This window comes from Apodemus sylvaticus, chromosome 14, assembly GCF_947179515.1.
Source record: "Apodemus sylvaticus chromosome 14, mApoSyl1.1, whole genome shotgun sequence".
In the NCBI taxonomy this organism is placed as follows: domain Eukaryota; kingdom Metazoa; phylum Chordata; class Mammalia; order Rodentia; family Muridae; genus Apodemus; species Apodemus sylvaticus.
Genome location: NC_067485.1, coordinates 46,804,758 through 46,948,936, shown reverse-complemented (window position 1 = coordinate 46,948,936; position 144,179 = coordinate 46,804,758). Strand labels below are relative to the sequence as shown.

Sequence of the window (144,179 nt, the reverse complement as noted above, 5' to 3'; positions counted from 1 at the left end):
TCTGCCTTTTATTCCGGCCGTGACATAATCACGCGTACCACCACACACAAGTGAGGCTCACAGGCGAGGTGCATGCTGGGAATGTGTGGTGGTTGCCATGGCAACAAGTGACCGAGAGTTCTTGCTGCCTAGGGGTGACATCATCGCTGGATTCAGAGACCATAAACAGCTTCTGATCCCAAAAACTATGTTTTAAAAAACAATGTGGATCACTTAATTTGAGATTCCCTCTTGCCAATAAATGTTAATGTTTTCTTGTAACGTGAATGTTCTGGGAGTAGTAACCAGTCACTTTCTGATTGGACTTAAGTTCCACCCCATGAAATAGAACCTATACCTGACTCTACTGAAGGAGCTAAGTACGTGTGGCTTGATAAGTCTAGGGAAAAACTCAGTACTATGATTATGCTAAATTTCCATAGTCTTAAAATGACTCCTAATGACTTATTGCTATACTCATAGATGACCAGAGCATCTCAACCTTTCTCAGAAAAGCTTTTCCTTGCAGTAGATGACAGTTGGCTCAGAGAGCCTCAGCTGGTCATTGTACAGGGTGAGTGGAATGCTTGGCCCTAAATGGGACATTCGTATCCTCTAGGTTCAAAGGTCAGAAGAGGCAGACATTATAAGAGCTAGAGGCAGTCAATAACATCACAGAAATGGTACTTTTCATCAATAAGACAGATGCCATGTGAACTCACAATAATTGTAACTGTATGTACAAGACCTGTACAAGCTCCAGCCAGATAAAATCTTACTTGGCATGGGGAATGGGGGGGTGCTGATGGATGAAATCCCATCAGCAGCTGTAGATCTGGTGTTTTGGAGTTTTCGGGTGAGGAGAGTTGATTTTCTTTAATGATGTGATCCCTGATAGGCTGACCATGCACCAGAGCTGGCCACATTCCCAATACTAACTAGGCAACACAGTTGAGAACGGAGATGAGGAGGAGGAAGAGGAAAAGGAGAAAGAAGAGGTGGAAGAAGAAAAAGGAGGAGGAGGAGGAGGAGGAGGAGGAGGAGGAGGAGGAGGAGGAGGAGGAGGAGGAGGAGGAGAAAAGTCATTTCCAAGTCAGGTGGAAAGGGATGGGAGGGTAGAAGTGGCGATATAGGAAATTGTAAAGGAGTTAGGGGGTAAATATTTTTAGAATACATTGTACAGAATGCTCAAAGAAGTAATAAAATTATTTGGGGTAAAATCTGAACACAAAGGAGTAGACACAGGTCAATAGAACAGAATAAAGCATCTAGAGTTGTGGTTTTTTTTTAAACCTAATGATCATTGGGAGCATTAAAGCAACCACACAGACAGCCCTTGCAGGATTGCCAAAACTTTCAGTTTGGGGGTCAGGGAGAAATGCAGTAAATTTATTTAAGCATGCAAGGATTAAATAAAAGCATCACTGGGCCAGGTTGTAATCTGATGAAAAGAGTTAAATACTGCATCTTATCTGATTTTCAAGTTCAAAACCCTTATGGCTTTCTTAAAATTTTAATATTTTTGTGCAGAGATGTGCTTTTACTTATTACTTGCAGGGTGTAGTAGTATTAGGGTTTATAAAGAATAATAGTGCTAATTTTCATAAAGAATGTGATTGAATGCTTATTTTTAAAATATTGTCTTAATCTTTGTGTGACTTATTTCATTGCTAGAAATACTTCTTCACAAGAGAATGTGGCTTTAAAAGGAAGGGAAAAGAGGCTGTCTGTGTTTACACTATCACAACACAAAAGACATTTGATTCAGTATTATCAAAAAATTCTCCTGTGTTGTTTCTGTATTGTAGATCTCTGCTGCTTTCTTTATACAATTAATCAGAGTGCTTTAGAGCTAGCAAACCATGGGGGTGGGGCAGTGGAAATCAGAACATATTCAGAAAAAATGTCAAGAGTATTAAAAACTTGTTTTTAAAAATATAATTAATTTGAAAATATTCATTTCTTGCCTTTGCTTGTGTGCATGTGCATGCACAGTCATGCTGAGGTTGATGTGTGGGGAGGTTGGTCAGAGGACCACCTGCAGGATTCGCTTTTCCCTGCTACTATGCTCATTCCAAAGATCAAACTCAAGTCAGACATGGTGACACCTTTACTCACCCAGGCATCTCTCTAGCCTGAATGTTTATGAATGAAAATATTATTTGTCTAAATTTGAGATCGTTTATAAGTTGCCTTAATCCCTCGTAGACTGCTGGGGTAGAATACCATGCACACTCTTATTTTCTACAGTTTGAGGTTTTGCTAGACCAATATTAAGGTGCTGGCCACAGGTTAGGGACTTTGCTATGGTAACCTCATATAGTTGATAAGGGAGAACTCTCATGGAATCACAGGGCCACAGGCTTGCAGGGGAAAGGATTGAATGAGAAACAACAGTTTATTCACCAAGGGTGGAGCCCTCAGAACTTATTAACTTTCAATGGTGCCTCCCTGGGGGTGGAGTTTCAGTCCAATATATAGAACATGAAGGGATATATTGCAACCATAGCACACATAAGGCCCGTTTTCATTATTAGTCATGATGGACTAATACCAAAGAATGGATTAAAGATAAATAATATTCTGCAATGATGGGTCTGTGATTTGTTTAAAGGGGGCATACAAATTTGTTATTACTTGGGAATGATAATATTTAATTTAGTTAGAATATCTATCACCTGGTTTTGCTGCAACCAAGGATGAAGAGGGCTTGGGGACAGGGGAACAACTGGGATGTGTCTGTGTGACAGCTCCTGACAAGAGATACTCAAAAGATGTTGAAAGTCCTCACATATTTGCACGCATGTAGTGTTTGAAGAGCTTGAGACGAGCATGTTTTCTGTTACCCAATCCAAGGATGCCAAGGAGACCATTACTTATAATAAATATGTAAGTGTTGTGATAATGTCTCAAGTTTTAGATAATCAAGTTTAATGATAACATCTAATTTTTATTATATTTTATGTATATGGGTGTTTGTTTGCATGTATGTCTGTATAGCACATGCATGCCTAGTGCCCAGCTAGGCCAGAAGGTGTTGGATATCCTTAAAATGAAACGACAGATGCTGGTGGGATTCCATGTGGATGCTGGGGTATTGAACCATGGACCTATAGAAGAACAGCTAGTGCTCTTAACCTGTGAACCTTTTCTCCAGCTGCCTATTTTAACTTTAGAGACTGGTTTATGTGCCCAGAGAATTAGAAGAAAGCAGAAACTTTACAAACCTGAAAACATCCAGGCTGAAGTTGTAGACCTGCTAGCCATTGGCATGGCCTGAGAGGACAGCAGAAAGCATAGCAAAGTGAAATGTGTGGAGGAAGGACCGAGGGCACTCAGCGAAGTAACCAGGAACATCAATATTTTGGAACAGATAGAATCCATGAAAATTATGAAAGAAAACTACAAGAAATCACAGAGCCAGCAAGAAGAGCACAAAGGGGTGATGTCAACAGTCAAACAAAGACACAGGATAAGGAAGAAAACTTCAGGAATGGTCCAGGCTTAAGTGTAGTCAGGTACAACAAGGTGAGACCCATGCAGCCTGAGCAAAATAGTTGTTGATGTGTGTGCAGCTGAGTGACACAAGAAAGCTTCCCAGGGAGTGACTGTGAAAGTAGGGAATACTCGGGAGGCAGAGGCAGGTGGATTTCTGAGTTCGAGACCAGCCTGGTCTACAGAGTGAGTTCCAGGACAGCCAGGGCTACACAGAAAAACCCTGACTCAAAAAAGTAGGGAATATAACCAGAATGAGAGAATGAGAGCCTTCTAGAGTATAAAGAGTGATGGAGGGAGGGAGAGAAGAGTCCATCTCCAAGGAAAGGAGGTGGTGGAGGGCTTGTCTAGATACGAATCCGGTGGCATCAGTTTGACCATTTGAATGCAATTTATCAGTCACTGGAGGAGACTTGCTGAGCTGGGAGACCAGAGAGGAGAGGACATAGATGGAGGAACAGCCTCAGATGAGAGGAAGAACATTTCTTTCAGCAAGATCCAAAACAGCAACAAGCAAAACCCAACCTCTCTACAGTCTACTTATCCACTGTAACCATTGCTACTATATTTGTGCAAATGTTTCTGTAAAAGACACCTTGATGGATCCTTGTAGTAGACAAATTGTATGTAAAAAAAAAAAAAAAAACTCAAATCTGTGTATAAAGGCTGTACTGCATCCCATCTATATTCCCAGTTATTTAAAATTACTTTAAAATGCAAGATAAATTTAAAAAGATTAAAGCACCCACATTATGCTCATATAAATATAAGATAAAAATAACATTGTACATGCAATTGTTAGGCAATGTAATTTCAGACATCAATAGATACAGCTCAGTATGAATGCCAATTCAAAAATTCATCCTCTCATACTCTATTCCTATGTGTATATATTCATATAGTTTCTGCTGCATATGTTTTGTATATTTTGCATACACACATCATTTATAAGGTGAATTCACTGATGTTTGGTCATTTGAGGAAAACACAAACATTACTTGTAGAAAGTAAGCTGCCAAGCCTTGTTCCAGTAGAAGTTAAAATGCCTTGGTAGGTGGTTGCTTTCTTGTTTCCTAGGGAACAATGCTAACCAGTCAGTCAACTTCCCTGTATTTAAGGTTGCTTTTTGCTAACTTTCTGTCTCCAGACATATTTCCTATGATGTCTCCATGAGCCCACATGGAGTGGCAGTGTCTCTCTCAGCTTGGTTAAATTTTCTTACATCCCGTCCTACCAAAAGTTTTGCTTCGGATTGTAATGCTGGTGGCTTCTGTGAAGGCTAACTGGTTGAAATTTACAGTCCCCAGCTAATGGTGAATATTCAGTAATTATTTATCAATTTCTGTGCAGAGATATTACTTTAAACTACTTTTCTTTTTTCTTGTTTTCTTTTTCTTTTCGTTTCTTTCTTCTTTCTTTCTTTCTTTCTACTTTTTTTTTTTTTTTTTTTGGTTTTTTTCGAGACAGGGTTTTTCTGTGTAGGCCTGGCTGTCCTGGAACTCACTCTGTAGACCAGGCAGGCCTCGAACTCAGAAATCCTCCTGATTCTGTCTCCCAAGTGCTGGGATTAAAGGCGTGTGCCACCACTGCCCACCTTTACACTACTTTTCTTAGTTTTTCTGTATACAATTGTATTCTTTTAAAACTTGCTGAAACGTCATTTCACAAAGTATTCCATACCAACCAGTAAAAATAGGCTAGAGGTGAGGAGCAAGGCAGGACTGTGGGGATGTTTGCTCAGAGGCTGGCTGCTGCAAATGTCCTGTTACACTGAGTCAATGGTCACTAAAGGTGACAACATTTGACGACAGCGTTTGATTTTAGGTCATCTTAACACCATTATGTCATCTGAGACAAATTGCTCTTTCCACAGACTAAAAAAGGTCATAAATACGCATGACACATTGTTCTGTATTAAATTGTTTCGGTTCTCACAAAGATGGCATAACAGAGTTGGAATTAGTTTCCAGACAAATGTACTAGAAACAATGATAAAATGCAGGAAACTATGGTTTTTAAGACATTAAATGGGCATAAGCAAAGAAGGGTGATGATCAACAGGAGATAGCTACCCAATTAGATGAGCCCTCATCTCTTCACTCTTCCCTCTCCCTGCCCTGCTCCCTCTGCCCTCCTCCCCCTGCACTCTTGCCCTGAAGTCCTCCCCCTGCACATTTCCTAGTCTCCTATTGCACTCCTCCCTATGCATCCCCCACACTCCTCCCCCTGCACTCCTCCTCTGCACTCCACCCCTGAACTCCTCCCCCCATAGTCATCCCTCTACACCTCTCCCCTGTCACTTCTCCCTTCACTGCTTCCCACTCCAGTCCCACATTTTGTTACGTCCCAGCAAGCTGAGGAAAGGAGAATACAGACATGCAGTAGGAACTCCACTCACTGTTCACAGAGAGCAGGAAGTGGTGGTGCATACTCCCACCAGGCACACTCAAGTACTTAGCTTGTGGGGGAGAGGGGCAGAGTACTCAAATGTCACTGGCTGAGCACTTGAGAATTAATCACCCAAGATCGAACACTGCTGGGAACCTGCTTAACAAATCTTAGATACAACACCTAAAAGGACCAACTATATCCCAGAAAAAAAGAAAAGCACAAAATAGTCAATATCTGACCAGGAAGAAATTCCACTAAATGTTACTGAATTAAAAATGACAGATATGAGGCTAGAGAGAGGACTAAACAATTAAGAATGCTTACAGTTCTACCAGAGGATTGGACTTCAGCTCCAATATTAGGAGGTTCACAAATATCTGAAAATCCAGCTCCCAAAAGATCTGAAATTTGCTTCTGGCCTTAATGGGCATCCACACATACCCATATTCCCATATTCGCACCACACACACACACACACACACACCACAACACACCTTTTAAAAAATGACAGATGACTGAATCAGAAGGAAAGGACCATCATGAGAACAACAGTCAAACAGAAGAAGCAGATTCAGAAGTGACATCATTCTGAGACTCATCGGATAAGGTCATTTCTGTAATTTGAATCTTAAATGTCTCCCCAGATTAGATAAGCTCTTGACCTCCATCCAGTGTTGCTCAAGAGGTGGAGGAACTTATAATAGCTGAGGTCTACCAGAAGGCCATCAGGTTAGTGGCATGTACTGAATGTTATCAGTTTGCTGAAGAACACTATCTCTTGAATAGGATAGTGGGCCCCAGTCTCTTAGCATCCTTTTCACATTCCTAGGCAAAAAGATTGTAAGATATTCCTTGGATTTGAGAACATGCAGAAATGTGTATGTAATCACTTCATTTTCTTAATTGAATTCTTTAGATGAAAATGTCTGGGAATCTGAATTTTACATACAGCTGTTAAAAATATTATTGATATTTATTAGGCATGGCTGGGAAAATAAGGTGGAAGAAAGGAAAAAAGCAAATTGCTACTGAAAAAGTCTTTCTAAAAACAAGAAAATGGTAAAGGCAAATCTTTAAGGCCATGTAGTGAGATAACAAGACAGGACACCGAGTCCCTGCAACATATCCCATCCAAACAGAAAGAGCCACAAAATGAGCTCAGTAAGCACACTGAGACAGTATGTCTTGCTCTTTCATATTCAGTGACTTACTTACTCATATCTAAATGATACAGCGTTTTGGCATCACTCTTTTACTGCACAGCCAAAGATATGGTGCAATTATTTTCTGTACTTGGGCTCCGGCAATTCTGTACTTTCTTAAATACTCCAAAATTTTCCTGAATTTTTAATTTCTCAGATAGTGGATATTTGAAGTTCCAGACTTCACAGAATTGGGATTCTGTGTCAATTCTTGCTGTCTCTCCAACCCACTTCCCCCAACTGCATTTATTTGCCTAAAGTAATAATAGCCTAAGGTTTTGTAGCTTTAAAATGTCCAGCCATGAACATAACATTCACCCCACAAGAATATCCCATGACAAAACGCATATGTTATTGACACAATTTCTAGAATCTAAAATGCAAATGTGGTGCTCAGAGACACCTTAATAGCTTAGCCTGAGACAGGGCTTTTCTCTCTAGCCTTTGACATAATCTCTGAAGTTCCAGATGCCAACAAAGATGCCACTGCGGAGGGTTTTATTTACCTTTGTGGGTCATTTTATTCTATTACATCATGTATTTTTATAATAAAATAAGGTATAATTTATTATATTCATGTGTGTATGTCTCTATACCATTTATAGTATAAATGGAGGCCAGAAAGGGTGTCAGATGGCTTGAAATTGGAATTACAGATGGTTGTGAACCACCATGTGGACACTGGCAGTCAAAGGGACTCCTCTGGAAGAACAGTACTGAACCATTTCTCTAGCATTTCATGTCTTTTCTTAGTACTGAAATCATCTCTTTGAAAAAACTTTTATAGAAGGTTCTGCCTCCAATTTTGACTAAACACAATATTTACAGAGGCCTATTTGTTTCAAAATGAGCAACTAGACTTTAATATCTGGTCTTTGGATGAAATGGTAATCTCTAATGTGGTAAATATGCCTTATCTATCAAACTTATTGCCTGTGGCCTTTGTTTTCAGCCGCCCTCTGAACACTGTGGAAACAAAACTAAAAAAATCTATGTATGCGGCAGGAGACAGTATCATTCACTAGGACATATTTTGGTCATTGCTCCAGGTTCGCCTTATAAAACACCAAGACTGCTGTTTTTTTTGTTTGTTTGTTTATTTGTTTTATTTTGTTTTAAAAAAAAAACACCTCTGCAAATCCAGTGTTAGTAAAGATGGAATCATGCCAAGGTACAGGAGAGAGAAAAATTAAATGTAAAGGTAGGAGCTTGGAGGATGCCAGACTGACCTGACTATGGCCTAGGAACTCAGATTTAAATGACCCCAAATTCCATGTTCCCACTTAGTAACAATCTTGTGCAATTTTGTAGTAGCAGAACAAAAATGTAATAAATGATAGTGGCCTGTAAATCTGCGGTGGAAACCTAAACTGGTAGGCTGAAGTCAAGTGGAGAAGCCTTTGTTACAGGTGCAGACACTACCTGGTGAGACTGTTAGCCTCTTGGGTGGTGATAACTGGGCATTTGTTAGGTTAATATATGCTCTTCGCTCTTATATGTTAGTCTGTAATTAGGCTTTGGGTGTGCAACATTCCAACCTCCCACAGTAACCGAATTTCTAATCAGTTAACTGACTATGTGGAAGGTTCAGTTGAAGGTGTAATTTTTTTCTGGGAACTTTAGTTCACAGAGAGAAAAAAAAAACAAGCAGACAACAAACAAAACTAAGGAGAAATGTAGACAAAGATGTACTAAGAAAGAAAAATTAAAACCAAGCCGAATTTCCTTTGTTCCTTCCTTCTTTCTTTATTTTATTTAGCTATTTGCAGCCAACCATCAGACTGAGCACAGGGATCCCAAAGAAGGAGTTAGGACTGAAAGAGCTGAAGGGGTTTGCAACCCCATAGGAAGAACAACAATATCAACCAATCATCCCCGCTCCCCCTCCGCCCCAAGAGCTCCCAGGGACAAAAACTACCAACCAATGAGTACAAATGGGGGGGACCCATGGCTCCTGCTCCATATGTAGCAGAGGATGGCCTTATCTGGCATCGATGAGATGGGCAGGCCCTTGGTCTTGATGACCCAGCATAGGGGAATGCTAGGGCAGTGAGGCGGGTGTCCAGGAGTGGGTGGGGGAGGACCCTCATTGAAGCAGGGGAAAGAGGGCTGGATAGGGAGTTTTTGTATGGAAAATCAGGAAAGGGGTTAACATTTGAAATGTAAATAAATAAAATAACCAATAAATAATTTTAAAATAAATTTAATCTTTAATCTTTTCTTTACAGTCAAGTCATTATAGCCCTCCAGGTCTGCCCTCTAGCAGTTCCTCATCCCATTTCCTCCTTCCCCATCTCCAAGAGAATGTACACACACACACACACACACACACACACACACACACACACACACACTCACCCTACCCACCAACCCCAAACCAGGCCTCCCGACTCTCTGGGGCCTCAAGACTTTTAAGGGTTAGGTACCTCTTCTCCCACTGAGGCTAGATCAGACAGTCCTCTGATGTATATGTGTTGGGGAACTCCCACCGGCTAGTGTATGCTGACTGTTTGGTAGTTCAGTGCCTGAGAGGTCTTAGGGATCCAGGTTAGTTGAGACTGCTGGTTTTCCTATGGGGCCACCGTCATCCTCAACTTCTTCCAGCCTTTCCCTAAATCAACCATAGGGGTCCCCAAATTCAGTCCATTAGTTGAGTATACGTATCTGCATCTGTCTCAGTCAGCTGTTTGTTGGGCCTCTTGAAGGGTAGCACTGTCTGTAAGTACACTATAGCATCAGTAATAGCTTGGAGCTTCCTCTTGAGATGCATCCCAATTTGTGTGTGTGTGGGGGGGCTGTGTGTCACTGGACCTCCTTTCCTTCAGTCTCTTCTCCTGTGGCTCTTTTAGACAGGGACAATTCTGGGTCAGAGTTTTTGACTGTGGGATGGTAATCCCATCCCTCTACTTGATGCCCTGTCTTTCTACTGGAGGTGGACTCTCCCAGTTGTTGGTTATTTCATCTAAGGTCTCTCTCTTTGTGTCTGAGCCTCTCTCACCTCTCAGGTCTCTGGTACATTCTAGAGGGTTCCTCTACCTACCACTTCTTGAGGTTGTCTTTCTGCTGGCCCTCAGGGCTTCACTCCTGTCCCTCCCCCCAATACCTGATCATGTGCCTTTTTTCCCCTCCCCATCACCTTTCCTACTCAGGTCTCCTTCTCCCTCTGCCCCCTGTTATTGCTTTCTTCTCCCTCCTAAGTGGGATCGAGGCATCCTCATTTGGGCCCTTCAGCTTGTTAACCTTCTTGAGTTCTGTGGACTGTATCTTGGGTATTCTGTAAATTTTTTTTGCTAATATACACTTATTACTAAGTACATACCATTCATGTCCTTTTGGGTCTGAGTTACTTCACTCAGGATGATATTTTCTACTTCCATCCATTAGCCTGCAAATCTTATGATGTTCTCATTCTTAATAGCTGAATAGTATTCCATTGTTTAAATAAACCACATTTTCTGTATCCATTTTGGGATATCTGGGCTGTTTCCAGCTTCTAGCTATGACAAAAAAGGCACCTATGAACATAGTAGAGCATGTGACTTGGTAGGATATCTTTTGGGTATATGATCAAGAGAGTTATAGCTAGGTCTTCAGGTAGATCTATTTTCAATTTTCTGAGGAATCTCCAGATTGATTTCTAGAGTGGTTGTACCAGTTTGAAATCCCACCAGCAATGGAGGAGTGTTCTGCTTTCTCTACATCCTCACCAACATGGTCTGTCACTTGAGATTTTTGTCTTAGACATTCTTACTGGTAGAAAATGGAAAGTCAGGGACTTTTTGATTTGCATTTCCTTGATAACCAAGGATGTCAAACATTTCTCTAAGTGCTTCCCAGACACTCAAGATTCTTCTGTTGTGAATTCTCTGTTTCATTCTATACCTCATTTTTTGATTGATTGGTTTTTTTCTGAGGTTAGCTTCCTGAGTTCCTTATATATTTAGATATTAACCCTCTATTGGATGTGGGGTTAGTGAAGATATTTTTTTCCCAATTTGTAGGTTGCCAATTTGTCCTATTGACTATGTCCTTTGTCTTACAGAAGCTTTTCAGTTTCATGAGGTCCCATTTATCACTTAACCTTAGAGCCATGAGTTCGAGGCTCTTTCTCACTTTTTCTTCTATTAGTGTCAGTGTATGTGCTTATATGTTGAGATTCTTGATCCACTTGGACTTGAGTTTTGTACAAGGTGACAATTATGGATATATTTTCATTTTCCTACATACCAACTGCCAGTTTAATCAGCATCATTTATTGAAGATACATTCTTTTTTCCATTGTATATTTTTGGCTTCTTTGTCAAAGATCAAGCCTCCGTAATTATGTGACTTTATTTCTGAATCTTCAATTCTATTCCATTGATCAACCTGTCTGTCTCTGTATCAATATTTGCAGTTGTTAGCATTATAGCTTTGTAGTATAGATTGAGGTCAGGGGTGGTGAGTTCCCCAGATGTTCTTTTAATGGTAAGAATTGTTTTCTATGTCCTGGGTTTTTTTTTCCATATGAAACAAAGAATTGTTCTTTCTCTGCCTTTAAAGAATTATGCTGAAATTTTGATGGGATTGTGTTGAATCTGTAGATTGCTTTTGGTAAGATGACCATTTTTACTATGTTATTTCTACCAATCCATGAGCATGGGAGACCTCTCCATTTTCTGAAGTCTTCAATTTCTTCCTTGAGAGATTTGAAGTTCATGTCATACAGATCTTTCACTTGTGTGGTTAGAGTTAGCCCCAAGATATTTCAAAAAATAATAAAACTCCTAACCCAAAACACCTAGGAAATCCAAAATACAATGAAAAGACCAAATCTAAGAATAATAGGAATAGAAGAGAATAAAACCATCTTCAACAAAATCATAGAAGAAAACTTATCCAACCTAATGAAAGAGAATGCCATAAATATTCAAGAAGTCTAAAGAACATGAAATAGATGAGACCAGAAAAGAAAAGTCTCTAATCATATAATAATCAAAACACTAAATGCACTGAACAAAGAAAGAATATTAAAAGCTTTAATGAAAAAAGATGAAGTAACATATGAAAGCAGACCTGTAAGAATTACAACAGACTTCTCAATATAGACCCTAAAAGACAGAAGATCCTGGACAAGGGTCATGAAGACACAAAAAAACCCACAAATGCCAGCCCAGACTGCTACACCCAGCAAAACGCTCAATCATCATATATGTAGAAACTAAAATATCCCAGGAGAAGCCAAGTTTAAGCAATATCTATCTCCCAATCCAGCCCTACAGAGGATTCTAGAAGAAAATTTCCAACACAAAGAGGGTAGTAACACCAAAGAAAAAAACAAGATATTAATCATCTCACAGCAAAACCAAAGGGAGAGAATCACATACACAAAATTCTACCTAAAACAACAAACATAACAAAAACTAACAATGATCTGTCTTTAATATCTCTCAATATCAATGGACAAAATTCCCCAATAAAAAGGCATAAGCTAACAGATTGGATACACTAACAGACAGGAGAACTTCTTAAAAGAATTACAGGACTTCTAGAACTGATAAACAATGTCAGCAAAGTGGCCGGATATAAAATTAACTCAAACAAATCAGTAGCCATCCTTTATACAAATGTTAAATGGGCTGAGAAAGAAAATAGGGAAACAACACCCTTCACAATAGTCCCAAGCCTAATTTTTAAAAGCTGAAAAATACTGAAGTAGAATTGAAAATATCTCTGATGGCTTAATATGACCGAAGCAAAACTTTGGAGTGCATCTTAACAGACAGATGGTCTAGAACAATTAGATTAAAAACATAGAGCAGAGCCATAGCCCCCACCTAACACATATATTACCTCTAAATAGATCACAAACCAAAACATAAAACACAGAAGCAGATCCGCAAAGGTGAGCAAGAGAGAGAAGTCAGGAAACCCTAGATTGATGATTCTTAGAGAGAAGAGGAAATAATTGATAAACTGGGATTCATTAACATGAAAAATCTACTGTGAAAGAGAATAAAAAGTCTACTAAAGCTTGAGAAAATATTTATACTAGATAGGGTTGATTAAACAATCTTAACTTCAATACTCAAATAATTTTTGAAATCAACAATAAAAAATATTTTTAAATGAGCCCAAAACTTCAATACACACTCTTCATAAAAAGATACTCAGAATCTTTTACAAATAAAAAATGTTCTGTGTCACATGCTAGCCTGAAAATGCAAATTAGAGGAACAATGAGGTACAATGACACAGTATTACAATAGGGAAAATCCAGAACTCTGACCACAGAAACTCCTGCTCATTGCTGGCGGGCTATGAAAAGATATAGCCACTTTGTAAATTCTAACATCAGACATTGGTAACAGCTTGTTGTAAAATAAAACTCCTTTGACAATATGATATAGCTATCAGATCCTAAGCATGTACTCAGATTAGCTGAAGGGTCACAAGCATATAAAACCCTGCATGGAAAACCTATAGTAGGTTGGGAGGTGACATTCTCCAGAACGTGAGCAGATGATCATGAAGATGACAAGACACTGTTTGATACTAAGGAAGAATGGCAATAAATGCCTGCCACAAAGAGATGCAGGAACACTCAAGCATACTCTAAAAGGCTTCATGGTTCCAATCATGTGAGTCTGACAATTTGCAAATCTATTAAGGCAGCAAAAAGAAAAGTGGTCCAAGGGTTAGGACAGGAATATATGTAAGAGTCAGAGGTTAATGGGGCCACTATCTTCCTCAAGATTTCTGTCAACTGGAAATGGCTCCAGACATATTTCTGATAAAAAGGAATAGGGTTTATATGGAATAAATATCCCCATGTCTCATGGATCATTGATGTACTGCAACTGTTTTTCTCTCAGGCTTGTCATGAACAGCACTGCAGGTGCCTCTCCACTGAGTGGACTGTCACTAGCCCTGATAGCCCATCCCCAAGTCCCTTCTGAAACCTTCAGAAGCAGCATTCAAATGTCCGCTACTTTCAACGTTATCTAGGCTAACTGACAAAGTCAGATGCTTTCTCTATCACAACCCTCCATCAAGATATTCCCCTAAGCTGAGAATACTTGCTGTCTTAAGAGAAAAGATTTTCATAGAGAATAATATCACTGCTACAAGTCTTCTAGACTTCATAGTAGACCATCATGTATCTTTATCATTTGAATATTACCAAGCAATCCCACTAAATGTATTTTTTCCTAGTTTTTATTCTCATGCTAGTGATGTCCCACACATACAGCATTAGTACCATGCTGTCACCAGACTTGCTAAGGTCAATACCTGGGTTCTGGCAGTCTTACAAGTTGGTCTGGCTGTGCAGCCTCAGTAGATCAATGAGAGAAAAGCATAAAAGGAAAATGTATTCAATGTAGCCACATGAGGAGGAGAAAAGAAAGGTTGAATGACTCCAGGTTTACTGTCATGGCCATGAAATAGCCTGATGTTTAAACTCGGGTCAAGAAGTGTGCACAACTAAGCATGCCTGTTCATAGTGTGGTCCTGCTCTCCACTGACCTATTATTGTCTTGGCTCCAAACTCTCTTGCAAAATGGTCTGAAGTGTTGTCAGACCTGTGTGAAATCTCATTTAGAGAGTCGGGTTTCTCCTCAGGCTGGCACGGACTTCCATTTCTCCCTTCCCTCACCCTGAGGTCCCTGGGTAAATTCCAATTTCTTGAAGACTATTTCTTCAATATTTGAGCAGTTTAAAGAAGGGACACAAGTGTCTCTCTCTGGAATGTCTTTGTCCTGCTATGCTACACCCTTAGCACAGCAACAAATAATTTTTTTTGCATGCTCCCATGCTCCAGGCAAATGGAATGTGGTGCTGGCATCGAATGTGGTGCATGTTGGGCCCTTGCATGTTTTCCTACTGCAGTTTCTCTACTTTTAAATCTGTGTGACCTTTCTGTTTGATTAGCTCAGTAGAGAAATCTTAGTGAAATAGAAACTCTAAAACCACTTTCAAAATGTATGCACATTTGAAATGGTAAACGCAGTAAGTTTTCTCCTGAAAATAGATTTTTGTTGTTATTTTAATTGTGTGTGTTTTCACACTCTGTGTTTGTATGGGCACATGTAGGGGGGTACCTGTGTCTGAGAGCAGAGGCATCTAATCTGCAAGGCATCCGACATCTATACTGGGAACCAAAACTCGGGTCCCCTGCAAGAGTAGTACTTGCTTTTAACCTCCAACCTTTCTCTAGAGCTCAGCAGAATGTCTTCTTAGCTTTTTCAAAATTGAAAGTTAAAAGACTATTCCCCAAGTGTAATTTAAAGGGACCCTTTTTAAAAGTAGTAGTGTAAAGAGGGAATTAGCACTCATTTCATGAACTAAGATATGTGGAGATATTTAGTATTAAAACAGAAGGCTGCAATTAGAGAAAGATGAACTTAAATGGATTATAAAATATATGCATATTTTTACAGTAAAAATGCTTGCAGAGAGAAAGGTTTTCCTCATTTCCTGTGTTTTTTAAACCGAGACAAGAGTGAGGACATATTGGAGACAACTCAGAACTCTATGCTAGATTCTTCAGTACTCTGGAGTTTACACCAGAATTAAAGCCTTATATTCTTGTACCCTGGGGTAGGGGAAGAAACAAGTAAAGCCTCTTTAAGGCAGGCATAAAAGACAGTGTTATCTTTTATCTAGCACCAAGAGTTCATAACCAGAGAAAATTTATCACCTCTCCCAGTCCTGTTACTTGTTTAAATAGAGTGTCATTTGCAAAGCTTTACATCCAAGAGAAAGGGAAGATCATGCGCTGATGGAGGTGGTGACAGGTGTTTGTCTCTTCTGTTTTAAGACACAGGTTTAAGCTCTGTAGAAATCGAATGTGCTTCTTTAGAGGAAGTAGAATATAGGTTGTATCAATAGTGTCACTTAGATGAACTTGATGCTGCTCTTTCTAGAGATGTGAGTATAAATAAGGAAATCAAGAGACATGATGTATTCTGAGATTGGCACCATCTGGTCAGAAGGGGCACAGTAAGACACAGGCTGCCAGTAGGAGCAGTTTTCTGAAAAGGATGTAGGCAGCATCTGAACTGTAATGACCAAGAAGGGAAGAAGAGGTCACAGTACTCCTCCTTCCACTAGATGGCACCTCCCGACAGTAGTCAAATCCTGTAAGATGCCAGCTAACAAAGAGCCCCTAAGACAGGCATGGAGGCCAGTCTATTGCCCGCAGCAAGGCAGGGCAGAAATGGAGGAAAGGAACAACACTTATGGTTAGAAGACTCAAAATCAGAAATATTCAAGCACACTTATCAAGAGAATGGCTGTTATTCTGCTAATGGGATGAAGGTCAAAAGCTAATGACTCTGAAAAACAAGCTTATGAGACTCCTGCAGAGAACTGCTTTGGAACTCAGCCACAGAGTTTGGAAAAGGAAAACAGTCCCATGCACCTGTGATAAACAGGAGTTTGTGGATACTGCCTCACACATCTTTTCTTCATATATTTCCCCTTCTCACTCCAAGTCTTTCTGTGTTCCCCTCAAGAAATCCTCTCAAATTTGTGACCTTTTAGAACTACTATATTTACAAACACACACATATAAAAGAGGGGTGTGTATATGTCTATGGTGTGTGTGTGTGTGCGTGTGTGTGTGTGTGTGTGTGTGTGTGTGTGTGTGTGTGTGTGTGTGTGTGAATCTATTGCCAACTGAGTCCAATTAGTGTTGCTCATATGTACATGTGTTTAGGGTTTTTCATGTAGGGTTAGAAAGCTTGCCAGGGGTTTCAATCCTAGAGAAAACCAATTCTCTCTACCTTGTCAGCCATTGACTGCCTATAACTCTTCATCTATGAATGGGACCTTGTAGAATTCCCCACAGATCCAAATTAGCATGTTGTAGTTGGTGTGGTCATGACACATGTCATGTGCAAGCGATAATACAATTGAAATAATAAAATTGAAATTTTGTAGAGACACCATTCCATCTTGTCCAAAAGACATAAGGTCCCAGCAGTCTTCCTGCTTTTGCAATCTTTCTATCCCTGATGTTTTCTGAGCCATAAGTGTACAGGTTGTTTTATAGATGGGCCAATGAGAACTTTTATTCATTTATTCTCTGTATCCTGATCAGTTGTGGGTCTTTGTGGTAGTTCCCATCTGTTGAAAAAGAAATTTCTTTAATGAGGGCCAAGAACTCCACTTTGCTATTTGTATTTACAATATAACTGCTATAATTAATAATGATTACTAATTATGAAATGGCAGTAGTAGGTTCTCCCTTAGTATCTATGATCTCTCCAACTGCAGGTTGCTGGCTATGGTAGGTTTAGAGTTTGGTAGTTTAGGCTTGAGTGTCTGCCTATTGAGCAGGACTACAGACAGCTGTTGGTTACCCACAAGACAAAGTGCCATTATTGTACCTCTAAGAATATCTTGTTGGGATGGTCCTTATTGCGGTTCAGAGACTTCTCAGCTAGTCATGGCTATTTATTTAATTTTACCCTTAACAACTTGCTTAACACCTTCCACTCCTACAATAGTCCCCAGGAAAGAGGCCTCTAGGTCAGTACTAGTTTGATTTCTCCATGTCCTGTGTCCAAGGCATGTGCTATCTTCAACAATAGAGTTTTACTTTCAAGTTTATGAGGTAACGAAGGGCAACATCAATATGCCGTGTTGCTTTAGAAGTCTCCTGGAACCCTCTGACCAATTGTTCTAATGGAGGTGTCCCTAGCCTGACAGTCTTCCTGCTTTATTTTAGGCAGCCAATGGAGATGAATATTATCACCCCATGTGGGAAAGTTCAATCACACACTCTCTCTCTCTCTCTCTCTCTCCCTCCCTCCCTCTCTCTCTCTCTCTCTCTCTCTCTCTCTCTCTCTCTGCATTTCTTTAAATTTTTATGTATATAGATGCATGTATGCCTACATGTATATCTGAGAATCACTGTGAATGTTGTGTCTTCAGAGACAACAGAAACAAGATAACATATCTTTGGATATTTTGTAACTGAAGTTACAGATAGTTAACTCACCATACATGTCCTGAGAATAGAAGCTGGGTCCTCTGGCAAAGCAGCCAGTGCTTTAAACTGCTGAGCTAGTTCTCCAGCTGTATTAAATATATATATTTTCAAGTAAGCCTGTAAATTGTTACCCAATGGCTTTTTCAAACACTGTTAGTGTTATTTATCCGTCCTCCTCCTTCTTCAATGCTATCCTCCCTCCTCCCGGTCCTCAGTTGTCTCCTCTGTCCCTACTTTCCTTCTGTGCCTGCATCCTTCTGTGAGCCATTCAAGAGCCCTTTCTTACCTCATCTAGCCCACAGTCTCTTACTTCCTTCTGTGTTTACTCCAAGGTACACATTTCAATCCCAAGATTCAGAGTTAGGATCTACAAACAAGAGAGAGACTGTGACCTTTGTCTTTCTGGGTCTGGGTCACCTCACTCAGTATGATATTTTCCAATCCATCCATTTAACTGAACATTTCACGATTTCATTTTTCCTTACCGTTGAATAGAACTCCACTGAATATGTACCACATTTTCTTCATCTGCACACCAGCTGACTGACATAGATGCTTCTTCCATTTTGTATCTATTTTGAATAGAATGGCAATCAACCTGTCCAAACAATTATCTCAGTATTAGGGTACTTTAATATTTTAGCATTTTATTTTTATTTTGAAGTTATTCATCTACCACTCCCTCCCTCCAATTTTCCTCTAGTGTCCCTCTCTTGACTCTCTTACAACTTCATGGCCCCTTGCTTGTTGCTGTTATAAACAATAATGCAATGATTCCAGTCAGGGATGCCCATTGTGTGTAAGGAAAGATCATCTGATAGGATGTGAGCAATCTGATGGCAGCCATACCTCTAGAGGAGAGTGATTTTTTTCTCCTTTGGCAGCCATCAACTGCCAGGACAGCCTAGGACAGCCTTGAAAGCTCTCATCCCATACTGGACTTTTGACTGTACTGATCTTGTGCAGATTTTGTTCAGGTAACAATAGTTGTTGTGAGCCAATGTGTATAGTAGTTGAATCATGTCCAGAAAAAGTCAATATTTCATAGGTCCTCTCTATGGCCACAGTTTGTACATCCTTCTTTCCCCTACTGTTGGGTAGAGGTATGTTGATAAAGATGCCCTAGTCCATAGCTGAGCCCTCACAGCTACTTATATATGACAGGTTGACAAGTTGTAAGTTTGCACTATCAGCTGCAAAATGAAGCTTCTTTCATCAAAATCTATGAATATAAACAAAAAACTTAAAGGCAACTTGACAGTATGATCATTTATCAATTCTAGATTCCTCTAGAACCTATGATTTCTACAGTCACTGACTTCTTTACGAGTACAGTACCAGGTGTTAAACCTCTGAGGAGCCAGGCTCATATTCACACATGAGAACACCTCGAAGTCCTTTCCCAGACTTCCTTCAGTGATGAAATGTCATGTGTCAGGATAGGTCAAATAGACCCTTGCCTCTCCTAGTCGTTTTTTGTCAATGTTCTATACACAGCACTAGAAACTAAGTAGGATACAAAGAGTAAAAGTTATCATAGTAATCTTACAGAGCCTTTGTGATGTGCTGGCCACTGGTATTTGTGTCATGTGTAAGCATGCCATTTTTATCTCAGTTATCTGATGTTTTTATTCTTCACAGTGTTGGGGGAGAGGTAGTAAGAACCAAAAAGATGACAAAAAACTTTCTGTAGAGAAGTTTTTTGAGCTTCTGTCTAGATGATCTCTAGATGATTGTACCAATGTTTAACATAAAGAGCATGAGTTGTCTTTGATACTGAAACATGGTATGATGGTTTGTATATGCCTGACCCAGGGAGCAGCACTATTAGTAGAAGTAGCCTTATTGGAGTAGGTGTATTACTGTGGGCATGGGCTTTAGACCCTCATCCTAGCTGCCTGGAAGTCAGTTTTCTAGCAGCCTTCAAATGAAGATATAGAACTCTTAGCTCCTCCTGCATAATGCCTGCCTGGAAGCTGCCATGCTCTCGCCTTGATGATAATGGACTTAACCTCTCAACCTGTGACCCAGCACCAATGAAACATTGTCCTTATAGAAGTTGCCTTGGTCATGGAATCTGTTTGCAGCAGTAAAACCCTAAATAAGATACATGGCTACTGAGTCAGGTTATGCTATATGCATTAAACATGTAGACTTTGAAGATTTTAGTATAAATGAATAAAAGGTTATAAAGGATCTCATGGATAATCTTAATATTGATTATCTTTTCAAGTAAATGTATTTTTATCAAATGAATTAAAATGTTATGTATTTAGTTTTGATTATTATTTAGGATTATATTTTTTCATTATTTAAAAAATTTTCAAATTCAAATTATTTTGATCATGTTCCTCCCCTTTCTCAAGTGCTTAAGGATTCTCTCCCCCATTCCTACCCACCCAACTTTAAGTTGTTTCTCAAAACCCAGAAAATCCCAATATAACAATACCCACTCCCCAAACCAAGAAAACAAAATAAAACCACATCCAAAAAGAAAAACACACAGACATACAAAACCTAGAAAACTGTAACCAAATAAAAGCACACACAAAAAAAGTTTCTGTCCAATTATATGTTGGTTACCTAGTCCTGAGTGTGAAGACTGTCCTGGAGTGGTTGATATATCCAGTGTCATGCTATTGGAGAAAACCAATCTTCCCTCTTCCAGCAAGCATAAGTGACAATTCGATTGTTAACCTTTACCCTAGTATCTAGATTTTCATTCATTCATTCATTCATTCATTCATTCATACATACATACATATATACATTCACTCATTCATTTTAAAAAGTATAGCAAAATAAAATCCAATAAGATGAAACAAAAAAGCCAGGCGTGGTGGCGCACACCTTTAATCCCAGCACTTGGGAGGCAGAGGCAGGCGGATTTCTGAGTTCAAGGCCAGCCTGGTCTACAAAGTGAGTTCCAGGATAGCCAGGGCTACACAGAGAAACCTTGTCTTGAAAAAACAAAAAACAAACAAACAAACAAAAAACAAAAAAAAAGATGAAACAAAAAGTATTTTGTCATAGTTGGACAAAACAAACCAGCAGAAGGAAAAGAGGCCAGGAGAAGGCCCACTTGTTTCCACACTCAAGAGTCTCATAAAAATGCTAAATGAAAAGTCATAATATATACACAGAGGGCCTGGTGCTGACCTATGCACTCCCTGTGCATGCAACCTCAGTCTCTGTGAGCTGGCATGAGCCAAGGATGGAGCCTTGAAAGCTCCTATCCCATTCTGGAGTTTTGACTGTCTTGATCTTGTGCAGATTTTGTTCAGGCAACAATAGTTGCTGTGAGTCAATGTGTATAGTAGTTGTGTCATGTCCAGAAAAAGTCAATATTTCATAGGTCCTCTCCAGGGCCATAGTTCTTACATTCTTCTTTCCCCTACTTTTGAGATGTTACACACACATACACACACACACACACACACACACACACACACATACACACAAATTAATTAATTAACTAATCAATTAATGCAATCTTTAAAAATCCTAAGCTAAACATTTAACATCTCTTCTGAGACTTAAAGTAAATTTCTAGCTGTAAGTTTCTGTTTTTTTTTTTTAAGTTATACTCTTAAAGATACATTTGCATGGAGTAAATAATTCACTCTACAATAAAGAAATGGGATGATAGCAAGGATAGGCCCAAAATAAACCTAAATCCCAGCAAAACAAGCACTAAGTTCCATATTCCATTTCAAGCACTGAGGGCAAGTGGTAGCATGATCTAATCTCCAAAGGCTTGAACAATCCGTTGCCGATGGCCTTATTAGAGAAACCCACATAGACTGTTAGGATTTTTCTCACTTAATTTCTAGTTTTCTGGTGTGTCTGTGTGTGTGTGTGTGTGTGTGTGTGTGTGTGTGTGTGTGTGTATTTATAGATGCTAAGTCATCTTTTCAGCCCTTTTGAAGTTATGGCCAGGCTAATCTGGCCTTGCACTTGTGATCCTCTTGCCCCTGGACTCTTCAACATATCCTCCTAGAATGTAGCATCACATATGACCACATGCCATCACTCTTGTCTTGCTCTTTGTTTAATTTTTCTGGATACATTTAAATTTCCTGGGATCTCCAATATCCTGAGGTCTTCAGAGGAGCTTAGACCTGACCTTGAAGCATCTTGAGTTAGCATTTTGTAGGTAATCTGACCTATTACAGACTGACTGGATACACAGAGGACTCTTGGTAGAAGTCTCATTGCCCCATAGCTTTTAATTTCTGGAGACTTGAAAATATTCATTATAAACCAGCTAAAAGCATCTGGAAAAAACCATGCCATTGTGTGAATGCTATACTGTCTTGACGTTTAATTCACCAAATTAATTAATCCATCATATTTAAACAGTCTGACACATAACTTCCAGATATAGACAAAATGTAGATTTTGTCATCACTAGTATATATGGCATTAGGCACAATTCCCAGAGAGTTTCTAGTCTCATCTTAAAGTTCATAAGTCTGTTCATAAAAGTCAATGTCTCTATCAATATTTGGTCTTCTGAGCTCCCACTAGTACATTCATTAAATACATGCATTTTAGAACCTTTCTAGCCTGCATTTCCTAATTCTTCCAAATTCTACCCATAAACCAGTTCCAAAACTTCAAGAAACAATGAGTCATTTTTTTATTAATGGCTTTATGATATTATAACCAAATCACTAACAGAACAAGTTAAAGGAGGATTTATTTTATCTCACAGTTTGACATTATACACTTGAGTAAAATATCAGTGTAGAAGGGGTGTAGCAACGGGCCTTCTTCATCTATGGGAAACAAGAAGCAGAAAATGAGAGAGGAAGAACCACTGACCTACCTCCTCTTGGGTAGGTCTTGCTTCCTAGAATTTCTAGAACATCAGTATGAGGACCAAACTTTCAATACATGAGCTTTGTCAGGTTGTACTCGATTCCAAGCCATAACAACTCTGCCTTAAAATGGTATTGTATAAGATGTCTCTGAATTATGAAAGCAAAGAACTAACACTCAGTCCTACAGGCTTTTTACTCTTTCAAAGAACCCATGGAGAGGATTGCAAATATTTGACCCAAAGTCCAATGATTATTAAACAGAGTTCTCCCCTTTCTCTTGTTAGCTCTCCACATGACTCTGAAATTCATTTGCATTAACTATGTTCACCTATTAATCACCAGAGAATTGTCTGATTGTTGTATTAATTAGAAACATTCTTTAAGGATGCGCTATTATAAGCAAAGAATAAGTACATGACAATTTCTACATGATATAAACAGAATCCAAGTTAGTTATCTTGATTACTTTTATTGAGTGTGGCAGGAACAGGTGCTCCTTTTAATTATATGATGGTTCTTAAAAGCATAGGGTGTCTTCAAAAAATATAAAAGGATCTATATGGCCTCAAAGGGTTGTGGCAAAGAATCTGTTGGCAAGCTTAGCCCAGGTCCAGTTTTTGTTGTTGTTGTTGTTGTTGGTGGTGGTGGTGGTGGTGGGTTGGTTTTTTTTTTTGTTTGTTTGTTTTATTTGTTTGTTTTGGTTTGGTTGGTTTGGCTTTATTTTTTTGTCATTTTCAATGTCTTTTACTGCTTTGTACTGAAGGTAGATCAGGAGGTAACCTCTGGTTTCCAAGTCTCTTCTGTGCCTTCATCAGGATAGAACACATCAATGCCCAGTCTCTTGTAAGTCTCCTCTAACTCTCTTGACCACTCTGTTCAAGATAATCCTCTCTTCCCAATACCAATACCGTCAGGAAATCTCAATTTGAATGGATTAAGGCTATTTTAGAGCCCCATTTATAACTATAGTTTATCTAAATTTTGGTGGACAGGAATGGGGGGAACAAGCACAGAGAAAAACTTGGTAGACTAAAATCCTCAGGAGTGTGTGGAGAACTAATAGATGTGCTTGGCTGAAGTAAATACCGAATGAAATGGAAAGAGAAAGTAATGGTGTGTTTGGTACAGCTAAGAAATCCAACATATTCTGGGATACATTTGGGGCCTGTAAGCATTCTCAAAGGAAAAGCACATGACTAGGGTTGATTAAGGTTTTGTAAGAAATCAATTTTGGCTAAGAGAAATAAAGCAATCTGATGTTCAGAAGCAGAGAGTTTGAAATGTTTAAATATGATAAGAGCACTCCATCTATTCAACTGAAGTGTTTTTCATCAACCAATCACAGAAAGCATGGGGAGGTCTAATGGATGACACCACCTACGAAACATAACATATCCAGGCAGCAGAAGGCTGTTAAAGCAACACAGATTTCATTGTATAGTATTAACTTAGAATTTTCTTGCTCTGGATAATTTTGAATAAAATATACCCTGAATGCATGGTGGGGTATAAAACAGACAACTATGACCAACAGGAAGAAAAAACTTTTGATTTGAGCTCTGTACTCTTGATGGGCCCACATATCAGGCCAATAGGCTTTTATCAAACGAAGAATGACAACCAGCTCTATCAGAAAGAGGACCAGAACTGTTGTCATCATAATGGCAATTATAGAGTAGTTTATGATGATGATGTCCCTGCAGTTGAGAGATCTATGAAACTCAAAGCAACGTTGTTGCTCTGTATGACTTGGATCTGTGCCATACTGTAAAAAAAATATCAGTAAAAAGATGAAACTTCCAGCCATCCAAATAATAGTACTTAGAGCCACTGCATGGAACTTTTGTAACTGTTGTGTTTGGAGTTTCTTAAAATAGATGAGCAACCGAAGAATAACAATGGCCACATAAAAAACAAAGGTAAGGTACATATGAGCATATATAACAGCACTAACCATCCGGCAGGTAAAAGACCCAAGCTTCCAGACTGCTGAGAGATAGTAGCTGAGGCGGAATGGCAGACTAATCAGGAGAAGGGAGTGCAACACAATGATATTAATGATGATCGTGGCAATCGCTGATTGGCTATTCCTCTTGAACATCAAGTGTGTCATCATGACTGTACCAACGGTGCCTCCGAATAAGACAACACTATAGGCTGTTGTCAGAATTGCTCTGCAGTGGGCGTCGCAGACTTGCTCTGTGGCAGGCATCACCACACTTGAGCCATTTGATACGGTAGTTACATTCATCACATCCATGGTTTATCACGAAGAAATTAGGTCACAAACTGTCAAGTCAAAAGTTTTATAAAATTATTATTGACATACTGCAATGATGTACTCACGTACAAATATTGAACTTTTCAATCCTTAAGGACTCTTTAAAAGCCTTGAAATCACAGAAAAGAAGTACTGTTGTAAATTCTGCTCGATAATTCAAACATAACAGAGACAAGAGTAAGTAAGGTAAATAACAAAGTTGGGTGGGTTCGAATGTAAAGTGCAGGGCTGTGCTCTTATATATTCTATAAACAGATATGCTCTTTCATACATATCAGGACCAGTGGAGTATAATGAGAGAAATGTCTAGATGCAATCAGATCCGAAACAGCACCGAACTTTCAATCATTGAAATAAATCACGTGTGCTGTACATGTTCACACTGTGTGCATGCACACTCATTCATGTGCCCATCTATGGTCAGTTAGCAACAGTTTGTCTTCCTCCGTGGCTATCCACTTTAATTTTTGAGACAAGAGTGTCTCATGGCTCCTGGAATCTGCAGACCCTTCTTCACCTCCCAATGTTGGGATTATAGACAAATGTCTCCATGACTAGCTCTTACTTGGTTACTGAGGAGGCAGGCTTACATCTTTCTGCTGACACTGAGCCTCTCCCAGCCAATAAATAGTATTTAAAGGCAACATATTCATGATAGAGAAATTAACCAAATTTAAGTAAAGCTGGGATCAGTAGAACCAGTGCACACTCAGATCAGATTTATACACATGACCCCTCAAGTTTCAGGCAAATGGATTTATAACAATGCAGAGAAAACCCAGACAAGTCATGTCACTTTCACACAAAAGTGTGTCAGGTGACCTTGAGGGTTTTTTTTTTCTTTCTTTCTGGGAACAGCTTTTGAGCAAGAAGTTCCCTAGCTCATGCCTTTCCCTAGACCTCTTTCTATTTAAACCTGGATATTTTCGCATACTGGTGTGTTCAGTTTTGGTAAAATGGTATTGGAGGGTGGTTTGCTTTGTTGTTATTTAAGCTTTTCAAGTGTGAATTTGAGGGGCAGATCGTTCAATGAGCAGTAAGACTGAGGTGGCTTCCAGCAAATACAGGCAGTGCAGTTCTGTATTTAGAGGCTGAGGAGGGACATGAGCCACTGCAGCTTTAAGAACTTCCTCTGGGAAGGAGGAAGGCTGTGCGGACAGCAGTGAATGCTTACTTAGACATTCAGTGAGTTAGTTTGCTTCAGACGACTTCATGATTTAAACAAAAAAAAATAATGATTTTGAATATTAAACCATAAGAGGCAGCTTTAGCTCTTGACCTTTACTCTAAGTGTCATAAGAGATAATTAGGATATTTAAAATTGTTATTACAGAAATATGTATTTAATAAGTATCTATTTTAAACAATAACAACTTCTCCAGACCTCTGTCCTAACCTTATGAGGCTCAGGCGTTGACAGCTCCAGCGTCTGTAATGGGTCTGAAGCTTGTTCCCGTGAGTCGCTTGCCCACCTCTCAAGAGGCACTGTAGAATTATTTGTGTCTCAGTGAGAAGTCATTTGCATGGCAAGTCTAAAAATTCTGAAGTGTTTCTGCAAATACAGCACTTTTCTTAATTGTAGCATAGTCATTGACCTCAATGAGAATGTATGCTAACTTAAAAACATTATAACTTTGACAACAATCTAAATGTTTATAGTCAAAACAAACATTTTAATGAAGTGCATACATTCAAAATACATAATATTTGCCAGTTTTTATGTGAAAGCATATTTTATACGATATTAACATCCACATGTTTAACACAATTTAGAGTTTAGATTTTGGTCTTTTCCAAATCTAATATATGATTTAAGATTGAAACTAATTTAAAGCAGTTTTGAAATTTATATGAATTTTGAATATAATTTGAAACTAACGAGGCCTAAGTTATGGCACAGTCCCACACCTTAGCTGGGCACGTCCTGAGGCAGAGGAGGGCGTTCGGAGAAAGACAAGCAGCTCCATGTTAGACAGCTGCTTCAACAATGGAGCAGGTAATTAAACTTCCCTTCAACAATCCTTCAAGATTAACTTGAATTGCAACCATATAGAAAATTGAAATCATGACATTTGCAGGAAAAGACTCAGAAAGACTTGAACAGCAAGCAGAACCTAGACATAAGATACTCTGTGTGCATACATACACTTTTGTGTTGGCATGCAGATCTGTGTGTATGCTAAGTCAGGAAATTGGAAGAGAGCGTGACAATAGTGAAAGAGATCTTAAAAGAAAGGGAAAATAGTATTACATTTTAAAAGGTGGACGATTTGAGGAACAGAAGATAGCCAGACAGGTGAGCAGAAGAGATGGTGTAGGACAGCGAGAGGGGATGGCGAAGAATAAGATGGTGTCCATGTATGGAAATATAACAAAACTGAACGTCGTGCGCTTACTTTAAAACTAGTAAACTGATAAATAAAAGGGCCTAACAGCTTTTCTGACATCTCAGACAGATCTACCCTGCATTTTATTATTTCTCAGGAACTTCCTACATTTTCTCTCAAAACTTTACCTAGTGGCTACAACCTCATTTCTAACCTTATCCTTCAAAAGCCTATGGTGAATTCTGGGTATTTCTTCACTCATTAAAACCATGCACCAAAATTTCTAGAGACTCCATCCTCCAAAACCCAAACACAGCCACCCAAAGTACTTGCCTGCTTCTTCTAGTTGTGATCGATCCGGGTGGAAAACGCAAGGCACTGTGGTCATCTGTTGTTCTACATTGAAGCAGGCGGTAAACACAGTTGCTGGAACCAAGACGATCCTAGCCTAACTGCCAACACAGCCATGAGTGGAGCAATGAGCGGAGGGACTAGCTCACGCCTTGCACTGAAGGCTCAAAAAGCCCAACAGTCAAGATGCAGAGTCCTGATAAGGCAAGCCTCTGACCTCAAACTGACGTGGTCCCGACAGTGGAGCAGGTTCAAAACAGGTTTTGCTTTCACTACCAATGACTTACTAGCAAAGTTGAAATGAAAACTGCAGAGGGATTTTCCAGCACTGTTTCTCATCCTGCTTTTAGGTACCATCCCACATATTCTGTACTCAGAATAAGAACGGTATGGGGAAATCCTTTCTGCACAGCTTTCTTTCTGTTAGGGGTCTCCTCCCATTCCATTGTTGTCATGCAACCTTCTCCCAATCAGGATGCTGTTTGGAAATGCTATTCTTTTGGGAGTTCCACCCTCTGCTCATGTGGCTTCTACAGAGGGTTTGCTGCTCCCAGAGGTCCCATCTCCTTTCAAGAGCCTGTCTCGCCTCCCGTCCTAACCTTAGCTGCCCTAAGACATTGAAACATATTGTAAAAGAAGTGTAAACTTAGCACCACAGAAAGATAAAAGGGACCAATACACCTTCAATGGCTGCAGACACATCTGTCGTGAATCATACCAAGGTTCAGCTGCAGACACTAAAATCAATGGAAATGTTATTGTCTAGCAAGCTCATTGTGGCCTACATCTGAGCATCAGTGAGACGATTTTCAAATTGCTTTTGAAAAGATAAATATCACCTGTACCTGTACTGTCTGCTACTCAGTTTTTCAACAGTGCGTATCACTTTGAAGACATAAGCAGACCGAATCTACTTGTACCAGACCCATCTGCTTAACTATTTGGATAAAACTTAAAAGACAAAACTTTGGCTCTTATTAAGAAAGTAAAAATTTTACCAGCTTAACTCAGGTATAAAAAGAAAAATAACCACACAGAGAACAATTTTCAACCAATTGTAAGCATCTCGATTTTTAAATCAAATTAATTCATAAAATACAAAATCTGGGTCACAGCTCAGATTTTGATTAATGTATTAATGTGACAATCTTTATTTTTTTCAACTAAAATGTGTTCCTGGAATCTGTATGCTAAAATATGTTCCCATAGAAACAGTGTTACATTTAGAGGTTGCGTGTATGAGGAAGAAAAACTGGGAAATTGCTTAGTTGCCACTAACAGCAGAAAATAAAAATAAAGCAACTGTAATGAAAACTATGCACTGAGTAGCTATTGTTCACAACGATGGCATGGATGTCTGCTAAAATGTGTGCATGTTCTGTCATGGCAGAAGGAACGCAGCAGTCCCCACACAGTCTCCACTCAGGGTCAGATGCAGCCTTTTCTCCATGCAGACATGAAAATTCTTTAATGAGAAACAAACAATCCCTAACAAGACAGCCTAAAAAGTGACTTACTTCAGGATGATACAATCTTTTTTCTTTAACTAAAACTCAAAGCTGAGGACATTATGACTATAGGATCAGCTAGGGGCAGAAAGCATGTCATCTCTCTATGAGGGGGAACAATGTCACCCCTGCTCCACCTGGAAGCTCATGGTGGGAGGTTTTCTGTTAGAGGAACAGTTCATTTATTTTCGACTATTTTTTAATTGAATTAACCTACATTCATTACACAAACGAATGCTTTTTTGACATCTAAATACATGTATATTATATTTTTTCCCCTTGGATTTCTTTCCAGAGTCACTCTTCTGGTGTTTTTTTTTTTTTTCCACTCTTTTCAATGTCTACTTCTTCTCCTCAAACAGTCCCTACGGTTATTACACATGTGTGTGTGTGCATACACACAGGCTGTGTGTCAGAGAAGACACAATATACAATATTTGCCTTTCTGAATTCAGTTTACTTCTCTCAACATGATGATTTTGAATTCCATTTATTTCCTGAAACTGACATGATTATTACCAAGACACTATCATGGACATGGTACATTTTCTTTATCATTCATCTGTTGGTGGGCATGCAGGCTGGTCACCCTCCTGCTTATTGTGAACACTGCAGCTAAACGTTCATACGGAAATACTTTAATAATTAAAATAATTAAATTTAATAATTTAATTTTTAAATCTCAGAGAATCAAAAGTCCTCTTCTAAAGACGTATTTATTTTTATTCACACGCGTCTGTGTGTACATGCTCGTGTGGGCACAAGAACATGTGGCAGTCAGAAGAGAATGTTGAATCCCTGTAGCTGGATTTTCAGGCCATTATAAGCCATCTGACATAGGTTCTAGGAAGTAGATCGTCTTAACCACTGAGCCATCCTTCCAGCCCTCCAAAGTGATCTACATGACCTATCCTCATCTCATAAGCTGAAGTTTGACATGAAAATTAATCATTAGCCTGTCATTTTTCAGAAAACAAAGTCAATACCTCTTTATCGGGTATATACAGGAAGCAAATGTTTCTAAAAAACTACTGTCTACCCTTCTATGGAAGATGTCTTTTGAGATGGCTCTGAAAGAGCTTGTCTCTGCCCCTGGAAAAATAGAATGGATATTGTCCACCATTATTATAGTTGCTGAAGTGCTGTTGAGAAATGTCCTTGGGCAACTGGTAAGAAAATCAGAAACTACTCACTCTTCATACATATTTATATCCTTATGTTGTGGAATCCCGGGAAATGGCATCACTGCCCAGAGACTAGGTCATGCTGAATCCTGGGTGTGGTGTAGGCAACTTCAAGCGCTCTCAGTTTCTCTTCCCTTACTTCTCTCTAAGGGTATACGCATGTCCGTTCCACCTCACGCTCTCAGAGGCAGAAATAAATTTTCTACTCTAAAAATTTAAGATTTGGAATGAGAGAAAATAAAGACAAATTGCGGCTCTTCTCTCTGAAGATGAAAGCTACAGGAGGCCCAGGGAGCATACCCAGATCAGAACCTTTCAGTATCCTTAGGAGCTAGCTGAAGTGTTTTTTGAAAAGATTATTCTCTGGCTGACTTTCTAGCATATAGAACTTCAAGTAATAAAACCACAGCTGGCACACAGAAGCCTTTGGGAGCGGAGAGTTATAGATATTCATTTTTAAATATGTGCACATGCCCAGTCTGCTCCCCTTTCTTTAGGGCATCTCATGAGCAGATTTCAGGTCCAAGCAGAAACTCTTGGAGAAAAATTTTCTGTATTAAATATGCATATATTATATTGACATTATTCTCTAAAAACATAACACTTATCTTGAATAGGTGGAAGTGGGATGGTGATATGTTCGTATAACAGGCAAGAGTCAAGAGAACCATACATTTTAACATCATGAGATTCTATCAGGAACAAATATCTTCCTTGAATGCTACAAGCTAGCTGCTTTTCTTTTTATGGCAGAGTGTTCTTTACAACTGAAAAGAAAACAAATACATCTTTACATTTTTTGTGTGTATATGTATGTGCGTATGTGTAAGTGCGTATATGTATGCATGATATGAGTGCATATACATGTGTGAGCATAGGTCATGTCATATACCATGGAAGTCAAAGGGCAACCTGTGGTGTTGGTCCTCAGTTTCCACCTTGTTTGAGGCAGGGCCTTTGTTACTGCTGTTGGCTGCTGTACATGCCAGGCCAGACGCCAGGAGACCTCAGTGCATCCTCATGACTCCACCTCCCAGCTCAGGAGGACATACATTCTGGTGATTCAGACTCAGTTCTTCACACTTGTGTGGCAAGTGCTTTACCCACTGAACCATCATCTCAGGGCAAGGAAAAAATTCAAGTAGCGTAAGGGAGATTTAAGATTAGATCTGAAGAACAACTCTGCTGAAAGAAAGAGATAAGACCTCAATTCACAGAATGCAGTATCATCCCTGATTTCTCTGACCCTGGAGTACACTCAGGTCTTTACAGATCAAGCCCTTGGCACCTGCCTCTCTCTGCTTGGAGTGGTGTTAGGCTGTCCTTTGTCATTCTGGTTTCGTGTCTTTAGGATCCTGGACTACATGTTGGGAGGGCACTTGACTCTTTCACATTCCCCCCACCCCCCGTTCAATTTCTTCATGCATGATCTCCACCTGCAATTTTATAATCTATTCACAGTGGTTTATTGCCTAGCTTCTCTACTCCTGAAGCACTCTGCACCCCACCCTGTCTTTCTGGAAGCTCAGCCTCTGGCATTAGGAATGGCCATTAGGAATGGCTGCTTTATCAACAGCTCTGCTAAACATGCATATCCCGGTAGCATCAGCATCCACTCACTGCTGCTCCTCAGTGCTCAGATGAGCAGCTAGCATAGAGTTCCTACATTAATTTGATAATTTAAATGAATACATAGCTGTACCTGTACGTGACCTGCTGAAAGAGGATATGGGAGACTCTATTTTGTTGGTCAACTAACAATTCCCCACCAAATCCTTACAGCTTTTCTGGGGCTAGAGGAGAAAGTGAGAGGTAGCGCTGGTATAAAAGAGGCTCTATCATATCAAGGATCCTTGTTTATTTTTTTCTTTTATTATTATTTTGTGAATTTTTATCAGACGATATAGTTTGATCACGATGTCCCCTCCCCTAACCTTTCTTTGATTCTCCCCACATTCCTAGCCACCCAGCTTTATGTCCTGAAGTTCTTCGTTTTACAGGAAGGAGCTGAGACAGAGAGGCAGCTGGGGTCTAGGCTGTACAGAGGGCCTGGCTCAGAGGCTTGAAAGTTCATCCTTTTTCTTTACTTACTCACAATGCTGCCCAAGGTAACAATCTCAAAGCCACTAGAGCAGAAGGTTGCTCCATATTCCAAAAGATCTTTTCTGTCTTGGCCACTGTCTCTTAACATGTGAGAGCACCAGTTTGAGAAAAAAACAACTCACCTCTCAGTGTTACCATATGCTGGGTTTATTCTCTGTTGATTCTACTACTTTATGAAAGGAAGATATTATTTCCTCAGAGAAGAGCATGGGGAAGGAATGGACACTTTAGCTAACACATAAGATGTGGCTCCAATCAAAAGTTAAACCCAACACTTTCCTGAGATGCCAACAATCTTGAGATCTTACTATGTAGAGTGAGTTCAGTTGAGATATGATTCACAATATATCTTACTAAATTAGCAAAGGAGACTTTCCCTCAAGTCTCAATGCCTTTTTAAGGGTATACTAATAGTGCTCGCTTCGGCAGCACATATACCAAAATTGGAACTATACAGAGAAGATTAGCATGGCCCCTGCGCAAGGATGAAATGCAAATTCGTGAAGCGTTCCATATTTTTTGGAAAGGAAGAAGTCAAACTATCACTATTTGCAGATGATATGATAGTATACTTAAGTGACCCAAAAAACTCTACTAGAGAACTCCCATAGCTGATAAACAACTTCAGCAAAGTGGTCTGGCTACAAAATCAACTCAAGCAAATCCTTTATATACTCAAAGGATAAGCAGACTGAGAAAGAAATTAGGGAAGTGATACCCTTCACAATAGCCACAAACAGCATAAAGTATCTTGGGGTGACTCTAGCCAAACAAGTGAAAGACCTATATGACAAGAACTTCAGATCTCTGAAGAAGGAAATCGAAGAAGATTTCAGAAAATGTAAAAATCTTCTATGCTCATGGATTGGCAGTATTAATATAGTTAAAATGGCCATATTGCCAAAGGCAATCTACAGATTCAATGCAATGCCATCAAAATCCCAACCCAGTTCTTCATAGAGCTAGAAAGAGCAATGCTCAAATTCATCAGGAATAACAAAAAACCCAGGATAGCTAAAACTATTCTCAACAGTAAAAGAACTTCAGGGGGATTCAGTATCCCAGAACTCAAACTTTACTACAGAGCAATAGTGATAAAAACTGCATGGTATTGGTACAATGTCAGGCAAGTGGATCAATGGAATAGGATTGAAGACCCAGAAATGAACCCACACACCTATGGTCACTTGATCTTTGACAAAGGAGCTGAAAGCATCCAGTGGAAAAAAGATAGTCTTTTCAACAAATGGTGCTGGTTCAATTGGAGGTTAGCATGCAGAAGAATGCAAATCGATCCATTCTTATCTCCTTGACTAAGCTCAACTCCAAATGGATCAAGGACCTCCACATAAAACCTGACACACTGAAACTAATAGAAAAGAAACTGGGGAAGACCCTTGGGGTATGGAGCTAAACAAAGAATTTTCACATGAAGAACTTCAGAGGGCTGAGAAACACCTTAAGAAATGTTCAACATCATTAATCATTAGGGAAATGCAAATCAAAACAACCCTGAGATTTCACCTCACACCAGTCAGAATGGCTAAGGTCAAAAACTCAGGAGACAGCAGGTGCTGGCGAGGATGTGGAGAAAGAGGAACACTCCTCCACTGCTGGTGGGATTGCAGGATGGTGCAACCACTTTGGAAATCAGTCTGGCGGTTCCTCAGAAAACTGGGCATGACACTTCCTGAGGACCCTGTTATACCACTCCTGGGCATATACACAGAGGATTCTTCAGCATGCAACAAGGACACATGCTCCACTATGTTCATAGCAGCCCTATTTGTAGTAGCCAGAAGCTGGAAAGAACCCAGGTGTCCTTCAACAGAGGAATGGATACAAAAAATGTGGTATATTTACACAATGGAGTACTATTCAGCCATTAGAAACAATGAATTCACGAAATTCTTAGACAAATGGATGGAGCTGGAGAACATCATACTAAGTGAGGTAACCCAGTCTCAAAAGATCAATCATGGTATGCCCTCACTGATAAGTGGATATTAACCTAGAAACTTTGAATACCCAAGACATAATCCACATATTAAATGATGTCCAAAAATAATGGAGGAGTGGCCCCTGGTTCTAAAAAGACTCAGTGCAAGAGTATAGGGGAATTCCAGAACAGGGAAGCGGGAAGGGGTAGATGGAGGAACAGGGGGAGGGAAGAGGGCTTATGGAACTTGCGGGGAGTGGGGACCCAGAAAAGGGGAAATCATTTGAAATGTAAATAAAAAGTATATCAATAAGAAAAAAGTGAAAAAAAGAAAATACTAGAATATAAAGGATCATTAATCATTGATATATTTTTTATTGGTACGTATCTATGATCCAGTTGGAAACATATCAAAGCATTTTCAGTAAAATCAGAAATGAGACAAAAAAGGGCATACTAATACTCAGACAGGTCTAGAACATAAACATGTCACTGCCGTGCTTTAAAAAAAAACAACCTCCAAAACCAACATTTCTCAGCAATTATTGTGCTTGTGAATCAACTGGGATCTTATTAACATGGAAACTCAGCAGTTCTGGGTCCTGAATTCCTGCATCTCACACTCACACCCAAGAGATATACAAAATACCTACTGCTCAATGAAGTACACCTTATGCAGCAAGAGAGTACATACAGTAGTCATTGGCACATGTATCTATTTTAAACAATCAAGAAAAAATATAACAATTCACTTACTTTGTCACTCCTGCCCCATTTGAAGTATTCTCTCAAGACAAGTTCTATTGAATACATTTATCTACGAATGCACAATTTATTAAGATGTATTTATTTTTATTTTCTGCATTTAAGTGTTTTGCCTCAGTATGTATGCCATGGTCATGCTGGTGCCTATGACAGCCAGAAGAAGACACTGGATCTTCTGTAACTAAAGTCACAGATGGTGCTGTATAGCTTTGTGAGTGCTATGAATTAAACCTTGGTCTTCTGTAAGAGAAATGAGTACTCTTAAGTGCTGATCCATCTCTTCAGCTTCCAAAGCACAGCTTATTAAATGATTCTTAGTCTCAGTGATTTCCTGCCACATACTCTGGAGCATTGAGGATCTTAAGAGAATGGACAAAGCCTCCAGAGAATGAGGAATCTCAAGACGGATGCAATCAACATAGAGCATCGTTGCTAACATAACACAAACATTAGCTCAAAATTGTTCACTCATGATGGAGCTGTGCTCAGAGCAAAAGTATCTTTGCAGCTATAAAATACATGGGTTCATACAAGGCATTTTTAGGATGGAAGCCTTTTGCTTATTTATATGAAAAAATTCAGAAATATTTGTCTTATGCTGGCTTATATAACCTATAGGGATTAGTATAGACTGTCTAATCAAAATGGGCCCTATAATGGTGACCTAATTCTTACATTGATAGTTCAAAGAACTCAAATAAATACCCTTATCCACTAAGGATTTCATCTCCAATCCCGTAGTCTTGAACTTTCAGAGAAATCTCACAGTTCCTACTGTCTAAGTAGAAAATAATTACTGTGTCTTGATTACAAAGACTACAGAGCTCTGTACTCCTTTCCAGGCTTCAATTAGAATGAAGAACCATTTCACTAATCACATTTAACTTGAAATGTCACAAGTCTATTTAAAAATAAACCTCCTTTTCAAGAAAGCCCAAATCCTATGGGATTCTGCCAGTCCAAAGTGGACACCTTGTTCAGAGTGTTAAAAGCTATTTCTAATTAAGTTTACAGGCCAGTCTCCTTCAAAGGAAAAGAAACTTCTCCAAAAAAATTCACTTTATTTGTCCTCTTATTAGTAAATGTAAAGGCACCAAAAACCTTATAGACCTTGGTGATAGGCAGGGTGGATCACATTGTCCAAGTGCTGGAGCGTGAACGGCCACTCAGGAAAGCTGCCATCATCACAGGAAGACAGGGTTTAATTTCCCCGGGGCAATGTGCTGCCTCACATCCTCTTAGAACATTGCCTTGTATATAGTTCCAAATCTCTTCCAGACCATTACAGCACTGTGTTATGCAATGGACAGTTTGACATGCCATTTGAATTGTACTCTTGAGGAAAAGGGACGGCTGACATTTGGTTTCAGATAGGTATTGTGTGACTTTGCACAAAACACAGAACCCTCTCCTTTTAAAAACAGGTAGTGTATAATCTTGTTCCCTGTGCCAAGAAGGCTTTTGTCAAAGGAAGAAACTTAAAACTGACAGTTGCAACACACTTGTCATAGCTTCCTAAGAGGACAATGTGCTATCGCCCAAGCTCATTCTCCAAGCCTTCCTTCACCCTACAGCTAGTGGCTTTTTCAGATTTTTGTTTTTGAATTTAGAAATATCCATATGACTCATGACTGACTAAACAATAGTTCATAAGGTCTTTTGGGATGGCATGGCTTAGTTTGACTCAAAAGTTGGCCAGAGAGAGATGGGAGGTGGGGGGAGCAGAGCCTAAGGAAAGGGAATCCACAAAGGAAATGCCTTGGGATCTGCTCCCCAGAGCACCATATAGGTACATGGTAGGCAAGTTTGGCAGAGTGACAGGAGCAGTGAAGCTGGACAAGGGAGGAGGAAGAAAGCAGGTGGAACAAGAGGGTGGGGGAAGGGAGGCAAACCAAGGCAATGATCCTCATCCTGCATTCATTCTCACACAGAGAGGTGAAAACAGGCAGAGGCTTAGGCAACACTCCAGAGCTTTGATCCAAGTTAGTCACTCGCATGGCAGCCAGCATGATGCTTCCTTATCTCCTGTGAGTACCACTTTTGAATAGATCATGTTTCCAAAATGCCAGAAGATCTCTTCTTTAGAGGCCTCATCCTTCCAGGCTTTAGAGTACCTCATAAAAGGGCCAGAGTTACCTAGATGGACACCAACAAGAAGAAGCTGAAATTCTAGACTCCAGAGCAAAGTAGGAAAGGAGTCACAGACTGGTAAATAAAAACCGTTAAATTGGAAGCTAGCAGAATGTGTTCATATCACATATGTCCCACCTTAGATCCACTCTTATTATAACCTGGGGATTATGGTACAAGGTGCAGACCTAAGTGACAGAAACAACCTGGAAAAGTCTAGGTTATGAGAATGCACTGTGGAGAGCAACCTCAGCTGGGGTTTATAATCAAGAGATGTCTTCATGCAAGAACACAAACACCACGAATAAGACCTTTATGTTCTTCATAACCAGAGGGCACAGTTTCAGGGTAGAATACAAGGATGCCCACAAGGATGGCAGAACTCAGGGCTGCTTTCCCTGGGATCCTTTTTCACTTCTTTTTTTAAAGATTAAGAAGTAAGAGGAAGAAGAGGAGGCACAGGAAAAAGAGGAGAAAATGGAGCTAGAGAGGTCGCTTGGTAGCTGAGAGTGCTTACTGTTCTTTCAGAGGACTCAGGTTCCATTTCTAGCACCAACCTGGCAGCTCACAACTGTCTGTAGCTTCAGTTTCAGGGCAATCAGATACTCTCTTCTAGCCTCACTGGGTACTAGAGCTCAAACAACACGAAGGCAAATGCTCATACATGAAAAAAATAAATAAAAAACTCTTGATAAAAAAAAGAAGATGGTAAAGACCTGGGCAGTGGTGGTGCACACCTTTAATTCCAGCACTTGGGAGGCAGAGGCAGGCGGATTTCTGAGTTCAAGGCCAATCTGGTTTACAGAGTGAGTTCCAGGAGAGCTAAGGCTACACAGAAAAACCATGTCTAAATAAATAAATAAATAAACAGATAAATAAATAATAAAGAAAGAGGAGGGATTGGTTATGCTAATTTCTTGACTAATAATAATTTCTCCCCTTCCTTGCCCTCTCTTCCCCCATCCCTTCCCATCCCCGCTCTGTGTGTGTGTGTGTGTGTGTGTGTGTGTGTGTGTGTGTTAGTTCATTTTTATGCACTAGAGAGAAAAACAGACAAGAGCCACAGATTAATTGCAATATGGCCTGACGTGCCTGAGCTACCTCAAAAAAATCTAGTAAGATCCCTGGATTCTAGACTGAAAATGGATGCATGTGAAGCACATCAAAAATTTAACAAATTCCAAGGGCTTCTGGGGTTAAGGAGAGTGAACTATCCTACAAGAGATTGAAACAACTGTTGGGGTTCCTGCGATGATGCCCCACTGGCTGTGTCTGTGCATCTTTCCTTCACTCTTCAGAAAACCTTGCCACCAAGACTTTGAGCATGGGACTGGGGCACCAACCCAGACACAAAACCTTTCATTTAGAACCTGTCCTGCTTCAAGATAATACTGGAGCAACGGTGGCTCAGAACTTGTGGGCGTGGCCAACCAATGACTGGTCTAACTAGAGGCTCACACAAGTAGAGGGAGCCCCTTGCCTGATGCTGCCGGGACAGCCAGAAACAGGAAGCTTGATGACCTAGGTTAGAACCAAACCTGGCTTACTGGGAAAACATCAACAAAATGATTCCTTTTTTTTAAAGTGTATTTTCTCATTCCTTTATTATTTTTATTGAATATGATCTTCATTTACATTTCAAATGCTAGCACCTTTCCCGGTTTTCCCCCTCCCCCAAAACCCTCAACCCTTTCTCCCACACCTTGCCTCCAAGTATATGCCCCTCCCCCTGGCCCCGTCCTCCACCCCCCTCCTTAATTTCCCCATGCTGAGGCCTCTATTGAGCCTTCACAAGACCAAGGACCTCTCCTTCCACTGATGCCCGACAAGGCCTTCCTCTGCACCATTTTTGGCTGGAACCATGTGTACCCCTTGATTGATGGTTTAGTCCTGGGAGTCCTGGAACATCTGGGTGTCTGACCTCATTGTTCTTCTCATGGGGCTGCAAATCCCTTCAGCTCCTCCAGTCTGCCTTCCAACTTCTCCATTACAGAGTGAGTTCCAGGAGAGCTAAGGAACCCCACGCCCAGTCCAATGGTTTGCTCTGTATGTGTAAGGCTCTGGAAGGGCCCCTCCTGAGACAACCATAAGGCTACCCAAAGACTGCCCTACCTGGGGATTCATCCTATAAACAGTCATCAAACCCCAACACTATTATGGATGACAAGAAGTGCATACCAACAAAATGATTCTTAAAGATATCCTGATATTCTGTTATACCTATAGACTGATACCTAGCCCAATCATCATAAGGGAGGCTTCCTCCCGGATCTGATGTAAAGATGGAAAGAGCCACAGACAAACATTAAGTGGTGCCTATGGAATCCTACAGAAGAGAAGAAAGAAGGATTGCAGGAGCCAGAGGAGTGTAAGACACTAGGAGAACAGGGCCCACAGAATCAACTAAGCAGGGCCCCTAGGGGCTTAGAAACTCAAGCAATCATGGAACCTATGTGTTTTGTGCTAGGTCTTCTGCATATATGCTGTGGTTCTTTAGCTTGGGGTATTTGTGGGACTTCTAATAGTGAGAGTAGGGGTCTCTCTGTCTCATCCAGCCTTGACATGAGGGAGGTGCCTAGTCGTATTGCATCTTGTTATGCTGAGTTTGGTTGATATCGCTGGGAGCCTTGCTCTTTTTGAAGGGAAAAGGAGGAGCAGTGGATATGAGGGAGGGGGAGATGAGGAGAAGCGCTGGGAAGAGTAGAGGGAGGGAAATTTTAGTTGGGATGTATTGTATGAGAGAAGAATAAATTTAAAAAAGAAAAGAAAAGAAAACCTTGACACCTAAACAGGAAAAGTAATTATGGTACATGATAACCAATGTCCTTTTTAATCAATGGTTTTTAACAAGGCAGTTTTGCAAAATAAAAACTTGAATATGCTAGGAAACACTATTTTCTCAAAGCTGTAACAGGCATGTCAAACCTAACCCTGTGTTTAAGTTATATTGTGTATTTTCTGAAAGCTTGGTTTTTTGTCATCCCCTATGAATATCCAAGGATACAGAGCAGAACACTGCTCCAGATGCTGCAGAATCTTTGGAAGCCCTATAGTGTTTTCAACCTGAACATCAGCCAGTCCTAGTGCATGGAAGATTTTTCTCTCCATTAGAACCAAGTGATTTTTCTCCTGAAATGATGCAGAGAGTGAACTTTTAGACTGATCAACTGGCTACATCCTTAAATCAGTCACTCAACTACTCTGGCTTTTACTAGAAACACCCAGAATAGATGAATAATAAAAAAAAAAGTGCAAATAAGAAGAGAAAATTTATCTTAAGGTCTATATATGCATAAACTTTATATAATATTTCTACATTTGGAATGCAAATTGCCGCCCATACGTCATTTCCTATCTCATTGCTCCCATTCTCAGTCAAACTTAGACAAGCATTATTATCCCCTCAAAATAAACCACCAAGGCAAAGATCACCTTTAGTGTTCTCGAAATGAACTTTGAGTTATCAACTACTGTCAGAACCAACACTGATTATTATCAAGATCGTCATCCTTCTGAATTATCTTGGTTTTCATCCTGTTTCTTCCTATAAATATAAAAACTCATACTGAGCAATGGTTCCTGGCTACAAGAGACAAAGATGAGTAATTTGGTTTCTAGGGTAGCTGATGCAATCACCAAGCCTTGTAACAGTGTAAGAAGTATCACATTTCCGGGCATGCAGATCTAACTAGGGATATGTGGACCTCTCTCCTTTTTTACATTTAGATTTTATGTACCTGGAGATGTTATTAATTTTAAATTTTAATCAAATTCACTGAGAGAGAAAGACTGTCTAATTAAAATGCCCTCAACGTTTCTGTTAAAATTACTAAAGCAAGAGCATAGTTTAATAAGACCCAGGGGACTTTTCAGATTAATGCTCTATTGAACTAACTCAAAAAGCCAAAATGAGTGATTACAGTATCTTGAAAAATTATAGTAATTCTTCAGGAAAATGGTTTACCCTCTGTGAAAGAATGATCTTAAGATCTCCCATAAGAGACAGAGAAAATTTTATTAGGGGAAGCAACTTTCCAACAAAACCTAAACATCATAGTTTTATCTGAATAAATGCAAAAATGTTAGCTGAAGGATAATTCATAAATATATGAGTACTGAGCACCAGTTTTCCCATAGCAGATACTATCCAGACTTGACCCAGCACTGACTTTCTTTAATAAACTAACATTTCTGACTTCTAGTAAATTCTCATGGTGATACTGGGCATTGGCTGCTATTGGTGACTGTGATGAAGGAGAGAAGTTTAAAGCTCTGAGAACTTCATAAACTGGTTGGTATTTCACTTTATGAGCAGCTGACAGGATACAAACCAAAGTCATCCATTCATCCACCATTCATTCCTTCAATGTGTTTATCAACTGCCACTGATTGACAAAATAAGAGAAATTCAAAATGTGTTTATAAAAACAACTCAGACCTTATTTCATGACATATTAATTGTAGTAAAGGAGGTAAGAAAAAAAGAGAAAGTAAGGAATAGATAATACAACTTTGAGGACTGACACGTTGAGGACTGTGAAGTAGCCAAAAGGGTAGGGAAGGGGATCTGCAGTTTTAGAGAGAGATATCAGAGTGGTCTTTGTGGACATGATGCTAGAACAATATGGATGATATGAAAGAGCCAACCAGCTGAGAAAATGCACAGCCTCGGGGCAGAAACAATTGCAAAGGAACCAGGCAGAACCAAACAAACAGAAGAACAAAAAATAGAAAGGGATTCAGCTATAGTGAGGCAGAGTGTGATGGAAAGTTAGTAACATCCCAATGGACACTAACATGCTTTAATTTATATGTTTCAATTATAAATGACTCTTTTCAGAGGAATTACAGTAGTCAAAATGGGCAGAAGGAGGCTGTGCTGTCAGTCCACACAGGCAGTAGCAATGATAGTAAAGATCAGGCCGCAAAGTCAGAACTGGGGAGTAGAACATGTGTAGTGGTAAAACAGAGGTGGTGTTGGACGGTAGTGTTGCCTCTTAGTTGCAGATCTAGTCCTGTTCAGTGGTGAAGCTGGAACACTACCCCCACGCTTATAGGCATGATATTAAAGTTGGTATCTCCATTGCAAGATGCTGATGAGACACTGGGGAGGAACAGGCTCCCTCCCTGCTCTTGTATCTGGTTCTTGGGGCAGGCTCCTGTAATCATAAGTGCCACATCTGTGGGCAGCTGCCTCTTTACCCTAGTGCATGGCTCCCTAGACTAGCCAATGCCTTGGGCAGGTTCTAGCATGGGCTAAGACCTAGTTTATCTCCTGAAAAATATTGTGATGACACCTTCCCTTGTGGCTTTCTAGATAATTCTATCAATATTTCAGCACTGAGAATTTTCCCTTATCCACTGGGTATTCCAATCTTTCAATCAAGTCTTAATTTCAACCCGTGGGAGTGGCAGGCCTTAGATAGGTTTGTTTCCTCTTACATTCTCTGGCATGCACTTGAAAACAGCAGCCATATCTCCTATTTACTGTATTCTTTAGTATTTTACTTCTCAGTAGATATATTTACAAAATAAATATAAATATATTTATTACTCTGGTTTTCTACTATTTCAAATGACTCATATTAAATTTTCTTTGGTTAAGTACATGGGGGTCTCCATTTCCTGACTGGACCTGGATGGATACAAAGAACATTAAGAATAGTTTCTTGGTATTTGGTCTGAGCAAATTAGAAAAGTGTGGTGCTAATGTCTGAGATGAGTCAGGGCCCAAGAGGGAAGAAATCAAGTATTCTGTTCTGGTTTCTTTAAATGTATGCTTCTTATGATTATAAATAGTGTTTTCTAGTTTACTGTTCTATGTTTGTGGCTAGAATTTAGGATAGAGGACAAGGCAAGAGCTATTACTTGGAGCAAAGAATATATAGTTAACATTTATAGCCAAAGGATTGTGTGATACCTCTTCTGGAAGTGTGTACAAAGAGTCAGAAAGATCACTGAGGATTGAGTCCTGTGGCACTCTAAACTTTAAAGACACAGTAGAGTTTGAAATTAAATAACTCAGGTGATACAAGAAAAAAAAAAAGACCTAAGAACAAGAGCTTCTAATATCTAGAGTAAATATTTCAGTGAAAGAGACCATTCAATTTATCATGGCTTTCTTTGAGGCTAAGATGAAGTCTCATCATTAATCACCAGATTTGTAAACTGATGTCATCAAAACATTGACAAATCCTACGGTAGAGCTGGGTGTCTGAAAATCAATGGAACTGGACCAAAGACCTGATGGGTGGAGAGGCTAAACACAGAAGGCACACGGTGCTTTGGAAACTTTTGTAATGCAAAGCCTATGAAGGAAGCCAGGCAGCTGAGTGAAGGGAGGAGTTTCAGGTCATGCATTCCTCCAGCAGTTTTATAAGGATGTTAAAATTCAAAAATTGCATGTGTGTGTGTGTGTGTGTGTGTGTGTAAAATAGTGATCCAGGAATTTGTTAATAACCACTGGGAATTATGAACAAATGGAGGTTCTGGCATAACATTCATAATTTTATGGTTTCATATCTTAGACCATTGTTTTTACTTTAAAATAAAGATCCACATTGGTCCTTTGGAGCTGTGTTTTACGTTTAAGGATACAAAAAGTTTGTATTTCTTCAAGGCATCACAGTAGAGTGACTCATTTACCTCATGCCTTATAGCTGTTTGATGATTTTCATTTAACTTAGTTAATCTGAAACATTGTGAACGTTGTATTTCCAGTAACTGCTATTTGCCAAAGTGGATACTGTTCTGGACACACCCTTCTGTGAACCCCACCCCACAGCACACGTCACATCCATCACATTCTTACCCTTTCAGGCCTTTAAAGAGCATGCAAACATTCCATGCCAACTGGAACAAACCACACTTTGACAGGCATGTTATTTTTAATCTTTTAATATTGACAAGAAGCAGACATTATTTCTGAAAACTAAATATATTACAAGTCAGTTATTCCAAAGCAGTTCAGCATATGTTCAGTCTTTGAATGTTTACAATGATATTCAATCTCAAATAAAAATCTTTCTTTCTTTTAACATTGGCAGATTTTCTGAAGCACATGTCAGCTGGGATAATGTTGCCAGCAGCAACAGGAACCACAGGATCTTTTTATCTCCACTGAAATTCTAAGATTGGGCACCAGTGGTATCAAGGTCAAACTCTCTTTTACTAACTAATTGACTGACCTTGTCAACCAATTATCTACCTGTGGTTCTTGCTACAACCACCATCTCACAAGTTATATAATTATAATTTCATAAATAGTATTTATTATATTTTTACAGTGCTATGATATAAATACAGCAAATTATAAAAATATATTTCAGAAGATGCCATTCAATGAATTTCACCTTAAGAAAGACACACTGTGTGTTTATTGTATTTCTCAGTCTCCTCAAGAGATAAACAGAACTCTCATTCTGGACAAGCACCTCTCATTTGCAGATCCCTATGCTACTTAGAAGTTCCTTGTCCTTAGGGAGAGTGTGTCTGTGTAAAAGGACTAAACAGCTTCCCTACCCCAAAATTATCCAAGATGCATGGAGCTGTCTACTCAACAGAGCACTATTAATAACCGTAAACAAGAGGCCCCAAGCCTGGGGGAATTTTCTATAGTCCTTCTGACTGCTGACACTGATGACTGGCCAACAGCTTTCTGCTTTGATAAGAAGTTGCTAAGAAGCCATTGAGAAGAATGTCAACAGGGACAACAGGAAGCTGGTACTGAATCATATGAACTCCTCCAATAATGAAGGAAAGCACTATGAAAAGAGGGCCCTGGTTCTGAAAAGACTTGATCCAGCATTGTAGGGGAGTACCAGGACAGAGAAATGGGAGGGGGGTGATTGGAAAATGGGCAGAGGGAAGAGGGCTTATGAGACTGATGGGGAGGGGGAAACCTGGAAAGGGGAAAGCATTCGGAGTGTAAACAAAGAATATAGAAAATAAAAAAAAATACAAAATTTTTTAAAAAAGAAAGAAAAGAGTTTCTGGGACAGAACAAAATAATGGGCAGGATCAGATAGTTTTGAATGACTCATAAAATTCTAAATGTGCTTCCTGTAGAATATGAACTTAAAGCCAAGATTATAAGTCAGTAGTTTATGATAAAATTTGGGATGGTGAAAGAAAGCAATGTTATAACATGTCATAAAAATGCATAAAATGTAAGACTTTTATGATGGTTCAAAAATGAAGAGGGAGATAATTCAGAACCTGTATCTGTCCCTTTTCTAATTCAAACTGATAAAGACAAGGAAACAGAAGCATGGTTAGCAGAGGGAGGGACCAGAAGACTAGCACAGGAGGCAGAACACGGGGGAGACCTGTAGAAGCTCTCCCAGAGGGTTAACTCATTGCACTTTAAAAGAAATGTGTATTCCAAGCTTCTGGGCTAATATTCACTTATCAGGCAGGACATACCATGTGTGTTCTTTTGTGAATGAGTTACCTTACTTAGGACAATATTTTCTAGTTCCATCCATTTGCCTAAGAATTTCATGAAGTCATTGTTTTAAATAGCTGAATAGTATTCCGTTGTGTAAATATACCACATTTTCTGTATCCATTCTTCTATCCAGATTGAGGGACATCTGGGTTCTTTCCAGCTTCTGGCTATTATAAATAAGGCTGCTATGAACATAGTATAGCATGAGTTCTACTACATGTTGAAGCATGTAGTGCCCAGGAGTGGTATAGCTGGGTCCTCAGGTAGTAAGTACCATGTCCAGTTTTCTGATGTACCGCCAAACTGATTTCCAGAGTAGTTTTACCAGCTTGCAAGCCCACCAGCAATGGAGAAGTGTTCCTCTTTCTCCACATCCTTGCCAGCAGCTGCTGTCACCTGAGTTTTTTATCTTAGCTATTTTGATTGGTGTGAGGTAGAATCTCAAGATTGTTTTGATTTGCATTTCCCTGATGATTAAGGATATTGCACATTTCTTTAGGTACTTCTTAGTGATTCGGTATTCCTCAGTTGAGAATTCTTTGTTTAGTTCTGTACCCCATTTTTAATAGGGTTATTTGCTTCTCTGAAGTCTAACTTCTTGAGTTCTTTGTATATATTGGATATTAGTCCTCTATCAGATATAGGATTGGTAAAGATCTTTCCCAAATCTGTTGGTTGCTGTTTTGTCCTATTGACAATATCCTTTGCCTTACAGAACTTTGCAATTTTATGAGGTGCCATTTGTCAGTTCTTGATCTTAGAGCATAAGTTATTGGTGTTCTGTTCAGGAGTTTTTCCCCCTGTGCCCATGTGCTCGAGGGTCTTTCCCATTTTCTTTTCTATTAGTTAAAGTGTATCTGGTTTTATGTGCATGTCCTTGATACACTTGGACTTGAGCTTTGTACAAGGGGATAAGAATGGATCAATTTGCATTTTTCTGCATGCTAACCACCAGTTGAACCAGCACCATTTGTTGAAAATGCTGTCTTCTTTCCACTGGATGGTCTTAGCTCCTTTGTCAAAGATCAAGTGACCATAGGTGTGTGGGTTCATTTCTGGGTCTTCAATTCTATTCCATTGATCTACCTGCCTGTCACTGAACCAATACCATGCAGTTTTTATTACAATTGCTCTGTAGTACAGCTTGAGGTCAGGGATGGTGATTCCCCTAGAAGTTCTTTTATTGTTGAGAATAGTTTTCACTATCCTATGTTTTTCATTATTGCAGATGAATTTGCAAATTTCTCTTTCTAATTCTATGAAGAATTGAGTTGGACTACATGAAGCTTAAGAAGGAACACCAAAGTATGGATGCTTTGGTCCTTCTTAGATAGGGTAGAAAATACCTGTGGGAGAAAATACAGAGGAAAAAGTGTGGAGCAGAGACTGAAGGAAAGACCATCCAGAAACTGCCCCATCTGGAGATCCATCCCATATACAGTTACCAAACCCAGACACTATTGTGGATACCAAGAAGTTCCTGCTGACAGGAGCCTGATATAGCTAGCAGTCTCCTGAGAGGCCCTGCCAGTGCCTGACGAATACAGAGGGGGACACTCTCAGCCAACCATTGAACTGAGCACAAGGTCCCCAACAGAGGAGCTAGAGAAAGGACCCAAGGAGCTGAAGGGGTTCACAGCCCCATAGGAGGAACAACAATATGAACCAACCAGTACCCCCAGAGCTCCCAGGGACTTAACCACCAACCAAAGAGTATGCATGGAAGGACCCATGGCTCCAGCCACATGGGTAGCATAGGATGGCCTGGTCAGACATCAGTGAGAGGAGAAGCCCTTGGATCAGTGAAGGCTCATTGCCCCAGGGTAGGGGAATGCCAGGTCAGGGAAGCAGGAGTAGGTGGATTAGTGAGCAGGGGGAGAGGGGAATGTGATTGGGGTTTTTCGGAGGGGAAACAAGGAAAGGGATAGCATTTGAAATATAAATAGCGAAATTATCTAATAAAAATGTAAATAAATAAATCAGGTAAAACTGGAAAAAGTTTAAAAAGAATTGTGGATTTTCTAGCAATTTGCCTCCTAAAGATGACAAGTTGGAGGCAGTGTTGGCCTCATGCTGGAGAAGACCCTGGCATTGACGAAGCAATGTTTCTAGGGCGCTTTCTTCTAAGATCAAGAGGAAAGTGGTCCAAACATATCTTCATTATCATATAAACATACAGAACAATTTACCTGCCTGCAGACCTATATTTTCTATCAAAATCCAACGGCTATTAATCTCCCCACCTTCCATTCCAACCCTTCATTGTTTTTCTGGCCTGTACACTGTAAAAGAACATAGCTACATATTTTTCTAGTTATTTTTATTTTACTGATTAATATTCTCCTTTCATGGATTTAATGGTACTTTTCTCTGTCTTTAAATTGTAAAACATGTTTAGATATAAGACTGACTGTTTACTTGCCTTATTCTCAAGGAAACCTTGGTAATGAGACTGTAGTCCTTTAGCTGATGTACTCTGGGTACTTTTTGGTGATGTCTATGCTTTAACTTTCTTCATGTGCTCAGTTCTTGCATGTGGATGTTCCCGTTATGCATATCCAATTTCCTAGTTAACAATAATTAACCTAGAAAACCATATAACATCTATTTAAGTCTTTGCCTGATTTGGTTATGGGGTCCATTGCTAAGAACAATGCTCTTTGTGATTGTAGAAAGTAAGTGGACAGATCCAGGTATATGGCAGACGATTTAGTTGTCACAAAGCATGTCTTTTGTGACATCATGCAAGATTTTCTTGACTTTCCTAAACTTGAGACTCTGTAAGCCTTCAAAAGATGGGCAGACCCGAAGAAGTACTGCTGGGAGGCAGGTGTAGATCTTGGTGTTTACTCTTGATACTTAAAACAGTGTTTTTCTGAGAATAAAAGAGACAGCCTTGACTTCTCTAGATTTTAAGTGATTTTTTTTTTTTAATTCAGGGATCAGAGGAAGATTCTAAAATGTCTGATCAAATAGGCAGTGGTCACTTCTTTGTATTAATATCTTGCCTTCTGTAAGAGATATAGTTTAGATTAAAAAGAGGAGAGAAAGGAAAAAAGAAAAAGGAAGAAAGGAAAGAATAAAAAAGAAACGAAGAAAGAGGAAGGAAACGATATCTCATTGCTAATAATATGAAATATTAAGATTTACTTAAAACAAACAATATTCCCTAAGATCTTTTAGCATTATCCAAAACCTCTTCCTTCTGTGTCCCTCTTGTCTTCCCCATAAGCCTCTCTCATGCCTTCATGTTGCCCATAAACAAGACTCCCCAAGACCTGAAGCCCTCAGCTTGGCTTTCTCCAAAGGGGTCTCATTTTCCTAAATACCTGCTGCCGCCGCTGCCTCTTGGATCCCCCTGCTGTCAGATATGCATAAACCCCTTGCAGGACAAGCTTTCTTGTATCAGCTATCAAAACAGTACCAGTATCACTGTCGCCTTTGGCCATGGAACTCTCTTTACCGACCGTTTATATAATGTTCAATGAGCTCCTATGACAAAGAGAAGTTCTTTGTTCAACAGTGCCAATGGGCAGGATGGTCTTATTCTAGGCCTTGTCCCTCATCTTATTAGAAGTAAGCCAAAAGTATCCAACCTAAGATAATGGTACCACAAATGTTTCTCTCACTGACTTAGACCCCAAAGCTGATGATAGAGGAGAGTTCCTGGCATTATATTGTGACTGGTATACACATTTAATGGCAGGTTCTTGGAGGAGAATCTCGGAAGGCATATGTATTTTCTATGTAGTATGCTTGATTCACCCCAACACAAAACTCATCCCACTGCAAGTGACCAGAATGGCTTTCACTCCAATTCAGTGGTTTTTGTAAGAAAGTTAAGCAGAGAACACCTATTAACTACAACAACTCTTAATGGCTACCAGAAGCACTCTTTCTACTTCTACCTACATCTCAACCACTCCCTCGTCTTTGGGTCTAGACTGTTGGATACTGGCTGTAAGCCAGTTTGATAGTGATGATACTCAAAGAAATGCCTTTTAGTTTTCAATGAAGAAAGAAGAGACAAAGACGCCCTTGTCATCTTCCTAAAACACACACACACACACACACACACACACACATTTGACAGACAGAAGGAATGGAGGTGTTTGTTGATGTGAGGGGAGTATTCCCAAGGATTAGCATATTTTCCCAGGTTCCTAAGTTTTACAGAGATAGACCTCACTTTACAACTGATCCTGTTCAGGGTAGGTCAGTGATGTTCAACTCCAAGACCCAAACAAGCCTAGCTTTGTGTCATAATATTAAATAACACCTTCCCATTCTCAAATCAAGCTGGATAATAATGACTTTCATAGTTTTCCTGTGATAACATATATAAGAAAGATATGTATATAAATATAAAATATGTACTAACTAGAGAAACAAAATGAGGCAATCTGATACTGGCCTCTCTATTTAATCCCCATTTGAACACAACAGCTAGAATTATCACTTGTAGTAATGTTGCCTTATATTTTAATATCATATATGGTTTGCTTGTTAATCATATGATTTTTGTTTTAAAATAATAAATCACTCTTAGTGGAGTCCTGAAGGAATGAGAATAATTTTTTTCTTTGTAATCCATGATAATTGTAGTCTCAAAAAGACTTTGAAAGCTGAATAAAAGCCATTGAATCCAATAATTGCCCACATATATTCCACTTCTTACATGTATGGAAGATTACTCAAATACACAACAAAACAAGGTGATTCTTTTTAATTTAAGGTCAAATTTCTAGTCCCCAATCTCACCAACAGATTCTACCAGCAGTTCTTATAATGGTGACATCCAAAGTGACCTTTAAGGCTAATGTCAATTCCCATTACCATGTAGTATCCATTTTTATATCAATTAAATAAAAAAACCAGACAACTTGAAAACATTTCATTTATTCTGTAAAACCTGATCACTAATATATTATAAGTTGCAGAATTTTGCATGTCTATATATTATAGATAACAGTTCTCTATATATGCAGGCCCATAGAAATAGATGGCCCTGTCATTATAACATTGAGAAATAGATAACTGCTTTGCATTAGCATATTTAAAATCTGAAAAATTCACAGACACAGTTACAGTTGCCACAAGAAGAAACCCCTCAGAAAACAATCAGAAAACCCTTATAACTAAAACATTTTAAATATTTCATTCTATCTTTCTTGTCGTATACATTTTGTAGATGTTACAAATTTTCTTATATTGTTTATGGGTCTTAGTGATGTTCTTGAAAACTTTATGAAACAAAGTGTGAACAAAGTTTAGAAAATAAATACAAAAGGGAAGCTAGCAATAAATGAAAGAAATGTTTTTTTAAAAGATATGAGAATTTAAAGAGGACAGTTGGAAATGGTCATGTGTACAGTGTGTTGCTACATTTTATTCCTTTAGAATGAGTTGTTATGACTTAGTAATTTCACTGAAACTAGAACTTCATGGATTGCTTCTTGTACCTCAGATGAAGTTGGGACCCATGGACCAGCAGTGACTGATGAAAAGTCTTTAAGATGTAAGGATATCCCTTCCAGGAATAAGAGTTCTCTTGAGCCACTTGTTCTACTCACACCACCAGTGACTTCAGCTTTTCTGAGGCCTTAAATCTGGACACGGCTTAAAAGTTTCAAGATCATGAAACTGAAGGAGACACAGCATGGATAATGAAGGGGAAAAAAGACAACCTAATTTAGTACAAACCATAAACCTATGCATGAACTTAATCATTAATCATTCTTGAAATAAAAGCTTAATGCAATTTAATATGCCACATGTCACAAGTTATGAAGCAAACTGCAAAATGTGACTAAGATTTTGGCAAGGTTATCTATATGGTTTAATATTTTAAAGGATGAAATGGTATTACTTTTCTGCATATTTATTCATTTTCAAATGTTTCCTAAAACTCTCTAAGTCTCATAGTCTAAATTTGGGTTATGCCATATCTTCTTCAAATTTCTTACTGCTCAAAATATAGTTTTTGCTTACTTAAAAACATATGACTTTAAAAGTAGAATACAACTTAAAGACTTCAGTACGTCCTCTTATCTTCAAATGGGTAAGAATACATTAACTATGGCCCTAGGCATACAAAAGTTCTTTTAAAACACAGAGAAGGAAACCAAACCAAAACAAAACAAAAAACATAATTGTCCTGTATCACATCACACTGGTCTTAGGCCATCTCATTAGGTCTTCTTCATTACTTGGGTATCTTCAGAAGGTTATAATTAATTTAATTTTTGGAGAAAGAGGGTGATTAAGGACAGTGTACTGCCAATCCCAATGTCCTTAAACACAACCTTTAAAAGGATAAGGCTAGAAAGGATTGTTAGAGCAGAAGTCCTGGTGTTTCCTCCAAAGTTAGAATGATTTGTAAGTTTTCTGCTCCTCCAAATTTCCTGGTTTCTTCCCAGGTGGGTTGACAGTGCCAATTCGTCTGGTAAACCAAGCAGAGATTGTCTGTTTGGAGCCATGTGATAACCAGGATGAGCCTTCAGAAGATGAAGTGGAGTGGAAATAACTCTTCCACTATCTGCAGCTTGAAGCCTAATAGGGAAACCATGCCTCAAATTCAGGAAGTCACCATGCCCTAACAAAACTCCAGCACCCAGTAGACACATGTTTTCTGGATAACCAGCAGACACTGTATGCTGGAAAATAATACAATATGGCAATTCCATATAGGTTCACTACAACTCAAATTTGCATGGACACTTTCACAGACAACAGGGATATAATCAGGGGTGGGTAGAGCACTTGGACATTTTTCATTCCTTTTGTTTGATTGGGCCAAGGTAAGGTTTCAATGAAGCAACAAAAAGCCATTCTCAACTCCTTGCTTTGTCCCATTCCCAACAGGAAGAAATAAATACGATAATTTTGGCTAATGGCATAAAAGGCAATTCCACATGTCAACAATCTTTTGCTTAACCCAATGGCTTCCTCCAAAGACAAAGAGCAGCAAATCACAGCAGCTGATGGCTGTTGTGCTCAAGAGGATTTCATTGTAAAATTCAACCTTGTTTTTACAGCTCTTAGAATGTGCCACGACGTACAAGTAATAAATCCTGAAGAACTGGTAGGGAAGAAAACAAATAATGATGACACCTATAAAGAAAAGATTTTTCAGTTGTGCCCAGAACTCCTGGTGGGATAGTAAGGAGTGGCGAAATTTCCGCACCATGGACAAGGTGATGAAGACCTGGAAACCCAAGAGAATCATTGCAATGGTTATGACAACAATGACTATCATATAGTTGACAACTTGCACATAGTCACGGCCAAGTTCTTTATGGAATCTAAAGCACTGTTTCTCGTTGTATTGTTCATAGTTTCCATACTGAGAAACCACCAAGGGTACAACAATGACAATGACCAAAAGCCACATGGCAGTACTGGCAGCAACTGCATGCAATTTTCTATAGAATTCTACTTTGTCTCTACGCTTGAAGAAGATGAGGTATCTGATGACTAGTATCACCACATAGAAGAGGAATGTGAGGTACATGTGTATATGTAACATGGCACTAACAAATTTGCAGAAGGATAATCCAAATGTCCAAGTCCCTTTGATGAGGTATGCCAAGCGAAAAGGCACTGTCAGTAGGAATACCCCATGAACCACCACCAGGTTAATGACAGCCATGGTGGTCACCGAACGTGAATTCATTTTCACCAGCAAGAATAGGATGGAGACAACGCCTACTAGTCCTCCAATGAGCACTATGACGTAAACCGGTGTTAAATGGTGTGGCAGTATAGGATCACAAGAGGAATTCTCAGAAGTATTATATCCATCCATTCTTCAAACATTACCTGCAAAAGCAAAAACACCAGTGTACCTGAACAAACTTCCAGACAATTGTTAATAGCTCCTCCAGTGCACTGACAAAGTGGCTCTGAAGTTTATCTGTTTTGATAACATATACTTTATATGTTTTAAAAATGAAGATAGCGGTCTCTATATTTCTATAGTTTCCACACCTAAAATACTAAGTCATCTTGATACTCGGTTTGATATTGCTAATAATGCAATACTGCAGACTGAGTTTATGAAGAGGTTCACAGTTCTGAAAACTCAGTGTCGAAGCGCCACACTTGATGTTTTCCTCCTTTCACACAGAGTTGTAGGGAGGTAACAGAACACAGGGACTCTGAATGTGAATGTGTCTCCTCTAATCTCTCTCTCTCTTTTCACAAAAGCATCAGGATTTAGTCATAAGGATTCTACCTGCAGGCTGATGATGTCATACAAAATATTGTAAGCATGGCTCTATTTCTCTAAGTTCTTCTAAGTAATTAGCCTAAGGATATCCATGCCTAGCTCCTTAAGAATGCTGACTAACTTGATCAAAGCTCACTGAAGGCAACAGAGAGATCGATGAATCTGCCTTTCTCATGATGGTTTTGACATCATCCTCTCTGAGGCCTTAGTTCTTCCCCTGAAATGTGGCACGACTCCCAATCTCTCATCTCGTATCTAATGTCCTGTGAATTTAAGAACACCTACTCTCACTTCTGCCCACTCTTCTTTATGAGTGCTCAGTCCTCTCTAATCCATTCTCTACGTTCTTATCTTCATTATTTTATTTTATGTGTATGATCATTTTGCCTGCACCGATATGTGTGTACCATGTGAGTGCTTGGTATTGAAAATGGCCAGAAGAGAATGCCCAATAATTCTGGAACTGGAGTCACAGATGGTTGTAAGCCACCAAGTGGACGCTGGGAATTGAACCTGGGTCCTCTGGAAGAGCAGCAGTGTTGTTCTCAACTGCTAAACCATTTCTCTATGACTTCACATTCTTCATTAATTGTTAATAAATATTTTTAAATCTTTCAATTCTACTACACACGTCAAATCTAATTTCCTATTTAAATCTTTCAATAGTTTCTCATCCTGAAATATCAATAATATCCTTTAGGTACAGTATGAATTTCTCAACTAATTAATTAAAACATATTTTTAAAAGCCCAGAATGTGCTGGATTACACTGCTCAAAGTTGGTAGGTTAAAGGAAATAAAAGGAGCTTGGCCACACCCAACATGCCTAGCATTCTGACTTGAACAGTTGCATAATAATGAGACATCTAAGGTATTTGTTTACTGATGTTAGAAAAACTGGAACTGAGCAAGAACAATGAGTCACTGGGGACCTGACCTTTGTAACACGTTTGCAATCATCCTTAATGCTTTTATAAACATCTCTTCAAACATGTATTGTTACACAAATTATAAACCAATTATTAAACCAAATGATATACGCGATGTACAAATCATGCAAATTCTCAGCAAGGAAACAGTACTTCTAAAGGCACAAAAAAAGGTTAATGGAGTGTAAAAATATTATTTTGTGTGCCAAGTAGTGTGTGTATGTACAATAACTAACCAGACACACAGACATCCTAAATTTTCTGAGAAACAAGAAAGACAATTAGAAAAAAAAACAATCTCTAAAGTCTCTTCTAGGAAAATAATAATTTCTAAAATAAAAAATTAAGAAATTCTATATAGTAATACAAAATGCTACAAAGTATGTGAGATATATATATATATATATATATATATATATACATATATGTGTATATTTTCTAGAAAATTCAAAACCAGTGTGAGAGAAAACAGATAAATGTAGCCAAACTAGTAGACAGAGATATGGGCTTTAAATTGGTCTATAACACGGGAGGTAATGGACGTCTGATGTCATCACTGAACTATATTCTTAAAATGATGAGTGCTTACGCAATTTCTTTACCTCCATTAAAAAATGATGGCTTCCTAATCCCAGAAAGCCTCAGCTTCTGTGGCCCCAGAACGTACATTCCAGAGCTGTGGCCCACTTACCCGTATCTGCCTGGAAGCTCTGAAGTTTTCTGGGTGGATAGTCCCTCTACTTGTCCTTTACTTTTTCCCTCTAAAAGAGCAGTTCTCCTGAGTGGAAAGTCTTGTTTTCCTCTGAGTCAAGCACAGATGAGCCACCAACACTCCTGCTCACCATTTCCTTACGCTGTTAGCGTAGTAAGACTGATTCCTGAAAGAAAAGAGTAAAGTCTTCTACTTGAATCACTCTCTTTGTAAACTTCCATGATGGTTGTGTTTCAAATATCAGAAGCATGAGTTAAACGATTTCTGTGTGCCTGGACTACGCTATATTGGGCTCTTTACCTTCACAGTAGTATTCCAGCTGCACATATTGTTACATGGAATTTAAGGCGGTGAAGCAGCCTTAATGCCTTTCTTTCTGTCTCTCCATAAGAAGTGGGGGAAGACAAAAAAAAAAAGAACTAAGAGCCTTTAGAGTGATTCACTCTTTCTTGTCCCTTCACTGTTACAGACATTCAGAAGCTATAGTTCCAGGACATGACTGGTTCTGCTGCTGGAGACAAGAGTTAACCTGTGATGGATATCAATGTGCAAGAGCTTTAGTTCGTCTGGTAACAGGGCCGTGGGCTGATCCATTTGCTCTGGGACAACTGGGGAAGAATTTTGGTTTCTGGTAGTATAAGCTGCAGATCTCAGATGTCAAGAGAACATTTTAAACATCCATCATAAATGTTGTTGACTGTAAATGGAGTAAAGCAATAAAAAGTCAGACTCGAAGACTGATGTTTTTAGGCTGAATTAAAGGAGTCTGCTTCACAGCACTTACAACGCTAAATGTAAGAGTCAAACACTGTGCTGAGCTTGTGTATTCACTGTGAAATGCTCTCTTCAGTTCAGTTTGTTTTGGAAACAGAGTCTGACTATGAGGCCTATGCAATTAGTTTGATTGTTAACTTACATATCTACAGTCACCTGAGAAGAGAGAGCATCAGTTGAAGAACTGCTCGGATCAGTTTGTCTGTGAGACTTGTCTTGATTGATGTGGGAGGGCCCAGGCGCCATACCTTCACAAGTGTGTTGGGTTGCAAAAGAAAACTAGCTGGGCAGGAGCCAGCAGGCAGGATTGCTCAGTGGTATCTGCGTAAAGTTCCCACCAGACTTGAATCCCTGCCCTGTCACCCCTGTTATCTGCTGTACCTTGTACAGTTAAATGAGCCCTTTCTTCTTCCAAGTTGCTTTTGGTTTGTGTTTTAACACAGAAACAGAAAAGCAAACTATGACAGATTCTATGCTGCCTCAGACTCATAATTCTCAGACACAGGCGGCCAAATACTGAGATTATGAGTGTGCACTGAAACACCTGACTCTGGCTACGATGTTTCTATTTTTTTCTTTAAGTCTACATTTCTTGAGTCTGTTTTGCTTACAGTGGTTCTCAACCTGTGGTTGCATATCAGCTGTCCAACATATCAGAGTTTTACATTATGATGCACAACAATAGTGAAATCATTGTTATGAAGTTGCAATGAAATAATTTCATGGTTGGGGGTTACCACAAACTGAAGAACTGTGTGAAAGGGTCACAGCATTTGGAAGATTGAAATGCTCTAAAGTCTGTATTTTGCACTTTTTTCATTCTCTTTGCTAAAAGGTGTAAGATTTCTTAGATTTAAAATATACTTTTTAAACAAAAATTGTGTTTGCCTGTTTTCTTGTAGCACTACAAATTGAGAGTATTTTGACTCTATTTACCCCCTTCCTTTCCTCTTATTGTTTTCATGAATTTTAAGTCTATATATGCTTTATTATTCTAGAATAAACAAATGTATGGCCTGTGGAAGTTTTTAGACAAGCTATACAACATGGTCCCATCAGCCAAGTCTCATTGGTATTAGCTCCAAGGTTTGATGGTTTCACATGGGCTAAGAGAATCAGCTTTCCATTCACTACAGCCAAGCAGAGTCAGAATATCTAGACAGTGTATTCTAAAGGAGAAGTTAGCAAATTTTAGCCATCACAACTACATAATAATACTAAATGTGGTAAATCTGCTGATAATTTCAAAATAAGCTAAAAGTAAAAAATATATTTTTTAAAAAGTTCTTTAAAAAATACAAAATTGTGACAGGTGATTCACACTAAAGACCTTTGGAAGAGTTATATAAATACCTACTACTGTTCATGCTGTCACATATACATATATATGCATATACATATATATAGAGAGAGATAAATATAGATAGATAGATTTTTTAAAGGAAGACAATACTCCAATTAGACATCTTATAATATCAAGTAAATCTTGAGTGATGGGAATAGATTAAATCTTGTTGAGTTATTGGTCAAACAGGTTCCATAGAATGCCCCAATCCCAAACATCATAGAAAGGACTATTGCTTACGCTCTACAACCTGATGGTAAAACCCTGTTTGTGAAGACACCACTTACTTATGTCATTGTAAAATTGGGAAAATTTTACATGGGAAAATTAAGCTGGTTCCCAACTAGAAGATTTATCTTTGCTGACTAGTGTCCATGGTGCTAGAAGGTACTTTGCACACACTACAGAAGGAAAGTAACCATCAACATTACCCAGCTTCAAACTTACGACCTAAAACATTAAAGTTCCTGTAAAGATTATACTAGTGCACTAGTAACACAAAAGTTGTAAGTAAACAAGTACTTTTAGGGTCTGCTCCACAAGAGGGAACCCATATCTGGCATCGCTGGGGTGCTCAAAAACCTGAGACTAGATAGATCATAGGCCCTGGGTGAAAACCTACTATTATTCTGCTAACGAAACATAGCAACAAAATGACTTCTAATGGCATATTGCTGTACACGTAGATCAGTGTCCAGCTCAACTCATCATAAAATGTCTTCTTGCAGTAGATGGCAATTAACACTGACACAACCGCCCAATGTTTAGAAAGCAAGAGACTTTGAAGCATTCAGTTCTAAAGAGGATGTCTGTATCAAATTTCTCTCTTCAAGGGTCAGGTTTCTATGAAGAATAGGAGACCGAAAGAGCATAAGAGCCTTAGGTAGTGGATGATGCCTAGACGACAGCATTCAGATATAACAGGGCGTCTAATATGTAAACTCACATATATTGTGAAAGTGTGTGTAAGATCTACACAGATTCAAGAAACATAAATTGCTCCTGGCTGGGGCAGAGGGAACAGTTTCCTCCAGTGGAGTGACACTGAGTATAATAAACACAGTTCAGGGCAGGACAGATTCTATTTTCTAACAGACTGCAATGATCATGATGATACATCTAGCTTCAGCTTACGAATTCCAAATGGTCAGAACAGAACAGAAATATGCCAATCTGTATTTAATCACCAACGACTGAGGATGTCTGGATTTTATTCTGTTCTGTTTCTGTGGGGCCGTGAAAGGCAGTCTGTGGCCTGGTTGAGCTAGGCTCCCTCTGGAGATCCAGTAGAATATTCTACAGCCTGGATAGTCATTTTTACAGATGAGAAACAATGTCCAAGGTTTGTAGAGAGAGCCTGTTCCATGCCATGAGATACAGTGCCCTCTTCTGGCTTCTGGGGGCACTGCACTCACATACACAAGCCCACATAATTTAAAATAAAAACATAATCTTTATATAAATAAAAGAAACTATGTAAACTTGGGTATGGTGGCTAACCTGAATTATGCATAAGATTTATTATCTTACTAATAAAAATAAACTATGTACAAAAGCTTCCTGACCCTTGTTTCAAAATTTTAGTTCCTGCTGCTGGAGAGATGGCTCAGTGGTTAAGAGTACACTGGCTGCTCTTTCAGAGGTCCCAGGTTCAATTCCCAGTGACAATCCACCTGACAGCAATTGCCTGCAAGTCCAGTTCCAGGAGTCTGACACCCACGCACAGACACACATGCAGTCAAAACACATACATGTTTTTAAAAAGTCATTCAAAAGTTTGACTCTTACATGGGCATGCCACATCCCAGAATACTACCTAAAATAAATCTGTAAGGAGATCACCAAGTGCCAATAAAAGACCCCTTGATGGAATTAAAGTAAATAAATACATGGGTGATTTTAGTTGAGCTTTCTAAAAGGATGCCTTCGACTTGAGACTGGCCCCAGTGAGCCAGGCCTCCGTACCCTCATTCAGTTGCCCAGTCCATCGTACCATGAGTCTGCCATGGTCACCAATAGTCTCGAAGGCTAACAATACTCAGTGTGCCCATACAAGCTTTTATTCCTTCCCCACAACCACACTTTCCTGCCAATAACCCAGGGGTCAGTGGCTCCAGCTCCTGTGCGTGGATGTGGACGTGTGACGTATGGACGTGTGACGTAGATGCCCATCTCAGTCACTGCCCAGCTGGGTGTGAGGCAGAGGCTCTTGTTCCAACACCTCACACTTGTGCAGACAGACACATCCACAAGAGCACCCATTTGAAGACATGTCCAGCCATCCGTGAGGACAGTGTCTTAGTTAGGGTTTCTAACCCTGCAACAAAACACTGTGACCAAAAAGTAAAGGCAGAGGCAGGTGGATTTCTGAGTTTCGAGGCCAGCATGGTCTACAGAATCAGTTCTAGGACAACCAGGGCTATATAGAGAAACCCTGGCTCGAACCCCTACCCCCCTCAGAAGAAAAAGTAAATTGAGAACAAAGGTTTTAACCTGTTTACACTGTCCACATAACTGTTCATCCCCAAAGGAAGTCAGGACAAGAACTCACATGAAACCGGAACCTGGAGACAGGAGCTGAAGCAGAGGCTCCCCGCCGCGCCCCCCCCCCTTTTCCCTTCATCCCAGGGCCACTGGTGCCCCAAGGCCCCCATCTATTGTCAGCATTTCCGAGGTATCTAAGGGCATTCTGTGAGACCCAAGAGCTAGAACCTGTCGTCACTGTACCTCGGACCCTGGACTGCACTTTCCCCACCGCCCTGAGCGGGGTCCAGTGGCCTCCAACATCCTGAAGCCTGTCCCTCAGCAGCTCCGTGGGGTCACATGGCAGTCTCCAATGTAAGCCCACCCAGTGGCCCCCAGCTCTGGCGGTACACGCTTCCCCCCCTGTTCCCCCCCCCCTATTTCCCCACATGTTTCTAAGATTGTGTCTGTTAAATGCAAACAGTAAAGGGAGAAATCATGACAACAGAAGTGGCATACATTTGATGATGTGATCAGCTTAAACAGCACTCCTGGATAGAGCCTAGTCTATGGAATTCTGTGGTTTAGGGGACCTTGATCTTTCAGTGCTCTACTGTGCTATTTGCTAATGAGGCATCTAGGTTAAAAGCAATCAGAATAGTCTCCGTGGATAGCACAGCCTAAAGGTCTGCCATGGTGGAGAACTCCTCGCTTTTAAATATCTAAGCATGTTCTTCCTAGATTGTCCAAAATAGGTTGATTAATTTGGGTTATGAAATAGGCTTCAGGCTCTACAATGAGGTATTCTGGAAGACATAGCTCAAGTTTAAAAGTTCTTCCTTCAAAGAGGGATATCCAAGGGCTATCAATAACCCCATGAACATAACAAGTTTTACTGTCTTCTGATTTGCTTTTGTGTCAGGAGCTAGATCACCAAAGATAGAAGGGGAAAGGGCCCACAGTCAGAATCACTTACCAGTGACAACAACTATTATGTGAAGATAGAGGTACAACAGTGAGGTCAAGAAAACTGGGATGAGGGATAAAAGAGCTTGAAACTGGGTGTGAAACAACCACAAGGAGGAGATAAGAGGAGGGAGGGGCTCTGGAGCAGGGTCAGCAGACAGTGGGGCTGCCTGGTTCCCCAGAGCTCTTCTTCCACAAAGAACACGTGATGGCTCCCTTGCCCTTCTATGTGCCTTTGTTTGTGTTGTAGCTAAGTGGAACCCACTTAGTTGTAAGGATGCATTCTAACAAGACCTCCTTCTGTTTTAGGAAAAGAGATTCCCAAACTGCTTCGTAGAGAAGGAGTTAAATATTAGGTAATCAAGAACAACTCCAATTCCATTGTGGTAGCTGTGATAGGCGTCACTGCCAAGGTGAAGCTACAACTTGCCTGTAGAAATGTGATATCAAACACAGCACAGGGTAGTTTGTTGCCAGCAAAACACTGGGCAACAAGTCACAGTTAGTCAGGATCACTAGTTAACTGACAGATGCTTAGAAATGAATGAAAGTGGGGTTTCATCCACCCCTAACTGGGTGAAGAACATGGATAAAGCATGCTCATCTATCATATGTGTCAAGGCTACGTGCACAGAGCGTGTGTGCCCTCCTCTGGCTCAGCCCACAACTGCCCAGAATAACCTGTCACAACAGAAAAGTGCATCTACCTTTGTTTCATTTCAACCAGAAAGCCTCTGGAGATCCTGAGACAAACCAGCTCAACTGCTTTTCCTCTCTTGGGTATCCCTACTATTCTCAGGAGTATCTCTCCATCTTCCTTACCTTCTCATTTTTCCTCAACTTTCCTTAATAAAAATCACTTCCACTTTGTTTACTCCCATGGATGTCTACATTTTTCATCTTTGTTGGTATAAGACAAGAAGCCACTGTTTCAGGTTGACAGTTGAGTGACTGTTGAGTTTTGAAACCATAAGTGCCTGGGTCATACAATCCTCTGATGAGAACTGCCAATTCTTCTCAAAAACTGCATCATTCTAATGCCAGGAACTGAGTTTCCTCAATGGTCCTCTGGGCAGGGTGGCATTCATGCCAATTAGTGCTGGCTCTGGCTGCAGTCATCTTACACATGAAGAATCAAATTCCTCACATGCCAATATAACTGTAAATGTTTCAGCCATAACTTTGCATTTATCTACACAGTGTCTTTATCCATTGCTTCTTCTATCTTCATGCATTTTCTGGTTTCTATCCAGGGTAAGTTTTCTTCTGCTGGAAAACTCCACTTAGTATTTTATTTAATGGGAGACTATGAATTCTTAGATTTTGTGAGTGTCTCTGAAAATGACTTCATTTTATCTTCATTTAAAGATACACTTTAATGGCATAGCAGCATAAGATAATGGTCTCTTCCAGCATTGTAAAGATGCTGTGTTATACTCAAGCCTTCATCATTGGTACTTAGGCCATTGATGCAGCTTCTGCATCTGTTAATGTTGTATATCCTTTTTCTTAAGCTTTACGCCAAGTAGATGATTTTCTTTGTTCTGAGCATAGTCTTGTATCTGTGGGTTTTTTCTTTGATTATGCTGCTTGAGATTCCTCTTGTTTCTTAAATGAACTAGTTAATGTCCTGGATACCTTAGGGAAAGCCTTACCTCTGACCCTAGAGACACTGTTTTGTTCCAATTCATTCTTTCTTCTCACAGTTCAATTATACTTATGCCAGACATTTTCAAGGCTTCCCTACATCTCTATTTTCCCCAACTTTCTCCTACATGGATGTTTTTAGTTGTTCTTGTTCACTTCTTTTATAACTAGCTGTGCCTTATCAATTAAAATAACTGTGTTCATTGTGAAATCCTTTCTTTAGAGACTGTTCTTACTTTGACTTATGCATTTTGCTTTACTTATGACACTTTCTCATAAAGTATTTTATCTTTTATATTGTCTTCTAATTCTTTACTATTTTTAAAAATCTTGGTACTAGCACTTATATTTATATGTGATCTTTCTCTAGTTTACTATTACATGATAATAACATTTCTCATTACTAACAAGTTAATATGAACTTCAGAAGCTTAGTTTTTCTTATATAAATCTTCCAGGTGATGTTCTTTTGTTACAAGTAAAAATTATCTTTTACTCCAAAATAAATTATTTTGAGTCACGGCTTCTACCGTATACCAATTTCCTCCCTCCAAATTGAAACATTGCAACCTAGAAGAACAAGTAAACATCTGCAAACCTCAGGAAGATCCTGAGACTTACAAAGCTACCAGGCTTGCTCCCAAGGTTGTATGGGTAATAAAGATGAGATGAGATTCTCCAGTCCCTTGGATGGCCTGAAAGTCCTGAAGGGCACTCTAAGGCAGTAGCTTTTGTGAGCCATTGCCCATGCTGTTGACCTTTCAGTGGCACAGTTATGTGTGTGACTTTCACCCCAATCCATAGCCTTCCATCCTCAGTCCTGAAAGGAGTGAATTCATTATTTTACTAATAGATGTGGCTACAGTCATATTTGATCATTCAGTAGATCCCTATTTAGGATGAGTAAAAGTCTCTTCCCATCTCTCCAGAAAAAGTCACATAACAGTTCATTCAGTCCTGGTAACACTTAGTTTACCCCTTTACTTTTCATGCATTTTCAACTATAGTCAAAAGTATTTATGCTGGGTACCAGTAGAAAATGATGTAGACTAGCAGTTCTCAACCTGTGGGACACACATCAGATATCCTGCATATCAGATATTTACATTACAATAACAGTAGCAAAATGACAGTCATGAAGTGACAAGGAAATAATTACATGGTCAGGGGTTACCATGACACTGTATTAAAGGATCTCAGCATTAGGAAGGTTGAGAACCACTGATCCTGACTCTCTTCAAACCTTTTCTTGGAAATCCACTTATATATCTGCCATTCTTTATAAAAATATCTGTTTTAATTCTCTGGTCACTCTCTCTCACCCCAGAATCCATCACATTAGGGAAGAATTTGAAATTGTAACTCTGGATTAGAAAACGTCAGTATGGAAAAGAAGTTTTTAGGTTGCTTCTTTGAGTTCTTGTTCAGGAGGTTTGCCTGCTTTACTCATTACCTTGGATTCACATTCAGGCAAATCAATTTTGTATTTTATTTAACTTAGTTAAGTTGGGTTCTGGAGGTTAACCCCTAGGGCATGATAGATAAGTATTAACCTTTGGCCTATATCACCAACTCTGTGTTTTATTTTATTTGGCCTTTTAGGTTGTTCTTGATGAAACCTCTGATTATCTGATAGCCTTTCCATCCCATGATGATTCATATGCCAATGCCATGTGGGGTGTTTTGGTAGCACAGTAAATAGTGTTTTGAAACTGTTGAATTCAACCCATGATAAAGGAAACTTCCCTCTAAACATTAAAGATTAGTTTTCTAACTTTGTGAATGTTCTACTATGAATTGAATAATTCCATTATGAATTTTAAATTATGGATGCTGTCGTGAATTGTAAATTTGGAAGTACATTATCTAATGCTTGCATAAGCAAGTACACTCCTCACTGTTCTCCAGTCACCGTCTCTGTCCTGGCTACACTGGCCTTGCTCCAAGTGCTGCAGTGTTCAGACTCTTTCCACCTAGCATTCCCATCTCAACCTCATTATCCAGCTATCCACTAATTCTTTAGAAATCAAGTCTGCTGTCAGTGCTTTAGGGGGGCTACTTTATGTCCTGTAGTAGGTCAGGTCTACCTGGTCTTTTCTGAAAGAATGGCCTATGCTCTTCACTTGTGTGCCTAAAAAATTACTTAGGCAAGCAGATTTCTCCTCGCCCACACTGTCAGGTTACAAATTCTGAGAAGATGAAATGCTATACATTTTTGTTCTTTTCCACACCTGTAGCAAGAGAGTCACCATCACAAAGTATTGCTTTAAATGTTTCATTGAGGAATAACTAAATGTCTATCTAAGAGCACAGGATGATATTTCATTCTTTGCTTCTGTTTTCAAAGTTACCATGGGAAAATTATTCAATGTCTATGAGATTCATTTTTCTTGGCTAACCTGTAATCTTTTTTTCAGCCTCAAATAATCAAGACAAATGACATACTGTATGGAAATATGTGAAATAATATATAACTCAATAATTAATATTATCAGTTACTCTTAGAGAAAGAAAAAGCCTAAAGTATGAAGTCAAGATGTTTTTCCAGAATGTCCTAAGCATTCTCCACTAGCAAAAAAAAAAAAAAATGTCCCACAATATTCTGGGTTCTGAGAGGAACAGGAAAAAGAGTCTGAAGCCAGCTGCATTAGTACTACTTGATGATGCTGAACTGAATTCTGCCTTTCCACAACTGTCCTCACCAATGTTCTCAGTCCGTGTGTTCTGTGGACATGCAATTTGTTATCCCAAGCTATCCCAAGGACCTAAGGCTTTCTGTGGCCTTGGAACTGGACCCCAAACTGTTAGAGGTGACATTCTTCACCAAGTAGACTGTGGAAGAAACAAGTCTAATCACAGCTAGAAATTATTCGGCTAGAGAAGAAGAGCAGGGAGGGCTACTTCTTGCCACACTGCTCATGCCATCCACACAGCGACTCATTCTTGCCTTGCCACAAACTTCCTTTGGATTCTCCATCTAACTGACACAGTTTGGCTCACTCCTGGCTAGTCCCCTAGCTCAGCTGCCGCTCTTCTGATCTCATTTAGTTGTTTCTCAAAGAACTCTATTTGGCGATATCTTCCATCAGCCTGACTCTAAGGTCTGATTTTCCTTTAGAGAATGTCCCTTCTTCCAGCCCCAGCCTTCACGCCGCTTATCATTCTTTCCAGAGATTTCAGTTCAACATTAAGTTTTGGGCTAGCCACCTGCCAGTCGGCAAGTGTTTGTTGACAGGTTAAGAGGTTCTGGCAAACCACGCTACTCCACCCAGTCCTCAGAATTGCTCCAGTGGGCTTTGCTCTACTCCCAGGATGGTCTGTGCTGAGCCATCAATTCCATAGCATATTGGTTGTCTCCATTAGTGTTCTTAATAGTGAAATTTGCTCATCCAACCTGTCTAGAGCACCTACGCAACTAGGAACCTGGCCAGAGGGACTCCCCTGGGGCTGCCTCTTTATGCCTCCCTGGACCCAACTTTTTGCTGGTTTATAATTCCATTGCTACTGTGCTTCACTCATAAGGTATTCAAGATATTGTTAGACACCCAGATCTCTCTCTCTCTCTCTCCCTCTCTCTCTCTCTCTCTCTCTGTGTGTGTGTGTGTGTGTGTGTGTGTGTGTGTGTGTGCTTAGGGCACACTGTTGTTTCAGGTCATACCCAACCACCAGGCTTTGATGAACCCCTGTAAATCACTGAGAAAACAGAAGCTAAAATCCTCTTTTGGTCTAGTGTGTACTAAAAAAAAAAAAAACAAACAAGCAAATAAAAGAGCAAAGTAAACTTTCTTCCTCTTTACCTCTTTCTCAGGGGCAAGTACTCTTTTACTGTTTTCTTAAAGAGGACTCCAGGCAATGTACTGAGCACCTATATTCAAATTGACTGCCAGTCTTTGAAAGCCAAGTAATTATCAGACCAGGAAAGAAGATGATGAATAGATACAAGATTTTGTCAGCAGTTAGAGCCCATGTATATATATATATATCTTCAGCAAAGAGAGAGGGGGACAATGTATATAAGAAAAGAAGCCTTCCTATATAGAGGGTATAGAATAACTGTACTGACTGGTTTTGTGTCAACTTGACACAAGCTGGAGCTATCACAGAGAAAGTAGCTTCAGGTGAGGAACTGCCTCTATGAGATCCAGCTGTAAGGCATTTTCTCAATTAGTGATCAAGGGGAGGGCCCCTTGTAGGTGGTGCTATCTCTGGCCTGGTTGTCTTGGGTTCTATTACAAAGCAAGCTAAGCAAGCCAGGTGTACTGGCTGTTTTTGTGTGTCAACTTGATACAGGCTGGAGATATGACAGAGAAAGGAGCTTCAGTTGGGGAAGTGCCTCCATGAGATCCAGCTGTGGGACATGTTCTCAATTGGTGATCAAGGGGGATGGGCCCCTTGTGGGTTGTATCACCTCTGGGCTGGTATTCTTGGGTTCTATAAGAGAGCAGGCTGAGCAAGCCAGAGGAAGCAAGCCAGTAAGAAACATCCCTCCATGGCCTCTGCATCAGCTCCTGCTTACTGACCTGCTTGAGTTCCAGTCCTGACTTCCTTTAGTGATGAACAGCAACATGGAAGTGTAAGCTGAATAAACCCTTTCCTTTCCAACTTGCTTCTTGGTCATGATGTCTGTGCAGGAATAGAAACCCTGACTAAGACACTAACTATAGGAATGCTGAGACTTTTAAATTAAATGACCTAAACTATTTCTTTCCTTCTTATTTTTTCTTCTTTTCCTCATAAAGGTGATTCATTATCCATGTGGATGATTAACTTACAGCCATTACATTACATGTCCAGTGTCATATCAGCAGAGTTCAAGAGTGACAGAATCACCTGTGTAGGGAAAATGTCATTGTCATATTCACAACAGACCATTTTATAAGCTATGAGAACTGATGGCATGTTGGACCAAATGACTTTTATCAATATCACATCCAAGAAATATTGAAATCTGTAATAATTCTTATGTGGCATTTGATGTTAACGATTGTGAATATCAGCCTGCAGGCCTCATTTCCTTACACACTGGTCTTTCAAACAAGATATAACAGGTGTATTAGTCAAGATGAACTAATTTGTTTGAATCTATATTCACTAGATATGCCACTTCTATATTTGCCTGTTAGACTGAGAACCACAAGGAAAGGAGGATGAGATTTATCCCACAGACACTTTGGGCAGGAAACAAACAATAACAACAAACCCAAATAAACAAAGAAATAAACATACCTACAAGGCATCCAGCATATAATGTTTGAGATATATTAGTTAAAGTTAAAGACACCACCTCATCCATGAATGTTATCGAGGGAAAGGGGGTATAGTTCCTCTATCTGTAATGACTCCATAATCTCATGAAAAAAATATGTAAGGGAAAGAGGATGAAATGAAAACAGAAAACTAAACAAAGAAACAGAATGGGGAGGAGGAAAGACTGAGGGGTCCCTAATAGGAGGGCTGCTGTCACCCGGAAGCTTGGAGTCAAGGTGGCAGCTTTCTAATCCGGGAAAGGCTGCAAACTTATTTCTCTATCTAGCTGGCTGTTGTTTAATAAAACACAAACCATTTGCCAGCAAGGCAGCTGATCCCCATTGACCTCCTGGAAAGTCAGGGATGTCATTTCTGCTTCCCTGGTAGAAGGAGTCGTGGCAACTGTCCAACAACAGGAACAAGGGTTACTGGAGTTCTTGTGATGTCTCCCCCATGCCTTTCCATCAGGCTTCCTCTTGTGCAGGAGCCAACCTGCCCCATGTTCCTGTGCATCCACCAGGTCACATCTTCAGAAAGCCTTTCAGAGCTTCTGAGAATGATTTATGCATATCTGACAGTCAACCTTTCCTTGGTTCATTAATCCTCAGTGTAACTCTGTATTTTGGTTATTTATGTACTTGTTTTTAACTTTGATTACTTTTAACATAGGTGTAATGCTCTAATAGTGGATGTGAGCTGTTTACTAAATGGTGAAATAAAGCTAAAGAATTCAGGGACCTTATTGAACCTTTCCTTGATAGACTCCTGGCTTACTCTAGACCAGTAACTGATGCCAGGAACACAGAAGCAATCTGTGACCCCCGAGAAAGCTCTCTTGGGGCATTTAACCTTCTCTCTGTCTGTGCAGCAGTTACCTGTCCTGGCCATGGACCCCTTCTCTATCTCTGATTGGTCCTAAAGGACCAGCTTGAAACCTTGTCTCAAACTTCAATCCCCTTCCCTCTCTTATTTTCCTACTTGAAAACTCTTTTTTTTTTTTTTTTTTAATCTCTTTTGGTCAGACCAAGAGTGCTGACCCTGTTCTGTCATTTATGTCCTTTGCAATTCAGTTCAAAGTCATATTGCTTCTCATGCCTACTTCTTTTTCCTTCATTCTACTATGAGGTTTACCAGTCCAAGAAGATTCTCCTTCATACCTTCAGGTTGTTTTTTACCCTTATGCACTCCAAATGCACAGCTAGGCAACCAGACTAAAGTCCTAATTGCATCATAAATTATTCTAATTCTCTTGCTTAAAGCACCCCCCCAGGCTTCTGTTATATATGGGAGATGTATACACTTATTAACATTATATACTAGACTACAACCCACTGACTTTTACAAGCTTAAGCCAGTCTCTACCCCCATAACATTTCCAGACAACTGGAGCATGAGAAGTCTGTTGGGCTGCTTACATTTCTTGAACTTCCATCTATGTAGGTTTGCCTGAAGCTCAGCTGGTGACAACTTCCTTTTATCTTGCCAGTTCCTTCCTGATGCTTTGCCACAACTCCCTTGGGCTGTGTAGTCATTACCCGTTTCACCAGGGATACCCCAAAATCAGAAGTGAGATGTGGAAGTGGTTTCTATGACTCTCTTAAAGAATCCATGAGAGAACTAACACTAGTGAGTAGCCTACAAAATGAAACTCCTAGTAATGTTACGGAATTTTACAAAGTAATGTTATCCAATCCCCTATCCTCATGGTCTATAGTCTATTTCCAGATCTTTTGATTACAGGAAGATTAGGAACTATGATCTACAGTGAGACTTCTCACCTTAGTTGTTAAGTAATATCATTTTAAGTGTTTTATGTATAATAAGTAAAAAAGATTGTCTATAATGAATAAAGAACATCTCTGTATTTTAATTTTCTTCTTCAGGATAGGAGAGAAATGGAAAGATAAAGTACTCAACAGAATCATCATGTGTATTTAAAAAAACACATGTAATTTTAAAAGAAGAGTTGTAAGTTGAAGATTAAGAGTGAAAGTATCAACTGGAAGAGAGGAGCAGAAAGATAGACAGAGGATAAAGGAGTTTGCTATGAGATTGTATACCCTAGTAACTTCAGAAGCTACACAATAAAGTCTCAATAACATGACTGTCCAAATATGAGCTGAATACAGACAATACCAGTGGACATGCCAGTAGACAGGGAAAATTCCAGGAGGCCTCAACCTTACATAAAGAGCAACAGACAACAGAGAAAAGTTGGGAGTGGGAGTGTTGGTCTTCCACAGAGAAGAGTATAAATGGTTATTCAGTGCTAAATGCCCATCCTTGAAAACATGTCTACAAGGAACATTATAAGCACTGAGCAGGTCATATTTAATGGTGTGTATGGTATATATATATATATATATATATATATATATATATATAGAGAGAGAGAGAGAGAGAGAGAGAGAGAGAGAGAGAGAGGGAGATGTGTGTGTGTGTGTGTGTGTGTACAATAATGATCAATGGGGAGAAAGTCCAGGATCTCAAAAGAGATCAGGGATGGGCACATGAAAGGGCTTGAGGAAAGGGAAAGGGTGAAATGATGTAATTATTATTATCTCAAAAAATAAAACTGTATTGACTCAGTGAAGCAATATAGGGCAAAACCAGAACAGTGAAATGGGAAGGGTTGGGTGGGAAAACAGGGGGAGGGATGGGGGCTGATGGGACTTTCAGGGAGTGGGGGTCCAGAAAAGGGGAAATCATTTGAAATGTAAATAAAAAATATATCGAATTAAAAAAAAGAATAAAAATTGATAAACAGAATTCTGTAATAAGTATGGATTTTTGAAGGACACTTTGAGGTTCTGCTTTTACAGAGGTGGAAATAAAGTGCTCCAGGGAAAGAAGAGGCTTTAAGCAAAGGCTTGGATGCATAGGTCGAGTATCGCCAGTTGCCTGTTGTGACTGGGACATCAGATAAATGAAGAGAGCGCAGGTGTCTGCTAAGGAGTCTTACCAAATGCTCAGTATGTGGCTGTATGAGTATTTCCTATTTTAGCCTGAAATTATGAGAGATTCAGAGAATTTTAGATTACCAGATGACATTTCCTTCACCTTTAAAGCTATTTTATTTTTGCAATGGAGTGAAAATTCGCGAAAAGCCACCCAGACAAGATCAAGTCATTGAATGGACATACTGTTGGCCAAATTTAAACAATATAAGGTTTGACAAAGGTCGGCACCACATGGGAGAATTTGTGCCTATACTGCACAAAAGTTATGAATGGGTCAAAGAGAAAGGTGTGTGTTTTAATTATGCACTAATAATGACAATGAAAACCAAGATCTAATTCTTGAACACTTTAGAACAACAAATTACATTAGAAAGACACCAAATTCCTCAAGCAAAAGAACTAAGTTGCTACTCAGCTTCCTATCAGGGAAAGGGTAATTTTGAAAGAGAAGGGAGAGATGTGAGAAAGACCCCGGGGCTAGGGATGTGGCTCAGTGGTTAACAGCATGGATGCTCTTTCAGATGTCCCTGCTTCATTTCCCAGCACCCACAGAGCAGCTCCAAACCTGGTGGGAATTGATTCTAATGCTTTGTCTCAATTTGGCTCCCAAAAGCTGCACTTCCAAATGCTGAGGTCCCTAAGGGTCCCTGTCCCCAGCTGACTTTGAATTGGTATACAGCCAATGGCTGAGGGAGATGGAGGCGGGATTTCAGATTGTAAAGGCAAGGGACCAAGGAGAAGAGGAAGAGGAGATTTGACACGATGTGGGGGGTCACGCGCAAAAAGAACAAAGAGAACTTAAAGGCCTGTCAACATGTAAGAATCTGGGACAGTGACCCTAGGGACCACTCCCCCAATTATGTCTGGGGTATCAAAAATGAAATATAAAATTTAAAAGATGCTAACTCAGGAGGAGTGTGTGTGTGTGTGTGTGTGTGTGTGCGCGCGCGTGTGTGTGTGTGTGTGTGTGTGTGTGTGTGTGTGTGTGTTAGCTGCAGAAAGGTTTAGAAGTGTGCAACCCTTGAGGTAGTCAAGTCATATAAAAAATAATTGGCATGTATGTGTCTTTCGTTCACCAGTCCAAAGCTCTGGGGCAGGTGCGATGTGTGTGCGACCGACTGGGAGCCAAAGCTACACAAGCCATGCATAACTCCAGTTTTAAAGCACTGTGTCCTATTCTAGCCTCGGCAGACACCAGCAACTCAAGTGATGCAAAGGCATACAGGCAGACACAACACCCACACACAGACAAAAAATACTCTTTTAAACATTTATTTATTTGATTCTTTGTGTAAGTATGTATATGATTTATACACCTGATATTGGATTGCCTTTAGTGGTCTCATCCCAGTGAAGATCATTCCTCACACCCAGCATTTCTTAGTTTCCCATAGTTCAATATTTTCTTAATTTTCATTTTTCTCATGGCTAAAGATGCTGAAACCTTTTTTATATTCTACTTTTTATTTCACTTCTTATTTTGAGGATTGTCTGTGCCTTGGTCTATTAATTGATTGGATGCCTTATTAATTGTTTCAACAGATTTACTTTATTTATCTTTGTAATGTTCAGCACACATTCTTTTTTTTTTTTCCCCAAGACAGGGTTTCTCTGTGTAGACCTGGCTGTCCTGGAACTCACTTTATAGACCAGGCTGGCCTTGAACTCAGAAATACGCCTGCCTCTGCCTCCCAAGTACTGGGATTAAAGGCGTGTGCCGCCTGGCTCAGCACACATTCTTAAAAGATATTTTTTGCTAGCAAAGTAGAAGGACCAAGGTTAGGAAACAACATTGGTGCAACTTATTACTTAATCTCAGTCTCTGTTAAAAGTTTATCAACTACAACTATAATATCATCTGGAGGCTGTGGATCCTGTGCAGATTATTGAGTAGTACAGGGATAGGATTTCCTGAAGGAATGGAGACAAACTTGAGGGAGAAACAGGAATTCAACAGTGACTGCCAGGTCTTGAATAAAGCATTTGGAAATGGACTCAATGTTATTCTAAAGCGAATTATAGTAAGTCATATTACACTAAGTGAATGGGGTGTGTACGTATGTGTGTGGGTGTATGTGTGTGTGTGTGTGTGGGTGTGTATGTGCACACATGTGTCTGTGTGTATGTGTGCATGTGTGGGGGTGGGTGGGTGATTGCACTGATGAATATGTGACAACAACCACATTAGTTCATGAATTTGAGAGAACAAAGGTTGTGTATTTGAGGGGTTGGAGAGCAGAAAGTGAAAGGGGCAAATGATATAATTATATTTTAATTTCAAAGAGTGGAGATATTTAAAACAGAAACAAGCATGCACGTACACACAGAGCACTGCTATTCCAACTTACTCTGGTCAGAATGGCTACTTAAATGTAATAACTGCTAAAATGCTGAAGATGATGTGGAAAAATACAGTCTTGGTGAGGATGCAAATTAGTGCAGTCACTGTGGACTCAGTCAGGGTTAAAATTCCTCAAAAAACTAAAACACTAAAATGAAGCCAGGTAGTGGTGGTGTGTGCCTTTAACCCCAGCACACTGGAGCCAGAGGCAGGCTGATTTCTTTGAGTTTGAGGGCAGTCTGGTCTAAAGAATGAGTTCCAGGACAGTCAAGTCCACACAGAGAAACCGTCTTGTTAGAACCAAAAAGAAAGAAAATAAATAAAACAGAACAACAACAACAAAAAAAACCAAACCTAAAATTAAAACAGCCATGTATATTCAATCTCACTGTTCCTGATTGTACAGCAACAGGCAGAAAACTACTCAAATATTTGCATAGCCCAGGCTACTGCAGTATTCACAATAGTCAAGACATGGGAGCGGCCTACACTGAAAGAATGAAGACAATGTGGTATGAGTATTTGGAGAATTGTTTTCTTCAGCCATAAAGAAGAATGAATTCATGTCATTTGCAAGGGAATGAATGTAATTAAATCATCAACTTAGTCAAAGTAAATTAGACTTGAAAGACAAATCTGTTTTCTTTTTTTTCAAAATCTAGCTTCAAACATGTGCATGCATACACAAGGACATACAAATATGTACACACATGCACATATACCGTGAGAGAGAAAAAGTACTCTTTGGACAAAGGAAAAGGACCAACAGGAAGCAGGAGGGGATGAAGGAGGGTGAAGTCAGTATTAGCAAGTTTGTAACATACTATAAATAATTGTCATAATGATTGTTCCAGGACAGCCAGGTCTACACAGTTTTTACAATTATGCTAATAATTAAAAACATGCTAACAATAAAGACCTAATCCTCCCAGTTAATCTTCAAATTAATTCAAACGTTGTGGCATGCTTATATTTTAAAAATGTGAAAAAGCAAGGTGTTAAAATGCAATAGAGGAATCTGGGTCAAGCAAATATTGACATTCTTTACATCATATTTATAAGATTTCTGTAAATGCAGAGAAATAATGACTTATAAGTAAGTACAATCAATCTGGGGTAGGTACATTTTCAGCTCTTACACTGCTGTGACTAGCACACTGATGTCCATCTCTCAACTGACTCTCTACAACCAACTCTTGAGTTCTTCCTTCCTCGAGGCCCCTTTTATTGTCTCTCCTTACCGCGACAACCAGTTATCTGCTAACAGGAAGTGAGATCACTCCTCCCACAATTCTCCAGTGGTCTCTCACCTTACTCCGAATTGCACCAAAACTTGGAAGTGTTCTATATCATCTTGACTAGCTATGCCTTAGTCTCAACTTCCATTTCTTCCCTCATTAATATTATGACAACTGAGCGTGACCTCGGGTATGCCTCTGACTCACGGCTCTTGTACATACATAAACGCCTCCTTTTTGGGCTGTTCTCCAGGTAGCTGTTGAGCTTGCTGGCCTCTGTCATGCTCTGGCCACAGTCCTTACTCAGAGATTTCCTCCTTACTTTCCTGTTTGAAATGATGACGCCAGCCACACTCACTCTCCTTCTGGCTGTTAATAGTCTCTGCAGCACGTACCGAGGCTTCACACAGGTATTTGCCTGTCCGAGGTCTTGCTCTAAGTTCCTGTGCAGAAAGGTATTTTGTTTGTTTGCCCATTTGTCCTATTGCTCACTATACTAGAATTTAACACTTGAAGACAAAAGAAAGCTGCTTTGTTCCCATTTGAACCTTCAGAATTTGGATTTGGGCTTTGTGAATATTATCTTCTTGATATATAAATGTTTAATGAATAAAACTGGGCATCCTATAAATTCTAGTGAAGCACAAAATCACCACATAATCAATAAAACATGCTGCATACAAATCACAGGAAGAAAAACAATCATCAAAGGCAGGAAGGACAATAGCAAACAGAAAATCGGCAAGCCAATAGTATACAATAATAATTTTAAAAAGTCAGCACTCCTATTTAAGAATTGTGGCGTGCCTATAATCCAAGCACCTGAGAAACTGACACAGCCAGGTTTTGGAGTCAGCCTGGGCTACATGAGACTCTGTCTCAAAATACAGCCAAAAAAGTTAACGAGTTGAATACTTGATCAGTATAAATGATGTGTGATTTGTTTGTTTCATATTTTTAAGAGAAATTATTCATAGAATGGTGTAATATAGAAAAATAACTGAATTTTAAAAAGATAAATCATATACTTGGTGAATCATCTTACAAAGTCATTACTTTAAAAAAAGACAGAGGGGTTGAGGACACCAGGAGAACATGGCGGCAGAATGAGCTAAGCAAGCTCCTAGGGACTCACCGAGACCTCCGAGCCAATCACTGACCCTGCAGGGGCCTGCCCTAGGGCCTCCGCAAATATGTTAAGGTTGTGTAGCTTGCTTTTCTTATGGGACTCCAACTAGTGGGTGCCGGGGACATCTCTCATTCTTTCACCTGCTCTTGGAACCCTAGTCTTATTGTGACTTGTTATGTCATGTTGGGTTAATGTCCCTGGGAGGCCCGTGACCATTCCACTGCAGGGCATCAGCCCCACTCAGTTGTTGTCTACACAGCGCTTTTCAGGACGCCTTCTTGCACGCTTGTCTTTCTCTTCTCGGCCTTATCCTACTGCATCTCCAGGGCAAGAGGAACACATGAGCTACAGACCAGAGGACAAAGAACACAGAACTACAGTCTGTGAAACTGAAGATCCTTGTGTTGTGAGACTGGATTAAATTGCTGACAGCACTGAGACCCATACATGAACCTTCAGCAGAGAGCCAGCCACTCAAGGGCTAACCTCAGATCTCTGTTCTGTTCCAGAGGCAAAATCCCCATGGCGGTGGCAGTGTCCTGTGTTAAGCCCGCTCAACCTTTAGCTCACTAGTCAGGAGCATGGGAGGTTCTGGAGCCCAGAGAGCATAGAAATAGCTTCTTTGGGGTGGGAGGTCAGTCCGCCATCTTTATCCAGCCCAAGAAAATCACATCCAGATTCCAATATTAGTTGAAAGGGATGAAAGCAGACACGTTAATTGCTCTTGGAAAATCAGCAACTGGCTATCCAAAGCATACCGTGGAGAACTCTGGGTGACAGAAGGCACAGTAGAGACCACCTTAGCCTACGAAAAACAAAAAAAGCCAAAATGCAAATACCAAGAGTGTGTGAGGTGCAGCAACAGATCAATCGCGAGAAACCCATTTGAGGAAATCACATACAGAAGTTGCATTTGTAACCTCTCCCCCTTTCCCACACACTGTTTTCATATTTTCGCTCTCTGGTGGTCATTTTTCTCTGCATCCTGGAAATAATCACCTGGCTCTTCAGAATCAATGGCTATAAAAAGAAATATCCTCTTGAACAGCTTCCAGTGAAATGAGACCCAAAGCCTCCATAGCCAAAAACCACAAAAGTGCAAAAACAGGAACAAGAGAAAAATGTGAAAAGGAATGTAGACGAGGTGGGGGATGGGAGGCTGGGCTGGGTGCTGCCCCGGTGTAAATAATGGTAGGAGATGAGTGTAGCCGGAAGAATTTCATACGTGTATAAAATAGTTAAACAATAAACTACTTAAATTTTTTTTCTGCTGCAGGCAGAGAAGGAAATTCTGGTTCAAACTTTTCTGTCACTTGAGAGGTTAAACGTCCTTTCTTTCTTTCTTTCTTTCTTTCTTTCTTTCTTTCTTTCTTTCTTTCTTCCTTCCTTCCTTCCTTCCTTCCTTCCTTCCTTCCTTCCTTCCTTCCTTCCTTCCTTCCTTTCTTTCTTTCTTTCTTTCTTTCTTTCTTTCTTTCTTTCTTTCTTTCTTTCTTTCTATCTTTCTATCTTTCTTTCTTCTAACCCAGTGTGAAGACACCTTCTGGTTACCTAGAAGGGAAGCAGAAGAGAGGCAAAGCTCCCTGCATTTGAACACCGAGGGCTTTGTGTTTGTCCAGGGCTAGGGCCCCACTGGCCTCCCCTACTTCTCCTCAAGCAGGAGGAGGAGCCAGACCGTCCTCCCCTTCCCTGGGAGGATTCTGCGCAAAGACTCGGGGCTCCCTATTGAGACACTGTATTAAGATGCCTTGTGCATTTTGACCCTCCCCCTCTGCCCCACCCTGTCATTTTGCTTCAAAGAAATTTCCTATCCAGGGATTGTGATTTGCTCTTAAAAAATAAGTCTGTGAAGTGCTGTGCCTAAAATTCCTGATGGTGCAGAGCTGTCTTCTTGTCACTCTTACTGCTGAGTTCTTCTAACTCCACATAGAAGCAGAATGCCAGGCAAGTTTGCTTGTGTGAACAGTTAAAGGAGGGGAGGTCAGACCTACACAACAGGACCCAGTCATGCCCTCTGCTCTATGGTTCATTTTCCAAGGTTTAAACCTTCTGCTTTAAAAAATAAAAATAATAATGATTTTAATTGCCTGCATTTCTGTGCCGTGAAATCTCTTGTCACCTTCCCTCATAGGGCACGATTAGTTAGTCGCTTGATTCCGTGTGCCATGTCTTTGTTCTGTGTGTCCTTGCCTTGCGTGATACACGATGCTCCCCATACTCGCCGAGAAGTCTCTACTTATCAGAGCCACTGTTGAAATGTCATGGTGGGTTTTTTCCTCCTAACCTTACAGGCACAAAGCACTAGTTGCCAATCACAGAAAGCCAAAGAGAAGCTGTAATATATTTTCTTTGATTAAAAAAAAATGACAATTATTGATCTGAAGATAGGAAAGCTATTATTAAAGGTTGCTAAAAATCAGTGGTAAGAAAGGGTTTCGAACCTAAGACCCTGAAAAGGGAAGAAGTACGCTGATTTTGCTGAATATTCAAAATGTAGAGGTTATAGCCACAGAGCACAATAAGTGTGAGGCTTTGAGGAAAAATAATTCCATGAAGCAGGAGCACGTGGAACTGCCTACCGATTCCACTACACAGTGGGGTCAGAGCGTATCTTCAAGGATGAGATTAGCCGGTGTCCTCAGCGATGCGATGCTAGTGACCGGAAGTACCAAGACAGCTTAGAGCAAGACCCGGAAGTGCGTAGGGAAGGCTGCTTGCCTGAGCTCATCCCAAGCTCCCCAGTCCAGGCCTGTTTCACCTATAGCATAACCTGTTCCTATCCACCTGCTCGTCTGCCCTGAGGGCAGCTTCACTTCCTTCTGACCACTGACAGGGTTCTCTGTTGTTGTTGTTGTTGTTTTTGTTGTTCCTTTGCTTTGTTCTGCTCTGCTCTCCTCTCCTCTCCTATGTCCTCCCTTCCCTTCCCTTCTTCCCTTCCCTTTCCTTCCCTTCTTCCCTTCCCTTCCCTCCTTCCCTTCCCTCCCTTCCCTTCCCTTCTTCCCTTCCCTTCCCTTCTTCCCTTCCCTTCCCTTCTTCCCTTCCCTCCCTTCCCTTCTTCCCTTCCCTTCCCTTCTTCCCTTCCTTCCCTTCCCTTCCCTTCTTCCCTTCCCCTTCCCTTCCCTTCTTCCCTTCCCTCCCTTCCCTTCCCTTCTTCCCTTCCCTTCCCTTCTTCCCTTCCCTCCCTTCTCTTCCCTTCTTCCCTTCCCTTCCCTTCTTCCCTTCCCTTCCCTTCTTCCCTTCCCTCCCTTCCCTTCCCTTCTTCCCTTCCCTTCCTTCCCTTCTTCCCTTCCCTTCCCTTCCCTTCTTCCCTTCCCTCCCTTCCCTTCCCTTCTTCCCTTCCCTTCTTCCCTTCCCTCCCTTCTCTTCCCTTCTTCCCTTCCCTTCCCTTCTTCCCTTCCCCTTCCCTTCCCTTCTTCCCTTCCCTCCCTTCCCTTCCCTTCTTCCCTTCCCTTCCCTTCTTCCCTTCCCTCCCTTCTCTTCCCTTCTTCCCTTCCCTTCCCTTCTTCCCTTCCCTCCCTTCCCTTCTTCCCTTCCCTCCCCTTCTTCCCTTCCCTCCCTTCCCTTCTTCCCTTCCCTCCCTTCCCTTCCCTTCTTCCCTTTCCTTCCCTTCCCTCTCTTCCCTTCCCTCTCTTCCCTTCCCTCTCTTCCCTTCCCTTCTTCCTTTCTCTTCCCTTCTCTCTCCTCAGTGTTTTTGTGTTTCTAGCGGATGTATTAAATACTTCTGTCTATTTCTTAGTATCTTTTATGAATCTGTATTATTTATGACCTATTGTACTTCAGTTTTCAACATCGATGTATCAAAGACACTGTGCCTTGCGGTGTCCACACTTCACGCTGGCTCCGTGTTTCAGAGTCGCTGCCTCCAGGGTTTGCTCCAAGTGCTCAGTGGTGGCATGTGTCTATTGTCACCATAAAAAACCGTGACAAACGTTTCATGACTTAAGTTTCGTTCGTGTTTTACGTCCTTTCTAGATGGCATTTCATTAGCCATATGATGGGGAAATATTTATGAATATAGATTTATAGGACCAAACTGATTTACTTTGAAACATACTAAATATGACTGGAGGTCAAAAATTTATTGCTATTCTTCTAATGTAAGCCTTTCCTAGTGAGTTGACTCAAAGCTTCATTTTTATTTGCTATTCTTGTAGCTATATTTCTGAAATACACAATATGAAGCTTCGAGAAATACTGTCAATACCCCATGAGCCATACACTAACTTGCAGTTCTCAGTGAGCGAATCCGCCTATAAGGGAACTCTCCTGCAGTGGCTCTGCAGGCTCCTCTGTTCTTTTAATTCACCTTCCTCCCCCAAGCAGAACCCTGGAGAAATTATTGATTTCCATGTTGATAATAAATATAATCTGCCAAGTAGTTCAGCTACCACAGTGGCAACCAAAACCAGAGAGTATCAATAGCAGCAGGAGACAGCAGAGATTCGGCACCATGGAATATGTGGATGGGTCAGTTTTCCTGGACGGTTTAATCAGATTAATTTTTAATTTTAGCTTTTGCTTTACAGCGCTTATTTTATGTTCTGCCAGTAAAGCTTGAATTTTAAAATAAACTTATGAAAATGTAAAGCCTAAAGGTATTTCTTTTGGAGAATGAGTTAACATCTATGGTTGGAAAGTACCACAATTCTAACATGATCTTGATCTGCCAGGGCTCCCCTCAAGTCATCGGTCCACAATCCAGGGTGTCTCACGTTTCATCTTCAGTCCCAGGTGCTTCTGGGCTCCTTCTTTCTCCACAATACTGAACAGTTATGATAACTGCTATCTGGAGTCCCAAGTTGTGAGTTTGGCTCCAAATCCTGGCACTAAATAAAGATGTATATGATGTATATGTATATGTATATGTATATGTATATGTATATGTATATGTATGTGTATGTATATGTATGTGTGTGTGTGTGTGTGTGTGTGTGTGTGTGTGTGTATGTGTATGCTATAATGCTCCCAAGGATTCTAGAATATGGGTACTTGTTATGCAGAGGCTGAAAGAGGAGGTGTAAGTTCATGAAAGGTCTCCTTCATTCCCTCAGCTATTAACAACACTGATTTGGCTCTCAGCACCATATCATGGGGGACAGAATCACAGACCTCCACTGCACCATTATGCCCCCACTCCCACCCCTGGGCTGGGAATTCTAGAGAGCCAGCTAGACTCTGGCTTTCCTCAGCACTGCTTGTATCTCTGTGATCAGTTGCTAGGATACTTGAAGGCAATTCATTTGCATACGAAACAGAAGACCTAGAGAAATCATTTAAACGGGCCTACTCAATGTTCTCTAAGATCAATAAATGCTGGAAAAGAAGTTCATCCTGTTGCAATGCCAGGGAGGCAACATTGCTTTCAAAACTTAGTCACCAAAATTTAATCTGTCCCTGAAAGAATCCCAAGCTCTTCTAAAGTTTCTTTTTGATTCTTGTGAACCTTTGAAATGGAAAGTCATGCTTAGAATTTCTCAGGGCGGGGGCTGTTCACATTCTCTATTCTATGCACACAAGGCATAGAACACCTAGCCATCAAAGGCCACCTGGCATGGCATCTTTAAGTGTCCTGTCTCCAGCAATGCCCAGGAGAATAGCCAGCTGTGGTCCTCTTCTCAAAGGTCTGGGGGTGCCAGGCTTGAGTCATGCCCTGCTTTCCTCTGACTGCTTTCTGCAGAGCTTCAGGTTCTTCTCCCAGCTCTTCCTTTAGCCCGAGCCTTCCTGAAGTGCACTCAACTCTCCTCACTCCTCACCCCACACTCCCTTCTCATACTGCACAGCTGTAGTAATAGTGCAGTGGACCTCAATGAATAATGCTCTCCACAGGAGCAGCCTCCGCTCAGATTCTTGGTCTAACCAGGCTCTGCTGTTCCTCGGGAATGCGGATGCATCTTCTGCACCTCATGCCGGACTCCATCCTTCTTGTATCTTTGACTTAGACCTAAAGAACTTCAATAACATTTGAAATCTACTTTTCACTTTTATCCTCTCAACTCTTTTTTGCAAAACTGTATTCACCTTCTCATTCTACATGTGGTAAAAAAAAATTTCTCACAAAAGTCTCCCTGAAAGTTATGGTACAACTGAAGGTGCCTCGGTATCCCTTCTAATCTTCAGGTACTTTATCTGGCTTGCTTCCAGCTATCCCTGTGCTGCACACTCTCACTCAGCATGGCAGCAGTGACCTCTGACTTCTCTAAGATTGAACATTTAGTCCCTTCCTGGAAAAATGATGCATGATTCACAGATCCTGCAGAAAGGACGACTATCAGTATCGTGAAGAAGGGAATGTGGCTGCTAGAACATTTTAGGTCATCTCTACAAGAAGGTAAAATCTATTTTTCTATTGTGGAACAGGGTGAGCTTTGTGTTAAAGTTAGGGTGATTTTTAAAAAGTACCAGTGCTGGAGAAAGAAAGAAGGAAGACAGCCATCCAAGCTTCAACTGAGAATTTTCTTGGCAAATTTGTGCATCAGAAATGCATTGCTTAGTGAAAGACCTATATGACAAAAACTTCAAGGATTTGAAGAAATGAGGTAAAGAAATATCAGAAGTCAGAAAGATCACCCATGCTCATAGATCAATAGGATTAACCTAGTAAGAAATGGCCATGCTATCAGATGCAGTCTAGAGATTCAGTGCAATCTCCATCAAAACACAATTCTCTACAGACCTTTAAAGGACAATATACAGCTTCATATGGATAAACAAAAAGCCTAGGGCAGATAAAACAACGCTGTCCAATAAAAGACCTTCTGGGGGAATCACCATCCCTGATTTTAGGCTGTACGACTGAACCTAGTAATAAAAACCAGATAGTATTGGCATAAAACAGACATGTTGATCAATGGAATTATATCAAAGACACAGACATAAATCTACACATTCATGGATACCTGATTTTTTCCTAGAGAATCCTGAAATATAAAATGGGAAAAAAGAAACCATCTTCAACAAATGGCACTGGTCTAACTGGATGTCTGCGTACAGAAAAATGCAGATGGATCTATATCACACTGAAAAACACTCAAACCTAAGCAGATGAGATACCTCAACATAAAACCAGATACACTGAATCTAATAGAGGAGAAAACAAGCAACTACCTTGAACACACTGGCATAGGAAACAACTTCCTGAACAGAACACCAACAGCTCAGGCACTAAGAACATCAGTAAATGGGACTTCATGAAGCTGAAAAGCCTCATAAGACATAAGACACCATCAATAGGACAAAACAGCAGCCACAGAATGAGAAAAGATTTTTTTCACTGACAGAGAGCTAATCTCCAAAGTACCTAACAGACACACACACACACACAAGCACACACGCACACACACACACACAAAATCAATAAACCAAATATCCAATTAAAAATGGGGTACTGATGTAAGCAGAATTCTCAATAGAGGAATCACAAATGGCTTAGACACATGTTCAGCATCTTTAGACATCAGGAAAATGCAAGTCAAAATGACTGAGATTCCATCTTGTACCTATCAGAATAGCTAAGATTAAAAAAAAAAAAAACCCACAAGTGGCAGCTCATTCTAGGAAGGATGTGGATCAAGAGGAACATTCATTATTACTTGTAAGAGTGCAAACTTGTAAAGCCTCTATGAAAATCAATATTGCAGTTCCTCAAAATTTGAGAATATTTATACCACAAGATCTAGTTATACAACTCTTGGGCACATACATAAAGGACTGTCCATCCTACCACAAGGACACTTGCTCAACTATGTTCATAATAGGATGTGGAAACAACCTAGAAGTCCTCTTGAAGAATTGGTAAAGAAAATGTGGCACATTTACCCAATGGATTCTTACTTTGTAGTTAAAACGAAATATGACATCATGAAATTTGCAGGCAAATAGATGGAACTAGAAATTTATCCTCAGGTAACCCAGAGAGACAAACATTTTATGTAGTCACTCATAAGTAGCTATTAGCTGTTAAGTAAATGATAATCCTGCTACAGTCCACAGACTGAGAGAGAGGCTAAGGAACAAGTAGAGTTCTAAGGGGGACACATTGATCTCCCTAAGAAGGAGAAATAGATTAGAACAGGTGAACTGGAGGTGGGTAGTGATGGGAATCGAAAAGATCACATGTAGGGGAAGGGATAGCAGAAGAAAGTATGGGAAGAAACAACTGAAATTGAAAGGCATTTGGGGGAATCAATGTGGAAACCAAGTGCCCTGGACACTCCCTGAAATCTACAAGAGTGACCCCAGTCAGGACTCCTAAGCTCATCCTAGGAAGATGTGGAGCCTGAACAAGCCATCTTCAGTAACCAGGCAAGACTTTCAGCAATTGGACTACAACACCAACCTAGCCATAAAACTTTCAACCTACAATCTGTCCTGCTGGCAATATGTGCTAGAAATGGTGACTCAGAACTTGTGGGAGTTAACCACCAATGACTAATCTATTGTGTGGCCCATACCACCAGAGGTAATCCATGCCCAACATTCCCTGGATAACCAGGAATCAAAGACTAGATAGCCTAGAGGCCTAGAGTAGAGCCAATATGATTAGCAAAAATAAAAAGTAAAAATAAAATCAATGGAATAATTCCTAGTGGTGTTCTGATATATTTATAGATCAGTGCCTGGTCTAATTGTCCAGTCGTCATCAAAAAAGCTGATTGAAGTGAAGACCCACAACCAAACAGTAGGTGGAGAAAGAAGATTTCTATCAGGTCCCTCTCCTCAGAGCTCAGGGAACCTAACCAGAGAGGGAGGAATGATGGTTGTCAGAGGGGTCAAGAACATGACGAAAACATGGCCCTTTTCCTTCTACTGGGTTACTTCACCAGCCTTGATGTTAGGGGTTTTGCCTGGTTTTATTTTATCTTCTTGTACCATGTGCAGTTAATGTCCCCAAAAGGCCTGCTCTTTTCTAGGGATATATGGAAGAGTGTACCTAGAGAAGGAGGGAGGTGGGGGGAGGGAACTGGGAGGAGCAGAGGTAAGGGACGCTGTGGTTGAGATATATTGAATATGAAAAGAATATGTACAGATTAAAGACAAAAGCCGGGCTGTGGTGGTGCACGCCTGTAATCCCAGCACTCTGGGAGGCACTCGCGATCAGCCTGGTCTACAGAGTGAGTTCCAGGACAGCCAGGGCTATACAGAGAAACCCTGTTTAGAAAAAAAGAAGTCAAAAAAAAAAAAAAACAGATTAAAGGGAAAAAGGAAATGCATTGCTGGACTAGCAACCAACAAGATATTCAATCCTGAATTCTACATGTTAACAGAGATCTGGGTTTTTCCAGTTCTGCTTTGGTCCATTTCTTACTCCACACTGGGTGCCTCCTTAAACTCATATAACATAACTATTCTGTGATCGCATCAGCTGCCAAGCAACCAACAACCTCTACCCCACTTGGGCTCTGAGACAACTGAACTACCCAGATCTCTGTGGACATTTCAAAAACCAAATCAGCTCTACTTTGTATCGTAGTCTTTTCAGATTACAGAAGAAAATCAAGATCTACTGATGAAATTTGCATGCACAAAAAATCTATTTGTTTGGCCTCCAAACAGTCGCTCCCAATAAACTGATGACTGGCAGAGAGTTGGTCCCTGCATGTGTTTTAAATAGGCTGCTTGGTCACCAGTGTTATCCCCAGACAATTAAATGTATCTTGAATTGCTGTTTTACTGTCTTCATATCACTGAATATAATGTTCAACTATAAATGCTTTTTATTTCTTCATATATTGATTGACCATTTTCCTTACTAGATTATAATCTCCATTTGTACATCCACCCTGACCATTTAGCTCATATGATGTTGGATACCCAGGTAAAGGATACATACTTCTGTGAGTTATTTGCTTAGTTTACAGTTTTATTCTTATCACCTTTACTATTTCTATGCTTTTGAATGATGCAAACTTTTCATATAATTTATTTACTTCAGCCTAGAGATGAAAGAATACTTTGCCAGATGTTGAGACCAGAGTATCAATTACCTTCTCTAGTTATTATACATTTTCTTTCCGAGCAATATGAAAACTTACATTTAATTTAAAATGCACCTGTTTACCCAAGAGATGTGTAAAGATTGCTTATGGTTAACATTGGCAACCTGACAGGATCTAGGATCACCTAAAGAACAGTTCCTTTGGGCATGCCTGGGAGGGAGTGCCTAAATTAGGCTAACTGAGCTGGAAAGACCACTTTCTTTTAGATGGCAGCATCCTATGTTCTGGGGTTCCAGAAGAGATCCACAGTAGAAAGCAGGCTGAGCATCCGTGTTCCTTGCTCTCTGTTTCCTGACTGTGATCAAAATGTGATTGGTTGCCTCGTGGTCTCTGTCAAGCCTTCCCTGTCATGACAGAAACTCCCAAACTGTGAATCAAAACACATCCTTCCTTCTTAAGGGTACATTTTCTCTCTTTCTTACCTTTGTCAAGTATTTTGTCCTAGTCCCAGTTAAAGTAATTAATTGCATGGAAATAAATTAAGGATTCAAGGTAAAATGCAGCCAAAATCTCCAAGAAATTCCACAAAGAAGACAGATGGTGTGAAGGGAACGTGAGATAAAAGAAGACTGGACCATAAAGGCGCAGGTAAGAAACTAAGCCCAATGGGAAGTCAACAACACAACCAGACTGTGCTTAAACAGAATAGGGAGCAGAGAGTATCAGACAGACAGAATGACCAAGAAAAAGATGTGGAGGATTGAGTGTCAGGACATGGGACAGTACTAGCCACAAAGGACAAATGCCAGCCCTGGAACACTGCCAGTGTTCTTCTCCTGCTGACTGAAAAGCAGCAGGCAGCAAACTCACAATCGCTATAGACTCTGACAACCTGCCTCCAGTTTTTCCCAGATATCCTCAATAGCCCTGACTGCCAGTAAGATATATGATCAGTTTTTTTTTTTTAGTTCAGTTTTGGGCTCTATAGCTTGGAATAAAAGAAAACAGAGATTTCTCTTCCAGGCATTTGACATGAGCTTTTTTTTTCCCTTGTGATGACTCATCTACACCTACTAGTCTTCAGCCCTTCTAGAGCAGGTATAATAAATTACATGCATTTAAACCCTAATTCAAATATTTGTAATGAATAGGGCTATCTGACATCAGATGATTCCTTGGTTTTGGATTCAGCCTCTATTTTTAAATATAGTATCTATGATGGAAATTTGAAACACGTTGACTAAGGAGCCTCTCATATACCTTACATAAAGCTGGTCCCTACTCAGTTCTCATAGGATGCCTTGGGTCCCTACATCAAACACTTTCTCTCTAGGGTATAAATAAAAAGTCTCTCTTCTGTCACTGGAAATAAAGAATTTTGGTTGAAAACTTAATTGAACCTTCACCCATCATCTGTCCTATATTAAAACAAAACAAAAATAAGTGTATATATCAAAACTTCACTTTGAAATAGAAACTTCTGAGAAGAACCCATATACATTGAGGATTCTTTGCAATGTACTGGCTTCCTGAGCAAACAAGGTTAATGCACCCAAGGATACAGAAGTTACCACTTTCAGCCAATGAGAAATACAATGAGATACTATTGTCTACACATTCCCCATTTTCTCTCCCTCTCTCTCTCCCTCTCCCTCTCCCTCTCCCTCTTCCTTTCCCCCTCCTCTCTCTCTCTTTTTGTCTCTGTCTCTCCCTCTTCCTCCCCTTTCCATCCCCCTCCCCTCCCCTCCCCCCTCTCTCCTTCCTTTTGGAGAAATGGACCTAATAAGATTTATTCTTTTCTATGTCCCATTTCTCTAAACAACTTATCACACAGTGCTGAACACATTATTTGCCAGCTTCTCATGTTCAGTGTCTTTAGATCTCATCCATTATTCCTCCCAGAAAGTAACTAACTACCTTAGCTAATAACAAAACTACGCTTACTCTATCACATCATTTCATGTTTGGACTAGAGCTCTCTCCACAATATACTACCACCTCTCTCCACAGTAAAGTATAGATACCCAGGTAGGGCAGGAATTGTAACTCCTTCCTGTTTCCATCACCATTCTTAGCAGGTCTGCTGTCTAGTTTAATTGGAAAAGGACAGTGTGAACAGTCCTCTTGTGTCTTTCTCCCCAAACTCTAGCTCTGCCTTCTCCAATCCTGTTTCCATTCAAAGATTCATGCCATTGGAAGAAAATGACTTCATATCTCTGCTCCTTGAGTAGGTTCTGAACATGTTCTAAGAAAAACTGAACAGTGAGCCTTCATTCCCACCTCATCCTTAACATCAGCTCATCATGAACATATGACCTAAGAGGACCAATCAGAAAGAGTTTCATGACTCCTCAGGTCACTGGACAATGGCAAACTCCTCTTTTAAATAGTGGGATGTGTTTGTCCAAAGACCAGTGGTTCTGCAGTCATAACATTGCTTTAGCAAGGGTTTCACCTCAGGGTGCTAATGCTTACTGATATCACTATAACAACTGTATTTTAATGTGAAATAAAATAGGATGGAAAATCCTACTAAAATTTAATGTGTCAAAGTCTGATTACAATATAAAAGAAAGTGAAATCAGCCTTCTGCCCTGACAACATCAGTAAAATTTCTATGATGTCTTCATCTGTTATGTGGTATATAGCATAAAAGTCCAGTACAGCTGGGCAGTCACTCTACAAACCAACACATGTCCTTTCTTTTTCCCCACATCTAGAGGCCTTTGCCTTTAAAAGAAAATCTTATATCGATGCATTTTAAAATTCAGAATAAATATCTCCCAGCTTTAATGAGGATTAAGCTAACACAAATGAGGGCTCCCTGGGAACTCTGTAATGCCTAATGCTTGAGATACAGATTAATGAGAACCCATTGCGAAAGCATAAGAGCTTACATCCAGTTTCTGTACCCTGAAGCAACACAGCATGGTGTAATGTGACTTGCAACACAAGGAGCAGATCAAAACAGCACATAGCAAAAAAAAAAAATTTCATTTCCTGGATCATGTTTAAAACAAAAAGTGTTCCTTGAAAACTGAGCATAATATAAACTTTCTTGGAGGTTACTTTAATAATCATAAGTTAAATTGAATGCTCTTAAAGTTACTATTTAACTTTTTTGCAAGTTGTACAAGGTCTGGGAAGATGGATCAACCATTAATGCATTTGTCACACAAGCCTTGAGGGTCCAAGTTTAAATTCTCAAAAGTCTACAGAGATGACAGATCAACAAGCACTGAGCTTGATTAAGGACACTACCTCAGTGAGGAAGATGGATTGCAGATGATTCCCAATATCAACCTTAGGCATCCACATGCACATGCATCCTACAAACAGATAGAAACATGCATATGCTCATAGGCCTACAATACACCAACACGAAAATGGGAGAAAAGACAATTTTTTTTGTGTGTAACTGGCAACTAATTACCAAGAGAACTAAGATATTTAAAATTCCTGTTCTAAACTAGCACTCTGGAACCTATGAGTGTGCTAATTTGAATAGGTATAGCCCCCCCTAACTATTCTGAGTTCTTGACCCATAGGGAGGTGCACCCTTTAGGAGATGTGGCTTTGTTTGAGGAAGTATGTCACCGTGGGAGCTAGCTATGAAGTCTCTCACATGCTAAGGCTACACACAGTGTAGAACTCAATCCCGTTTTGCTGCCTGTAGATCAAGATGTAAAACTCTCATGTCTTCCAGCACCATGTCTGCCTGCATGCATCTGTGCTTCCTGACATAATGATAATGGACTAAGCTTCTGAAACCATAGCCAGTCTCAATTAAAGATTTTCCTTTGAAAGAGTTGCCTGGCCATGGTGTCTCTTCACAACAATGAAGCCCAAACTAAGATAATAGGCTACATAGTAATCCCCCTCCTCTCCTGGTTTTATGGTATCAGACTGAAAATATCCATACTTATAATTTAAAGAATCTGAAATCTGAGAGGAAAATGCAGTATTTGAAGTTCATGTTAATTGACTAGTTCCATGAGTAAAATTGTGGAGCATGACACTACCAATTACCACGATTATATTGTTCAGCTGTACGTCTGGATGCTAATTACCATGTACTACAAAAAAAGAAGCTTTTCTGAAGAGTATTGAACACTGTACTGCTCTATATGTATAACAGTATGCCGTTAGGGTTGTTGTTGTGCTACCTTAATTTAGCAGAGTAATACCAGTAGGTTTTTCCCTTAGATCCCATGGCTTATCTAGTCTCAGGTTCTTGGATTTATTAACAGTATCTGGTAAGGGTGCTATCTAAAAGGGAGGGTATTAAATCTAATAAAAAAGAATCCCCCTCCTCTCCTGGTTTATTTTTATGGTGTCAGAATGTGAAAATATCCACACTTATAATTTAAAATTTCTGAAATCTGAGAAGAAAATGCAATATTTGAAGTTCATGTTAATTGACTAGTTCCATGAGTAAAATTGTGGAGCATGGATGGCTTCTGGTTTCTGTGTCTGGAGCTGATACTGTGCCACAGCAAATGCAGTTAAGAGAGAGCGGGTCTCCCAGGAGTGCTGACAAGCCTGTGAGCACAGGTAAGACCACCACTTCTGCTCAAATTCCTGGCCCAAGAGGGACCCACCCTGAGCCATCAAGACACAGAAACCAAGGAAGAGCCAGGGTCAGGAGCCTTCCGATTTCCATCTGCACCCCAGAGCTGATCCTGTGTCACAGCTGTCCATATCCAAAATCCTCCCACAGAGAACTGGTCTCCCAGGAGTTCTGACACACAGGCTTGCAGGAGGACCAAGCCACAGTCAGAGACCACAAGACCAACTAACTACAGAGATAGCCAGATGTGAATAGGTAAGGGCAAGAACGTAAGCAACAGAAACCAAGGCTACTTAGCATCATCAGAACCCACTGCTCCCACCACAGTGAGCCCTGGATACCCCAACACTCCAGAAAAGCAAGACTCTAATATAAAATCACCTCTCTTGATGATGATAGAGGACTTTAAGAAGACATAAATACTTCCCTTAAAGAAATACAGGGGAACATAGATAAACAGCTTGAAGCCCTGAAAAAGGAAACAAAAAATCCCATAAAGAATTGCAGGAAAACACAAACAGGTGAAGGAATTGAACAAAACCTTCCAAAATCCACAAATGAAAATAGAAACAATAAAGAACTCACAAAGGTGGACAACCCTGGAGATTAAAAAACAAAACAAAACAAAACAAAAACTAGGAAAGAGATCAGGAATCATAGATGCAAGCACCACCAACAGAATGCAAAAGATAAAAAAGATAATCTCAGGTGCAGTAGATACCAAAGAAAACATTGACACAATACTCAAAGAAAAGGCAAAAGGCAAAAAACTCCTAACCCAAAACATCCAAGAAACCCAGAACACAATGAGAAGATCAAACCTAAGGATAACAGGTATAGAAGAGAGTGAAGATTCCCAACTTATAGGGCCAATAAATATATTCAACAAAATTATAGAAGAAAAATTCCCTAACCTAAACTTCCCTGCCCATAAATATACAAGTGGCCTACAGAACTCCAAATAGATTGGACCAGAAAAGAAATTACTCCCGTCACATATTAGTCAAAACACCAAACATACAAAACAAAGAAAGAATATTAAAAACAGTAAAGGAAAAAGGTCATGTAACATATAAAGGCAGACCTTCCGGACTTCTCAGTATAGACTGTGAAAGCTAAAAGATCCTGGGAAGAATTTATGCAAACCCTAGGAGAACACAAATGCCAGCCCAGGCTACTATATCCAGCAAAACTCTCTATTACCATAGATGGAGAAACCAAGATATTCCATGTCAAAACAAATTTACACAATATCTTTCCATAAATTCAGCCCTAAAAAAGAATAATAATGGAGAGAAACTTGAAGCAATCTCACTGAAATCGGGGACAAGACATGGCGGTCCCCCCTCTCCATACCTATATTCCTTACGTGTGTCTAAGAGTCCATTGATGTCTTAGTCCCCCACTCATGTTCCATGTTCTTTCCCTTGGGAGTTCCCATGGGTAAATTTTTCTTTTCCTTCCTAAAATCTGCTCATTTGGATGATAGATTTTACTGCTAACCAAATTACAGGGAAGGTATGAAAAAAGATGGTTCTCTGGGGAAAGTTACAAAGCTTCGAGAAACTTCAAAGTCTAAACATGATTCTTAGACTGAAGTTTCTGTGTTGCTTCTAATGTGCGTCTACAATACAGAAAGGTCTGGCTATCCCACTCCTCTGGCACTTCTGGTTTTGACTAATCAAACTTCTGGTCCACTATTCTAGAAATGTGTAGTTTTTGCTCTGCAGCTAAAAATCTGTGGCCCTGAGAGCCATAGTTTGCCATAGAGCTTCCTGTTTGAGAATGTCTGCTAGGATATATTTCACAGAGAATTTGGCTAAGCCAGGAGACTCATGAAGCTGGCTGAAGTCAGGAATAAGACAAGTAGAATTCCACCTTTTTGATTTGACTTTCTGGGAGGAGCTACTCCAAAAAGACTGAATCTGTGACCAAATAAAATAAAATAAAATAAATAAAAAGACTCCTAAATAAATTCATAAAGCATTGTGTCCTTCCTGACATTGCTTTAGGTAGGTAAGCCCTGACTCAAACCACAGATCCTGGCCTCCTAATTCTGGGGCCTCAGCATCTTCTCTCAGGCTACTCAGAATGGTCCAGCAGTACTACAGAAAGAGTGAAGCCAAGAAGATGGCTTCACTATTAAAATCTGAGACATACTACCCTAGGTGACCTGGAGCCACTCACGTCTTTGCCTTGGTGTATCTGCCTACAACTCCATTTTTTTTTCCTACATGTTTGCTCTAAATAATATGGTTTCTTCCCTTGCATGCTTTTCTCTAATTCATGGTGTCTCAGTAATAAAGGAAGACTTATGGAGCCAGATCAAGTGGTAAGCCATCTCCTCTATCACCCTAAAAAGTCGAGAATGCAATATTAATTACAATAATGTCACTGGGTATCTGACTAGGATGTAGGGAGTTCTAACATCTATTTTGAGGGAAAAAATGTTATATCATTATGTAAATAAATGGCAATTAAAATAGAATAAGCCAAATGAAAACATCTCCTATTACTCATTTCTTAGTTCTGTCCAGCAATAACATTCATCACATCAACAGGAAGCATGTTTACCATCAAGATGGTACATCTATTTCCATAGTATGCTATACTGAAAGAAATAACAGCTAACTATAGCAAGCTATGGAGGTGGCTTAGAAAGCAAAGTCCTTGCCAGGCGTAAGAAGAGGAAGTCAGATCCTCAGAAGCCCAGGTGAGTATGGCGGTCCGCCTGCAGTCCTAAAAGATCAAGCTGCTAAGCATACTAATGGACTAGTAGAATAGGAGCGCTCCTGTCTCAGTGAGCGACCTTCTCTCAATAGATGGAGAACAATAGATGAGTATGAACAGCATCATCATCAACCTCGGGTTTCAAAATGCACATGTGTGTGAACAGGTACATGAGAGTTTGCATGTGTGTGTGCGTATGTGTGTGTGTACATGCTGAAAAAAAAATGACAAAGTCAGATACACTTCCATTATCTCTTCTGAATCATAGAGAGTTAAATGCGACTTCAGTGAATACCCCCAGGAGAAGCATTTTGTGAGGGCTCCCACTAGGTCACCAAGCATATACGTTTCTCTGTTTGGAACCTTCTTGTTTTACCATCTGCAGCACGAGCTTGGGGAGAGAGTCCCCATGCTGTGAAACAGAGATGCTTAGTGCATGCACAGGCATCCAGAAGGCGTTTACTGACAGTTCCCTTGATTAAAAATACTCAAGTGGAGGAAGGCGGGAAGCTGACAAGCAGCAGACATATTTGAGGCCCCATGTCTCTCCAGACTCTGGCACTCAATGTCAAGGAACACCGCCCAGGTAAGCACTTAGTCTGGCGCATTTAGAATGACATGGGATTGAGTGATCTTTGCACTCAGTGGAGCTCATCTAGTGTCGACTGCGCTTTCTGTTTTTGATGAATTGTACTGACAAGCTTAATTCATCTTGCCATTAGTGGTTTTCAAATGAGTGAAATTTTTAAAAAATGAATAAAAGTACTATGTTCCTTTCGCCTAAGCTTCAGTGAATTAAAATATGATGATAAGTTTTAGTGCTGGCAAGAATGAAAATATATGACTTGATAGAATTGAAATAGGTATTATTTCTAGAAATCCACCAGGCAATATATATCAAGTGCATTTATGGTCACTCAGGATAAGAGTACTGCTCCAGGAGTAATAAGAAGTTAAACCAGTATACAGATAAAAACAAAAAGTGTATTCCATGTCCAAGAACACAGGTAAATATTATGTATCATGCTTCACCTATATGAGCTACTTTTTCCATTAAATGGTGCTACAAAAAATCAGTTGCCCTTAAAAAGCGAGAAAGACCAGTGTTTTCATGCTACTATTACAATAGTTCCTTTGAATTTCTCCATTAAGGGCAGTAACTTTAATATCATTAACAAAACAATATTCTTGGATATAAAATGGAGTGAGTGTGTGTGTGTGTGTGTGATTTTTCTTGACTTTACTTAAACATAGCTTAATAACTCTGCATCAGTCTCTATTGGTGAAGGAGCCATTCTTCATGTGTGCATGGTGGAGTGAAATCAAGTCATTAATGAACTGGAACTTTCCTCCCTGTGTGCTATCTTTTATAGTCCATGAATGAGCCAAGCAGGCTGCTTGGTGAGAAAAGGCACCAATGGTCTTACACAGCCACGTATCCTACAATCCATGAGACCAACCTGCCAGGCAAGATTTAGCCACTTATGCAATAGTAGTACTATTGCTGTAAGAGTAATCTACTCCTCTCTGAATCTGAGATCATCGCTATAGGGATGGGAACCCATGACTCATACTATAAACATGGGCAAAACTCAATGGTGGAAGAGATTCTGCGTCCTCGTGGGAACTGAATGCTGTTGCTCAGCTAAAGTCACATAATGCCAAGCTTCCTTCTAAATTTTTATGCTAATATCCATACACAAATACTACTTTCAGACTTAATCAAAGAAGCCTCTCAAATAAAAGGTGATGAATGCTAAAACACATAGGTATTAAAGATGTTGAGAACAGTGCTGGAGTGTTCAACCCTAAACAAGATATTTGCACTATCTGCCTCTAAAGTTTACAGAATGTTGCAGAGGAGCTGGGGGAGGGGAGGATGTAAGAGCCAGAAGATAATGAGAAAGGCTGGGAAATATCACCATCGGGGGAAGACATAGCCGCTGCAAACTCACTGCAGTTGTAGAGGCCTGCACTGTGTCTGTACCTGAATGAGCCCATTAGCAGAAAAGCATGGATGTGGGAGCAGGGTGGTCAGGCGCTCCCCTCATCACTGCTGAACTATTTGACACTAATAGCTTTGGAGGGTGGGAATTGCTTATTGTCTTCCACCGTATTTCTACTAATGACCCCATCAGAAACCAGTAGATAGTTCCAATCTAAATGTCACCCAGATGGCACTGGTTAAACTAAATGGCTCATAAAATAAAAAAGACTTTAATTCTAGGAAAGAGAAGGAGAGGAATGAGGAGAGGTGGATAGAGATAGGAGCAAAAGAAGAGGACCTGGTGGAAGACTCATCTCAAGACATTATATGCTTGTGTAGAATTCTCAACAACAAAATTAACCACTAGAAAGCAAAGAACAATAAGAAGCATTGTATTAATCTTAGCCATTCTGACTGGTGTAAGGTGAAATCTCAGGGTTGTTTTGATTTGCATTTCCCTGATGACTAGTGAAGTTGAGCATTTTTTAAGATGTTTCTCCACCATCCGAAGTTCTTCAGGTGAGAATTCTTTGTTTAACTCTGTACCCCATTTTTTAATAGGGTTATTTGTTTTTCTGGGGTCTAACTTCTTGAGTTCTTTGTATATATTGGATATTAGCCCTCTATCTGATGTAGGGTTGGTGAAGATCTTTTCCCAATTTGTTGGTTGCCAATTTGTCCTTTTGATGGTGTCCTTTGCATTACAGAAATTTTGTAATTTTATGAGGTCCCATTTGTCAATTTTTGATCTTAGAGCATAAGCTATTGGTGTTCTGTTCAGGAACTTTCCCCCTGTACTGATGTCCTCAAGGGTCTTCCCCAGTTTCTTTTCTATTAGCTTCAGAGTGTCTGGCTTTATATGGACGTCCTTGATCCATTTGGATTTGAGCTTAGTACGAGAAGACAAGGATGGATCAATTCACATTCTTCTGCATGCTGACCTCCAGTTGAACCAGCACCATTTGTTGAAAAGGCTATCTTTTTTCCATTGGATGTTTTCAGCCCCTTTGTCCAGGATCAAGTGGCCATAGGTGTGTGGGTTCATTTCTGGATCTTCAATCCTGTTCCATTGATCCTCCTGCCTGTCACTGTACCAATACCATGCAGTTTTTAACACTATTGCTCTGTAGTATTGCTTGAGGTCAGGGATACTGATTCCCCCAGATTTTCTTTTGTTGTTGAGAATAGTTTTAGCTATCCTGGGTTTTTTGTTATTCCAGATGAATTTGAGAATTGCTCTTTCTAATTCTATGAAGAATTGAGTTGGGATTTTGATGGGTATTGCGTTGAATCTGTATATTGCTTCTGGCAAAATGGCCATTTTAACTATATTAATCCTGCCGATCCATGAGCATTGGAAATTTTTCCATTTTTTGAGATCGTCCTCTATTTCCTTCTTCAGAGTCTTGAAGTTCTTGTCATATAGATCTTTCACATGTTTGGTAAGAGTCACCCCAAGGTACTTTATACTGTTTGTGGCTATTGTGAAGGGTTTCATTTCCCTAATTTCTTTCTCAGCCTGCTTATCCTTTGAGTATAGGAAGGCCACTGATTTGCTTGAGTTGATTTTATAACCTGCACTTTGCTGAAGTTGTTTATCAGCTGTAGGAGTTCTCTAGTGGAGATTTTTGGGTCACTTAGGTAGACTACCATATCATCTGCAAATAATGATCGTTTGACTTCTTCCTTTCCAATTTGTATCCCTTTGACCTCCGTATGTTGTCTAATTGCCCGAGCTAGTACCTCAAGTACAATATTGAAAAGATAAGGAGAAAGTGGGCAGCCCTGCCTAGTCCCTGATTTTAGTGGGATTGCTTCAAGTTTCTCTCCATTTAGTTTGATGTTGACTACCGGTTTGCTGTATATTGCTTTTACTATGTTTAGGTATGGGCCTTGAATTCCTGTTCTTTCCAAGACTTTAAGCATGAAAGAATGCTGAATTTTGTCAAATGCTTTTTCAGCATCCAATGAAATCACCATGTGGTTTTTTTTCTTTGAGTTTGTTTATGTAGTGGATTACATTGATGGATTTCCATATATTGAAGATTAAAAACTCAGGAGACAGCAGATGTTGGTGAGGATGTGGAGAAAGAGGAACACTGCTCCTCCACTGCTGGTGGGGTTGTAAATTAGTACAACCACTCTGGAAATCAGTCTGGCAGTCCCTCAGAAAAGTGGGCATGTCACTTCCGAAAGATCCTGCTCTACCACTCCTGGGCATATACCCAGAGGATTCCCCAGCATGTAATAAGGATACATGTTCCACTATGTTCATAGCAGCCCTATTTATAATAGACAGAAGTTGCAAAGAACACAGGTATCCCCCAACAGAAGAACTGATGTAAAAAATGTGGTATATATACACAATTCAGCCATTAGAAACAATGAATTCATGAAATTCTCAGGTAAATGGATGGAGCTGGAGAACATCATACTAACTATGGTAACCCAGTCTCAAAAGATCAATCATGGTATGCACTCACTAATAAGTGGATATTAGCTTGGAAAACTGGAATATGCAAAACATAATCCACACTTCAAACGAGGTACAAGAAGAACAGAGGAGTGGCCCCTAGTTCTGGAAAGACCCAGTGTAGCAGTATAAGACAAAACCAGAACAGGGAAGTGGGAAGGGATGGGTGGGAGAACAGAGGGAGGGAAGGGGGCTTATGTGACTTTCGGGGAGTGGGGATCCAGAAAAGGGGAAATCATTTGAAATGCAAATAAAAAATATATCGAATAAAATTTTAAAAGAAAAAAAAAAGGAATGTTAAAAAAAAAGCATTGTATTGATGTATTTGAGTAAGTTTCTTAAGCAAGGCTTTTGAGTTTTACATCTTCTTATTGTACTACCATTCTGGTCATGTCCAATGCTTATTCCAGAATGAACTCAGTATCTGTGAGGTTTGTGCCCTACAGATGCCCCTGCTTCCTCTCCCCACACAGTACTTTAAGTCAATCTGCTCTGACCCAGAAGCAACCCAGGATGTCGTCTCTGCCTGCTGTTGGGTAGCCTCTACCTCACACACACCACAATGTTCTTTTTCCCATGGGTTATCAGTTGGTTTGGGTTTGGCTGCTCTATGAAGATTGCATCTCACTCTGCTGTCTCCTTGCTAGTACTTGCAACAGCAAGGGGAATAAATACCTATTCCAATCATAAAATTAAGTTCAAAACAATATCCTACTTAGTTAAAACAAAGGCTTCTCTTGTCCAGCTTTTTCCCCAAGAATATTTTCAGAGAATGAGTTTTTGGTTGGTTGTTTTGTTTTGTTTTGTTTTGTTTTTAATGCCTGTAGCACTAGAGACTAGATTTAGGACTCACTTGAGCAACTAAGTTAGTTCTTCACCTAGTTTAACATCTGTCCTAATTATGCCTCAACTCAAGCTCTTATAAAATTAGACTTCTAAATCTTCTGGGCTGCTGTGGCAGTTCCAAGAGCTAATGTCTGCAGCCAGAGTACCTTAGGCCTCTAAAGTAGACTTACCTGTTAGTTTAGAGGTCATGCCTATTCCAATGTTCTTTTCCATTTGGAAGATTTTTCTAGTACCTAGAAGTTTCCAGGGCCAGAGAACTCACTTTGTTTTCAGAGGCAGTATGTGCCATTGTCAGACAAAAAGCAGTTGATTTCTGTGCAACAAGCTCACTGTGGTTACTAGTCTTGGGAGCTTTCTAATTATAGTATATTTTTCTTTCCCAAACATTATTTTATCGTGTACTGAGCTCTCCTTTCTTCTTTATTTGCTCCCAACCTTTCTATTCCTTTAAATCTTGCCATCCTTCCTTACTGAGGACAGAAAGGTTGTGGTGGTGTGTGACTATAGACTCAACTCTGAAGCTTTGCTGCTTTCATTTAGCTGAACTATATTGAGAAGATGACATAATGTGTCCACAACTAACAGATCCTGAATTATTAAATTCAGATAATCATAACGCTTCCTTCACCTAAAAATTGTTCTATTATATGCTTTATAAATGCATGAAGAGAATCTATCAAAAACACACTTTTGATCAGACTTTTGATAAATGTTGGTTGTTGGTGACAATGAAAAGGAAGGTATTATACTGTTTCTAGCCTATTTGAACACCTTAGCTTATCAATAATCTTTATCAATTATAATTTCAAAACTGGAGACATAGTAAAGCTATAGTTAAGAAAACCAGATTACAGTGGGATACTTAGCAGTTGATCTGGATAGATCTTCATCCTTCCCATTACTAGAATTTCCTCATCTATAAACTCATACTTTTTCAGATTAATCAGATTAAATCAGTTTTTTAATAAATAATTTCAATTCTCACTGGTTGGTTGGGCTGAAAACTATAGAACCTGTAAGTACGTGTAGCTGGCTGTGTTTATGAAGAAGCACTTTGGGACATTTCCTGTCCCTAAGCCCTGCTATGTTCCTGTGTGATGGAAGAGTCTCAAAGAAGCAAGTAGTGATTATTTATTGTTTTCATAGCTTTAACACCATGTTTTAACTATAATATTTTTAAATTGTGTAAAGTATGAAAATGAAAGGTCTTAGTCTCATTAAAGAATGATCTAATAGCAAGGTTACGTTCAATTCCATACATGAATTATTTGTTTGAAAAGCACTGGCAGCAAGCTTGTTACTGATAACCTAATGATAACCAGGCATGCGCAGTAAAATAAGGGTGATCCCCTGTTAACAATTCAATGTGTTTTAAGCTGCCAACAAACATTTTCAAAAAGGTCCCTCTGTCCTTTGATTTGGAAGTACATTGCTGACAATGAACCCAGTGCCTTGTACACATTATGGAAGCTCTCTCACACTAGCTGCAAATACAATCTTTTAAAATGCTTTAAAAATCATGGATGAAATAAGCAGAACACCTCCCTGTGGGGGATGGGGGTGGGGTATGGGGGAAAGGAGGATCTAGAAGTGTAGTTTGGTAAGGTTAGCAGGCCAGTAGTCATAGAACACAGAATATAAAACCATGGTCCCAGTCAGGGTTAAAGTCAGACCATTGTTCAACTACACAAAGCTGACTTGAAAGGAAAGAACATTCCTCTCTGGTGCAAGCTCAGTCCATCTTCTTGATCAGATTCTTATTTTCAGGAGATGAGAATAAATTCTCTTTAAACAATTCTACCTGAAAGTTTGCAATTGAAAGAAAAGATCCTGCAGTATCCAGGTACCCCTATTTCCCCCGCCCTAAAAATGGTGAAATCTCAGTCTGAACAGCTCTGAGTATCTGGCTGGAGAAGCCTGGGGGGAAGTACTTCTAAGTCTAATAAAATATGTGAAACAATGAAAGAATATATTTAAAACAAATTTAAGAAGTATTATCTCTTCAAAGTCATTTGCTTAGGCTTCGTAAAAATTAAAAACCTAAAAGTTACATTTTAAAAGCTAACTTGAAAACTTTTGAAAGTATAGTCATAAAACTAGACAAGGGAAATATTAAACACAGAGAATAAAACTTAGTAAATTATATGCAATAAAGAACAAACATACCTGGGATGAAGCCTACTTGAATATGGTGGATGATCGTTTTTGATGTGTTCTTGGATTCGGTTGGCAAGAATTTATTTTATTTTATTTAGTATTTTTGCATCGATATTCATCAGGGAAATTATCCTGAAGTTCTCTTTCTTTGTTGGATCTTTGTGGTTTTGGTATCAGCGTAATTGTGGTTTCATAGAATGAGTTGGGTAGTGTTCCTTCTGTTTCTATTTTGTGGAATAGTTTGAAGAGTATTGGTGTTAAATCTTCTTTGAAGGTCTGATAGAATTCTACACTAAAACCATCTGGTCCCGTGCTTTTTTGGTTGGGAAACTTTCTATGACCCCTTTTATTTCTTTAGGGGACTGTTTAAATGATCTATTTGATTCTGATTTAATTTTGGTATTTGGTATTTGTCTAAGAAATTGTCCATTTCCTCCAGATTCTCCAGTTGTGTTGAGTATAGGCTATTGTAGTAGGATCTGATGCAATAAAGACACATGCTCCACTATGTTCACAGCAGCCTTATTTATAATAGCCAGAAGCTGGAAAGAACCCAGATATCCCTCAGTGGAGGAATGGATACAGAAAATGTGGTATATTTACACAATGGAATACTACTCAGCAATTAAAAACAACCAATTCATGAATATTTTAGGCAAATGGTTGGAACTGGAAAATATCATCCTAAGTGAGATAACTCATTCGCAAAAGAATACACATGGAATGCAATCACTAATAAGTAGATATTAATTAGCCCAGAAGCTCTGAATACTCAAGACACAACTAATATATCAAATGATTCCCAAGAAGAAGGAAGGAAAGGGCCCTGGTCCTGGAAAGGCTTGATCCAGCATTGTAGGGGAGTACCAGGACAGAGAAATGGGAGGGGGTAATTGGGGAATGGGTGGAGAGAAGAGGGCTTATGGGACATATGGGGAGGGAGGATCCTGGAAAGGGGAAAGCATTTGGAATGTATACAAAAAATATGGAAAGTTAAAAACAAAAACAAAAAAAGAATAAACATTATTCAAAAGAAAGCATTGGAATAAACACAGTGTGCACACTCCTTAGCACAGTGCGGCCTCATTTAAATCATGGAGATGTCACGAAGTACAGTGCAGCCTCAGCATCTTTAGCACTGAGGACATCAAGGCACAGGAAGGCTGAGGAGCCCACCCAAATCCACACAGCTACTAAGAAAGAGATACAGCCAATTTCCAGCCCAAAGAACTGGGTTTCAGTTCTGTTTCCTAGCAACTGCCCTGTGATCCCGTGCGGGAAAATGGAAACCACTAAAGAGGAGTCCCATGGTGGTTAAATTTGTCCCAGATTAAGCAATAGTGAAAGTGAAGCAAATGACTTTTTTAGAGATGATGGCTGAAAAATTTCCAGAACTGGAGAAAAGCATCAATCGTCCTATTTGATAAAGGTCAAATTTATTAAGTAGAATTTGAAAAAAATCATATACAGACATAGACTAGTGAACTCCAGAATGGTATAGGAGATGCTGACCATAAAGACAGCCATTAGAGAAGACAAATTGATAAAAATGAAAACCCATTACAAAGAGATTTCTTGCGGCAGTGATAGAAGCCAGGTAATGTGCAGGGTATTGTCCTAGGAACAAGGGAAGATGGCCATCAGGAAAGTGAGCAAAATAATGTCTTTTTATGCAAACAAAAATTGAGAGCACCTTCACTAAAGAAAAATGTAGAGGACATATCTAAGAAAGAAGGAAAATCATCTAAGAAAGAAACCCTAAACTATAAAACAAAAATGTTAAACTGTACATACATGAATAAGTCTAAACCAGTTTTCTAGAAATAAATTCTAAAAAATCAAAATGTTTAAGAGAAAAATAATTAAAATTTATAACTGACAAATAAGAACAAAAGAAATAGATTAATATGTTCATATTCTCATTATTATTGGAAAGATTAATGTGTGAAAACTGTTCACTTGGGAAAGTTAAGGCTTGTGGTGAGGAAAACTGATTTTTCCAGACAGGTCATGGGAGGTTTGACACAAACTCCAGAAAAATGTAAAAAGGAAAAACACATTTGGCCACCATTGGTGAGCACCCGCCTTCCTACGAAGATGTTTGCACCCTCTGCTTTAGCCCCGTGTCAATGCTGCAGTAGATTACCACCTCCCTGAGCTACCAACTTACAGATACTACTCGTACGACTACTGGAGTCTGTCCATGGGAACATGCATACATCCTCAAGTAATGTATACATTACAACACTGGGAGGTTGTTTAAATTAATTCACATAGCTGTGCAGTACTCAACTATATATAAATCATACTATACCTATTCAGTGTGTATCCCATACTTGCAGAACAGGGCATTCTAACAGAGTTCTCTGAACTGGGCATTCTCATGGGCATTGCATGAGCTCAGCAGAGCAGAGTGTACACGTCCCTGGACTGTGCACTCACCTCAACTTAAGTTACAGGTGAGACTGAACTAACCTGGTAAGGTTGGGTGGTCTTGCTGCTGAATCACTGTAGTGCCTTGTACAAAGGACCTTTAAATAAGGAGATGATGCGCTCAGGAACTAATGGCGAAGAGCTGGACATTTATTGAGTGCTTACTGTGTCCTTTGTCAAGCTTTGCCTTAATCCTCCCCGAAGTCTCACAGTCAGGTATCTACATAAGGTAAAGTGCCAAGGCCCAGGTTACCTCCCACCAGAGCTTCCAGCTAGCAACCGCTTCAGTGTTAGGGCATTACTGGAACTGCTGGTGAATTCACGTCCATTTACATGTTTTCTGAGCCTTGTGTTAGTTCAGATAAGAGACAGTGATAAGACAGAAAGGCTATGTGAGTCAGTGTGGAGATGCCTCAAACACCCGGAACAGATCCATCTGCCCCATTTATACCACTCTTGAACACATACCTAAATGACTGTATCCTTCTATAGAGATACTTACTCATCCGTGGTCATTGCTGCTCTATTCACAATATCCAGAAAATGGAAACAGCCTAAATGTCCATTAGCTGATGAACGCCTAATGAAAATGTGGTGCACTGCCACAATGGAATATTACTCAGCTATTAAGAAGACAGAATTTATAATATTTGCAAATAAATGGATGGAGACAAAAACAGTCAGCCTGAGTGAAGAAACTCAGACCCAGAAAGGCAAATATCACATAGTTTTTCTTCTTTGTAGATGTTAGCTCTGAACTATCACTGTATGAGTTTTATTTGGAATACTCACAGAGGTCAGTATACTACCAGAAACCCATGAGGAGTGTTGGAGGCAGAGAGCTTTTGCTCACAGACATGCACCAGAGCAGTGGTTCTTACCCTTCCTGATGCTCGGATCCTGTGACTCAGTTCATGTTGTGTTAATCCTCAGCCACAAAATCATTTTTGTTGCTACTTCAAAACTGTAATTTCGCTACTATTATGAATTGTAATGTAAATGTCTGTGTTTTTCAATGCTTTTAGGTGAGCCCTGTGAAAAGGTTGTTTTACCACCAAGAGTGTCACATTCCACAGGTGAAAAACAACTGCACTGTGGGACCCTGGAAAGTTAAGCACAGGGGGTTTGTACCCTCAAGGAAAAGAGTACAAAACCCAATTTTCACCCAGAAGCCTGAAGCAGAAGCCAGAAGCCTGTTTTCTAACCTGCTGACCTCTGCACAGTCTGTGTGGCTGATGTGCTGAAGACACATTCTCTTGTAAACTTTCTTTTTTCAGTCAATCTATACCACCTATTTTTATGAAAGGTGTCATACTTACTTTACAAAGAGTTTCAGTGAACTCACATCTGATCTATATTTAGCTTACTTTGTTTCGCAAATGGATTTGTGCATGCTTTATTGTACATGTGGGATTGAGTTAATCATTACAAAAACGATTCTCAGCAGATTATGCTGAACATATATAAGCCTAAAATAGGCAAATCAGGATCAGACTTCCAAAGTTTGAAACAAAACTGGCTACTGAGTCTTGTTGTGCCAAACTGCTTTCTTGTTTCCATGGCTTGTCTGTCTGCTGTCAGTGAAGCTCGCATAGACCCCTGCAAGGGAATTTCTTCCAAGTGAAAGAAAGCACAATGCACTGGTATAAAGGGTTACAACATCGTTGTAAGGAGTTGAAGAGATGGCTCAATAGTTAAGAGACCTGGTTGCTTTTTGACAGGATCTGGGTTTGATTCTCAGCAGCCACATGACAGCTCACAAGTGTCTGAAACTCCAGGCCCAAGGGACCTGGCACCCCTATACGTGCAGGCAAAATAAAAATACATCTAAACAAGAAAAAGTAATTGTGTAACAAGAAAGAATAAATTTGCATGAAAGAGAGGATAGCAGGGTAGAAGAAAGAAGATTACAAGGTTAAATAACACTTAAGGAATTTTCAGAAAAAGTCATATGGAAACCTACTCCTGTAAAAGTATATATACTGCCCACTGGTATGATAGTGTCACAAGCATCATGGGAGCAACCAAACATTCCCTGATTGAATTTAAGGCTCATTTCACAAGATACAACCCATCCCTAGTACAATCATCAAGCAACAGCCCTACAACTATGCAGAGGTCATAGTCCCTAGGGAAGAACTTACTACTATTATTCTTCTAAATGTATTAAACTGCATAGTATTAAACTGTCTGCTAACGACTTCTTCTTATCCCTGTATGTGAATGCATGTCTCAACCCTCATCAGAGAAGCTTCTATTTGCAGTAGATTATGATTAAAATTGAAACACAACCTGCCAATGTACAGTGAAGAAGAGAATAAGTAAATGCTTAACCCTGAATGAAGCATATATATCTCATCCCTCCTTCCAGTGTTTGGGATCATCACAGAAGAGGGGACAGAAAAGGTAGAAGAGCCGGAGGCAGTAGATGACTACAAGGAAGGATTATCATCTGATACAACATTGCAGATGCACACAGGAACTCACTACAGTTGTAGCAGCATCCAAAAACCCCAGAGAATCCTAAGCCAGACCAAATCCCAGCATGAGGAGAGGAATTTAGCGAGATTCCACCAAAGGCCAAGCAGGTATTAACAATATTTAGCAGAGAGAGGAGAGAACAGGGGGGGGGGGAGGGGAACCTAAGAAAACTGATAAATTGATGCTGCTGCTTTGGAAGTTATTTGCGCAACACAAATTGACCCTAAAGAGGAAAGGGGGCACAGACTGGATAGTAAGGGAAGAGTTAGTGGGCCTAGTATAGTTTGATCAAAATACATTGCATGGAATATCAAATAGCTAAAAAGCAGAAGGAAATAACTTATTCTAGATAATCAGCAAACTAGGCACTCATCCAGGCATTGGGATAGTGATTTTTCCCCATCCTTTTCATATTTATTCTAACCAATATTATGCTAACAAATATTAGTCTGGCAAGGATTATATAACTACTTTGTATTTCTATAAATGCCTCTGCCAAGGGCAAGGATTTTAATGGGCCTCTTTCTGATCTCTGCCAACAAAGAAAATTTGACACTAAACTTTTCATTTCTCTTCATTGGAACATTCTGGAAAAGGAAAAGTTTGGTACATTCAGAGCAGCAGACTGGCGAACCATGGTAGATCATGTACAAATGTTCATGGTGGGATTTGTTCAGACTAAAGTTCTACTCATCCGAGCCACTGATGCAGGAAGCCAAGAGTGCATAGATAGAATGTTTTTTATGTGATTCTTGAAATCAAGAATTTTTTTCATTATACAAAACAACATATATTACATGGACATATTCCTACAAATGCCATAACTCTATCAAGTTCTTAAAAACTGACCATAGAATAGAGATTATGAAGGACTTGGAGAGAAAGAGAATCAGGAAAATTGCTCAATATGTACAGTTTAGCTTGGGAAAGATAAAAACAAGCATCTACTGAAAATGGGCAATATGATTATTCTGCTTGTCCAACAAAATGAATATAATAAGCAACTGAACTACATTAACATATGCAAATAGGTAAATCTAAATCACCATAATTGTAAATTTAGCAGCAGAAGAAGAGGGATTTGTCTTCTACAGAGAACCTCTCCTTGATGAGGAAAGAGTGGTCTGGCTGACCCCATTGTGCATGAAAGTAGGAGCCACTTGCAACACTGGCGCTGACTCAGACCTAAAGAGGCCACATTCTATTCAATGGTTCTTCTTAAAAGAGATAGCCTGGATTTTGCCATCTTCTACTTGGTGCTGCACATACTTAGAGGTCAGACGGAGAGTCCAAATTTGTGGAAGTGAGAGCAAAGAAGTGTTCTCAACCAGGAGGAGTGAAGATAGTGACGTCACGTGGAGGAAGTCACGTGGTCAGGGGTGCATCAGAGTGAGTCTCTTTAGGGAGTTTCAAAACTACTTCTTCAGTACAATTGCTAAGCGGAAGAACAAGGCATGATGTTTACCAAGGATAATGCTCACGCAGTCTATCACAAAGTAAGTGGTACATTTCTGTTTTGCCCCCCTGGGGTGAAGAAGTAGCAGCAGGCGATATATGAGATGCCTCATTTCACATGAGAAGGCATCAGAAATAATACCAGATACAGAGAACAATGCTGCCTTTTGATATTATTTCCAGAAAATGCTGTGAATGAGACAAAAAAAAAATCTCACCATGTCTCCAAAACATTTTTCAACATAAAATTTAAAGGAGCTTGTAACCTAAAATATTCCCTCTTTTTGCCTTTAAAACTATTTCAAGTTATTTCTTATACTGCTATTTAATATCTAAACTGTATTTCTTTACATTAAATAAAATATTTTTAATAAATATATGAATAAAATTTAAATTTCCACTGAGAAGAAAACAAACTAGCACCTAAGTACTAAATGTCCTTTTTTAAAAAGGATATTATTCTTGAAGCAAAAAGGCATAAATACCCCAAGTCCCTCCTCCCCTTCTCCATCCAGATGTGAGGAAACCCTGACCAGTAAGGATCTTGAGACAAGTAGACGATGGAGCACAGAATGAATGTATTAGTCAAGGAGCAGAGTAGAGTCCCATTTTCTCTCTTCTGACTTTTGGCCTGTGTAGAAAAACCTGCTGATTACACAACCTGCTGTGACTTCCTGTCCATTCCCCCAAAGGGTAGGATGTGATCAATAAAACCTCACTCCCCATCTCTTTTGATTAATTTTGGTTGAAAGTCTATTTTATAGATATTAGGCTGGCTACTTCAGCTTGTTTCTTGGGTTTGTTTGCTTGGAAAACTTCTTTCCTGACTTTTACTCTCAGGTAATGTCTATCTTTATTGCCACAGATTGTTTCTTGTATGCAGCAGAATTGTGGATTCTGTTTACACATCTATTCTGTTAGCTTCTGTCTTTTTATTGGGGAAATGAATCCATTGATGCTGAGAGGAATTAATGACCAATGATTGCAAATTCCTGTTATTTTGATGATGGTGGTGGTAGTGTGTGTGTGGTATGTATGTTTCCAAGCAGACACAAGAAGCAAGCTTGAGTAGCCAGTCTAATATCTAATAAAATACACTTCCAATCAGAATTAATCAAAATGGATGGAGAAGGACACTTCATATTCATCAAAGGAAACATCGACCAAGATCAAGATGACATCTCAATTGTGAACATCTATGCCCCAAAAGCAAGGGCAACCACATTTAAAAATAAACATCAATAAAGTTTAAATAATACATCAAAACACATACATTAATAGTGGGAGACTTCAACACCCTATTCTCATCAATTCATAGGTCATAGAGACAGAAACTAAACAGAGAAATATGAAATTAAGAGAAGTTTTGAAGTAAATGGACCTAACAGATATCTAAAGATTTTTACCCAAACACAAATACCTTCTCAGCATCTAACAGAACCTCTCCAAAATACTGACCACAAAGCAAGCCTTAATAGATGCAACAAAATTGAAATAATCTCTTTTATATTATCAAACCATCGTGGATCTGAGCTAGACTTCAACAACAATAGAAACAGCAGAAAGCCTACAGAGTCGTGGAAACTGAACTATTCTCTACTGAATGGCTATGAGCCAAGGAAGAAATAAAGAAAGAAATTAAAGACTATCTAGAATTCAAGGAAAATGAAGGCACAACATACCAAAACATGTGGGATACAATGAAAGCATTGCTAAGTTCATAGCACTAAATGCCAGAAAATGTGATATATTTACACTATGGAATACTACTCAGCTATTAAAAACAATGAATTCATGAAATCCTTAGGCAAATGGGTGGAACTGGAAAATATCATCCTAGGTGAGGTAACCCAATCACAAAAGAACACACACGGTATGCACTCACTGATAAGTGGATATTAGCCCAGAATCTCAGAATACCCAAGACACAATTCACATATCAAATGATGTCCAAGAAGAAGGTCCTGGAAAGACTCGATGCATCAATGTAGGTGAATACCAAGACAGGGAAGTGGGAGGAGGTTGACTGGGGAACAGTGGGAGGGAAGAGGGCTTATGGGACTTTTGGGGAGGGGGAAACCAGGAAAGGGGAAATCATTTGAAATGTAAATAAAGAACATATTTAATAAGAAAAAAAGAAATAGGAGAGATCTCATACCAACAGCTTAGCAGAGTACCCTAAGAGCTCTAGAACAAAAAGAACATACCTAAAAGAAGATGACAAAAAATAAGCGCAGGGTTAAAATAAACACTGTGTGTGTGTGTGTGTGTGTGTGTGTGTGTGTGTGTGTGTGTGTGTATAAAATCAAAAAGATCAAGAGCTGGTTCTTTGAGAACATCAACAAGATAGACAAAGATAAACAAACCCTTAGGCAAAGTAACTAAAAGGCAAAAAGACAGTATACAAATTAATAAAATCAGAAATGTAAAGGGGAATATAACAGCAATGAGGAAATCTTAGAATCATTAGAGCTTACTTCAAAAGCCTTTACTTTACCAAACTGTAAAGGAAATGTATGATTTTCTTGATTGATAAACCTTTCCAAAGCTAAATCATTTAACAATTGATTTGTTAACAGTTTAAGTTATCCTATAACTCCTAAGGAAATAGAAGCAGTCATTAAAAGATTCCCAAGCAAAAAAGCTCAAGGCCAAAGAGTTTTAACACAGACTTCTACAAGACTTAGAAGAACACTTCTCAAACTATCCAGTAAATAGAAACAGAAGGAACACTGCCAAACTCATTCTATGAGTTCACAATCACCCTAATACCTAAACTACACAAGCCTTTGATTGACCAGTTAAACTGGAGAGCAAGGTTCACATACCATCACTTGGTATATAACAGGATTTGCTTCTCAGGGGCAACCACTCCTGAGAATCATTTTTAACATTAGAATACAAGCAGCATCAGAACAAGCTACTTCAGAAGGAACATTGATAAAGTTATTCTATGAGGCCACAGTCAACCTGATACCTAACATATGCAAAGATTCAACACAGAAAGAGAATTTCAGACCAATTTCCTATGAACATAGATATAAAAACACCCAATAAAATAATCCCAAACCAAACCCAAGTACACATCAAAAATATTATCCACCATGGTCAAGTGGGCTCTATTCCAGTGATGCAGGGATGATTAAATATATGAAAATTCATCAATGTAGTCTACCATATGAACAAACTGAAAAAAAAACATGATAATTTCATTAGATGCTGAAAAGGCCTGTGACAAAATCCATCACCCCTTCATGTTAAAAGTTTTGGAGGTTTTTAACCTCATATGGAAAAACAAAAACAGAAAGCTCAGGGTAACCAAAACAATCCTGTACAATAAAAGAATTTCTGGAGGCATCGCCATGCCTGATTTCAGGTTGTAGTACAGAGAAGTAGTAATAAAAACCACATAGCGTTGCCATAAAAAACACAGGTTGATCAATGAAATAGATCCAAAGACCCAGAAACAAACCCACAGACCTATGGACCCTTGATTTTTGACAAAGTCCAAACAATACAATGGAAAAAGGAAAGCATCTTTAACAAATGGTGCTGGTCTAACTGGTATCTGCATGTAGAAGAATTCAAATAGACCAATATCTAACACCCTGCCCAAAACTCAAGTGCAAGTGGATGAAAGACCTCAAGATAAAACTAAACACAGTAAATCTAACAGTGGGGAAACTGCCTTGAACTCATTGGCATAGGAGACAACTTCCTGAACAGAACACCAATACCACAGGCTCTATGATCAACAATTAATAAATGGGACCTCATGAAACAGAAGTTTCTGTAAGGCAAAGAACACTGTCAATAGGACAAAATGACTATACACAAATTGAGAAAAGATCTTCACCAACCAAGAACACTGTCAATAGGACAAAATGACTATACACAAATTGGGAAAAGATTTTCACCAACCCTTTTTCGGACAGAGAGATAATATCTAAAATATATATAGAACTCAAGAAGTTAGATACCAACAAACCACCTAGCTCAATTAATAAATGAGTTACAGGGATAAACAGGAAATTCTCATCAGAGAAATCTCTAATGGTTGAGAAGCACTTAAAGAAATGTTCAACCCCTTAGTATTCAAGGAAATGCAAATCAAAACAACTCTGTTTCCACCTTACACATATCAGAGCAGCAAAAACAAACAAACCTCAAGGGACAGTACTTGCAGGGGAGGATGTGAAGAAAGGAAACAGTCCTCCTTTGATGGTGGGAGTGCAAACTTGTATAACCGGTCTTGAAATCAATTTGGATGTTTCTCAGAAAACTTGGAATAGTTCTATTTCAAGACCCAGCTCTGACATTCTTGGGCATATACCCAAAAGATGCTCCGCCATATCACAAGGACACTTGTTCAACTCTTTTCATAGCAGCTTTATTTGTATTATCCAGAAACTGGAAACAACCTATATGTCCTTCAACTGAAGAATGGATAAAGAAAATGTGGTTCATTTATACAATGGAATACTATTCAGCTATTACGAACGAGGACATCTTGAAATTTGCAGGCAACTTAATGGAACTAGAAAAGATTGTTCTGAATGAGGTAACCAAGACCCAGAAGGATACTCATGGTGTGTTCTCACTTATACATTGGGCACAAAGTACAGAGTGACCACTGTACAATCTATTGGACCAAAATAGCTAAGTGAGGATGCTTGACTCTCACATAGAAGGGGAAATAAAATAGACATCAGAAGGGAGGGAACAGGGTGTAAGAAGGGGTGCAGAGAGCATCAGAGGTGGATATCAGGTGTTCTGAGAGTAAAGTGGTTTGGGATAGGACTGGGAGGGGCATGAAATTCAAAGGAGAGCATCTCTTGGATGAGTCAGAAACCTGGGATTTGAGAGTCTCCAAAGAGTCTATAGGGGTAACCCTAGCTGAGACTCCTTATAGCCAGGGTATGGAGATTGAAGTAACTGCCTCCTATAGTCAGGGGGGAACTTCCAGTGGAGGAATGGGGACACCAACCCACCCAAAAATTTCTTCACCCCAAAATTTCTTAACCCAAAAATATCTTCAACCAAAAATTTGTCCTGACTACAAGATGACCCGGGATAAAGATGGAGCAGAGATTGAGGAATGAACAACCAATGACTGGACCAACTTGAGACCCATCTCATGGAAGAGAACTGACCTTTGTCATTGCTACAGATACTCTGATATGCTTCTAGTCAGAAACCTAGCACCACTGCCATCTGAGAGGCTTCATCCAGTAGCTGATGGAAACAGATGCAGAAACCCATAGCTAAACATCAGGTGGAGCTCAGGGAGTCTGGAAGAAGAGTGGGAAGAAGGATTGAGGGAGGCAGAGGGGGTCAAGTACACCAGAAGAAGACCTACAGAGTCAACTAACCTGGAACCATAGGGGCTCACAGAGACTAACCACCAACCATGCAAGGGCTGAACCCAGGCGCCCTACACATTTGTAGCAAATATACAGCTTGATCTTCATGTGGGTGCCCTAACAATTGGAAAATTGACTCTGACTCTGATTCCTGCCTTTGGATCCCCTTCCCCTCACTGGGCCCCATCATCTGGCCTCAGTAGGAAGGGGTGTGCTTATTCCTGCTGCACTTTGATGTGCCAGACTGAGTTTTCATGCATGGGTAGCTTCTCCTTCTTTGAGAAGAAGGTGAGATTATAACCGGGAGATGGGGGGGGGGCATTTGTGAAGGAGGGACTAAGAGGAGAAAAGTGGGAGACTGCAATTGGGATAGGAAGTGACTAAATAAATAAATAAGTAAAAATTAGCTAACTAATTAATCAATTAATAAAAAACTTCACTCCCCAGACCAACCTTGCAAGAATTATTTCTTTCTCCTGTGAGTCAAGTGCAACAAATGCCACTCTTTCTTAAAAGTCACTGTAATCTGCAGGAACTGTGATCTCTAGGCAACCACATATTTCAAAATCACAGTTACATTCAAATCTGAAAAGAGAAGCAGCCTTGGAACTCTGCAGCTTGCTCCTTGCACTGGAGTTCCAGGCCCGCAGTGTTCCTCTAGCGTGGTCTTGGCCACGGTGTCCTTGTCCTCTCGCTCTCTCAGTTAGCTAATCTGAGGATATAGCTTCCTTATTGAGCACCAGATGCTGTTCTAGAACACAAAGATATAGCATGTCCATTTCTGTTAGCACTATGTTATATTAAAGAGACTATGGTCACCTAAAGCTTGATTGTACTTGTAATGAATAATATCACTAGCATACAAAATAAAATAAGACAGGGAAATTTAGGAAGACAATTTAGCATAACTTATGAACTAACTTTTCAGATCCTTTAAAATGTAGCATTTTCCAAGTTCGTTCAGATAGGATGACTCTTTTGGATGGAGTCAAGCTAACTAACTGGAATATTTTCTGAGACAGATCTTCACCAAATGTAGATATTGCCCTGGAAGCTATGCTGTTGAAAAGGTGGGAGAAAAAGAGGGGGTCATAGAGAAAAAGTTATAGCTGCCAGAATTAGAAAGCATCTGAATTAACTTAAAAATGTCAAATTCAATGAATATTGATGCTTAATAATATAAGGATTATAATTACTAAGTGGAAATATGGAAAGAGTCCTTAGATGTGGAGAAAGTGTGCCTGCCCTGAGTCATCCAGAGTGTCCTGCCACGGTTACAGCAGAACAAGTGTGTAACATGCTAAAGACATCAAAACATGGCCCTGCTATGGTTTCAATAGAAGTTATAGCTCTAACTCTTGGGAAATTTGTTGATGAATATACCATCAGAGTGATTGATATATTGGTTATGTCACAGTCAGATACAGGTATCAGTGTAGAAGCTGGTGATCCAGTGTTCAAAACCAAACTGTCAGAAATGCTAAAAGAGACAGGGATTCTGACAGGTCTGTTAGCTGGTAGGCAGTCACCATGACTTTGGTTGTTGCCATTCATTCTGCTGCAGATATCAACACACAGAAGAACTCTGATACTTTCCCAGACAGAGCAGTGGCCTTAGCTGTGCTTCCCACTCAGGGTGTAAAGATTGATATTAATGGAATGGATACAGAAAATGTGGTATATTTACACAATGGAATACTACTCAGCAATTAAAAACAATGAATTCATGAAATTCTTAGGCAAATGGTTGGAACTAGAAAATATCATCCTAAGTGAGGTAACTCATTCACAAAAGAACACACATGGAATGCATTCACTGATAAGTGGATATTAGCCCAGAAGCTCTGAATACCCATGACACAACTCACATATCAGATCATTCCCAAGAAGAAGGAAGAAGAGGGCCCTGGACCTGGAAAGGCTTGATCCAGTATTCTAGGGGATTACCAGGACAGAGAAATGGGAGGGGGTTGATTGGGGAACAGGCAGAGGGAAGAGGGCTTATGAGACTTATGGGGAGAGGGGAACTGGAAAAGGGGAAATCATATGGAATGTAAACAAAGAATATAGAAAATCAGAAAAGAAAAGAAAAGAAAAGAAAAGAAAAGAAAAGAAAAGAAAAGAAAAGAAAAGAATAAAAAAAATGCATTCAGACTGACTAGTTCCAAAATGATGGTGGCCTTAGAATATAAACCAAGACAACCTCAAATCTGACTCAGTGAAACAATCTACCCAGGCATTAATTCATTAAACAAATGCCACTACCTTATTCCACTATTAATTATCAGCCAAAATGAACTGGCGCTGTTAAGTTTGCCTAAGTAGAGTTGGGTAGAAGGTTCGACACCCCAGAACTACAGTGAACATTTAAACAAAGTGAGTCAATGCCAAAAGAGATGGTAGAATTACCCAAGAATTACAATAATGCTGTAAAAGAAAACACAACACCTGAACAACTGATAATAAAGAATGTTAGCAAGCAGGATGCCAAACACTATTTAGAAAAAAAGGATATACTTATGACTTCAAATATTGTCCAGTGTTTTACAACAATTTTACAAATTGTTTCATTTAAAAAAGCAACACAGAAAGCTTTTCCAGATACATTTGGTATATATTCCTCCATAGTTCCTAATGCTGACAATCAAGGAGACTCTGAAGGTGTATTCGGTGAAGTGTGGGACATGTGCTATCATTTTAGCACTGTGACACCTCTGGTCTCAGTTGCCCAATTACTTCTGTTTCCTTACTCGGGGGTTTGTGGATTCCAAGGTTGTGTAAGAATATATCAAAGTGAACACATTTTTCTAAGATCCCATTTACTGTTTGGGAAAAAAAGTAACACAAATATTCATTATTGACTACAAAAGAAAGTACATTTATAATAAAAAAGAAATATTTGAGCAGTTTTGGAAATTTTCTCGTCTCCTTGAAATATATAATTAATTTGAACAGATCGCAACATTTTTAACATACCTGGACTTGTTATTGCAGTTTACAATGTTACTTGTGGCACTAGCACAATGACTCTCACATAATAAATACTAAAATCTTTGCAGGGCTCACTGACTCTTACATTGGAAGAGCATTTTCATGAATAAGTTTGATTTTCTTCGCATGAGCTGGAATTTCAGCCACTGTGGTACTTGATGAGGTCTGTATACCTTTCCTTCCCATTAAAAAAGCATTTTTGCATCTCCTCAAACTTTCGTAGACAAATTCAGGTGATTGGTAGATCACCCTATAGACAATCCAGTGCTAAAATGAACAATTCTGGTGACCTACTTTATAACTGTGAAAAATGACAGTGGAGAATGGGGATCCTGGGCAAGCACTGTCCCCTAAGCTCCTTCCACCTTCCTTCTCTCTCTTGTTATCTGCTGTGAACTAAGGGCAGTTGTGTTTTTAATGTTGCATTTTAAATGGACACATGAATACTTACAAGTTGCCTTCAACTTTATCTCAGTCTTCAGAGCATGAAATAATTACTATGTAGCCTTTATTGAAAAAAAAAAAAAAGAAGTTCGTCAAACTTCTGGCCTAGAAGGTGTAGATAATATTTCTCCAGCCAAACAGGATTTTGAGAAACAGAATTGCCGTTCCCTGATGGATCACTCACTCACTCGCTGCTCTCCTGGCCTGTCTACTGACTAAGGTACTGACTTATGAACTGATTTAGAAAACAGGATAAGGAGTTGTAAAACTGAAGACGTACTTTCTCAATTCTGTTCTGCAGCTGTGAGGAAACTGAAGCATGGCCAGGTTAGTGACTTGCAAGAACACATTTACAAAAAGGGCCGAGCCAGCTTCTTGGAGTCAGAGTAACTTTTTCTTTTTAAGTTGTATCTTATTTCATTGCTCTTAACTGGATGTATGCCATGACTTGTACATAAGACATAATGGTATGAAAGGACATTTTTAGAAAATAAGATCACTTGTACAGGTGTTCTTAAGTTTTATTTATGAATTTAAAAATTAATTTTAGAGTGTTCCTCTCACATAACTTAAAATTGGGCTGACAACAAGTGCAGCATGCTAAGGGTTCGCTTCAGGAACCAAGCACTTGCCTTGCCTAAGCAAGCCATGGCTTTCTCTCCCAGAAATTCAAAGGTAAAGCCACACACTGATTATTTTGAGCCAATTTCTTTAGAAATTTCTCAGCATGTGACTGCTATCATAACTTTTTTTTATATTGATTAGGGTTATCAGAATGGTTCCAAATGAAATACAATGATATTATCAATAAAAGCATTAAAGGGATTTTATACTAAAAACCACATCATTTTAAAGCTAAGTCTCTATAAAGAACTGGCTATAAATCTAACACCAAGTCCTCTTTGATTCTATAACCAGGATTCATTTCTGTTTTCTTTTGGGACAAATTCTGAAATAAGTCTGTTCACTTTAATACCTAATACGAACTTGACTTCACCTTCAGAAGCATGTGTCACACACAGGAAGGCAAAGGCAATTCTTTTTATAACGGAGTTTTGTGGTAAAAGTTAAGGAGCTTTCTTTTAATAGCATTTGGTTCTGAAGATTCCAAATTAGAGCCAGACAACAACAGGAGGCCTATTTTTTATCAAGGTCATTGCAGAAACCTTTACCCCATGCTTCAACACTCACCTTAAAAGCCAGATATCCAGTATGAATTGTTGAGTCGGGTTACAGGTCTAAGCTCCAGAGAGAATCGGCGGCAGCAGGGCTGTCTTGGCACATCCACGCTCAGTGTGTGCAAGGGCCCTCGGTTGACCACTGAGCAAAAGGAAGCTAAAGGGTGCTGTGCTTCTCAGGGTGTCATCAGACCACAAAACCTCAGAGCCATTTCAAGCCCACTAGCACGAAAAAATGCCAAGCTTTTAAGGATGAACAGTCCAACGTGAAAAAAAAAATGTTAGGAAGGCCAATTGTCAAGAAATGTTTATTTAGGTTTGTTAGTTACTCTAAGTTAAGTATTTGTTGCCAAACTTTATAGAGAATATGAAATAAAGGTGATATTGTCAAAAACAGAAATGGGAGAGAAACTATGTATTATGTTAAGGGTGAAGTATGTTCTTTTCTCCCTCCCTCTCTCTCTCTCTCTCTCTCTGTGTGTGTGTGTGTGTGTGTGTGTGTGTGTGTGTATGTGCGCGTGTGTGTGCATGTATCTGTGTGTCTATATGTCTGTAATATTTTCTACAAAGGTGACCCAGGACTCCTTCTTTTCTAACCTTGGCGATTAGTTCATGTGTTGATATTTTATTATTATACAGCAGTCACCAAAATACAAATTTTACTCATGTCACACATTAAGAGAAAAAAACTTTAAATCCAAATGTATTCTAGCAATAGATGAAGAATGCATGTGTACACAGTTACTTTTTTAATCTATTGATATGTAGTTGTTGTTATTGTTGTTGGTGATGATGAAGATGATGATGATGTGTGTTTGAGACACAGAGAAAGAAGAAAGAGAAGGCCTTAGAGAGAAAGCATGGCAGGGAATGTACCACAGGACATGTGTGGAGGTCAGAGGACAACTTTACAGAATTGATGATCTTCTTCCACGTGGGTTCCAGGACTGAACTTATCACATGGCTGCATCATAGACACATTTATTCACTGAACCATTTCAATCTCAGATTTACTTTAAATTTGAATAGAATCTCAAAATAAATAAATAAATAAATAAATAAAATTTATACACATAGTCATAAAGATATACAGTTTTGAAAGAAAAGTTAAGTCTTTTGAACCATGTTAATATATGTACTTTATGTCAATATTATAAATTACTATTTTAAGTTTGAATTATTTTATTTTTTATTTAAATTATATAATTTTTGTTAATTTTTATTATTTAAAAATATTTTTAAATGTAAGTATATTTTGACCATATTATCCCCTCCCCCAAGTCCTTCCAGAGCTTATCCCCACTCCTTACCCATCCAGATTTAAGTTCTTTTCTTAAAAGATAAGCAAAAACCTAATCAACAACAAAACTCCTCCAAAACAATAAAATAAAATAAAACTAAACACAAAAGCAAAAAAGTAAACAGCAACTGAAAACATCAAACTATAGGCAAATAAAAGCCTGCACAGAGTGAACATAAAACCTGTGGAGTCTATTATGTGTTGGTCAACTACTGAACATGAGGTCTGTTGATAAACCCACTGTCACTCTATCAGAGAAACCTGTTTTTCTCTCTCAGCAGGTATAGGTGACAGTTCAGTTGTTAACCTTCACCCTAGTGGCTAGGTATCCATTCATTCATTCATTCACTTTTTAAAATTATAACAAAATAAAATATAATAACTATTGTGTTTTATAGAAAGATAAGGAGAGGAGGAATATATTTGGTGGATGTGTAGTCAGGTACGGGGAAAGGGGGTGCCTCTGAGGCCCCATGCCCCCTGAGGGACCAGCTACATGACGGTATAGTATAGAAAAGAGTCTATTCAAGGCATGAGGAGGGGAGTTGAGAGGATAGTAGAGACAAAGAAAGGAAGAGAGAGGGAGAGAGAGAGAGAGAGAGAGAGAGAGAGAGAGAGAGAGAGAGAGAGAGAGACCAGTCATGTGCATGTGGAGAGAGACGGGGGAGGGGAATGGGGAGACAGGGAGGAGGAGAATGGGGTGAGAAAGGGGAAGGAGTGAGAGGACAGAGGGGATCAAGAAGGCAAGAGCAAAAGAGAGCAGAGGGGCGAGCAACCCCTTTTATAGTGAGTCAGGCATAACTGGCCACTGCCAGGTAACTGTAAGGAGAAGCTTAGACAATGCTAAAAATAAGATAAAACAAAACTATAATACCACAGTTGGGCAAGACAAACCAATACAAGGAAAAGACCAAGAGAAAGCCCAAAAGTTAGTAACTCATTTGTTTGCACACTCAAGAGTTTCATAAATATACTAAACTGGAAGCCATGCTTTAAGCACAGAGGACATGGTGCAGAGCCATGGCGTCTCTGTGCAGGCTGCTTCAGTCTCTGAGTTTATATGAGCTTTGCTCATGTCTATTTAGAGGGCCTTGCTTTCTTTGTGTTCTCCATGCTCTCTGGCTCTTATACTATCTCCATCTCCTCTTCCATGGAGTTCCCTAAGCACTGTGGGGGAGGGGAGGGGAGGCATCCCACTCAGGGCCAAGTGGTCCAAAGTCTCTCTCACTGTCTGTATAATGTGTGGCTGTGGCCTCAGTATTTGTTCCCACCTGCTGCAAGAGGAAACCTCTCTGTTGATAGCCAGGCAACGCACTGATTGCTATGTATAGCAGAATGTCATTAGGAGTCATTTTATCACATTTGTTTTTCTTTTTATTGACCAGTAGTATTTGATTTTACCATAGGTCTCTGGGCTATCTAATCTCAGTATCAGATATGGGATCCATCTCCTGGAGTGGGCCTTAAGGCAAATTTTAATAAAATCATTACTTAATATAATCATAAATGGAATAACAGTCTATAAGCCTATGAGTTATAACATTTGTTTTTAACTAAGATCTTAGACACACCTGCATTTTAAGCTATATTTAGACAGATTTGTATTTTAAAAGATGATATGAGGCACCAAGTTGATACTAACCTTGAGTTCTTATTACTTTAAGGGCTCTAGTTAGAAGTAATTTGATCATTTCTGATGGTTTCTGTTCCCTTTTACAGTGCTAACTTGTTAATAGTTTGAGCCAGTTTCTGGCAATACATTCCTAGTTTAAATGCTCTGACTTTGTAGTTTGACAAGAAGAAACTTTACATCAGGAAAGTCTTGAATTTCACCAGTAACGTGCAATCTCTATACATGAGTAAAATGTTAGGTATTAAAATGACTCGTGGTAGAGGTATTTCCATTTTTTTGGTATTTATCGAATCTGCAGATTATGGTAGATGGAGAGATCTAGAGAGGGGCAGTCTTTTGCAAGTTATTGAGGCACTAAGAATTTAGGGACCAAACCTACATGAGGCATGAACAGGTGCCTGATTTCCCAGCATACTCCTCTCAAAGAAGTGGGACTCCAGCCTAGCAGTGGTGACTAGAGCAAAAAGGGACCAGAGACACTAGGTAGAAAAGACACCAACTTAGAGGCAGTGGGAACGGGGTTAGCCCCTTCTCAGCATATGACACTCTGAGAGTGCCACACTAGAAGACATGACCTAGAAGTGTTGTGTTAGCATAACTGTAAATCTCAAATGCACTGCACAAGTTAGATAATTATGTGATCACTAGAAAGACTGGGGACGTGCCATACTCCCCACAGCTTCATTTGTCCACCAGGAAAAAATCTGCCCTCTGAATGATATCATAAAGTTTAGTTAATTCTGGTCTTCTGTCAAGTCGATCCAGACAGCTAGCAGATGGACAGGAGCTTTAGGGCAAGCACTGCTGCACAAGCAGTAGAGCTGCCACCTGTGATGACTGCTAGCATGCCTTCCAACCAGCTCTTTGTTTTGGTTCAGTTTGCTTTGTTTCTTTATGTGTTTGTCTCAGAAAGAACCCTTTAAAGAAAACCACAGTGAGCATGTTTAAGCCATGAAGTCCATCTGTTAAGTGAGCATACTTTTTTCACTGAAATCTAGTTCTAATATTAAATCTCTGGCCTATAGATATTCCTGACTAACTTTTTAAACTATGCAATGTATTATGAGACAAGGTTAAGAACTGCATCTGTGTATGAACATACCTGTAGCAACATGTGATAACCAGCCTCTCCAGTACTATCTGCTGCTCTGTTCTCTTCTTACTTGCTTACAACTAGTGTGTGTGTGTATATGTGTGTGTGTGTGTGTGTGTGTGTGTGTGTGTGTACACGTGTGCTTGCCCATATGTGGTGTCTATGTTCTGAGGATTAACCACAGGGCCTCTACCCTGAGTTACACCCCAGCCCTCTTCCCTCTCCCACTTCCTCCTTGTTTTGTTGACCACCGACATACTAAATGGGTGAGACCATCCTGCTGTTACAAATGCATGAAGATAAACGGAGAATAGAAACAAATACACAGAGAGGTCTGGATGTGATTAGCTTGAAAGTAACTATAATTATGAGTTTGAAGAACAGAAATGAAGTAAGAAGAGTTTATACTGGATTCTACTCTTCAAATGAAATAGAAAATTCAAAAATAATGCAACTAAAATTAAATACTCAATTTACCAGAAGTAGTATGGGAGAGAAGCCAGAATTCATGTCTCTAGAAAGCAGCAGGCTGAAGGACAATTGTAGAAAAACATAAAATATTAAGCATATAAAAATCACAAAAGAAGAATCTCTTATGCCTCTAATCAGTACCCGAGAAAGAACTTTGTGGAAGTCATGTTTTAAGAAGTAATGAATGAAGAACTTCCATCACTAAAGGGATCAGGGAAATCCCAAACAGCCTGGGAAGAACAACAACAATAACAACAACAAAATAATATGCATATCCAAGTTCCAGAAAACCAAAATTCAAAAAGATTCAAAAAGAAAACTTTAAAATAAATTGGAAAACTATTTGTATGTCTATTGAATATGAGATCTATATTCCAGTTTGAAAAGTGCACAGGTGCAATGAGTTGTGTGTGTGAGTGTGTGTGTGTGTGTGTGTGTATGCTCATGCATGTATGTAGACTAGAGGTCAGTCTCCAGTATTCTGAATGCATCTTCCACCCTATTTTGCAGAAACATAATTTCTTATAGAGATCTGGGGATTTCCATTTAGACTGACTTTAGGGCCTCCAGGACATGGCTGTCTTCAGCTTCCTAGGACTGGAATTGTGAACATGTCAGCTTTTCCCATGAATGCTGGGAATCAAACTCAACTCATCATGTTTGTAAGACAAACAGTATTCTGCCTGTATTATGTCCTTGTACTTCCCAAAACACGTTTAAATGAATGGCAATTAACAATGAAAAGAGGTGTTTGGTTTTTGATTTGTTTTGACAAATAGAAATGAGATCCAGAGAAAATGGAATCGTATCACTCAAATTATGAATGAGAATAGCTGCCAACTTAGAGTATTTTATCCACTTAACATATTTACAATCTACTAAGCTATCATATGAATCCAAATGATAATAAGTTGTATCCTGCTGACATGCAATAGGAAAACAACAAACTAACAATACAAAAGTCAAGCAGTTTGGGATGAACTAGGGGGATCTAAGACTGAAGCAGGGACTCATGGAACTGAAGGATAAGAGAAAGTAGAAGCAGGTCAACCTTAAAATTCCTAAGATGCGGGCTGGTGAGATAGCTCAGTGGTTAAGAGCACCGACTGTTCTTCTAGAGGTCCTGGTTCAAATTCCAACATCCACATCGTGGCTCACAACCATCTGTAATGAGATCAGATGCCTTCTTCAGGTGTGTCTGAAGACAGCTACAGTGTACTTACATGTAATAAATAAATTAAATTTTAAAAAAAGAATACCAAAGATGCAAGGTTGTAATGAAAATAATCACTAGTATTGTTTCAAAGCAGGAGAAATCAAAATACCTAGTTCTAACAGCAAAAGAAAATTGAACTAAATGTTCTCAAGTGCATACATTTTTTACAGAGCAGGTAAAAATACTAATTTATATTTAATATATTTAATTAGCTAAGAATGTTCATTGTACACATAAAGAATATCCCGGATGTAACTGTATGTAGATTGGAATGAGTAGAAATGTCCGTGATAATCAAATGAGAGAAGTGTGATTACAAACACAAACACTTGGGCAATCATATTGTGTAAAAACACAGACACCAAAGAACAGCTTGTGTGGGAACATTCTATGAAGTCTCATTACAGGCAACACTGATGTATTGCATGCAAGCCCAGCTAGTAAGAACCACTGGGGACCAGTGGGAAGACTAGGGCTGAACCAGATGATGGGCGACACTGTGCTGTATCTGACTTGGTGATGGGGGACACTGTGCTGTATCTGACTTGGTGATGGGGGACACTGTGCTGTGTCTGACTTGATGATGGGGCACTCTGTGCAGTGGCTGACTTGGTGGCTGGTTAACTTGGTCTCTGGTGGTTTGTCACATTCCTATTGATACATCATACTGAAATAGTGAAAGACTTTTTTAATGAGCCACAATGAAAATTCTGCCATTCAATAAATGATTATTTCACAGTCCCATCAGCCCTAAGCAGTGATTGGGCCGGCATTCTCTTTTCTCTTTGGGGGCTTGAGATCAACTGTTTTCCTTTTCCAGATCTCTTGTGTGCCAGGCTCATTTTCCGAAACACGGTGTTGAAATGTGCCCTTCCTCATTTTGAAATAGGTCGGGCTTATGCTTTATCTCCACTAAAACAAGTATTAAAACAACTCCAAATCTATATTTGGAGCCAATTTGAAACAAATTTATATACGGCATCTGTAGGCCTGCAATTCTCACTCATTAACTCAGTGTGCAAAACAGACTCTGGTTGAACTTTGCTGTATATCTTCAAAGCCAATTCAATCACATAAGAGAAATGGCTTCAAATATTGGGTGCATGCAGCAGTGAGTGTGTGATACTATTCCTGAACATTTGTAAAGACAGTCAATGATGTGTGAATTACAAGATCTCAGTTTTCCTTGATGCTCATACAGAGGCACTTCCGCCATTTCTACTTGATCCTACCATAACCCTGACCCTTAAAAATTTTAATTGACTACAAAATGATATTCTACCTTATACCACGTGCCCTAATCTCTAAGTTGTAACATAACCACAGAGAATTTCCTTTTCCATCTTAAAATATTTTCCATATAGTTTAATCATATACTTTCCCCTTCTCCTACTCCTCCCAGATCACCCCCATATCCCTAACCACAGAAATACATTTTCTTTCCCTCTTTGCTTTTCTCTCTCTTCTGGAGGGAAGGAAGGAAGGAAGGAAGGAAGGAAGGAAGGAAGGAAGGAAGGAAGGAAGGAAGGAAGGAAGGAAGGAAGGAAGGAAAGAAAAAAATCAAATCAATTAATCAAACAAAAGAACAAAGTAAGAAAAAATACTAAAACAAAATGCCCACAAAACAAATGAAGTCTCTTTTGCCTTAGTCACCTGTCCTGAGCATGTGGGCTTACCCTGTAATGTGGGTCATACACTCAGGAATACTCCTTTAGAGAAAAGTGATTTTCTCTTTCCCAACAGATAGCAATTGCAAACATCTTCAAGGCTAGGAGTAGCACTTTGCAAACACTTCCTCTTCTCTATGCTGTGATTTTTTTTTTTGCTGGAATCTGTGCATGTCCTGTGTGTACTGTCAGAGTCTCTGGATTTCATAGGAGCAGCAACAGTCAGAAAAAAAAAAGCAGCTTCTTTGGAGTCAGCCACCACCTCTGATTCTTGCATTCTTTTTGCTACTTCTTCCACATAGATGCCTGCATTTTTGTGGAGTAGTTGATCCCATTTATGACTGAGTGCTCCAAAGTTCCTTGCTCTCCAGGCACTGGCAGGTTGTGGGTCCCTGTGTTATCACACACTCACTATGAAAAGAAGCTTTACTTAGGAGGGCTGAGTTACATACTAGTCTATGAACAACATGTCACTAGGAGTCATTAATTCCTATGTTCCTTTTTTAAATTGATATATTTTTATTTATATTTCAAATGATTTCCCCTTTTCTGGGGCCCCACTCCCCGCAAGTCCCATAAGCCCTCTTTTGTCCCCCTGTTCTTCCATCCACCCCTTCCCACTTCCCTGTTCTGGAATTACCCTATACTCTTGCACTGAGTCTTTCCAGAACCAGGGGCCACTCCTCCATTATTTTTGGACATCATTTAATTTGTGGATTATGTCCTGGGTATTCAAAGTTTCTAGACTAATATCCACTTATCAGTGAGTGCATACCACGATTGATCTTTTGAAACTGGGTTATCTCACTTAGTATGATGTTCTCCAGCTCCATCCATTTGTCTAAGAATTTCATGAATTCATTGTTTCTAATGGCTGAATAGTAATCCATTGTGTAACTATACCACATTTTTTGTATCCATTCCTCCGTTGAAGGACATCTAGGTTCTTTCCAGCTTCTGGATACTACAAATAGGGCTGCTATGAACATAGTGGAGCATGTGTCCTTATTGCATGCTGAAGAATCCTCTGGATATATGCCCAGGAGTGGTATAACAGGGTCCTCAGGAAGTGTCATGCCCAGTTTTCTAAGGAACCGCCAGACTGATTTCCAAAGTGGTTGCACCATCTTACAATCCCACCAGCAGTGGAGGACTGCTCCTCTTTCTCCACATCGTCGACAACACCTGCTGTCTCCTGAGTTTTCGACCTTAGCCATTCTGACTGGTGTGAAGTAAAATCTCAGGGTTGTTTTGATTTGCATTTCCCTAATGATTAATGATGTTGAACATTTCTTAAGGTGTTTCTCAGCTCTCCGAAGTTCTTCATGTGAAAATTCTTTCTTTAGATCCGTACCCCACTTTTTAATGGGGTTACTTGGTTCTCTGGGTTCTACTTTCTTGAGTTCTTTGTATATATTAGATATTAGCCCTCTGTCAGATTTAGGGTTGGTGAAGATCCTTTCCTAGTCTGTTGGTTGATGTTTTGTGCTTTTGACAGTGTCCTTTGCCTTACAGAACTTTGTAGTTTTAAGAGGTCCCATTTGTCAATTCTTGATCTTAGAGCATAAGCTATTGGTGTTCTATTCAGGAACTTTTTCCCTGTGCCCATGTCCTCCAGGGTCTTCCCCAGTTTCTTTTCGATTAGTTTCAGTGTGTCAGGTTTTATGTGGAGGTCCTTGATCCATTTGGAGTTGAGCTTGGTACAAGGAGATAAGAATGGATCGATGCGCATTCTTGTGCATGTTGACCTCTAATTGAACCAGCACCATTTGATGAAAAGACTGTCTTTTTTCCACTGGATGTTTCAGCTCCTTTGTTGAATATCAAGTGACCATAGGTGTGTTGGTTCATTTCTGGGTCTTCAGTCCTATTCCATTGATCTGCTTGCCTGACATTATACCAGTACCATGCAGTTTTTAATCACTATTGCTCTGTAGTAGAGTTTAAAGTCTGAGATACTGAATACCCCTGAAGTTCTTTTACTGTTGAGAATAGTTTTAGCTATCCTGGGTATTTTGTTATTCCAGATGAATTTGAGAATTGCTCTTTCTAGCTCTATGAAGAACTGGGTTGGGATTTTTATGGGGATAGCATTGAATCTGTAGATTGCCTTTGGCAAGATGGCCATTTTAACTATAATAATCCTGCCAATCCACGAGCATGGAAGATTTTTCCATTTTCTGGGATCTTCTTTGATTTCCTTCATCAGCGATCTGAAGTTCTTGTTACATAGGTCTTTCACTTGTTTGGTTAGAGTCACCCCAAGATACTTTATGCAGTTTGTAGCTATTGTGAAGGGGGTCATTTCCCTAATTTCTTTCTCAGTCTGCTTATTCTTTGAATATATAAAGGCTACTGATTTGCTTGCTTTGATTTTGTAGCCAGCTACTTTGCTGAAGTTGTTTATAAGCTGTAGGAGGAGGAAGCTGTGGAAGGAGAGAAGCCCCACAGCCATATTTGCTGTCTGCAGGGACACAAAAGGATCACTAGGTACTGTAACACCCTGAGCCTTAGATTTCTGGTGGTGCAAACCGCCAGGGGTCTGCCTGCATTCAGGAACTGAGCACATAGGCGGCTTTTGTCTGCCAGCCCACCGGGCTCGGGCCTGTGTCCTGCCCAGGAAGCTGTGGAAGGAGAGAAGACCCACAGCCATATTTGCTGTCTGCAGGGACACAAAAGGATCACTAGGTACTGTAACACCCTGAGCCTTAGACTTCTGGTGGTGCAAACTGCCAGGGGTCTGCCTGCACTCAGGAACTGAACATATAGGCAGTTCATCTGCAAATAGTGATAGTTTGACTTCTTCCTTTCCAATTTGTATCCCTTTGACCTCCTTATGTTGACTAATTGCTCTAACTAGGACTTCAAGAACTATATTGAAAAGATATGGAGAGAGGGGGCAGCCTTGTCTAGTCCCTGATTTTAGTGGGATTGCTTCAAGTTTCTCTCCATTTAGTTTGATGTTGGCTACCGGTTTGCTGTATATTGCTTTTACTGTGTTTAGATATGGGCCTTGAATTCCTGTCCTTTCCAAGACTTTTAGCATGAAAGGATGCTGAATTGTGTCAAATGCTTTTTCAGCATCTAATGAAATGATCATGTGGTTTTTTTCTTTGAGTTTGTTTATGTAGTGGATAGCATTTATGGATTTCCATATATTGAACCATCCCTGCATCCCTGGGATGAAGCCTACTTGATCATGGTGGATGATCATTTTGATGTGTTCTTGGATTCGGTGGGCAAGAATTTTATTTAGTATTTTTGCATCGATATTCATAAGGGATATTGGCCTGAAATTCTCTTTCTTAGTTGTATCTTTGTGTAATTTTGGTATCAGCGTAATAGTGGCTTCGAAGAAGGAGTTGGGTAGTGTTCCTTCTGTTTCTATTTGGTGGAAAAGTTGGAAGAGTATTGGAGTTAAGTCTTCTTTGAAGGTCTGATAGAATTCTGCAATGAAACCATCAGGTCCTGTGCTTTTATTGGTCGGAAGCCTATCTATGACCCCTTCTATTTCTTTAGGGGTTATGGGTCTCTTTAGATGGTCTATTTGATCCTGGTTTAATTTTGGTAATTGGTATCTGTCTAAGAAAATGTCCATTTCCTCCAGATTCTCCAGTTGTGTTGAGTACAGGTTTTTGTAGTAGGATCTGATGATTTTTTGAATTTCCTCAGTTTCTGTTGTAATATCTCCGTTTTCATTTCTAATTTTGTTAATTTGGATACTTTCTCTGTGCCCTTTGATTAGTCTGGCTAAGGGTTTATCTATCTTGTTGATTTTTTCAAAGAACCAGCTTTTGGTCTTGTTGATTCTTTGTATGGTTCTCTTGGTTTCTACTTGATTGATTTCAGCCCTGAGTTTGATGATTTCCTGTCTTCTCCTCCTCCTGGGTGAATTAGCTTCTTCTTGTTTAAGGGCTTTCAGTTGTTCCGTTAATCTTCTAGTGTATGCTCTCTTGAATTTCTTTTTGGAGGCACTCAAAGCTATGAGTTTTCCTCTTAGCACTGCTTTCATTGTGTCCCATAGATTTGTGTATGTTGCACCTTCCTTTTCATTAAATTCTAAGAAATCTTTGATTTCTTTCTTTATTTCTTCCTTGACCAAGGTATCATTGAGTAGAGTATTGTTCAGTTTCCATGTGTATGTGGGCTTTCTGTTATTACTGTTACTAAAGACCACTTTTACTCCATAGTGATCTGATAGGAGGCATGGGATTATTTCAATCTTCTTATATTTGTTGAGGTCTGTCTTGTGACCAACTATATGATCTATTTTGGAGAAGGTACCATGTGGTGCTGAGAAAAAGGTATATTCTTTTGCTTTGGGATGAAAAGTTCTCTCTCTCTCTCTCTCTCTCTCTATATATATATATATATATAGATATATTATATATATCTATATATATATATATATATTAACTCCAATTGGTTCAAAGCTTCAATTAGTATCATTGTCTCCCTGTTTAGTTTCTGTTTTCCTGATCGGTCCATTGGTGAAAGTAGAGTGTTGAAGTCACCCACAATTATTGTGTTAGGTGCAATGTGTACTTTGAGCTTTAGTAAAGTTTCTTTTATGAATGAGGGCACCCTTGTATTTGGGGCATAGATGTTCAGGACTGAGAGTTCTTCTTGTTGGATTTTTCCTTTGACCAGCAAGTAGTGACCTTCCATGTCTCTTTTGATGACATTAGGTTGAAAGTCAATTTTATCTGATATTAGAATGGCAACTCCGGCTTGTTTCCTGGGACCATTTGCTTGTAGAATTGTCTTCCAGCCTTTTATTCTAAGGTAGTTTTTGTCTTTGAGGTGTGTTTCCTGTATGCAGCAAAATGTAGGGTCCTGTTTATGTAACCAGTCTGTTAGTCTATGTCTTTTTATTGGGGAATTGAGTCCATTGATGTTAAGAGATATCAATGAGTAGTGGTTATTGCTTCCTATCATTTTTGATTTTAATTTTATAAGTGTGTGCTTATCTTCTTTGGGTTTGATGAAAGAAGCTTAATATCCTGCTCTTTCCAGGGTATAGTTTCCCTCGTTGTAATGGTGTTTTCCCCCTATTATCTTTTGTAGAGCTGGGTTTGTAGATAGATATTGTGTAAATTTGGTTTTGTCATGGAATATCTTGGATTCTCCATCTATAGTAATTGAGAGTTTTGCTGGGTATAGCAGTCTCGGCTGGCATCTGTGTTCTCTTAGAGTCTGCATTAGCTCAGCCCAGGATCTTCTAGCCTTCATGGTCTCTGGTGAGAAATCTGTTGTAATTCTGATGGGTCTTCCTTTATATGTTACTTGCCCTTTTTCTCTTACTGCCCTAAGTATTCTTTCTTTGTTTAGTACATTTGGGGTTTTGATTATATGTGACGGGAGGTATTTCTGTTCTGGTTCTGTCTGTTTGGAGTTCTGTAGGCTTCTTGTATATTCATGGGCATCTCTCTCTTTAGGTTAGGGAAGTTTTCTTCCATAATTTTGTTGAAGATATTTGCTGGCCCTTTAAGTTGTAAATCTTCACTCTCATCAATGCCTATGATCCTTAGATTTGGCTTTCTCATTGTGTCCTGGATTTCCTGGATGTTTTGTGCTACAAGCTTTTTGCATTTTGCATTTTCTTTAACTGTTGAGTCCATGGTTTCTATGGTATCTTCAGCATCTGAGATTCTTACTTCTATCTCTTGTATTCTGTTGTTGATATTTGTGTCTATGGTCCCTGATTTCTTCCCAAGGTTTTCTATCTCCAAAGTTGTCTCCCTTTGTGCTTTCTTAGTTGTTTCTACTTCTGTTTGTAGATCCTGGAAATTTTTGCTCAGTTCTGTCATTTGCTTGTTTTTGTTTTCCTCTAATTCTTTAAGAGATTTTTGTGTTTCCTCTTTCATGACTTCTGCCTGTTGATCAAAGTTCTCCTGTATTTCTTTACGTGATTTTTGCGTTTCCTCCTTATTGGGTTTTGTATTCTCCTGACTTTCTTTCAATGATTTTTGTGTTTCCCTTGTAAGGGCTTCTAATTTTTGATCCATTTTCTCCTGAATTTCTTTAAGTATGTCCTTCATGTGTTCCTGTACCAGCATCATGACCAGTGATATTAAATCCAAATCTTGTTTTTCTGGTGTGTTGGGGCATCCAGGACTTGCTAATGTTGGAGAATTGGGTTCAGATGCTGCCATAATGCCTTGGTTTCTGTTAGTAATGTTCCTACGTTTGCCTTTAGCCATCTAGTTCTCCCAGGTGTTAGATGGTCTTATTGTCAATGGCTGGTGCTTCAACCTACTGTGGATCTTTAAGGTTATCTCTGCAACACTGGATGACTGGGTTTCTTCTGGCACAGATTACTGATATGCTGCCTTCCTCTTTTGTGCCTTTGGAGCCCTTCTCAGTCTTGCTCCAACCAAAGCTATACTTAGGTTTTCAAGGTCAACCAGGTGTTCTCTGTCTGCTCTATTATGGAGCGAAGATGTTGTGGTGGGGGTCACTCCCTCTGTTGATTCTCACATAGTACACAGGTCCTGTGATGGACTGGCTTGCAGATGAACCGCCTATGTGCTCAGTTCCTGAGTGCAGGCAGACCCCTGGCGGTTTGTACCACCAGAAATCTAAAGCTCAGGGTGATACAGTACTTAGTGACCCTTTTCTGTCCTGGCAGGCAGCGAGTATGGCCGCGGGGCTTCTCTCCTTCTGCAGCTCCCTGGGCAGGACATGGGACCTGAGCCCGGCAGGCTGGTAGACAAACCCGCCTACGTGCTCAGTTCCTGAGTGCAGGCAGACCCCTGGCAGTTTGCACCACCAGAAATCTAAAGCTCAGGGTGATACAGTACCTAGTGATCTTTTTCTGTCCTGGCAGGTAGCAAAAAAAATCCTATGTTCCTTTAACACAATAACAGTAGTAGGTTTTTCCGCTGCTATCTATTTAGTCTGGTTCTTGGCCAGTTTAGCAGTGTAAAGCATGGACTTCATACAGTGGGCCATAAATGTCCCTTTTAAAGTGGTTGGTTGCTTCCACAATATTTGTGCCACTATTGTATCAGTATGTCTTGCAGGCAGGTCACTATTGTAGGTCTCGAGGTTTGTAGCTGTGGGGCATTGATGATTACTTTTTTTTCTTCTGGTAGTATAAAGAACACCTTTTAGCACCAGTGAGGGCTGAAGCTTCTATTTGGGAAAAAGGTTGATTTCTTCATGTTTGATGGCATGGGTAAGTGCTGTCTTCGGCAACATAGCTTTGCAATTGGGTTGTGGAGAGTAACTAGCAGCTTTGGCAGTAGTTTGTGATATTTAAAGGGTGTAAGGGGCATCTTTAGACAAGATATCATCAAAATTTAGCCTATTGCTGACACTGAATATTTTGCTTGATGACAAAAGATATTCAAGTTGGAGTAATGTCTTTCATATTATATGCTGATTTCATTTTAAATCATTTAAAATATGTATATATTTAGGAATCTTCTACAGTGTTAGGTTTATATGTGGAGGTTTCAGACAGCCTTTAGTGTTAGTTGTCTATTCCTATAGCCCCCCCTTTCCCATGCTCTTTCATCCCTCTCCCGAGTTAATCCTGCTAACCTAGTCTCCTCTTTATCTCTTCATAGCAATATGCTTTATTCCCCTAATAAGTCTCAACAGCATTGATCTTATCTGACCTAAGTCTTCTCTTCTCCACATGACAAGTTAAAGATATGTAAAAACAAAAGAAAGTGGTAAAATTTTGAGTAAGTTCCTCTATATTCCTGGCTTCTTCCTCTTCCTCCTCCTCATCCTCATTGTCCTCCTCCTCCTTCTCCTCTTTGTTCTTTCTTCTTACAGGGTTCCTCCAAAGCCATACCAAATATTTCCAATGCTCTCTAACCTAACAATTGATGTTGTTCTTTTGTTATATAGTATGTTTTAAAAGAAATTCCTATAAGCATATCATCTACAACCCTGTGTTTTGGTTCTATAAGAAGACCCTTCCCATGGGCAAGCCCCAACTCCTGACACTATTAATGATGCTCTTTTATGCTTGCCGACAGGAGACTAGCATGGCCTTCCTTTGAGAGGCCCCATCTAGGAAATGACTCAGACAGATGCAAAGATCCTCAGCCAAACACTGGACAGAGTTTGGGGACTCTTATGGAAGAGTTGGAGCAAGGATTGTGGAATGGAATAAGAACTCTATAGGAAGACCAACAGAGTCAACTTCTTGGGGGATCTCAGAAACTGACCCACCAATCAAAAAGCATAAATGGTCTGGACTTAGGTCTGCCAAACAAATGTAGTAGATGTGTATCTTGACCTTCATGTGGATTTTGAACAACAGGAGCAGTGGCTATCTTATTCCTAAAGCTATTGCCTATCTACAGAATCTGTTCCCCTAACTTGGCTGTCTTGTCTGGCCTCAGTGGAAGAAGAAGCCCCTAGTCCTGAAAAGACTTGATATGCTGTGATGAGGGGATACGCAGGGGACCCTCCACTCTCTCAGAGGAGAAAGGGATGGAGAATGGGTAAGGAACTGTGGGAGGGGGGACCAGGGAGAGGGACAGAAATTGGTATATAAGGTGGAAAAAGTCCCTTACATTGATTTTAATGAAACTTACTTTGTTACAGTCCTTTTTGGTTTTTGATTCTTGCCTCTGGCCACTGTACTTATGCTAAATGTGAAAACTGTTCAAACAGAATAAGCCTCAGGATTCAGTCTTCCACTAGCTCTCTAAAGCTTCCAGTTGAGTGTCAGTCCATTTATGGGCAATCTGTTCCTGAAGTTATTCAAACATCATACAACCTGAGTTTCCACCAGATCAGCATGGCCAGCAACATCTTACCAAAGCCTGGTCCCCAATACATAGCCAGTATTCTTACATTCTACCTAACATTACATTTTTATAGTTGTGTGGATTGGTAAGAGATTTCAGCCTCCTCACCTGATGGAACCCTATCCTGGAACTTATTTTCTGTGATAATTCCCTTAAACCCAGCACAAATTCTAATGAGAGGCACCAGACTTATTTTGAAAATCATAATCTCTTTCCAGAGAAATGAAATAGTTTTGGAGGACCTTGCAATAGTCTTTCCCTCAAATGTCTTGTCTCGTTAGCAAATTAAAAAAAAAAAAAGACTTGCTTTATATAACCTTTATTCCTTATGCTGAGTGTTGTAGTGGAGTATGTTTTCTTTAAGGATGAATTTATTCATTAATTTAAAAAATTCTCCTCCCTAGTCACTGCACTAGCATGGCTTTCTTGTCATTGCTCTGATAGACAAAGGCTCTTTCTCTTTGATTCCCCCCACCATTATACCAGTGTCCCCTCTCCCACAGTCTGTCATCCTTTACCATTCCCAACCTACACAACAAACTTTAACTTATCCAACACACATACAAACACACACACAAACACAAACACAAACACATACACACAAACTCATTTGTGGACTGGAAAAGTAGGTCAGCAGTCAAGCAGGCGCATGACCATAATGTACCCAGTACCCTGAGCTCTATCCCCAACACCACAGAAAACTTTGTAGTCTGTTTCAGTTTTATATCCATACAGCATTTGTATTTCACCAGAAAAGGATTCCAGAAAATTAATGACTATAATTTATGTACAACTGATTAATAGTAACACAAAACACATTGCCTACTGAATATGCTTAGTGTTTGCTTAGTGAATGGATAGATACACACTAACTGCATGCCAAGAGAAACTTAAGAATTTCATGTGTTTTTAGTTTTCTTTTTTTAAATTTTGTCACTGTAGCAATTTTATGGGCATGAATCACTAGTCTCATTTTATAAATGAGGAAACAAACTAAAATACTGTGATAGTCTATCCAAAACACTGTTAACAAACAATATTGTAACTTGGTATTATTTAGCCAGTCATACTAATTATATTTACAATCCAGTTATCTAGTATATGTTGAATCAGTGCTGTCTTCCATTATCCTCAGCTCCCCTGGAAGGCAGTGGTTTCCTGGTCATTAGGTGTGCTCTTCAACATGTCCTATGAGCATGACAGTCTGAATGGTGCTAATAAGAACTGTCTTCTCAGTTCTTTACCCTTCTCCCTCCCTAGCCAACTGAGGAAGTAAACATACAGAAAAGCTTTTCTTTTTCTGGAAGCAGTCTGAACAAAATACAATCTCTTTACATCTCATCTAGTTACTCCAGTTTCTCATTATTGGAAACATAGCCCTGTGAATCACTCAACTGCCTTCACCAAACAATCATAATCCTTCATGCACCATTAGCAAGGGAATCCAGATAGGACTTCAAGTACACTGATAATTTTCTTCTTCTTCTATATGTCATCTCAGTGCCATGGGGCAGTGCCATGGACTGTGGACTGTATGTTTATGTCTCCCGAAATCAGCGTGTTAAAATCCATCTCCAATCTGATGCACTTTCAGTACACTTCAATACATGAAATAAATGAGATCAGACCTTGCTCTGTACCACAGCAAGACAAAGCAAGACTTCTGGAAGAAGTTCAGTACCATGGGATAAATCAGCACAGCCAACCTTCAAAACTGTATAAATAAATATATAAATAAATAAATATCTTCCTAAACTCTGGTATTTTACTCTAGCAGCCTGTGCAGATTGTGCAGGACCTCATGAGTCACACTGAGTCATAGTAAGAACTTTTTATTTTATTCTAGGAAGCCATAAAGGGTTTTGTATAGAATAATAATCCTCTGTCACCAGCCTAGAGCCGTTGATGACATGGCAACTGTCATCATTTTAGTGACTGAAAATGGTCCATGGTAGAGAATAGTAAAAAAGCAAATGAAAATATGCTACAAGGGAGTTATAATGACTCAATGCAGGGGGCGGGGGGCATGGAGGTGGTGAGAACTGGCTGGTTCAGAACTACTAAAGTAGATCGGATATAGAATGTGAGCAAGGAAGAAACAGCCCAGTGCCTACCTTCTTGGCCTAAGTTATTAGCACCATTCGTCCATGAGATGAGAGTCTGTAGGAAGGCTGAGTTTGGAAAACAGTAAGAGTCTGATTCTGAACATAATCAAGTGGAAGATGCCAATTACATAGCCAAGCTTTATTAGATAGATACCTCCTATATTTCCAGTTCAGCCATAAGAACTTGAAAACACTTCAAACTGTGGCTTTCATTTGTCCTGCTAGAATGAAACTTCAAGAAACAATTACCTCATTGGAACATGGTATTGGGTATAACTAAATCTGCACTGCCACTCAGAACCACAAACAAGTTGTGTCTTACTCATTTTAGATGAGAGCCACTTTTTAATCTATGTTTACAAAGTCATGACCCTGACTGAGAAGAGAATGAAGATATTAAATGAGAAAGCTAAGAACTAAGCTGCTAGAAGCTGTGACATTTCAAGGGAAGAGATGAGGATAATGCAGGCAGCCAACTGAGAAGGCACAATGTGACCCACTAGAATGAATATTACAAATGGCTCTCCTCATCCTTGACAGCAGCCATGCCTTCAATGGCCTTGGCAAGATTCCCATCCTAAGCAGGTGGCATGCAGTGTTCCTCCTGCAATCCCAAGTGTATCAGCTGTTGTCCCGTATCTCATGGCCACTCCTCAGAAAGTCCTTCCCTGACTGCACAATGACAGGGAGCTCTGGCTTGCTCTGTCATAGACACAGTTCTGATTCTGCCCAGAAATATCTGAGCTGCTCATATGTGCTTGCTTGAGTCTTTCTGTTCATTCTCAGTCGCCAAAGCTAAACCCGAGTACGTGAGGGTGGCATAAAGTTGCATCACCCAGGAAACTTCCTGAAGTTCAGCAAGTTTCCATGGAAACGACAAGACTGGGCAACACCAGAGACCACAGGAGTGACAAGAGTCCACAATTCAACTTCCTAGTCCTATTGTACTATAATTTTATAAAACAAGATTCCTTTTATATTTAGTAAGACTTGATTTATAGCATAGAATGATAATAGCGAAATATCCATGAACTTTGTGTATTCTGGTTTGAAATTGTGTGTGTGTCTGTCTGTCTCTGTGTTTTTGTATGTGTGTGTTTGTGTGTGTGTGTGTGTATGTCTGTGTCTGTGTGTGTGTGTGTGTGTGTGTGTGTGTGTGTGTGTGTGTGTGTTTGATATAGAAGGTAGCTTGACTCCACAGTTCCTTACTGGGTTTTAGTTTAGCTGATCTATCTGGAGATGAGAATGAAGGCATTGAAATTAAAAGCTATTTTATCTGCCCCTTTTATATTTATTGGTGTTTGTTTTATAAAACTCAAAGCCCCAATATTTAAATGTTTTATAATTATTACATCTTTTTAATGAATTGGTCCATTAATTGATATGTATTGGGCCCTCTTCATCTCTTCTAGTGAATTTTGATTTGAAGTCTGTTGATCACATATCAGAATAGCAATGCCAGCTTGTTTTCAGTTTCTATTTCAAAACATACACTTCTGTACAAGGAAATCACATGGGTCAAAGAAAAAGCATGAAATATTGGAGAAGCTTCTGTCTTGGTCTTCAAAAATTGGAAACACCCAATTATTTACAGAAAATGAAAGAGATGGTTGAAGCTGTAGATTCTTGGCTATGGTTTAATGTTGTTACAAAGTCTCTATTGAGCCGATGTCTACATGAACTGGCTTTTCTGTGATATTTTTCATTTATAACAGAGGGCCTTACTTTTGTTTTTTTGAGTGCTTGGTAGGTTTTCTCACTCTGAAGAGATTACCCAGATCACACTCCTTAGGGTTACTGTTTTCACTGATGGGTGTCTCCCAGATGTACTGAGATTGTGGATGTCATGGATACCACTGGAAATTCAGAGTTCTTAGGCTTCACATGAGTGAATAAAAGCTCTATAGTTTGATCCACTCAGCCTCAGGCTATTAAATTTCAGGGTTAGTTCTGCTAATAATATCTGTTCTTGACTATCAAGGCACGGCTTTCTCTATATGCTTCCTAACTTGAGACATGCCAACGGCCATTGGCAGTCTTCAATGTGTCAGTAGCTATTCCTTGTCTCTGCACCATTGTTTCTCTGGATTTTCCTTTGCCCAGGGCTTGTGGCAGGCAAAACTGGAGCTCCCTCACCTACAAGTTTTCCTGAAGGGTTGTAGGTCCACATCTGTTCCACCACCTGCCCTTATCCCATGCAGCAACTGGGGCAGGTACTGGACTTAAGGGAAGCACCAAGGCACCACTGCAGGGGTGGAAAAGTGCAATCTGAGATGTGGAAAAGGCAGAGCTGGCTGGTGAGACAGCCCCGGACCATGGGGCTCTCAGAATTGGAAATCCAGGCACTGGTGGGAGTCACAGAAGAGCAGAGAACAGAGTCCTTAGGCTGGGGACAGCATCTAGACCAGCTTGGGGGTGGCACAGGAAGGGAAGCGCCAGCTTGTCCCACGGGGATAAGTGTCCTTATCTTGGTGGAGGCAGGCTGCTTGGTTGTGGCTAGGAGCACAGAGAGGCCTTAAACAGATTAGGATGTGGCGGCTCTATAGGCAAAGGCCTTCTTTATGGCTACCCACAGTGGATCTTGGTGAAGAGACACAGTCCATGCTTCAAAATTTATTGTCATGACATAAAGTGGATGTGTAAAACCATACCTCACTTTTCAGGGTGGGCCAGAATTTAAATAGCTTTTGCAGAGAGGAATGTCTGGAAGGAGAAGCTTATTTGATAAGCCCTCTGAGCCTCTAGGAACCTCATTAACATGGAGAACTCTGTTTTGGGCCTACCTGACCATAGAACATGCTTCCTTTCCCTTTGGATTGGTCTGAGATGTTAGGGATGCCTCATCTACATGCGGAAGGGCTTGGGCCCCTATGTGACTGATGGCCACAAATCTCTCTATGGGTGGTGGGGCTTTGACTACATGACAGAAACCTGGTGCTGAAAGCAGATGAAACTCCAATTGTCCCTTTAGGGTCTCTGAGGCTTCTCGCTTTAATTTGACCTTTCCAGACTTCCTCTGGCTGTCCATCCCGCATGGTCCCTGACTCAGGCTCCCTGTATAGGATGGTGTTTAGCAATTCATTCTCTCTCAAGATAGTCCCTAAACATTGCCATCCAACAAAATAGGTTTTCTTTCTACCGCTGACCTTCCTGAAAAAGAAATCACCATCTCACCAAAACTTGTTGAAGAATTTGAGCCCAACACCAATCCTTGACACTATTAATGATACTCTGTTATGTTTGCAGACAGGAGTCTGGCATGGCTGTGCTCTGAAAGGCTCCACCTAATAGCTGGCTCAGACAGATGCAGACACCCATAGCCAAACAGTAGATGGAGCATGGAAACTATTATAGGAGAATAGGAGGAAGGATTGTGGGCACTGAAGGAGATAAGAACTCCACAAGAAGACCAACAGAATCAACTAACCTGGACCCTTAGGGATCTCAGAGACTGAACCTCTAACCAAATAGCATACACAGGCTGAACCTAGGCCTCCCTGCATATATAGATATCAGTTGTATAGCCTGGTTTGTGGGACCCAAACAGCTGGAATGGGGAATGGGGATCTCAGAAACTGTTGTTTATCTGTGTATATGTGCTTCTAGCTGGGCTCCCTTGTCTGGCCTGGGTGGGAAAGGATGCACCCAGCCATGCAGAGACTTCATGTGCCAAGGTCAAGAGGGTGAGCATACCTAGGGCAGCCGCACCTGCCCAGAGGAGAATAGGAGGGGGTGGGGGGAAGGCTTGTGGGAGGGGGTGGCCGGGTGAGGGAAAGTGAGCAAGATATAAAAATGAATAAGTAAAATAATAAATAAATAAGGAAGGAAGGAAGGAAGGAAGGAAGGAAGGAAGGAAGGAAGGAAGGAAGGAAGGAAGGAAGGAAGGAAGGAAGAATTGGAGGCCTTTGATAGATGTGGGCTTGTCTTGGGGGGAGGGGAATGCCCACTAGGGAGCTGCACTAGAGGGTGTGTTCTGATTACCTGTCTTATTTGCCCCTTTTTGGTAGTTTTTTCATTTATCTCAAGAAACTCTAAAGCTCTTCCACTTCTTTCTTCAATATGCACACTATGATTTTCCCATTCTGGCTCTTTTAGCAGCTTACAGGGAGGTAGCCTGATCTTACTCAGAAGCCAGTGAAATTCATGTATCCAAGTTTCCCATTCTCAACAGCAAAATTTTAGGTGACTGGTAAAATACCTGTATAGGACATTTCTTGTGATCCTAATACAGGTATACTTGAAGAAATTGAAGCACAGAGAGACAAGTCCTTTGCTCAGATTCATCTGTGTTTATAGCCTGAATTCAAATTCATCTCTCTCTACCTAGAGATTATATCCTAATGTTGAGTTTTGAAAGGATAAAGAAATGAAAAACATTTGAATACAGGAGTCTATTTCTTAAAAGAGGCATATTCTTACAGAAAGATAAAAAATATATTTCATTGAAAGAGAAAAGAATAAATTACAGAGTTATTACTTATACTTAAATATTATCCATGTGAAGAGTTAAAGTTCCTGAGGGTATAAATCTGCTTATGTAAAATTATAGGTATAGATTACTGCATTAGAAGTTATAAAGTTAGCAGAGACCCAGCACTGGACCTGATTCCTCACAGCACACACCCCAGTTGCAGCTGGACACCCCAGATATTTAGATACACCCTGCTTAACAGGTGAGATCTTAAATGGGACCCTGGAAGCAGATTCCTACCCAGCAGGATACCAGGGGTCCTTCTGGCTCCCATCTGTGCCTGCCAGGAGCAGAGACCTTATCCCAAACAGCACACACACCAGTGGCAGCTTAACCCCCACCCCCACACCAAGCTCAACTCCCCAGGATCACAGGATCACAGGAAGGACAGGCTCCAGTCAGAGACAGGGAGACCAGATAACACCAGAGATAACTAGATGGTGAGAGACAAGTTCAAGAACATAAGCAACAGAAACCAATTTGATACAGCAACATCAGAACCCAGTTCTCCCACCACAGCAAGACCTGGATACCCAAACATACCCTTAACACAAGATTCAGATCTAAACTCTGATTTCACGAACAAGATAGAGTACTTTAAGAAGGACATAAATAACTCCCTTAAAGAAATGCAGAAGAACACAAGTAAACAAGTAGAAACCCTTAAAGAGGAAACACATAAATCCCTTAAAGAAATACAAGAAAACAGGTGAAGGAATTGAACGAAACTGTCCAGGACCTAAAGATCAAAGTAAAATCATTAAAGAAAACTCAAGCCGGGTGCTAGTGGTGCATACCTTTAATCCAAGCACTTGGGAGGCAGAGGCAGGTGGATTTCTGAGTTCAAGGCCAGCCTGGACTACAGAGACAGTTCCAGGACAGCCAGGACTACACAGAGAAACCCTGTCTGGGGTGGGGGAGAGAAAAGAAAATAAAACTCAAAGGGAAACAGCCCTAGAGATGGAAAAACCTAGGAAAGAAATCAGGAGTCACAGATGCAAGCATCACCAACAGAATATAAGAGATAGAAGAGAGAATCTCAGAGGCTGAAGATACAATAAAAGACATAGATACAAAAGTCAAGGAAAATACAAAAAAGCAAAAAGCTCCTATCCCAAAACATTCAAGAAATCCATGGCACAATGAAAAGATCCAATGTGCGAATAATAGGCACAGGAAGAGGATGAAGACTCCCAATTGAAAGGGTCAGCAAACATCTTCAACAAAATTATAGAAGAAAACTTTCTGAGCCTAAAGAAAGAAAGGAATGCCCATGAACATAACAAGAAGCCTTCAGAACACCAAACAGATTCCTCCCATCACAAAATAATTAAAGCACCAAAGGCACATAACAAAGGAAGAATATTGAAAGCAGTAAGGGGAAAAGGTCAAGTAACATATAAAGGCAGACCTGTAAGAATTACACCAGACTTCTCACCAGAAACTCTAAAAGCCAGAAGAGCCTGGGAAGATGTCATACAAACACTAAGAGATCAAAAATGCCAGCCCAGGCTACTATACCCAGCAAAATTCACAATTACCATAGATGGAGAAACCAGAGTTTTCCAAGACAAAACCAAATTTAAACAATATCTTTCTACTAATCCAGCTCTCCAGAGGATAAGACAATAAGAGGATAAGAGGAAAAGGCCAATACAAGGAAGGAAACTACACCCAAGAAAAAGCAAGAAATTAATCTTTTCACAATAAGCCCAAAGGAAGAGAAACACACAAATGTAATTCCAGCTCTTAACAACAAAAAATGACAGGAAGCAATGATCATTGGTCCCTGATATCTCTTAACATCAATGGACTCAATTACCCAATAAAAAGACATAGGCTAACAGACTGGATATGTAAACAGGATCCAGCATTTTGCTGCATACAGGAAACACATCTCAGAGTCAACGACAGATATTGTCTCTAAGTAAAAAGATGGGGGAAATGTTTCCAAGCAAGTGATCCCAAGAAAGAAGATGGATTAGCCATCCTAATATCCAATAAAATAGACTTTCAACCAAAAGTTATCAAAAGATGGGGAAGGTCACTACATACTTATCAAAGGAAAATTCCCCCAAGAAAGAACTCTCAATTCTGAACATCTATGCCCCAAATGCAAGGGCACCCACATTTGTAAAAGAACCCATACTAAAATTCAAAATACACATTGAACCTCACACAATAAGAGTAGGAGATTTCAACACCTCACTCTTACCAACGGGCAGATCACGGAAATAGAAACTAAACAAAGATATTGTGATACTAAAGAAGTTATAAACCAAATGGATTTTACAGATATTTACAGAACATTTCACCATAAATCAAAAGAATATACCTTCTTCTCAGCACCTCAGATACCTTCTCAGAAACTGACCATATACTCAGAGACAAAAAAAATCTTAACAGATATAAGAACATTGAATTAATCCCATGTATTCTATTGGACTGCCACAGGAAATAACAAGTGTGGCAATATCAGAATCTGAAGGAGATGTGAGAGAGTTACAGAGGTTCTGGAAATTGAAAAATAGGTAGCAAGGGGATAAGGATCTGTGGATAGCCACTGGAGTGTCCCAGATACCAGAGGAACGTCAGACTCCCATGACCCAATGGGATTGACTTTAGTGTTAATGTGCAGAGAAGGAAGAAACAGAACCTGTGGAAACCACCTCCAGTAGATAGGCACAGCCCTTGGTTGAGGGATGGAGCCATCCACCCATCTCAAAGTGTTTATAACCCAGAAATGTTCTTTTTCGAAGGAAGAACAGGGACAAAATGTGGAACAGAGACTGAAGAAAGGGCCAACTGGGGAATGCCCCTGCCCCCCCCCCCCCCCGAGAATACGTCATTTCTGCAGACACCAAACCCAACACTTTTGCCGTGGTTAAAAGGTTCTTACAGACAGGAACCAAGTGTGACAATTCCTGGGGAGGTCTGGCCAGAAACTGACCAATGCAGAAGTGGACACTTGACGCCAACCATCAGACTGAGCTCAGGGAACCTGGTGGGAAAGCTGGCAGAAGGACTGAAGGAGCAGAGGGGGCTTGCAACCCCATTGGAAGAACAACATAGGCTGGCCTGACCACCCAGTTCTCCCAGAGACTAGGTCACCAACCAAGCAGTGTATCTAAAGGGATCTTTGGCTTCAGAAGCATTTGTAGCAGAGGATGGCCTTGCCCCACAGCAGCAAGAAGGGAGGCCCTCGGTCCTGGGCATGTTTGATGCCCCAGAGTAGGAGGTTGCTGGAATGGTGGGGGAGGTGAGGGAGGGGGAAGAGAGTGGGTGTGAGGGGGAGCACTCTTATACAAGCAAAGAGGAGGGAGGAAGGCAGATGTGGGATGGGGAAGTGGTGGAGGAGTAACCGGGAAGTGGGATTCCATGGGATGGGGGTGGGGTGTTGGTAGAGGGGTTAACTGGGAAGTGGGATATCATTTGAGATGTAAAGGAATGGAATGATTAATAAAAATTAAAATAAATAAATAAATAAATAAATAAATAAATAAATAAATAAAAGCAACTTGGGAGAAACTGCAAAAAAAATGTGAAAGACGTTTAAAAAGTCAGATTTGAGAGGTAAAAGGAGAATTTTCACATTGTCTCTCTGTATGTTTTAAATGTAAACTTCTTTTTAGCATTGTGCTAGCCATGCTAAAAGTAAATATCAATAGAACATAGGTAGAATTCTAAGAAAATTAATCAAAGACTACATTGTACATAGCAACTTAGGGTACATCTGAAGGTGTGGTGTACCATGTATAAACTCTCTTTGACCATGTATAAAACATCTACCTGAGACATAGGAATGCAGACTTAGTGTCAGGGATGTAAAGAAGAAAGTACTTCATTATATTTTCTGTGTTCTTTTCACTAGCATTGTTTTCTTTTTTAACTTATTTTTTATTAGATATTTTTATTAAATATTATTTCTTTATTAGATATTTTCTTTATTTACATTTCAAATGTTATCCCATTTCCATACTTCCCCTCCAAAACCACTCTCCCATGTAGGTTTAGAGTATGTAGATGTTGAAATCTGATGCTTTGTGATTCATTTTACCATAAGAAACAGCAGCGATGCGTTGATCCTTTAGATCCACATCAGTAAGCCTACAGGTCATGGCCACAGTGGTCATCCGCATAAATACTATAAAGACTACAGTAATGCAGCATCAGAACTGAGTACCACTATCAGAAATGGAAATTTTGCAGTCTGATATCATAGATTCATGTCTCACTCATGTTTACAGCATTCTAAACTTGATATTCAAGCATCAGTAGTCAATATTTTAATCTAAGTGGCATGATGAAGAAAATTTAAAAAAACAAGCCAAGCAACAATAAAGTTATTCCAAGATCTATTTGCAATAACTCTGGGCATTTATAGCAGTTCTAAAGACTACTGCAGTCAGGGCATAGCTCAGTGGCAGAGCTTTAGCTTAGTATGCTAAGGAGCTGGGATCCATCACAGCACTATAAGGATAAATAACAAAAAAGTAATACTGAGCAAGTAATACAACTCC

The 144,179-nt window shown here is 39.7% G+C and overlaps 2 protein-coding genes and 1 non-coding gene across 6 annotated transcripts; 1 reads left to right on the top strand and 2 right to left on the bottom strand.

Annotated features, from left to right (window-relative positions):
* Nucleotides 1-22,663: 22,663 nt before the first annotated feature.
* On the bottom strand, nucleotides 22,664-28,182 carry LOC127664938 (probable G-protein coupled receptor 141). Of its 2 annotated transcripts, XM_052157222.1 has the most exons (3): nucleotides 27,813-28,167; nucleotides 24,826-25,160; nucleotides 22,664-22,826 (listed from the first exon to the last, which is right to left on the bottom strand). In XM_052157222.1, the coding sequence occupies exons 2-3, from the start codon at nucleotides 25,129-25,131 to the stop codon at nucleotides 22,770-22,772; spliced, it is 363 nt and encodes a 120-aa protein (XP_052013182.1). In that variant the 5' UTR covers nucleotides 25,132-25,160; nucleotides 27,813-28,167; the 3' UTR covers nucleotides 22,664-22,769. The 2 variants fall into 2 exon arrangements, with proteins under 2 accessions (XP_052013182.1, XP_052013180.1); XM_052157220.1 differs by having other exon boundaries at nucleotides 22,664-25,160; nucleotides 27,813-28,182.
* Nucleotides 28,183-33,038: 4,856 nt separating this feature from the next.
* Nucleotides 33,039-33,145, top strand: LOC127665330 (U6 spliceosomal RNA). Its single transcript, XR_007973376.1, has one exon. It is a non-coding gene; the product is annotated as a U6 spliceosomal RNA (small nuclear RNA).
* A 17,646-nt stretch (nucleotides 33,146-50,791) lies between these two features.
* LOC127664898 (probable G-protein coupled receptor 141) lies at nucleotides 50,792-117,085 on the bottom strand. 3 transcript variants are annotated; one of them, XM_052157149.1, is made up of 5 exons: nucleotides 116,943-117,085; nucleotides 115,759-115,813; nucleotides 67,747-67,804; nucleotides 55,759-55,945; nucleotides 50,792-53,729 (listed from the first exon to the last, which is right to left on the bottom strand). In XM_052157149.1, the coding sequence occupies exon 5, from the start codon at nucleotides 53,713-53,715 to the stop codon at nucleotides 52,798-52,800; it is 918 nt and encodes a 305-aa protein (XP_052013109.1). In that variant the 5' UTR covers nucleotides 53,716-53,729; nucleotides 55,759-55,945; nucleotides 67,747-67,804; nucleotides 115,759-115,813; nucleotides 116,943-117,085; the 3' UTR covers nucleotides 50,792-52,797. The 3 variants fall into 3 exon arrangements, with proteins under 3 accessions (XP_052013109.1, XP_052013108.1, XP_052013110.1); XM_052157148.1 differs by lacking the exon at nucleotides 67,747-67,804; XM_052157150.1 differs by lacking the exons at nucleotides 67,747-67,804; nucleotides 115,759-115,813.
* Between the last annotated feature and the right edge of the window lie 27,094 nt (nucleotides 117,086-144,179).

Excerpts from the sequence above, each read along its gene's own strand:
- LOC127664938 (XM_052157220.1), bottom strand. The coding sequence starts at position 25,131 with ATGGATGTGATGAATGTAACTACCGTATCAAATGGCTCAAGTGTGGTG.
- LOC127664898 (XM_052157149.1), bottom strand. The coding sequence starts at position 53,715 with ATGGATGGATATAATACTTCTGAGAATTCCTCTTGTGATCCTATACTG.